Source organism: Podarcis muralis, chromosome 4 (genome assembly GCF_964188315.1).
Source record: "Podarcis muralis chromosome 4, rPodMur119.hap1.1, whole genome shotgun sequence".
NCBI classification, from domain to species: domain Eukaryota; kingdom Metazoa; phylum Chordata; class Lepidosauria; order Squamata; family Lacertidae; genus Podarcis; species Podarcis muralis.
Genome location: NC_135658.1, coordinates 77,317,403 through 77,443,086, shown reverse-complemented (window position 1 = coordinate 77,443,086; position 125,684 = coordinate 77,317,403). Strand labels below are relative to the sequence as shown.

Sequence of the window (125,684 nt, the reverse complement as noted above, 5' to 3'; positions counted from 1 at the left end):
CACCCCATCTGCAATGCTGGAGCCGTGATTTGTGGATGCTTTAAACAAATAAAGGGAATGTTAGGAATGACCATCATGAATATCTCATATCTCACTTAGGTGCTGCACTGATTAATCTAGTTGTATTTTAAGCCCTTCACTGCCCTCTGCTGTTATACTCCCAGTATCTCACTCCCAAACATTTAGCAAAAAATACCGGTATATTCTCCCCGGCTTCTCTCCCTTGCAAACGTGAGAAACTGCAATTTAGAATCTAGGAGCTTGGATTCTCAAGACTGCTTCAAACATTGCAGGATTAATTACCTACTCTCCAAATGGGTGTGTGTGTGTGTGTGTGTGTGAGAGAGAGAGAGAGAGAGAGAGAGAGAGAGAGAGAGAGAGATGAACCTTATATGGCAGCTACATCTATTTCTAATTTTGTTCACTTGAGAATATAACACCTTCACACTGCGATAAGCCAAGGTTCTCCATAACACGTTTTCATGGTGAACACGGGGTGAGATGAACACTGCAAGAGTCATTGCGAAAAGCACATATTAAACACGTGGCAACATCACTGTCGGTAATGTGGGAAGCGTCTCTGCTCTTAGATCCAAGATAAAACCCTGAGCCCCTTTTGCTGGAGTCAGTCACTTTGAAGTAAGTTTCACAGGTGTCATTAAATATTGCTTTCAGGTAAATGTGTACCAGATCACAGCAGGTGGTTGGACTGGGTGATCCTCAGGATCATAGAATCATAGAGTTGGAAGAGACCACAAGGGCCATCGAGTCCACTTCCAACTCTACAATTCTATGATATAAAAGGAAAGCTCTTTATTTTTAAAAGGAAAAGAAAAGAAACAGTGATTAATGCAAAAAAAAAAAAATGTTCTTCTTATGCTTAACAATACATGCTTACCTTCTTTCTGTTTTCCAAGGAATCTTAAGATACCACCCAGCTGCATTTTACTATATTTAAACACGCATTTTAAATATATTTTGCAGCATAGAAAACCATGCAGTAGTAGACTTGGCCACAAGAGGGCAGAACTGTTTCTGCTTTCATTATGATATTTAAATCTGCCCGAAAGGTTAAAGATGTACACTGTCAATATCAAATGATGGATATGTAAGTCTATACAGCACTCAAGCGTCATAAAGCACGAGGTCTGAATTGCACATTTTGCATAGCAGCCCAAAAGAGAGTTTAGCTGCTCTCTCTGGGCAAAGGTCAGAGGGGGCAGGGCTTCTGTTGAGGTAGGTGATTAGCTGTGGGAGGAGCTTATCAGAGCTTTAGGGCAGCGGCGCGCGCCTAGCGGCGCGCACAGTTTGATCCATATTTTAGATTTAGGGGAGCTAGTCTCAAACATTTGTTGGGGGAGACCTAGGTTTTTTTGGGAGGGATTTATTTGTCCTGTCTCCACACTTTTTATGATAGAGGACCACTGTAGTCACCCCCAACGACACGTTCCCAAGATGGAGGGCGAGGGAACAGCTGCAGTCGCCTGTGGTTCCTGCGCAATGTTTGCCATCTTGCCAAAGGTTGCAGGCAGCTTTACCTGCAGCAATTGCATGTTGATTGCCCTCTTAAAAGACAAAGTCCAGCAACTGGAGGAATGTGTAGCTACGCTCCAAAGAATTAGAGAGCTGGAACTCTTCTTGGAAGCAACAGAGTACACCGTCTCCACCAAGGAAGAGACAGGGGACTCCCCTGAGAAGGTGGCTAGTTCACCAACACAGGAGTCAGATATATGGAGAAACGTGACTCAAAGAAGTAGGAGGCCCAGGGTTCGCTCTGATTGTTTAGAAATACGCAATCGCTTTGAGGTCCTTTCCCCTAGCATGGAAGACGAAGAGCAGACTCCATTTGAGGATCTCTCCCTCATTACAGTCGATCAGGTATATGAAGACGAGGAGCAAAGGCAGTCCTCTGGGAATGTCCAGGCGACCTTGGAACCGACAGCTCACAGAAGAACCCCGACCAGACCTAAGAGGAGGCGTGTAGTGGTGATAGGGGATTCCCTACTGAGGGGAACAGAAGCAGTGATCTGTGGGCCTGACAAGATGTCTCGGGAAGTGTGCTGTCTCCCCGGGGCTAAGATCCAAGATGTAACTGAACGACTGCAAGGAATCATAAAACCCACTGACAAATACCCCTTCCTCTTGGTTCATGTGGGAACCAATGACACTGCAAGCAATAGCCTCCAGAAGATCAAAAGAGATTACGAGGCTCTGGGCAGGAAATTGAAGCAATTAAATGCACAAATTGTCATCTCATCTGTCCTCCCAGTTGAACGACGTGGCCCAGGGAGAGAGGGAAAAATAGTGGAAGTGAACAACTGGCTTCGCAAATGGTGCAAACAGGAACGGTTTGGATTCTTAGATCACGGAATGCAGTTTCTTGAAGATGGACTTCTGGCAAGCGATGGGCTGCACCTCACAACGGTTGGGAGGAATGTTTTTGCAAAAAATCTCAGAAACCTCATCAGGAGGGCTTTAAACTGACTAATGTGGGGGAGGGAGACAGTGCTCCTGAAGGTAGGAGTCTATCAATTGATGAAGATGATCATCCAAATGTCATAGACCGAATGGAGCAAAGAGCATGCAGACCTAGTGGTGGGAGGAGAAAATCCTTAAATAAGAGACACGGGGGAATGATTAATGGACTTCAATGTCTGTACACTAATGCGCAAAGCATGGGAAATAAACAAGATGAGCTTGAGCTCCTGGTACAGCAAACTAAATATGACATAATAGGAATCACTGAAACCTGGTGGGATAAATCCCACGATTGGAATGTAATAATGGAGGGATACAATCTATTTCAAAGAAACAGACCAGACAAGAAAGGAGGAGGAGTGGCCTTATATGTCAGGGATGTGTATACCTGTGAAGAAATCCAAGATTTAGAACCTCAAAGCCAAAGTGAGAGCATTTGGGTCAAAATTAAGGGAGAGAAGAATGACAGTGACCTCATTGTGGGAGTTTACTATAGATCCCCAAGCCAAACGGAGGACATAGATGATGCCTTCCTGGAACAGATGGCCAAGCATGCAAAAGGAAGGGAGATAGTAGTAATGGGGGACTTCAATTACCCGGATATTTGCTGGATGTCAAACTCAGCCAAGAGCATAAGGTCAAACAGATTCCTCACTGCCCTTGCAGACAACTTCATTGTCCAGAAAGTGGGAGAAGCAACAAGAGGAACAGCCATTTTAGATCTGGTCCTAACCAATGTTGATGACCTGGTTAGTGGGGTAGAAGTGGAAGGATCATTAGGCGCGAGTGATCATGCTCTTCTGAAGTTTACTATACAGTGGAAAGGAGCAGCCAAGCATACTAGGACTCAATTTCTCGACTTTAAGAAAGCCGACTTCATAAAGCTTAGGGAAGTGCTGGGTGAGATCCCATGGACAGTAATACTAAAAGGAAAGGGAGTTCAAGATTGCTGGGAGTTTGTTAAGAGGGAGATAGTAAAAGCACAACTTCAGGCAATACCAATGAGACGGAAACATGGAAGGTGCCTAAAGAAGCCAGGGTGGCTATCTAAAGAACTTTTAACTGAGTTAAGATTTAAAAAGGATGTGTACAAAAAATGGAAAAGGGGGGAAACCACCAAAGAGGAATTCAAACAAATAGCCAGCACGTGTAGACACAAAGTCAGAAAAGCTAAAGCACAAAATGAACTCAGGCTTGCTAGAGAGGTTAAAAGCAACAAAAAAGGCTTTTATGGGTATGTTCGTAGCAAAAGGAAGAACAAAGAAACCGTGGGGTCACTCAGAGGAGAAGATGGTGAAATGCAAACAGGGGACACAGAAAGGGCTGAACTCCTCAATGCCTTCTTTGCCTCAGTCTTCTCCGATAAAGAAAACAATGCCCGACCTGAAGAATTTGGAGCAAATGATTCAGCAGAGGAAACACAGCCCAGAATAACTAAGGAGATAGTACAAGAATACTTGGCTAGTCTAGATGTATTCAAGTCTCCAGGGCCAGATGAACTGCATCCAAGAGTATTAAAAGAACTGGCAGATGTGATTTCAGAACCACTGGCAGTCATCTTTGAGAATTCCTGGAGAACAGGCGAAGTCCCGGCAGACTGGAGGAGGGCAAATGTTGTCCCTATTTTCAAAAAGGGGAAAAGAGAGAACCCAAATAATTACCGCCCAGTCAGTCTGACATCAATACCAGGGAAGATTCTGGAGCAGATCATTAAGCAAACAGTCTGTGAGCACCTAGAAAGGAATGCTGTGATCACCAATAGTCAGCATGGATTTCTGAAAAATAAGTCATGTCAGACTAACCTGATCTCGTTTTTTGACAAAATCACAAGCCTGGTAGATGAAGGGAACGCAGTGGATGTAGTCTACCTTGATTTCAGCAAGGCATTTGACAAGGTGCCCCATGATATTCTTGTAAAGAAGCTGGTAAAATGCGGTCTTGACTATGCTACCACTCAGTGGATTTGTAACTGGCTGACTGACCGAACCCAAAGGGTGCTCATCAATGGTTCCTCTTCATCCTGGAGAAGAGTGACTAGTGGGGTGCCACAGGGTTCTGTCTTGGGCCCGGTCTTATTCAACATCTTTATCAACGACTTGGATGATGGACTCAAGGGCATCCTGATCAAATTTGCAGATGACACCAAACTGGGAGGGGTGGCTAACACCCCAGAGGACAGGATCACACTTCAAAACGACCTTGACAGATTAGAGAACTGGGCCAAAACAAACAAGATGAATTTTAACAGGGAGAAATGTAAAGTATTGCACTTGGGCAAAAAAAATGAGAGGCACAAATACAAGATGGGTGACACCTGGCTTGAGAGCAGTACATGTGAAAAGGATCTAGGAGTCTTGGTTGACCACAAACTTGACATGAGCCAACAGTGTGACGCGGCAGCTAAAAAAGCCAATGCAATTCTGGGCCTCATCAATAGGAGTATAGCATCTAGATCAAGGGAAGTAATAGTGCCACTGTATTCTGCTCTGGTCAGACCTCACCTGGAGTACTGTGTCCAGTTCTGGGCACCACAGTTCAAGAAGGACACTGACAAACTGGAACGTGTCCAGAGGAGGGCAACCAAAATGGTCAAAGGCCTGGAAATGATGCCTTATGAGGAACGGCTAAGGGAGCTGGGCATGTTTAGCCTGGAGAAGAGGAGGTTAAGGGGTGATATGATAGCCATGTTCAAATATATAAAAGGATGTCACATAGAGGAGGGAGAAAGGCTGTTTTCTGCTGCTCCAGAGAAGCGGACACGGAGCAATGGATCCAAACTACAAGAAAGAAGATTCCACCTAAACATTAGGAAGAACTTCCTGACAGTAAGAGCTGTTCAACAGTGGAATTTGCTGCCAAGGAGTGTGGTGGAGTCTCCTTCTTTGGAGGTCTTTAAGCAGAGGCTTGACAACCATATGTCAGGAGTGCTCTGATGGTGTTTCCTGCTTGGCAGGGGGTTGGACTCGATGGCCCTTGTGGTCTCTTCCAACTCTATGATTCTATGATTCTATGATTCTATGATTCTATGATTATATGATTCTATGATTCAATGCTACATCACGCATTTGCCAAGGAAATGTGTGTTCATGTGTGATTTGCAAACTAAAAAAGAAAAGTCGCACTGCATTATGGCTTTAGTGGTCGGTTAACACATGCTGTTAATTATGTGTTGTTTTTAGACTTAAGTCCCTGTCTAATGCTAGTTGCAGGGTGGGGAAGAAACAAGTTTAGATTTCAAAATCTCTTGCCAAAACACAAGTATCTATCTCTCCATCAATCTAGGACAGTGGTTTTCAGACTTTCGGCCTGCAGGGAACACTTTCCGCGTTGACTTGTCTTCTGTGCAAGCCTTACACGCTGGCAGAGGACTTGAGACATCTTTGAAAGCATGCAAGGGCAGACTTCAGGCTTGCAAGTTTTTGTAGGGTGACCACTTACACATCCCGAAAAAATAAGATACAAGTTTCCATACCATTTGCATATGCTATGTTTTTATACATGCGAATTATCTCTTGCTGTAGAGAAGCTATTGATAAAAAACAAAAAGGAGTCAGACACCTTTGCTGATCCATTGTAAGGAGAGGTGGTGCTGAGGTCAGTGTGGTGCAAACGCATAGGTGGAGTCGATCTGGTTCTCCTGCTGCCGCATTCCCACCCACCCCTTTCTCACTACACTTCTTTGCATGCAGTAGAGACACAGCAAGGGAAAGGTCAGGTGACACACATGCCATCAACGACTGAAATTGTCACACCGTTAACATTTTTATTGATTTACCTGTACTTATTTATTTCCCCCATAAGGTAATCTCCCGCATTTGTCTCAAGGCTGTTCAAGATGTCCGCGGCTGAGTCAAGACTTGAGCTCAATACCCTTTGCTCCCAGATCCCTCTGCGTTTCATCAGAGCTTTGGGAAAACAGAAACAGCTCAGCCATGTGTTTCCTGCTGTTTCCAGTAAAATTTACCACTGGAGAAGTGCGCATAAGATTTCAGTCTTAGCTAGCACTGGTAAAATTACTGGGATTTGCAACTATGTAAGTATGTTTGTATGTATGTTTCTATGTAAAGTATGTAAGTATGCTCCTGCCAACCTAGCCGTTTGAAAGCACGTCAAAGTGCAAGTAGATAAATAGGTACCGCTCCAGCGGGAAGGTAAACGGCGTTTCTGTGCGCTGCTCTGGTTTGCCAGAAGCAGCTGAGTCATGCTGGCCACATGACCCAGAAGCTGTACGCCAGCTCCCTCGGCCAATAAAGTGAGATGAGCGTCGCAACCCCAGAGTCGGCCACGACTGGACCTAATGGTCAGGGGTCCCTTTACCTTAAGTATGATTGGGAGCTAGGTATAAAACACCAATAGGCTAAAACCACTCTAGCCTTAACAAGAGGATGTTAACTCCCCAGGTGGAAAAAAGTTGTTCACCTTTGCCCAGATCTGCACATTCTAAGTGTGCCGCTGGGAGAAACATCTGAAGAACTGTGAGGCACTCACATGTTATAGTGCTGATTTTTTTCTTGAGGAGGGTTTGGCCTCCATCCACTTGATGCCTCTTGTTTCCTCTTACATCTATTTTTGATCACCTCTTATCCTATCAGCGTTTGCCCATCTCTGTTTGCACACAATAGGTCAGTAGCCTGAGCTGTCCACGTCCACCTGGCTATCCACCCTGTGATTTGACTCTCTTCTTTGTCTCCCTCATATTTCAGTCCACATCCAATCAACCGTATTGTGGTCTCCAATTATAGTTCTCTCTGTATTCTATTCACACGGTTATACTAAAGAGCTATTTTCACTTGCCTGCTCCCATTTCAGATGCTATAATCCTGGAGAGGGCTATCCAATTATACACTTAAATCACACTGAATAGTGTACCGTCTCTGAACATGATGACTATATAGTTTAGTAATAAGCCGCTTTCTGCTACAGATCTTGGATACTAGAATGGAGGTGGGAGGTTGTACCTCCCTCAAATAATCCACCATTCTTGAAAACGCAGTATACTGTAGCAGCGTAAGCGGCATGGCCGGCTGTGGAGCAGCCTCCATTATGTCTCCCAAGAGAGAGGGACAAAGCTCTCTGCCAACCCTGCTTGCTATGGGGCTGGATCTATACTGATCTAAAAAAAATGCTAAGGAAAAGAAACGTTATATAGCTCTCAATGCAAATTTGCATTGCCTACTGTACAGCACCCGCTGGTGCCACTTTTTAAAAATGTATTTATAATGTTATAACTCACCAGTATAGATTAGTCCTTTGTGGAACCTGGACCACCCAGTACCTGAAGAGAGCTTGGGAACACGGTCCCAGGTGACTCATCAAGGTAGGTCTCAGTCTCAAGCCATGCATTTTCTGGTTCTACCACTACTAACAATAATGATTCCAATAATAATAATGATGATGTAATTATGAGTACAGTCGTACCTTGAAAGTCGAACAGAATCTGTTCTGGAAGTCTGTTCGACTTCCAAAATGTTCGGAAACCAAAGTGTGGCTTCTGATTGGCTGCAGGAAGCTCCTGCAGCCAATCGGAAGCCACGTCGGACATTTGGCTTCCAAAAATAGTTCGCAAACCAGAACAGTCACTTCCGGGTTTGCAGTGTTCAGGAGCCAAAACGTTAGAGAACTAAGCTGTTTGAAAACCAAGGTACGAGTGTACAAGTTTAGTACAGGTATCAGACACTATTCCCCTCACCATTTTGTCCTCACAACACTGCCAGGCTGAAAAGCAGTGACTGGTCCAAGATTGCCCAGCGGGCAACAACTACAGAGCCAAACACCTGCCCATTAACTTCTTTTAAAAGTTTGGGGAGGTTTCAGCCACAAAGGGTTTCATAATAGGCTGCTCTTTCCGACTTATAATTTGGAGCACAAACATTCGTGAGAATGAAATACCTCCAATAAAACAGTGAAATAGTTTTTCTCCCCACACATCTCATTTTCTGCCCTCTCTCTTATCTCTCCCCCCCTGTGTACATCTGCATAGCTAAAGACGTCTTCAAGGCAATCTCTTGATTAAGCTTCTTTCCTGCTGACAACTCTGACACCCACCATCTTTCAAGAAAAAGGACAAGGCACATTGTGTACTCAGCATCGCCCATGACATTAGTAGTGTGACTGAGGAAAGTTATGCGGTGCAGACTTCTTGAGAAATCTCAGAAAAGACTTCTTGAGAAATCGGAAAAAAGGGGGCTAGACTGCAGGAACACCAACACATGCACAGACTTGAATTGCACAATATCTCCAAAGCTCTATCACACACGTGGTTGCATTCCCCAGATGGAATATGGCAAACCAGTGTATGGAAATATGAATTACATTTCCTCCCCTCCTTTCATTCCATGATAGTGTATTTGTAGCTGGAATCCAGGATTGGATTCCGTTTCGCTATATCTGAAATGTCTGAAGAATGTTTGAAGGACAGTTTTCCTAATAAGGTATGATGAGAGTTTATTCAGCCCCTTTCTTGAGAACACAAAGTCATTTTAACTGATTGCTATTTCCTTTGAAACAAAGTACTTTCTGGGAATTTTTCTTCTTTCCTTTTGAAAAAAACAACAGCACAAAAACGTTGTCTGGGAACATTTTGTTTGCCAGAAAGACAGTCTAAATCCACACTAAAGCCTTCCAATTTGTTCTCTACAACTTTCTGTGCCGCAAGCAACCAACAGATGTTCCCTCTTTCCCCAGCAAAACAGTTTCCTTTCCTTTCCAACTCCGTCATATCCTCTAGCTCAGTCACGACCTCTGCTCTAAGGGAATAATGGGACAGTCATTCTGAAGCAACCTCTCTCCAGATCCAGGCAACTGCTGATGTCATCCCAGTGGAGGGATGGGGAATCTGTGGCCCTGCAGACATTGGACAATGACTCCCATCATTTCAGAGTCCAGACCTTTGGCCGCGCAGGCTGAGGCCAACGGGGTTTAGACTCCCTCTTCCCTACCCTAGCAAGAGGCACAGAAACAGGAGATCTTTGACAACTTGTGGTGGAGGCTGTTCAGGGGAAATAAACATTCTCCACTGTGGAGAAGTATCTCAGGGCCAAACCAAACAATCCATTAACTATGTATAAAGTGCTGCTGCTGCTGCTGCTGCCGCCGTTTAAATACCTGTTGCCAACATGGAGGCCCCATTCTCATGGTGAGAGCAGTGGAATAGTAACCTTTTGCTGTCAAGAACCCAGAAGTCTGCAATCTACATTGAACAAACTCCCCTGTCTTAGGACTTTGCTGAATCTTGCGTTATATGAACTTACCTTTGGTGAACTATGTTACCACAGAATTTTAATATTTACATACTTACTTACTTACAGACTTACTTACTTACACCTCGCTCATCTGGCTGGGTTTCCCCAGCCATTCTGGGCAGCTCCCAACAGAATATGAAAAACACGATAAAACATCAAACATTTAAAACTTCCCTAAACAAGGCTGCCTTCAGATGCCTTCCAAAAGTCAGAAAGTTGTTTATTTCCTTGACATCTGATGGGAAGGCATTCCATAGGTAGGGCGCCACTACTGAGAAGGCCCTCTGCCTGGTCCCTTGTAACATCACTTCTCTCAGTGAGGGAACCGCCAGAAGGTTCTCGGAGCTGGACCTCAGTGGCCGGGCTGAATGATGGGGGTGGAGATGCTCCTTCAGATATAGGACCACACCTGTTTAGGGCTTTGAAGGTAAGCACCAAGCCTTTGAATTGTGCTCGGAAATGTACTGGAAGCCAATGTAGGTCTTTCAGGACCAGTGTTATATGGTCTCGGTCGCCACTCCCAGTCACCAGTCTAGCTGCCGCATTCAGGATTAGTTGCAGTTTCCGGGTCACCTTCAAAAATAGCCCCAAGTAGAGTTCTTTGCAGTAGTCCAGTTGGGTCCCAGTGGTTCAACCCCCTGCAATGCAATGTATACCCTGGCCATATGCAGGACATATTGGATGCTGATGATGATAATGCTAATTAGAAATGAAGTTGTGTCCCTGGCATGCATACGTCTTCATTAACCCATTAACCCATCCCATCCCCCACCCCCCGGTTCTTACTGTCTGTGTAAAACTAGCAAGCTGAGCAGAGATATGCTCTGGACAAATCATCACACGGGGCCTGTGACATGGGGCTTGGCGCATGTTCTGAACAGTATCCAGGGATTGGTGGCTTCAGTCTCCTGCACACTCATTTGTCCAATCCTATGACAAGGAGAGTCAGAACCAAATTATGCAAAATAAATGAATGTAAATTTCCTTAAATCATTTGGGTTGCAGTATTCAGTTTTTTCTTTGCACAGAATTTAGGTTTAACGCAGAACGTGGGTGATGCATGCATTTTCAAAGCCTAGAACTCAGCTTATAGGCCAGTGCTGAACACTGTGGAATATACCGTATTTTTTGCACCATAACACTCACTTTTTTCCTCCTAGAAAGTAAGGGGAAATGTCTGTGCGTGTTATGGAGCGAATGCCTGCGGGTGGCAGGGGGGGGGGTCTGCTGCAGTCGTGAGCAGAGGATCCATGGTTCCCCTTCCTTCCCTCCTCCGTGGTTACAAAGCATGGATCCACATGGATCCTCAGGATTTTTGCATTGGGCTACTCCAAACTCACTGTCAGATCACATGTCTGTGGCCACAGCATATATCCACTATTTCATTTAGAATATTTTTTTTCTTGTTTTCCTCCTCTAAAAACTACGTGCGTGTTATGGTCTGGTGCGTGTTATAGAGCGAAAAATACGGTACTTTAGGCAACGCTGGTGATGGTTTGGAATCTGAGGCAGAGCTCTGCTAGTAACGGGAATACATAAAACGGCATCACTCTCGGACCTTCTGCCGCTCTGTTTGGTAGAAAGTTATTTCAGATACCTCACTGTATCTCATGAGCATATCATGAGAACAACTGTTATCCCTCAGGCAAACTTATATTTGGAAACTCTGAAGGGGGTCGTGCGCATTACACTGTTCTCCAATGCGCTGTTTACTACCTTGGAAACATCAGCAGCAATTCATCACCTCTGGAGATGAATCAGCCAGCCTCAGAGAGCGAGAGGAGCAGATACAGGCCAGAGAAGCAGAGGCAGTTCTCAGAATCTGTTTTCTTGTAAAGGCTGAGGAGGAAGAGAAGGGCCAGGGTGCAAACTGTGAATACACAAAGTGACACCTCAGATGGCAGCAGTAGCAGCCAGGCATCAAAGCCAAGATTAGGCGCATATCCAAATGCAACCCTGATAAGACACACGGCTGCAAGTTGACTTAAAAAGGGCAACAGCTGAGGCACCACAGAGACTTCCTTATGGGTGAATAAAGGAGGGATAATACATTCCTCTCTTCAAAGGGTGTGCTGGGACCTTGGGTGTCCATGGGAGGGGGCAAGAAGGGAAGTTTCCTCCCCCACGTAAACTGGACCTCCCAAGTTCCCAACTTTCATTAAAAGAGAGAGAGAGTTTTTAACATTTTTAGAACCTCAACGTATCAGGCAAAATGTACTGTCACTATTCTTATTTTTGCATGTGAGAAACTAGTCTGCTTTCCCTTTCAAAATTTCAATTTGCCCTCCCACACTGGAAAAATCCATGTAGGTGCCCATGGCTGGGCCCCAGCCATGGGGACAGATCCACACCATGCATTCAAAACAAATCTAATGCACATTTAAAGCACATTACTCCCCCCCCCCTCCCCAAGAATCCAGTGGATCTGTCCTGGGTTGCTTAGCAGGCATTGACACAATCTCACTGGCGCCATTTTCTCTCTGTTTGTTTTAGCTTTCTGGAGAGAATAGGGACATCCTTATGATGATATGACTTCTACATTCCTGGCTGGGGGTAGTGGGTAGACTTGGAACTGAAAGGCTGAAGATTGCTCATAATAATAATAATAATAATAATAATAATAATAATAATAAATTTTATTTATACTCCACCCGCCCTGGCCGAGACCGGGCTCAGGGCGGCTAACACCAAATATATAACACATTAAAAACACAAAATCAAACGATTAAATTGAAAATACAATTTGAGTCACATTTAAAATCTAAATAAAATTAAGTGGGAACCCACGAATCATAACCGTAGGGGTAAGGAATTAAAAGTTCACGAGGCCCGGCCACTCGTGCTGGTCCCATATGGGCCAATAGAAAGAGCCAAGGAGACCACTTACAATCTTACATACAGGGTCCCATAGAAAGAAGGGGGTCAGACTGGGCCCAGACCAAAGGCCTGGCGGAACAGCTCCATCTTGCAGGCCCTTCGGAAAGATGTCAAATCCCGCAGGGTCCTGGTCTCTTGCAACAGAGCGTTCCTCCAGACTGGGGCCAGCGCTGGCCCAAGACATTTTCCTGCATGAAGCAGAGCCCAAATTGCTGCACTGTTCAGACACCAAGAAGGAGGGGCAGGCCTCCTAAAGCGAGTCATTTTGCTTGCTACATGGCAGGACTCAAATATGCAGTTATTTGGCTAAGGCTTTAACTAAAAATTGACCCCTAATTAATCAGTGGACTTGACAAAGAAAGCTGTGCACACTATACAAGCGAACCACTTTCCAGCCCTAGATTTGATGAGAAAGCAGTCAATGTTTGTCCACTCCACTCCAGTTTCTGCATAAAGCTAAGAGCAAAATTTGGCCTTTTCTGTCCTTTGTGAAGCACAGGCTACCAAATCAGACAGCGCTCAGTCACGCCAACTTGCGGAGGTCAAAATATCAAATGATGGGCTCAGCTGGACACCACATTTATCGGTTTGCTAATGTTTTGCCCAGCAAAGTGCCCGAAATAGCATTGCTCTCGTCACCCAGATAACCTCCAGTCAGAAGGCTGAACTCTTCTAATTTCATACATGGAGTACGTGACTCTTGTCAAGGTGTTGGTAGGCAAGTGGACCAGGAGCTCTGAGATGGCAGGGCAAGTGGAGGAGGGAATTCTGTTGAGGTTTCTTTCTCCACTTGTAACGACTGAGTGTGCAGCTGATCCCAGAGGCTGCAAGCCTTGGATGGCTTATTCTGATGCAGCCGGATGAAGATTTGCATTACATTTTCCTAACCATATGTAACTGAGGAAGAAGAGTGCTCTTAGCCTGGCACAGAAGAAGAGTTTGGATTTGATATCCCGCTTTATCACTACCCGAAGGAGTCTCAAAGCGGCTAACAATCTCCTTTCCCTTCCTCCCCCACAACAAATACTCTGTGAAGTGAGTAGGGCTGAGAGACTTCAGAGAAGTGTGACTGGCCCAAGGTCACCCAGCAGCTGCATGTGCAGGAGCAGAGACGTGAACCCGGTTCACCAGATTACGAGACTACCACTCTTAACCACTACACCACACTGGCTCCGAATAGGAAAGAGTGTGACTGGGAATACGGACCATACGAAGACGTGCTACACACTGGCAAATTTCATCACTTTGGGCACTGAGTGAGCTCTGTGTACTTTGAAACAAAATAAGGGACAAACCAGACATAAGTGTGTTCGTTAAAAGCTAGTCTGGATATAAAACAGAGAGTAAGGGAAGGATTAACTTTAGGGATGTGCAGGGAATTGGAGCAAAGGCTACCTCATTTAATCTCTCTGTACTTTGCTGCATGGAGACCTTTCCCACTGAGGCCCATATGACTTAGATTGTCTTCTTTTTAAACAACCATGAAAAGCTGCTCCAAACTAATGACATCTTATCGCATGAGCACCACTGTGCGCATTGTTCATGGAAGGAAATAGACCTGAAGCAGCAGGCAACAATATCAGCAATGTGACAATCCTTAAAAGACAATTTGGTAACAACTTCTTGAAGAAGGTGGACATAAGAAACAATTTGTTAAAAATGCTATTCACTGCATTTTAGCTTCATTTTGGCCAGTGGACTGAAACCACCGCTGGTTTTGATTATATCTCCACCCTCACTAAAGCCTCAATATACACCGTTTACAGATCTCTCCACCCGCCTCTTTTTCCTCCAGTCACTACTGATGTCCCTAAATTTCCCTTCAGCGAAGTGTGTAAAATCTGCCCTGTAGACTGTCCAAATATTTGTCTGGCGTTTCGAAATGTTGTTTGGAAGAAGAAGATGTTGACGTATCACGTCAAAAAAATTCCAAGTAGAGCCTGGTAGTTATAATATCTAAGTATCTGGGAGTATTTTCTAGCTGAGACGTCTGCTCTGGAAGTGATGCAAGAAATTGCTAGCTAGGATTAGGCATTAAGTCTTGCACAAGAAATCATTTTAGCAAGGTCATTCAAGAGAAAGGCCGATAGCATCTAATAGGACCCAGCTGCCTTTCATTTAAAATTGAGCCCCTGATAGCAGCATTCCAAAAACATGTTGCACATGGCAAAGAATGTGGAGATGGGCTTGTGTCTTCCACCACGGAAGATACACCATGCAGATTCTGGGGGCAGCAGCAGTGACAGACCTCTGGTTGTCCCTCATAAGCCCCCTTTCCCCTGCCATTACATACTCTTGGTCTGTCCTGGACCCTCTGTACTAGCTTGCTGCTTCAGGGAAACCCCCGCCAAGCCATTGCACAGTTTAAAAACTCTGCTACTCCATTCCACATGGTTGTATATTTTAGGCACATTTGTAAAAGTTCTGATTAACATCTTAGTCCGCAAAGCCTCTCCTCCTCCCAGAGGGGAGGTGTTGTGAGCAGGAGCCGTTCGCGCGTTAGCAAGGGGGCGTATTCAGCCCCCTGCTTCATTTTCCTGGCTGCTGCGCCGCACCCATCAGGCCAGCCAATAGGGTTGGCTTGGGGGCGGGGTCTAGCCGCATTCAAGCGGCCGCGGCAGCCCTGCGCCTCATTCTGTTTTGATATATAGATTTGATCCAATGCCTAAGCCAATACCACTCACATGCTGTAACCAATAAAGTTGCGGCCTTCTTTAGCCCATTAACCTAAAATACATGTGTCCTTGTGTCTTATTTACCGCTACGTGGGTTGTAGGTCCTCGACTCACAACTAGGACAAAGGCTGTGCACACGCTATACCTTTAAAACACATTCAAAGCACATTCTTTCCCTCAGAGAATTATGGGCACTGTAGTTTGTTAAGGGTTGCTGGGTATTGTAACTCTGCAATGAGGAAACCACAGGCACCAGAATTCTCTGAGGGGAAGAATGTACTTTGAATGTGCTTCAAAGGTATAGTGTGTACACTGGAATCTCTGTACCTGCATCTCCAATGGCTCAGAGACCAGCGTGGACATTAGAGCAATTGTGTCAGAGATATAGGTACATGCTTACATTCAGTGATATTTTTTCTAGAAAAAGAGGTTCACTCACCATGAACACCACCCTCTTTCTCTCAGAATGGCAATGGCACCCACCTGAGAGGTGCCAGAACTCACCTGAGAGGTGCTGGAACTGAGTTCCGCTGAGTTCCCATGGGGGAGGGGGAGCCCTGCTTACATTAAACATAATAATAATAATAATAACAATAATTTTTATTTATACCCACCCTCCCCAGCCAAGACCGGGCTCAGGGCGGCTAACACCAAATATAAAAACAGTTGATTGAAATACATCTTAAAAAACAAGATTAAAATACAACATTAAGATTAAAATAGATAGATAGATAGAGCCTAGGGCTTGCCGATCAGAAGGTCGGCGGTTCAAATCCCTGCGACGAGGTGAGCTCCCGTTGCTCAGTCCCTGCTCCTGCCAACCTAGCAGTTCAAAAGCACGTCAAAGTGCAAGTAGATAAACAGGTACCGCTCCGGCGGGTAGGTAAACGGCGTTTCCGTGTGCTGCTCTGCTTCGCCAGAAACGGCTTGGTCATGCTGGCCACATGACCCGGAAGCTGTCTGCGGACAAACGCCAGCTCCCTTGGCCAATAAAGCGAGATGAGGGCCGCAACCCCAGAATCGTCCGCGACTGGACCTAATGGTCAGGGGTCCCTTTACCTTTACCTTTTAGATAGATATTGGGTGGTATCCAACTAAACAGTTCCCGTAGTGCAATGAGATTTAGCTGTACAAGGAACTTCTCTACTCTCTCATCCCCCCCCATGCCCCCTGTGCTATTCCTATATCTGCTCTAGGGATTTCCCCAACTCCCCAGAGCAGGGGTGTGCAGGGGGAGGAGAAGGTGGGGATGTTCCATTGCCTGGTTAAAACTCTTTGCACTGGTGGAGCAGTCTAGCTGGATACCCAAGGTGACATGCATCAGCTAATCAATAACACAAAAATGTATGTGTATTGAGCAATCCGGAGTCTCAGAGCTGCAAGCAGAGCACAGCAAGACCAACAGGGGGTGGGGGGGGAATGACTGCACAGTGCAGGTAGCACAGTGCGAAACTTCTCTCCCACTCGGATCACACACACACACACATTTGTGGTAAGACTCATGCAAGAGTCATGTTCTTTCTTTGGTATGCATAGAAGATAAAATCGCGACTTGCAAACCAGTTCTGTAAAGGGGGCTTTTGTAGGAGGAATAGGGAGGAGACCCCCCCCCCATCTGTCCTTCGCCTTAGGCAGCAAAATGTATAGGGCTGGTCCTGCCCGTTGGGGACCGTATGTACCTTATATCTTATAAAGGGGACCTTATATATTAGCTTCTACATATTCCGATTCCTCCCACCGGCCCCAGTCAGAAGACTCAATTCTGTTTTGCTGCTTGCCATCCACGCTAGTGGACGGAACGTGACAGAATGGGAGGCATTCGGCAGAGTGATACTTACAGTAGGCCTGTTGAAATCAATGGACTCAACTTAGTCATGTTCATTAACTTCAGCAGATCGTCAAATACCATCCAATGTATCTGGGCTGTGTTTTGCTGTCTCTTCCCTCAGCCACTCCTCCCCTGCACTCCAGGTATCTGTTTCCATCCTGGGCCTGGTTGCAGCTATTTCTTTATCTATGTGCATGCATTAAACTAAATAAATTCCAGGAAGTGCACAAGAACAAGCATTATCAGCCTTGCCCAGACAGTTTCCCGATGGGCAAAATGGAAGTTTATGGGGTTTTTTAGGGGAGGGGGTGATATCCATAAAAATAACAATTTATTATTTATATTCCGCCCAACTAGCTGGGCTTCCCCAGCCACTCTGGGCGGCTTCCAACAAAATATTAAAATACACATATCCATTTGGGCATTTGGGTTTATTTTTTTATTTAAAGAAATTGTGAAATCTTCCACAAGAATGATAGAGGTATTGTGCAAGACCTATGTTTCTTAATTTTATTTGTTTTTAAAGCCCAAATGTATGCACTGTCATTAGTCTGCCAGGTAATCCCAAACAGTTTGTTGTTTCACTAGCCCCAGCTAGCATTAAATGTATACCGACAATCCCTTTACATGATAAATAGGTAAAGGGACCCCTGACCATTAGGTCCAGTCATGGCCGACTCTGGGGTTGCGGCGCTCATCTCGCTTTATTGGCCGAGGGAGCCGGCGTACAGCTTCTGAGTCCTGTGGCCAGCATGATTAAGCCACTTCTGGAGAACCAGAGCAGCGCACGGAAACGCCGTTTACCTTCCCGCCGGAGCAGTACCTATTTATCTACTTGCACTTTGATGTGCTTTCGAACTGCTAGGTGGGCAGGAGCTGGGACCGAGCAACGGGAGCTCACCCCGTTGCGGTGATTTGAATCGCCGACCTTCTGATCAGCAAGTCCTAGGCTCTGTGGTTTAACCCACAGCGCCACCCGCGTCCCAAATGATAAATAGACAAAAGCAAAAGAAGTGAAATGGTTCGCAAGCAAACAAACCATTATAGCCTGACATTTCTGCAGCATTTCACAACAGGGCAAGAATAGCGTCATAATCCTGGGATTTGAGAGCTTGGAGGACACTTGTCAATCTGCCTTTCTTGTTTTACTCTGCCCTTTTGGCTCATTAGTTAATGTAATTATCTGTCCTCATACTTTCCAGATATTGCAAATGCTACTCTCAGAATTTTTAATAAATGAGGGTTTAATTCAATTAGCCTGTTTGTTCCCATTAAAATTATATTTTTAGAGTCACACTTGCATTCTAGAAACGAGGGGCATTGCCTCCATTTTTAAGACACCCTATTAGAATGGGGTAGTACTTATTTTTTAACAAACTTCAGCTATTACCAGCTTCAAATCTGTTCAAAGTGGCCCACTTCAGCTTGGAATCTGCTGCACACCCTACTGGGAACACAATTTTATGAGGGCATTAAGAACCTTCCATCAGAGACCTGCAACCTCTTCACAGAACTGCAAAATTCAGGGCCCCTATACAGTACTGAGAATTATGTGACATGGGTGGCGCTGTGGTCTAAACCACAGAGCCTAGGGCTTGCCGATCAGAAGGTCAGCAGTTTGAATCCCCACAATGGGGTGAGCTCCCATTGCTCGGTCCCAGCTCCTGCCCACCTAGCAGTTCAAAAGCATGTCAAGTGCAAGTAGATAAATAGGTACTGCTCCGGCAGGAAGGTAAATGGCGTTTCCGTGCGCTGCTCTGGCTCACCAGAAGTGGCTTAGTCATGCTGGCCACATGACCCAGAAGCTGTCTGTGGACAAACGCCAGCTCCCTCAGCGAGCGAGATGAGCGCACAACCCCAGAGTCTTTCGTGACTGGACCTAACGGTCGGCGTACCTTTACCTTTACCTAGACTGAGAATTACAACAGATAAACACACGTGAAGTGCTGATCGGGGGTTGTTGAGTTGAATTGGCTCTCCTGGAGCTTGGAGAAAACTTTGCTTAGAGTTATTGCCAAAGAAGGCCAGGAACCGCTGTCCCAAGGACTCTACGGAATGGCCTATATCTTGCAAGAGAGCCATATTCTTGTGAATGCAACTCATTCTGCACATTAAAAACAACAACCACACGTCAGCGATAGCAACCGGTTGGCAACATTTTGCAGAAATTAAGCCTTGCTTAATTAAATAAAAATAAATTGCCTAAAAGCAGGTAAGCACGAAACTATCTAATGAAATAAATGTTCCCTTGGCCTCTAATTGCATGCAACCTCATCAAAGACTGCTGCATAAATTAATGAAAGCAAGCTGGGGTGAGTGGAGGACTGTGAGGAGATCACTTGAATGAAGTTTTCTGACATTTAAACTTTGTTTTGGTTTGCAGCCGGTTACTTTTGCTGTCACAACTAACAGATGATTACATCCAAATGAAAACTTGTCGAGATTAATGAGGATTTAGATGGGCGGATTATGAGATGAATATAGATTTGGACCAAAGTTATTTGAGCGTGTTCTCTAAACAGCAGCTACAGAAGAAGGAACAAACAATGGAACCAGCCTGGGAGAGCCAGAAGCAGCTGCAGAACAGAAGCTTTTATAAATCATACTATTTTCAGAGGAGAGGGTGGAGAGAGAGAGAGAGAGAGAGAGAAGGGGAGAGTAGGGATTAATAAAATTAGGACTAGAAAACTCATTCATTCTCCCAAAGTACAGAAGTTTATTCATAGATACGTAGACGGTTGACGAAAGACAAAAGAATGTGCTTCGGGTGCATTCTTTCATACACTGGACTTCATCCAACAACAGTGTTGCGCAAAGAGAACGACTTCTGCTCACACAATGGAACTTCCCCTTCTTCTTTCCCCATGTGCAATGCTGCACTTCCATGTTTTCTCCGGAGGCTCCCCCAACTCTCTAAAGCAGTTTTTGAGTGGGGCGGGGTGGGGAGGGGAGGGAGGACATGTTGTGTTTTGTGAGCAGAAGTAGTTCCACTTTTACGACGCCTTAGTTGGATTCCACCCATTTACCTGGAAGTAATTTCTACTGGACGCGGGTGGCGCTGTGGGTAAAACCTCAGTGCCTAGGACTTGCTGCTCGTAAGGTCAGCAGTTCGAATCCCCACGGCGGGGTGAGCTCCCGTCGTTCGGTCCCAGCTCCTGCCCACCTAGCAGTTCGAAAGCACCTCTAAGTACAAGTAGATAAATAGGGAACGCTTTCTAGCGGGAAGGTAAACGGCGTTTCCGTGTGTGGCGCTGGTGCTGGCTTGCCAGCTGCAGCTTCGTCATGCTGGCCATGTGACCCAGAAGTGTCTTCGGACAGTGCTGGCTCCCAGCCTCTTAAGCGAGATGAGCGCACAACCCTAGAGTCGGACACGACTGGCCCGTACGGGCAGGGGTACCTTTACCCTTACCTTTAATTTCTACTGAGGGACACGGGTGGCACTGTGGGTTAAACTACAGAGCCTAGGGCTTGCCGATCAGAAGGTCGATGGTTCGAATCCCTGCAATAGGGTGAGCTCCCGTTGCTCGGTCCCAGCTCCTGCCAACCTAGCGTTCGAAAGCACGTCAAAGTGCAAGTAGATAAATAGGTATCGCTCTGGCAGGAAGGTAAACGGTGTTTCCTTGCGCTGCTCTGGTTTGCCAGAAGCGGCTTAGTCATGCTGGCCACATGACATGGAAGCTGTACACTGGCCCCCTGGCCAATAAAGCGAGATGAGCGCCGCAACCCCAGAGTCGTCCGCGACTTGACCTAATGGTCAGGGGTCCCTTTACCTTTACCTTTAAGTTCTACTGAACTCAATAGGACAATGAGTGGAGAACTTATTTCACCCTGAAGGTCACATTCCCTTGTGGGCAGCTATTTGGGAGCCACTTGCAAATGGTGGGTGGGCAAAAGTGGCCAAAACTATGGATATGATTCATACCTTTAGGCAGTAGGTTCCATCCCAGCCATGCAAATGGCTGTAGTTTCTACACACCTGACTCCACATCTCTCACCCTGTGAATATGAATCTGTGAATGTATACAAATGAATTCTCCATTGCATTTTGAACATAGGGGAGTTTGTCAGGGGAAACCTGTACAATTTAAGGCACTGCAAATCATAGTACTTTGGGGTTGCGGTTGCGAGTTTTCTTCTTCTCATAGCCGGACCAATAGACATCCACAGACATTTGTTGATATTTTGAACACCTGCCACTTCTGATTGCATCCATTTTCAGATGCGGTGCACTTCGGAGGCACTTAGAAGCTCATGGGACACAGAGGGAATGGGAAGAGATGAGTACAACTTATTGTGAGAAACCAGAAGACACACAGGGAGGAGGTCTTCCAGCTGGGGATGCAATAACTAGGTCTAATCAGTGCAGATACTACTGCAAACCATGACTGCACAAAGATTAAGAAAGCTCTGTACGTTGCATGAGTGGAAGCAGAGAACAGGTTCCATGCATAACCTTTTGAAGCAAGTCAAGGGAGAAAGCAAGTCCTGCAGATCACGGTAAGAAAACTCTGCACACACCAGTGGAATATTCAGGACTGAATTCCCTTGCTACTTATATAGGGCTCCCGTCCAATCAAAACACCAGCCTTTATCTTAACCAATAAACACTGGTGAAAAGTGCAATATTTGTCCTAGGCTGATTTGGATCTGGCTGTGAAAACCTCTAGTCCTAATCTCCTTGGGGATAGTACCAGCCATGTACATACGCAGGTGATTAACAATTCCTGTGAAAAGCAACTCAGGTCTCATGCTCCCGTGTGCAGGAAGCTGCTAGGGAGCAGCCCAAGAATTAAAAGCTGAGAAATTGCAAGGTGATGAGGAACAAAGAGCAACACAAATGCACAAGAGAACAAGCTCTATTCCAGGCATAGGCAAACTTCGGCCCTCCAGATATTTGGGACTACAATTCCCATCATCCCTAGCTAACAGGACCAGTGGTCAGGGATGATGGGAATTGTAGTCCCAAACATCTGGAGGGCCGGAGTTTGCCTATGACTGCTCTATTCTAATGTTCTAATGTACTGACTCCCTCCATTCATTTTAGAGGGATAAAGTTTTTCCCCCAAACAAACACTGGATGAAAAGTTCCCAGAACAATAGGTTGCTGACATTTCTGCCTGCCACTTTCTCTTTGCCAGCTCTGTCCCCGGGTCCCTTGGAATATCATGTATTGCCCTTACCTCTTAAATCTACCAAATTAGATTAAAGGCTCAACGGCATTGCAATGCAGCATTTAATCCATTGTGCTCCTTGTGAGTGGCAGGATAGTGACGTCAGATTCCCACGAATGCCTCTCTGGAAAGCTCTTTTCCTAGATGAAGAATGTGGTATTCAGTCGGTGCATTCTGATATAATCTTGTTATTGCTACTTATTTCAGATTGTCACACACACACACACCCGCCCTCCTCTGTGACCCAACCTTGGGGGAAATTCACAGGCACCTGCAAGATAAGATCCCTTAACTTTCTACTATTGGCATGCCCAAATGCTAACTAACTGTATTAGGAAGAGAGTTCTTTCCTTCAGCAGCAGGAGGTGCTGAGACTCAAACTTGACTTCAGCCCACACCTGTTTGGCTTGGCAGCCACTTGGCTTTTATATATATATATATATATATATATAATTTTTTATAAGTTTTTTTAACATATCATTTTCAACAGTAATTAAACATACTTTTATATCTTATTCAAATTTTTGACTTCCATCAATCCTGTCTGAAAATTTTCCAATCTAATCTCTCAGTATGCATTTCTTATCCTCCCTATTACATTTCAAACTCATAACCAATATCTCTATCTTTTTATACTTTGTAACACTTCGTATATTTCTCCTTACAAAATGTCTACTAGCGTAATTTGTTGATTACAGTTGCTCTTCAAATAATTCATATACTTCTTCCAATCTTCTGTAAATCTCTGGTCCCGCGGGTTTCGAATCCTTCCTGTCATTTTGTCCAATTCTCCATAGTCCATTAATTTCGTCTGCCATTCTTCTTTCATCGGAATTGCTTCTTGTTTCCATGCAGTCATTTGGCTTTTCATTCCAGATGTGTTAGGACTGGTTCATTGGTGATGAGATGAAATACACTCTGCACATGTACAGAAGGTCTCTGATTTAGAAATACTAAAGACTCTGCCCAGGCCATTGTGTGGCTATGGTGTGCCCTGATTTAAATTAAACATCCTAGAGACAGGGGCATTGCCAAATGTGCCTTGAAAACCCATTTTCATGGCCACTAGGACACCACCGCTATGACAGTTAACTCTAGCCAAAGTACAAAAGTGCTTACCTAATTTATTCGTTCCTTAAATTTATATCACACCATTCCTTGATGGAGCTCAAGAAAGGGCATGTGGTTCTCTCCCAACTTGTCAGGTTGTCCTTACACAAGTAACTGTGTGAGAGACGTTAGGCTGGAACTGGTGACTGAGTCAAGCACACTCCGTGAGCTTTCAAAATGGGTTGGGATTCGAACCTGGATCTCCCCAGACCTATTCTGCCACTTCAGCCAATGCAGCACACACTAATTCTTGAGTCCCATGGACTCTGGAGAGATGTAAGGCTAAGCTAAACTCTCTCTCCTTGAAATAAACAAGACAATTTCGCGTGAGGCTGAAGGTGGCCCTTGCTTCAGCTGAATTTGTAAGTGCAAATGTAAAACCTGCTTTGCTCAGAATGGCTATTCACAACACAAGTGCCTCTCTTCTGTTTCCTCTCCCACTTCAAAAAGTTGTTGACATAAATAGCAAGAGAAGTTTAAAGGCCACTTGAAGGTCGTACGAGACATTACCTGTACAACGTCCCATTCGCATAAAGCGAGGTATGAGTATCTTTCTCTAAACCAGTGTTTCTCAAGCTTGGCTCCACAGCTGTTGTTGGACTACAACTCCCATCATCCCTGGCTAGCAGGACCAGTGGTAGCAGATGATAGGAGTTGTAGTCTAACAAGAGCTGGTGACCCAAGTTTGAGAAACACTGCAAAACAAGCATTGAATGGGGTGGGGTGGAACCTTGAAACCTCTGCCTGCCCTAGACTTCAGACCATTGAGCCAAGCTGTTACCCCGTGTTACTTTCATCCTGTTAAACTTTTCTTTTGTGGTAGTCTGATGACGAAATGCAAATCAACAAATCTGTCCTGATCTGATGCAAGCACTTTTCTCTGTCTGTCTCCCGTAGGAAAGGGTGAATCTGTCAATCCTGGTTTTGCTCAGGTTCTCGTTTCCCGGTTTTCCGCATTTCCTCCTCCACTGTCATTTTAAAACAAGAACAACACAAGTCCCATTGAAAATTCAGCAGCATTATCGTGCAATTTTCTCCTGACACACATGTTTTTGTAAAGCAATCTCCCCTTTAATAATGCATTTTGTGTGCTGTTTTCACTAACACACACACACTTCTGTGCACACGTCACCCTAGTATGTGCATGGTTGTGCATATGCATTATTGTATACGTTACCAGGCTGGAGAATTGCAGCGCAAAGGAGTTCTGAGGATCATCTAGTCCAACCCTCTGCAATGCAGGAACATGCAGGCAGTGGCGTAGCGTGGGTTGTCAGCACCAGGGGCAAGGCAAGTAATTTGCGCCCCCTAACCCGTGGATTTTAGTAGGGGCAGAGAGCTGCGAGCGCGAGCGCGGCCCCCCAGATGTTGCGGCCGGCCCCCCCTGCACCCCCATGCTACGCCACTGCATGCAGCTGTCCCATATGGGAATCGAACCTGCAACCTTGGCGTTATCAGCACCACGCTCTGAGTGAGCTATTGTTGTGTTTCAGTTTTGCATTGTTTCGGAAAGGGTGAATTATGTAGCTGTGCATAGCAATGTGAACTGGATCAGATGTATTCCCCATCCCTGACCTCATTCTCTTCCACTATTTGAACTGGGAAAGGAGGAAGAGCTTGGACCACAAAACTGATGGAAGGCAAAACACAGGAGAAGGAGAAGCGATGTCTCTCTCCCCCCGCCACCGCCACCCCCACTTTACATATGGATGGGGTAGATGTGCGAAAAGACAACGCATGGAAAGCATCCAGCTGCCATTGTCACGTCTAGTATGGCCCTAGATCTCATGTGTGAATTGATAACCAAGTGTACCCATATTTCACTCTGTTGGACACTGCCACCTAGTGGTAACCAGGAAGAACTGTAGTTCCTGTCTACTTCGCTTGCAGTTCCTGTTGGCCTTACCAATGCATCCTCATTACTCATCTGGACTAGATTTTGAGGGCTATTCGTGAATCTTTGGAGTGTCTTGGAAGCAAGCCCTCCAATGATTTTGCTGGGACTTTCCCTCAACAAATTATGCTTGGGGTTGCAGCTTTCAAAGTGCTTAACATTTCACCTAACTGGTTAAGGAGATCAGGGCTGTGGGCACACTTCCAGTCGGAAAGGATTGCCTTAAATGAGCCTAGCGACTCATTATCTGATGTACACCAGATATTATTAGACTCATAAGAAAGTGGACCGCCGGATATTTGCACAAATGAAAAAGCAGCCTTGGCTTATCAATATAAATGTAGAAACACATTTAGGAGAAAACAGACAGCTGAATATTTTTCCCAGGTTTAAGAGAGAATTGCTATCAGTTAATTGCACAATGCCGTTTAACACGCCAGGCCATCAATAAGAATTGTAATGAACTGTGCTGGGAATGTGGCAGGAGAAAGGTGATTCTTTTAGTTACTTGTGGTCTTGTAAGAGTACACAAAGTTTCTGGAATCAGATCCTTTCCATGATTAATAATATTTAGAAGTTCAGAAATAGATCCAGGGCAGCCACTGATGCATCACTGCCCCCCCACCTGAAATAAAGAGTAGATAATTACCTATAGAGCAGAGTTGGAGCCAATAGCTCATTCCAAAGAAGGAGCAGAGGAATGTGTCATGATAGCTCTTCAGGTAAAGGACAGTCAAACAGGACACATGGCCAGCCTGTTGAGGCCCTAATTATTTTTGTTGACCAGTTAGAAAGGATCAGTACTCACAGAGAAAGAAGGAATTTTGTTCTATCTGATTGAACCCAGTATAGCTTATCTGCGTGTCAAGATCCTGAGCCTCCCCCTTATGTTGAATAACCACGCCTGGACACAGTATTTTAGGTTAATGGGCAAATAAAGGCCACAACTTTATTGGTTACAGAATGTGAGTGGTATTGGCTTGGGCATTGGAATTGAACCGACTATACCTGACTCCTGCCCGCCATGCAGGTAGTTCAGTAAGGGTCAACCACCAACAGGGGGAGCCCTGTTGATGTACATCAACTAAGAGCTCCCCCAGGGTCCCTGATGGGGTCGTGGCATGGTCCTAGCCCCTACCCGGGCTTCAGACCAGATCCACACACCCGGATCCCATTAATGGAATACCCTTAAATTGGAGGGGCAGGTGGTTGTCAGGAGCTCGTCCTACTCTCGAGTAGGACCCTGGCAGAGACACATGCCCGACTGGGAGCTTCAAAAGCTTTCTTCTGCCCAAACATCACAGCGACTGATGCCAACAGACACCGGAACACTTAGGGATCCGCAGAGTCTGTGCAGTTCCCAAGACAGACCTCAGCAACTCAGCATTTTGGCTAATCTACTTTCTTTACTGCAACATGGCTCCCTCTCTCTCTAATATCAGACAGCAAAGAGAAAAAGAACAAAGGACAATAGTCCCACTTTACGGAACACAGTAACACAAACATCCTGTCTCCGTCACTTCCCACTCTGTGGACTCAAAACATATACTGTCATGTGATAGACAAAAATCCCATGACTGCAATCATGGAGCAGGAATTCTAACATCAATGGCCACAACCTCCCCTCCTCTGAACCAGGCTTTACCAATGCCTTACTCCCAAACCTTACAAAAGTTGTGACGATTGCTATGAGGCAGGCGAAAACCAAATGGCTGGTGCCAATTTGCCAAGTGGGAAAATTCCTACCAGGCCCCTTCAACTAGGCGACCAACCGAGGTCCATAGCATGGCCAAGATGACGAACGCTTAAAAAGAGGGCGGGAGAGCCGCGGAAGCAGGAAACAAGGAGGAAATCTTCCCGGCCGCGCAGCTGCTTAAATTCGCTAAGCCACGCCCCCCCCAGCGAACCGGATTGATTGGCGGGGGGCCGTGATGCGGCAGGAAGTCCCCCATGATGCGGGGCTTAGCCACACCACTGCTGTGTGTGGGAGACCACGTGGTCTGCCCGCAACACTGCCCCACAAGGAATGGAGCGGCCTTGGTAGAGCACAAGACTCTTCTTTGTCTTTTAATCTCATAGCAGCTACAGGGCCCCCCAATCCAAATGGGGTCCAAGGTATGGAGGAAGGTATTTTTTAACCCTTTGCCTGCTGAAAAATCCCTCCTAGAGATGCTATTTATAGCACATGGCGGCTTAGCAAGTAAACAGCAGCTTGGGAGATTTTTATTTTTATTTTGCTGGAAACAGCAGGGAGTAAGGATTAATATCTCCTCCCTTTGAACCATTGCCCTGATCTGGATCAGCTGCAGCTAGGTTTAAAAAAGAAGAAAAGAATCCCAAGTACCGGGTGCCCAGACAACCTCACATCTAGTTTGACCCTTCATAGATAAACTATACAGCACATTGCAAACTAGAGTAGACCATGCGCCTGATGAAGCAGTTCATAAAAGCTTATGAGGCAATAAATCGGACAGTCTTTAAACTGCCTCGGGACTCATTGTTTGTACAACTGTCCATATATGCAGAGATACAAGTGTGGCTGCCTCTGGCAAAGAAACTGGAGGGCTGCTCTAACTGGGACCAAGGCCATCCTTTCCGCAGCAGACCTGTGCTCCTGTTCACGGCGATTCCTTAAAAGGCAAGCCCTTCGCAGAGATGCTGTTGGCTCTTATCTCCCAGGACGGCTGCTTCTTTGGAGGTATTGTATTTATAGCTCATCTGGCAAACGAACTCTTGACAGTCTAATTGCTAAATACATAGTTTGGGTAATCCAATAAAGGAATAAGCCTCAGCACCGGCCTTTTGTCTCCTCATTCGCTGACTGGGACACGCAGGCACCGTTCGGCAAGGTAAGAGCAAAAAGAGCATGTCTACGTATCTTTTCCAGCTACCCTTCAATCTTGCTGCTACAAGGAGAATGGGGCTTAAGGGAATCTTGGTATATTTTTCTTTGGAACCCTAAGGAACACCAGCATGCACAAGATGTTTTTGTCGCTTCTCACAGACAGAAGCCAGATAGCCTGTTGGCCTGATTCCCCTCTGATGAACTTTGCTTGCTTTCGTGTTGCTGTGGGATGACAAGAGCTATCTCAGTTGCGGTTCATGCCTCATCATGTTTTTGCTGCATGTGTAAAGGAACTGACAAATTCGACTCAGTTCACATTTAAAGCCAAACCTGCCTAAATTCACATTGCATTAAACAATGTGAGAAATGAGAGTCCTTTGAAATTCACACTTACCTGATTTTTTCAGCGCGGTTCTCCAGCCATGTCATATGTCCCAAAACTGTGAATAGAAATGTGCATATTAGTAGCAACTTGTGCTAAAATGCTTGCGACTTTTCATTGTTATTCTTTTTATAGGGAAAAAATGCAGAGTGCTGCAAAAAAAGTGAAGGACTAAATTTACAATTAGCAAAATGAGAAGCAGAGTGAAACTGAAATCTACATATTCACCCATCTCTGTTGTTGTTGTTTAGTCGTTTCCGACGCTTTGTGACCCCATGGACCAGAGCACGCCAGGCACTCCTGTCTTCCACTGCCTCCCACAGTTTGGTCAAACTCATGTTTGTAGCTTCGAGAACACTATCCAACCATCTCGTCCTCTGTCGTCCCCTTCTCCTTGTGCCCTCCATCTTTCCCAACATCAGGGTCTTTTCCAGGGAGTCTTCTCTTCTCATGAGGTGGCCAAAGTATTGGAGTCTCAGCTTCAGGATCTGTCCTTCCAGTGAGCACTCAGGGCTGATTTCCTTCAGAATGGATAGGTTTGATCTTCTTGCAGTCCATGGGACTCTCAAGAGTCTCCTCCAGCACCATAATTCAAAAGCATCAATTCTTCGGCGATCAGCCTTCTTTATGGTCCAGCTCTCACTTCCATACATCCCACCTCTGTTACTTTAATTTACTTCAATGTGTTGAAAGGCATTAGCTTCATCACCAAACACAGGCTAATTTGCCTGGCAAATGGGGTTACCCAGTATAATTACATACTGTCTGGGTGGGTGTGCTCATTTGATTGTTTCCATCATTTCTATCCCGATTTTCAAAAAGTTTGTTTTTCAAAGCAGCTTACAAAAGGAAGCCAGAGTTCTGTTCCATCTTCTCTGAGCCGGGATGGGTGGTTTTCACAAAATAGAATACATCTGAAAATAAGGGATGCCTCACTTTTAGCAAACTGTATGCTTTTCTAGAACATTAGAACCCTCACGTGTACCATGTAGTATTTTCAGCTACTATTCTTTGAATACTTTTGGGGGGAGTCTATCCCCTTGAACCTATTTGGACTTTCTGCATGCTGAGTAAACTTAGAAAGAATCAAGTTCTTCCCCTGAGTGCATAGGAGACAGAATAGTATTCTAGGGGAAATGCCCTTTCATTAGTTTCAGTTTTTCCATTGCAGTGGAATGTTTAGAAATTGGAAAATGAAAAGGTAGCATACCCTTAGTATATGCATAGCCTTCTGAATTTTTTTTCTTCCTCTTGCTTCCTGATGGCTTTGGAGAAACGAGCCTGATAATATATTTAAACAGCTTTGCATTAGAGGTAATAGAAGCTGTGCTAAAGGAGACTTTTAAAAACCCCCAACTAAACTGTGTGTGACTTGTGACAGGAGAATACTTCATCATAATGATTGTGCAAAATAGCATTAACAGCTGCCGAAACATGCACTGTAAAGTGTTCATCACCCTGAATTGCTTTTAAAGTGATCTCAAGGGAGTGCTACGTTTTGTCTGCAAATGATGTTTGCATGGGGGAAGTTAGAGTGATTGTACTGGTATTTGTAGGCTGTGTAAATTAATACAGTAATTGTTTTTTGTTTGCAGTGTGCATTAGAGTTCTGGGACCAAGAACTTCTGAGTGAGGAAACCTGTGTTATCCCAGTTCTAGGCATCAAGGTTAAATCAGATCTCCCTCCCACCCACCAAAAAAATAATAATATATGTGTGCATTATAATGGATCAAAATATAACCAGCCTAATTTCTACATATAATTTCACCCGTAGTTGTTGATGCTTTATTGCTTTATTTGATTATGTTGTGTTCTGATCTACTATTGATTTTAATAAAAAGGAAAATATGCTTCCACTAAACAACATCGGCATAGCCAGGATTTATTGGGGGGCAGGCATTATGTTGGGGGGCAGAACTGAGTTATCAGCAACGCAATTGGTCAGTTAGTTAAGCATATTTATTTATTTACTTGATTTAAGGGGGGCAGCTTCCTTGCCCCTGCACCCCCCTGGTTAAGCCCATGCTAACCAATGGGAATTAACTAAATAAATAAAATACACACCTGTGAAAAATAAGACACCTGCATCTGATCCTGGCCTCATATCTAGCCCAAATTCCATTGTTGTGAATTTAGCTTGTGCATAGAAAAGTAGCTTGCCAGGCAGAATGGCTTTGCCTTAACTCTCCTCCCGAGAGTGCTTGTTTTCTATGTGCAAGGCAATTTTTATTTTATTGATTTCTTCGTAAGAATTACCTTGCTAAGCCTTACCAAAAAGTGTGTTGCCAATATAAAGAGTTGTGGCTGTGTGTGTTTTAAATAACATCCATTCATTTTTAAATAAGAGGAATGATTATTACACAGACAGTTCTGTCTGCAGACTTCCTCTAAAGCTGAGTTATCGTGCAATAAATCTAGCACCCAGTTTGACCGCATCAGTAAGCCAGGCAGTGCTGATTAGCTGAGTGAAACCTAGCTGAGAAGGTTTCATGGTTTATGGATTTTATAAATTGAGTATGAATGGAGATAGCTGCTTTTCCTCAATAATACTATGATTATAATAGTGATTTATGTACATGCTGCTTTTTCTGCTACTAAACTCCAAGTGGCCCTAGGATCAGATAGCTGCATTTCAGGAAAATCTTATGGAAGTGTCGCACGACATGTTACATTTGTTACACCAATATCACACCGGCAAATACATAACATATGAAAGTCAAATCTGCTTGCGCATGCATGCATTTGGAAAACCTGGTTTGGGAGACATGTACATAATACATAATATATTTTACATTGACATTTGCTGCAGAAAATGGTGCAGCAACCATAATTTGCAGTGTTTTCTAGAAGGCATAGACAGTGTTCATCTCCCGCGAGGTTTAAATTACTGCTTTTGCACTATTTATGTGAATGTGTGACTCTAATGGTAGGGAATAGACAGTGTATAAAGGGAATAAAGACACTTGCCATTGAATGTGCACCTTGCCTAATATAAATTCACCATAAGCCAGTGTAGTGGTTAAGAGCGGTGGACTCGTAATCTGGTGAACCGGGTTTGATTCCCTGCTCCTCCACATGCAGCTGCTGGGTAACCTTGGGCTAGTCACACTTCTCTGAAGTCTCTCAGCCTCACTCACCTCACAGAGTGTATGTTGTGGGGAAAAGGAGATTGTTAGCCGCTTTGAGACTCCTTAAGGGGGGTGAAAGGCGGGATATCAAGTCCAAACTCCTCCTCCTCCTCCTCCTCTTCATAACTGGAAAAATCCCAAACATCTGAGCCCAGCCACCCTGTGTAAAGTCTTGCATCTTGCATTTAGCCTCTCCTAAGGACGGGGCCATGGGACGCGGGTGGCGCTGTGGGTTAAACCACAGAGCCTAGGACTTGCTGATCAGAAGGTCAGCGGTTCGAATCCCTGCGATGGGGTGAGCTCCCGTTGCTTGGTCCCTGCTCCTGCCAACCTAGCAGTTTGAAAGCACGTCAAAGTGCAAGTAGATAAATAGGTACTGCTCTGGTGGGAAGGTAAACGGCATTTCCGTGCACTGCCCTGGTTCGCCAGAAGCGGCTTAGTCATGCTGGCCACATGTACTGTACGCCGGCTCCCTTGGTCAATAAAGCGAGATGAGCGCCGCAACCCCAGAGTCGGCCACGACTGGACCTAATGGTCAGGGGTCCCTTTACCTTTAAGGACAGGACCAGCGCCAACATCTGGAACCCTTGGGCAGCTGCTGGGATACCCGCAGAGAACAACACTGTCAATAACCTTGGTTTCCTTGTACCAGGCAGCTCAATCTGCAAGTAGCCTGCTGCAGATTACACCACTGCTATTGCTGCCCATCCCTCAGCAGGTAAGGCTGTCCAGGAGACCCAGAGATGTAGGAGAGAGTAAACCAAAGGACACTTTGCTGGGGAGAGTCCTCACACCCTGCCTGAGGAATTCCATGTGTCCAGGATTTCTTTATTTTTCTACTTTTTCCTTTGAACAGCGGAACTGCCCTTTCCCTGCCTACTCCTATATACCTACCTGGACCTCAAGGTCATCTTCTGTGGACCTTCTCCAGATGCCTCTGCTGGATGAGGCCCAGCAGGTGGCTATCAGAGATATTAGGTCTGGATCCAACCCATGGTGCTGCCTGCTTCATTTTGAGGTCATCATTGCTTTTTTCCAGCCTCCTGAATCAAAACATCAGAATTATTCCTCCTCTTCCTTCTTGACCCGAAATGCTCTTAAACACATGCCACAGTGGAAAAAATGCTGCACAGTTGCTATTTTTAAAGAAAGTGGAAGATTATTAGATGTTTTCCCCACACCACTCATAGTTTGATCAGTGTGGGGGTACAGCACTTATTTTCTCCGTGTTTTTTTGGTGTTTGTTTCAAGGCTAGAATAAATATTTTTCTTCTTCTTCACAGAGCCATTATCTCAGAGGAACTTTCATTTAGTTAAAATTCTGGAGACATTCGAATCAACAAGTCCCGAGCCCGAGTCCTAAAAGAATGTGTTTCTGAGTGGTTCAGTGTAGAAAGCTATCCACAAGCTGAACCTTAAGAATGGGAGTGAGAAAAGTGAACAGATGAAAAGTGTGTTCCTTCCGCAGCATTACAGAGCCGGTCCTTTAAATCTATGGTAAAAAAATGGGATGCAGGTGGCGCTGTGGTCTAAACCACAGAGCCTAGGGCTTACCAATCAGAAGGTCAGCGGTTCGAATCCCCGCGACGGGGTGAGCTCCTGTTGCTCAGTCCCAGCTCCTGCCAACCTAGCAGTTCGAAAGCAGACCAGTGCAAGTAGATAAATAGGTACCACTCCTGCGGGAAGGTAAATGGCGTTTCCGTGCGCTGCTCTGGTTTTGCCAGAAGCCGCTTAGTCATGCTGGCCACATGACCTGGAAGCTGTACGCCGGCTCCCTCGGCCAGTAAAGCGAGATGAGCGCCGCAACCCCAGAGTCATCTGCGACTAGACCTAAAGGTCAGGGGTCCCTTTACCTTTAAAAAGGACTGAGAGACCTGTGGCCCTCCTGATGCCACTGGACCCCAAACACCTAGCATCCCTGAACATTAACTGGTTGGGCCTGATGTCCACAACCTCTTGAAAGCTACAGGGTCACCAGCCCTGCCTTAAGGTGTCAAGCAATGCAAAATATGCAGCCTTTTCCCAAGATCTTTCTCTCCTACTTTCAAGTGGGAATCTGGAGATTTGCTGTTTGGGTCTGCCACAGACTGAGAAACTAGATAGATTTTCATGCTGCCCTTGCCACTGATCCAGTCTGTGTCTGCCTGCTGTGTCCTCCCAAAGCTCTGTGGATTACACTGTGATATTTAGTGATTATTTCAGACTGAAGTGAGGCCCGTGCTGTGAATTCCTAAGTTTAGAATGTATGCTTTAAATTATTTAGCTGTGTTGTGGGTACTTTTCTTTTATTATCTTTTTTTTTAAAAAAAAGAAATGAATTTCATACTTTGTAACCAATGCCATTACTAGACTCCTAACAAACAAGTTAAACAGGGGCGGATGCCTGGGCACAAAATTCTTAGGGGTGCAAAATTTCAAAAGGGAAAAAAAGGAGTAATAGTAAATTAAAAAATAGCACACCCTCTCCCTCACACAGAAAATTTTCCAATGTTTGTGTGGGCAGGCTAAGGAGCAGATTTGGGCAGCAGCTGGGTGCTAGGGCACTCTTTGTGCGGGCTTTAGAAAGATATACACTCCCAACCAATACCCCATCCTGCTCTCCACTGTGCTTGACGCTCATGGGGTACGTTGGCTGCCACTGGGGTAGGTCGCTGGGCTATTGCCCCTTCATTCCAGCCTATCAGCGGACAGTGCCATAGATACTTGCCTTGCCCCAGCTGCCGGCAACCCATGCTACACCACTATATTTGTTTGCATGGTGGCTTGGCTCTCCCGCTGATTGAGATTTCCCAAAGTACCAGTGCAGGAGACACCCAGACAAGGTAATGGAAGTGGAATGCAACCGACATTGAAACTGACCTCGCTTAGTTAATGGCATTGTAAAGTTAGCTGACTTTTTATATATCTTAAAAAAAAAAAAAAGGATTAGCGAAAGCCGTCAGTGTGACTGATCCAGCCGTGCTCCCCTAAATCTGCCTCTGGTCATGTTATGCTTGAGAACAGGGCCCCATTATGAAACAGACTTCGTCTCATTAGTTTTGCATGGCCAAAGTCAACATCCTGTATCCTCCAACTTTTCTAGCAATCACTGTCTCTTGGGGTGGGAAACATATATAAAATGTAAGGAGAAATCCCAGCAGGTTTTCTCACCTGCAGCGTGAGCCTGATTTCCTCCTGGCTTCCAATCTGTGGGGCAGCCACATAGCCTAGCAAGTCAAATAATTGATTAGCTGTCAATCTTCCCCACACACTCTATTTTAGCTGGGCTGCCTGCTTTATTTTTTTGGCACCCTGTGATGTGCATTTATACGTTTCTCTCTCTTCCTTTTTTTAAAAAAAGTGGAAACATTTTTGAACAGTTGCAAAACTTCTCGCAGGGGTCAGCAAACTTTTTCAGCAGGGGGCTGGTCCACTGTCCCTCAGACCTTGTGGGGGGCCGGACTATATTTTGAAGGGGGGGGGATGAATGAATGCCTATGCCCCACAAATAACGCAGAGATGCATTTTAAATAAAAGCACACATTCTACTCATGTAAAAACACGCTGATTCCCGGACTGTCCGTAAGCCAGATTAAGAAGGTGATTGGGCCGGATCTGGCCCCTGGGCCTTAGTTTGCCTACCGATGATTACTGGGGGGCTGTGTGCTCTTCCCTTTTTTGCAAACTTACAGAACTGTTCACACACACCCCGCCACCCTTCCACTTGGAGATTAAACAAAATTACGTATGTCTGGATGCAATATGGTTTTCTCACTCTTAGATTAGCCCCACTGCTCTACATGTGGCACTAAATTTAAACTGCAAGTAATTTTATCATGAGGATTTTCACCTTTGAGCCTCATTCCCATTATTTATGTTAATGGCTGATTCTTTTTTCCTGTGAAAGAGGAAATGAGCATGCTGGCCAAGGAAGGTTTTACATGATTACAAACTCAGCGAAGGCAATGCCTTCTGAATTCTGTAACATTCAACGCCTGACACACTCCCCATTTAGCTAGCACCACTCTCTGCCAACTCAAGGAATGGAGCACAAACAGAATTTGAACAGGACATTAATGTGCCCACACACCAGTGTTCAGGTGCGCTAACAGTGCTTCAACCCTGTGTGTTTAAAATCATTCAAAACAGTCAAGAGCTGTTTACTAATTGCCTAATGAAACCCAAGAATGTCCGTTTCTTGACGGTGCTGTAAAGTCTCTGTTGGCAATTCTCAGAACTCAGTGCCCAGAATTCGCTTGTTGCGAGACTTGGTAGTCAAATCCTCATTTGGGGATCAATGGCTAGTGTGAACTGGCCCTCAGTCCCACCAGACACATTGCTTATGACCTTTGGCCACCCTGACTCTCTTGAACAATACAGCATGGCCAATTCAAGGGGACACAAACAGGTAACATCATAACCCTGTTTAGGACATTAACCAGGCGAAGAGGCACACAAGATTAATGGGGGAAAGGTGTGCCAGGGTGCCTGCTTGTGCAAGATTCAAATGCTTATGCATTTTTCTTCGTGTGGGCGGAAATTGTTTCAGTTGGCTGGCATTGCTTAGAAGCAATGCAGAATTTAAAACAGAGGTTGTTTTTTTTTAACAAAACCTCCCAAAAAGGGGGGGACAAGTATGACAGCGGAAAACCCACTTATTTTGTTGTTTTTCATATAAAAAGAACACCTAGGGGCAGAGTCAACAAAAGAGGGTGTGGGGATTTAGGGGTGCGAAGGATCTGCTCCCTCGGATAGTGTCGAATGCCAGCTGCACTGAGCCTCAAAGAGTGAGTGTCTCTAGTGCTTTTGTCTCCTTATATGGTAAAATGATACACAGGGGTTTTTCACTAGGCTGTGAAGGCAGACGCCTGTTTCCACACAACACAGACGAAATCAGAAGAGCCGCTTGCTCAGAACTGGAGGAATCCCCGGCTAGCTGTACATCTCTCCTCTCCTCTGCCAGCAGGTCACTGTGTTGCCCATTTATTAATGGATGTGACTCCCCATCCCAACTCCAGAGGGTACCATTAACTGCCTGCCTGTAAGTAGACGTCCCTTTTTGTCCCTCCCTGCAACAGCCAACAATAAACCTTTGGAGCATCTGCTATAAATAACAAAGGGTGTGATGGGGAGAACAGGGTGTGATGTTGAGATAGAACAATGGTTTGCCCAAGATGCAGCAACAGCCCTAGCTGTCTGTGTTATATACGGTGACAGGGCTGGCCCTTTGTTTTTTAGCAAATATGGGCTGTAGAAAGAGGTCGGGTAAGAATAATGGTGTTGTCTTCAGGGGGAATGTTCGGTGTCTGAATGTGACATGTGAGCAGGGAGGGATGGCATTGTGTCAGATCCCATCGCGACAATTTTCACTCCCCAATGACATGCTGGATAAGCCCCGGGGAAGCTCATAAATGAGAGTTCAGATATTGGTTTCTTTTACACCTCTGTGAACACTTCCTGCTTCCCAAAGCAACAAAAGACCTCATTAATTCTTTCCAGTAGCAGAATCAGAGGAAACAAAGGTAGCCTTGCCTCTTTGCTGTCTCTCTCTCTCTCTCTCACGCACGAACACAAAATAACTAAAAGACAGGGAGTCCTCTAAAGTGCATTGCTATTGTTTCAAGATATTTAAATGGAAGGTACACGGTTCTTTTCTTCCTTTCATTCGGTTATTTAATCTTTAATCCCCGCCATGCTGCTTCTATGTTTGCAACTGAGAAAATGCATGTGAGCCGACAGCAGCAACTTTTGTATCTTGTCATTTTTATTCAATTATAAATATTCATGTCCCCTCTTTCTGACTTAGCAGGCTTCCAAGGTGGCTTTGTGTATATTTCTGTATTAATGGGTCGCTTCCTCCCTTCCTATTTCCCACCGTAATAACTTTACCCTTGATTCAAAACATCTTGGGTTACTGCACATGCCAGATGAAACAATTTCTGGAGGTTATTAAAACAAACTGATGATTTACTCTAGATTGAACAGTTGCCATATGAATAGTGTATTATAATTGCATGCGAGTCACGCATGAAATGCAATTTTTAAAAGATGAATTCAGGAGAACCAAGAAGAGAGAGAGAGAGAGAGTTAAAGTCCCATTTAACTCAATAAGAATAAATTGCCAAGGCATTTTAGTTCCATTGATATCAGTGATATGGACTCAAAACTAACTGGCTTTGTTGTTGTTGGCATCTGTCAGTCTCAAGAGACAATGACTCCATGGATCAAGTCAAACCGCTGTGTTAGCAGTACCAAAGTGACCTCCATGGGGTGCAAGCCTGGGCAGTGTGTATAGAGATTCAGGGCTGCCCAGTCAACACGACTTGCCTCTCGGCCTCACTGATGTGGTTCAAAGAAAAGCAGAGCAATGCGTTTGGAACCAGCTTGGCTGCAGGAGTTGCCAGAAGGTGGCGTACAAGGCGCCATCCCACAATATTAGGGACACCACTCTGGATTTACGCCAGTGTGGTGTAGTGGTTAAGAGCGGTGGACTTGTAATCTGGTGAACCGGGTTCGATTCCCCGCTCCTCCACATGCAGCTGCTGGGTGACCTTGGGCTAGTCACACTTCTCTGAAGTCTCTCAGCCCCACTCACCTCACAGAGTGTTTGTTGTGGGGGAGGAAGGGAAAAGGAGATTGTTAGCTGCTTTGAGACTTCGTCTTCTTCTTTACTCCTTAGCCTTTTCTTCTCCTGAAGATATCCCACAAGGCAACAGAGGTTTAGGATCAGCTTTCCTTCTCCTAGATGGGCTACCTTCTCAGGTTAATGAGCCCCATCTGCCCCTCACTTCCCTCTACAATATGTGCAGAAACCGCCTTCTTAACTGCTGGACCCACCATCGGTTCCATCCATTCAATTTGCCAGAGCCTGTTTTTGCATGCAGAGGTATTCCCTAAGAAACTGAGGGTTTAAGACCCATCGACTACCCTCACCTGGTTTAGCCGGTCATAGCCGTTCCCAGGTTGTGACCGCTGTCACATGCTGACAGCTTCTAGGAGCTACAGGTAATTGCAGGGTAGAGACCAAAGGTGAACCACCCTTTCCTTAACACCCCATACACTCTGGAACAAACGACATAGGATGATTTCTCCCACATTATTTGTTTATATCTCCTGCCAATTACCCGCTACTTACTACATTAAAAAGGAGGTTTCCCCTTAAGCAAAATGTAATGTACTATAATAAATGAACAGAGGGTATACTTTCAAAAATGGTGTGTACAGAGTGTCTGTTTTGTTGTTTAGGGTGTCTTACTTCAAGACTGGGAAGGTTAGAATCTATACATACTAATAAGGATTTCAAGTCCCTATGCGGAACCAATCCAATGGTGTATTCAGCCGTGGGACTTTTGGTTCACCTGCACTTTTAAGCCACCTATTGTAGAACCCAGGAAAAAGAAAAGTTAGGGCAAAATGGACAACCGCAGCCTTGAAAAAGCACATAAACTCTGCAAGCGCTTCATTCATCTGATCAAAGCTGGGGTTCAGGAGTCACTATTGAAAAGGCTGGAGTATACGCACATTCTGAACATGGCCGTGATGAAATGGCCCAATGTGGTCTGGCACATACTCAAGGCTAAACAAACTATGGTTGACTTACAGAACCACCCACGTGTCTCAAAAGTTCTTGGAGACAGCAGAATAGGGTGTAGCAATTTTCAAAATGGGCTGCCTGTGTGTTCCTGCCATGCATAGCTGACAGGTCCTTTCCTCCTGAAAGTGTGTGGATAGGCATTTCTCAAATGCCTCTCTAAACAGCTATGGCAGTGATGGGGAACCTGAGGCTATTTTGGGGCTACTGCTCTCATCAGCTGCAGTCTGCAAAAATCAATGGTCAAGGATTTATGGGAGCTAGAATCCCACATCCGGAGGGCATAGGTTCCCACAGCATTTTCTGCCTGGTCCTTCTCCCCTTTGCATAACACAATTCCCTTTTTCTCCATCTGGGTTTTTCTCTTTAAGCCTCACCTGAATGAGATTCCCTCCCACCTTTTTAAAGACTTGTATTCCTTTCATCCATCCTTAGATTCTCAGTCCTGTCTCACTCCTGGCCAACAGTCATATCTGTTCCTCCCAATGACTGCCTTTTGTGACTCCACAGTACATGCTAGAACATCTCCTTTGACTCACCTTCCCACTGACGTTCCTTTTCTGACCCACCAATTTTTTTACAATCAGGTCAACTGCAAGGGGGAACGCCAAAGCAAGCATGAGCAATTGGCCTTGCTTGTCCTTCTCCCTCACACAAGGTTACCTCAAGGAATACCCGCACCTGAATCAACCTCTCTGTGTCTTAAGATCCACTTCAGAGGCCCTGTTTAAGTGCCTAGGCAACTACGATGACAGGTAAATGAAATAGGGCCTTCTTGGTGTCTCCACAGTTATTGAACTCTATTCCACTTGAACTTAGGCAGGCATCATTCCTTGATTCCTTCAAAGGGGCATTAAAGACCCATGAATCTACTTCTGCTTGTAGTGCCTAGCCTGTGGCTGTGCCTTAGTTTTTTGCATGGCTTCGCTGGTTCGTGCTGGTTTCAGCAGTATTTCATACTGCTGAGCATGCTGTGAAATGTATGCTTGCATCTGTTTTTAAAACTGTATTATGGTTTGCTTGCGTGCATTTTCAGTGAACTGGTTTGGGAAGAATTTTCTTTGAAGAGCAGCCTGTATCTTTTGTGTGTGTAAGTAAACAGAACCACACTGTTTTCTTGATGCACTCTAGATCAGCAAGAAGAACCATTAAGTTGGAGAGGGAAGATACCGTATTTTTCCATGTATAAGACAATGCTTTTTGCTAAAAAAAAAAAATAGGCAAAAATTGGGTGTCGTCTTATACACGGATAGTGAATGCAGAAGGGGGACGTGCGGTTAATGGCAGCAGCGAGCAGGAGATTGGCAGCAGCAATTGGGCAGGTGATTGGTGGCTGTGGCAAGGCCTGCTGGCGATTGGCTGTGGCTGCAGCAATTGGGCAGGTGACTGGCGGCTGTGGCGAGGCGGGCAGGCAATTGGCGGCTGCGGCAAGGTGTGTGATCGGCAGTGGCTGCGGCAAGCGATCAGCAGTGGCGGGCAGGCGGGTGAGCGATTGGCGGAAGTGACCTGCCCCCCCCCAATTAAATAACTTAATTTCTTAATTTGGGGTTTAAAAAAATAGGGGCCGTCTTATACATGGGGGCGTCTTATACACGGAAAAATATGGCACATGTTTTAAGACAGGGATGTGGAACCTCAGGCCTGGGTACCAAATGAGACCTTCTTGCTTTCCCCAGTCAGCCTTCAGGATTCTCCCAGGCCCAAATCTCAGCCCAGGTTGCAATCTTCACCGGAACAGCTCTGTACCTTCCTCCAGAGCTTTTGCATCCTTGATAAGACCTCTTGCTTGCCTGGGTATAGGATGAAGGTACATGCAGATACCTCTGACTTTTGCATGTTTGGCACATAGCTCACAATGCAAAGGAAACAGCCACATCCATTGCTTTGTCCACCTTTTACCTCTGGTGCCACCCATTTTTGACCTCTCGTCCTACACAACCTTGGTGTGTGGCCCCCGCATGGTTGCACCCAAGAAAATGTGGCCCTTGAGCTGAAAAGGGTTTCCTATCACTGGTTTAATACAAGCAGCTGTTTCCAGGCCCAGTTCTAAATTCTTTTAATATCCCTGGATGCTTTGGAACCAGGTGTAAAGTTTCCCCTTATAATGAGAACCACCTGAGCCCCAAAGCACCCTCTAACCTCCCAGGGTCCGTCTTGCGAGAGGGGGGAAGGCAATTCCTTGCATGCAGAAAATTCCAGGTTCAATCCTCAACATCTCTAGTCAAAAGGACGAAAGAGCAAGTGAAAGGCCTCTCTTGAACCCAGGACCTTTGAGAGTCACAGCTAGCCGGAAATGACACTGTGCGGCAAGATAGGCAAACCACCTGAACTTTGGCTGAAGCAGCTTAGTTTCATTGCTCCTAATTAGAGATGGAAATATGATGGATTATGTAGGGTTGGAAGTGCTGGGATACTGGCTGTTCTGAGGAGTGAAGAGATATCAAAAGTCTATACTTCCCCCTTGCTACAAAAGTGTGACATGGAAAATTGTGAATAACATTTGCATGTTTGCATCTGCACCCTGCTAACTACTCTACAGATAGACGGATCGATATCTATATCTATCTATCTATCTATCATCTATCTATCTATCTATCATCTATCTATCTATCTATCTATCTATCTATCTATCTATCTATCTATCTATCATCTATCTATCTATATCTATCTATCATCTATCTATCATCTATCATCTATCTATCTATATTTATCATCTATCATCTATCCTCACACATACAATCTTTTCTTATTTTCCACTCTCTTCATTCCATTCTTGTTTGCAGGGATTTGTAGCTTTGATCGGAAAATGGATTAGCGTTCTTGGAAGGAGGACATAAAGTTCTCGCGAAGCGATGAGAGGCAATGTTTGTGCCAACAAACTGGTAGGGGACTGAAAAATGAGCTACTCCCGGTAGTTCGGTTTTGCTAGGCTGTAACAAAAAGAGGACCTTGTAAATCTTTACAGCTTTTGAAACAATAACAAAAATCCTTTCCAAACACCTCTTCCTGCGTGGATTTATGTCTGCAAAATGTTCCAGATACAAATCTTCCTTTCTTTCAAGAAGGAAAACAAAGAGGAGTGCCGGGGTGGGGTGGGGTGGGGGTTGTACATTGGGCACAAATCATGAATGTCTTACAATAGGCTCACACCAGTAAAACAAAACAAAACCCCAAAATAACTGTGAAGAAAAACTACATTCCTGCATAGAATTGTATACTAGCCTGTCAGTCTCATGAACTATGAGGCCACAACTGCAACATATCTTATCTTTTTTAAAAAACAAACAAAAACAAAACACCAAATCCTAAATAGAGGGACCTGGGAGATCATTACTGGGACTGTAGTTTAGCTCCTAGGACTAATGGCAACCTGGGGAAAATTTTCCTCAGCAATGCAGTGTCGGTAGTATGAGTTAAGCCCCCTCCCCATTTTCCAATTCTAATCCTGATTTCTATTTTAGTTAAAAACACACTGATACAGTGGTACCTCTGGTTACAGACGCTTCAGGTTACAGACTCTGCTAACCCAGAAATAGTAAGAACTTTGCTTCAGGATGAGAACAGAAATTGTGTGGTGGCGGTGCGGCAGCAGCGGGAGGCCCCATTAGCTAAAGTGGTACCTCAGGTTAAGAACTGTTTTAGGTTAAGAACGGACTTCCAGAACGAATTAAGTTCTTAAACAGAGGTACCACTGTACGTCTGAAATTCACACATCTCCCTTTCTGGCCTGATACTTCCCTGAGAGTATCGCAACAAGAAAGGTGTTTGGACAATGTCTGGCACCAGTGCTATTTTACTAGAAAAAGAGGTGCCGGAACTCACCATGAACACCTCCCTTCTTCTCTTAGAATGGCAATGGCGCCCACCTGAGAGGTGCCAGAACTGAGTTGTGGTGAGTTCTGACTGGAAAAAAGCCCTGTCTAGCACTGAGGTCCAAAGGCAGGCAAATGCTTAGAGAAGGCAGGTGCAGGCAGAGATGACAAACGTAATGAAGAGCAAACCTGACCAAATTCAGGGAATGCCGCAGGGCTGGGAGCTTTCTGGTGGTTTGGTGGGGCAAGAGTCCATCCCATACTGGGAAATTTGAGGGTTTTCCCCTCAAAAATTTCCCCTTAGAATTGGACTTCTTGCGATAAGGGAAGCAGTGAGACGATGCGCTGGAAACTGGGATATAACGCTTGCATGATGCAATGTCATCAATCAAGCGGTATATACAGTGGTACCTCGGGTTACAGACGCTTCAGGTTACAGATGCTTCAGGTTACAGGCTCAGCTAACCCAGAAATAGTACCTCGGGTTAAGAACTTTGCTTCAGGATGAGAACGGAAATTGTGTGGTGGCGGTGCGGCAGCAGCGGGAAGCCCCATTAGCTAAAGTGGTACCTCAGGTTAAGAACAGTTTCAGGTTAAGAACGGATCTCCAGAACAAATTAAGTTCTTAACCTGAGGTACCTCTGTAAATTGTATGAATATTTTTTTTATTAAAAAATAGCTCCCCACAAGCAGATCAGTATGAATGCTACATAAATAACCAACACCATCTAACCTCCCTGCAAGCTTTGTGCAAACAAATCACGGTGAATGAGCATCTGGAAATTACCTGACATTACCTGATTCCTTGACTCAAATTACATGCAGCAAGTTGCCTTTTCAAATCAATGCCCCGGCAAGGAGGAGGGAACTGGTGATTGACCTCCATAGCTCCTGTCCTGCTTCAAGTTCTGTGGTCGCCTATTGTCGGCATCTAAACTCCATGTCATCATTTTTACTGAAGCTTTTTGCCTCTGGTTTCAACAGCTTTTTCTTTTATTAAATCTGCTTTTCGGTGCAGAAGTTCGCATAAGTGTACCATACTTGCCTCAGGGGAATTATGAAGGGTCAAACTCAAGAGTGCCCTGTTATTACAGTGTAATCATACACATGTTTACTTGGAGGTAAGTCTAATTATGTTCAGTGGGGGTACTCTTCAGCAAATGTGCTTGGTTAGGACCCAGCCTTCTTCCCTGGGGACTGTAAAAAATATCTTTCTTATTTACTTGATACAGCAGAAAACAGAGAAAATTGTGTGTGTGTCTTTGTGTGTGGTGTGCTTAAGATCTGCTTTTTCTCCAAGGCAAATTAAAAGAGTACGGCTGCCATGGAATTTCTATATTTCCCTTGTGTGTTATAATGTTTCTGGGATTGTTATAGGAATACAGAGAGGGCATATTTTCATATTTTACTATAATGCTAATGAGAGCATGATATATGTTTTCGAAAAAATTTCCCACACAATAGTTAAAATAGTTGGGGTTTAGTTAGGAAACCTATCCAACCCTGCAGAAATTATAGTACAGACCTTCCTGTACTGGCGTCTACTACAGCCTGCAGGTGGGAGGGAAGAGTTATATATTTCAATTTTTTTCCATGTGACAAAACCTCCCTGTGTATATAGAGCAAGCATAGGTTTAGCCTAGCCGCCTCCCTTTGCTCTTTGAGTGCAAGGATTTTCTCCAGCACTCCCTCATATGATCTGCAATTGGTGACACTGTCCAAGGAATGCTATGTGTTATATTTGCATGCAGGAATAAGTCTTCTTGAACACACTTGAAATGTGTGGGCTGCTACTATCAGAGAGACAGACAGACAGACAGACAGAGAGAGACCTCACCTGCATTTCCTGTTGCACATATAAAAACCAGTTCTCTTGACCATTCAGCACTGCAAGGAACCTCTCAAAACCAACCACATGGAGGCAGCTCCACTGACATAACGCCTCCATCAACCAAACCCCATCAATTTTAACAACATCAGCAATGCAAATACAAACCACAAACGCATACAACTCCTAGGGGCTGAGGTCCTTTCGGCACTCCCCATAAAGTTGATGGGCATTGTCATTCAAATACTGTGTGTGCAGTATGTCATGTGATCACTTGTGCAGGGTGGGGCTTACCTGGGATCCCCCAGTATTTTATTCAAGTTGGCACCCCTGCATGGCGGCATGGAAACAGTGGCGTAGCGTGGGTTGTCAGCACCCGGGGCAAGGCAAGTAATTTGCGCCCCCTAACCCGTGGATTTGCGCCCCTAACCCTTGGATTTGCGCCCCCTAACCCTTGGATTTGCGCCCCCTAACCCTAACCCCCAGATGTTGCGCCCGGTGCGGCCGGCCCCCCCCCCCCCGCTCCCCACGCTACGCTACTGCATGGAAATAACTTCTTGTCACATCCACACTATTCATTTGAAGCTCATTTGAAGCATGTGATTCCCCCCAAAGAATCCTGGGAACTGTAGTTTGTTTCGGTTTCTGGGACTTGTAGCTCTGTGAGGGTTATACTGAGAGGTTCCCTGGGAAGAGGAATTGGCTGTTAAACCACACTGAGAATTGTAGCTCTGTGAGGGGAATAGGGGGGTCTCCTAACAACTGTCAACACCCTGGGGTCTCCTAACAACTCTTAGCACCTCTCAATGCCTCTGACACTTCACAGCATCATGCTTTGAAGCCATGGAGCAGATAGGGCCTATGTCTGCCTGCATGATAAATAGTATGAGGGAGACCAAGTTCTGGGAAGAAGATGCATCAGGCATTTTCTTATTTGTTTATGCACCACTACAGTGGATTCAGCAGCTTGCCTAAAATAAAGGAAACTAACAATTTGATGTGAAAGACCAAACGGAGGGCTAGGGTAGGGGTACATACAATGTGATCGGTTTGAACAAGAGAGTTTATACCTGCTTAGCTCATGGCATGGCTTTGGGTGATCTGTCCCTCTAATATACCTCTTTTAGGTGGAATAACCACATTTTGCCAACCCCATAACTCCTGGGCAGGTTGGTGGGATACAAATATGATAAGCAAATGACACCTCACAACAAAACAGACCTTTCTCTCTCTGACATTCAAGGAGACACCATGTTTATCAGTGCTATTTTTCTAGAAAAAGAGGTGCCGGAACTCACCAAGAACACCTCCCTCATTCTCTTAGGGTGGCAATGGCACCCACCTGAGAGGTGCCGGGACTGAGTTCCTGCTGGAGAAAAAGCCCTGGTTTTGAATCCAAAGCTGCTTGTTTTCTTGTTGACAGGCAGGCAGAATCCTAGATGTCAAAATGACAGAGCGCTTTGACTGCCACTATTGCAAGGAGACACTGTTTGGCAAGAAGTACATTTTGAGGGAGGACAGCCCCTACTGCATCAAGTGCTACGACAGCCTGTACTCCAACACATGCGAGGAATGCAAAAAGCCGATTGGCTGCGACTGCAAGGTACTTTGGATACACATTTCAACCGGCCTCGTTCTTGGATCACAATTAATTGCATTACTGTGTGCATTTTATTTCTTTGTGTTTTATGCAGCGCTTCCTATTTCAGCGGTTTGCAGATCCCAGCAAAAAGGAATGTACAAATAGAAGATAAAGTCCACATTCAAAATCAAACAATACTACTGCTACCACCACAATCACAACTACTGCTGCTAATGCTGCTGCTACTACTACTAATGCCACATTTTAAATAGAAATTTATTTGTGGCAGCTGGTCTTCACATCTCTCCTACTCTAAGGATGCTTTTAGATGGGTTTGTTTATTGTGGGATTTCTGTTGCTCATGTACACAAACTTTTCATAGCATCCCTACGACGCCTTTGGCATCACAACACCAACCCATGTTTCTTTCCAGTCCAATCTACATATGGATTAGGGAAATCTGATAATTTAAAAATAGCAGTTGCCAGTGACCCATTCACAATATTAAGTCTATGTCTGGAAGCACCTTAAGATAATATTTTTGGGGAAAGTCGGTCTTTCCTTCATCAAGCATTGGGCTCCGGTAGTGCTGAGTTTTAGAATTTTTCCTCTTGTGCCACTGTCTGTGTTCAAAATCATCCTTAACGCTACTAGCCTTAGGTGCTGGGGGAGTACAGACACTCTGTTTGTTCCTTACTGCACTTCTAAGAGCAGCTTTGGAGTGATGATATAGATCAGGAAAACAGTTTTTTGGGGGGAATTGAAACCCTCCCTCTTCCAGCCACTTACTGAGCCAATCAAAATTGGTACTCCCCTTGAGTGCTTTAAGGTAAACATGAACATATCAGATAATCTAATCACAGATTTCCCACATCTCCTTTGGTTGGCCTCAAGTCTTCTTTTTTCAATAACACAGTTTTGGTTTCTCTCAATTTTTCATTTTTCCAGGTTTAAATTCAGTTATCTGTAGCAATAAATGATTAATCATCATCATCATCAGCAGCAGCAGCACTTTATTGTGAATTTATCGTAATACACACATTTTTATGCAGCTTTGGCTAATATGCACAATTTTGCAAACAAATTTCCAAAATCCTATGCATTTTTAATGCATTTTTGCACACATTTTCTCGTTGGAGAATTTGCACTTCAAAATTCAAAGAAGTGCGAATTTTGGAGGATAGTTGTGTTTTGATTTGTGTATTGGTTTAAAAATGTGTGAGTTAGGCAGTTTCTCATGGAAATGCCAGCCTAGTCTAATTTCTTCCCATCCCTACTAAACACACATGTGCAAAGATTCTCTGAGTTGCCAAGCAGAAAGAAGGTAGCAGTTTCTTTGGTGAGTATACTTCCAAGATCTTTTCCATCCCTTGGGGACTTTGAATGTATTGACATTCAAGAATCCCTAAACTTGACTAAGCTCCAACAAATTTCAGAGCATGGAATTAATCAGCTGAACTTTTCAACCCAGACTGATGGATTTGGGGGGTGTAGGTGTTATCAGATCTCTATGGTGTTTTTTTTAACAAAACGAAAAACAAGACTTTCTGCAAGGACAGATAAAGTACTTGATAGCCAGAAGATTGGTGGTGGTTGTTTTTCCCCCGGTGAAGGATTAGGAATATATTGCTATAGATAAGAAAAAATATGCACACACATATTCCCACTTGAACACTCACATGCACACACAGAAGCTGACAAGAGTGATTTAACAGGAGAGAATAAAAAATATGTGTTTGTGATTAATATCTCTTTCTGCCAATTAAACTTCCGTGATCCTCACTTAGCAACTGCCACAATAAACTTTGCCCATCATGTGGCAACAACATTCCATATCAACTATGGATCAGTTTTTATGTGTATACTCTTCATGGAATAAGGTGCTGTGGGTTAAACCACAGAGCCTAGGACTTGCCGATCAGCAGTTCAAATCCCCGCGACGGGGTGAGCTCCCATTGCTCGGTCCCAGCTCTTGCCAACCTAGCAGTTCGAAAGCACATCAGAAGTGCAAGTAGATAAATAGGTACCGCTCCGGCGGGAAGGTAAACGGTGTTTCCATGCGCTGCTCTGGTTCGCCAGAAGCGGCTTAGTCATGCTGGCCACATGACCCGGAAGCTGTATGCCGGCTCCCTGGGCCAATAAAGCGAGATGAGCGCTGCAACCCCAGAGTCGGCCACAACTGGACCTAATGGTCAGGGGTCCCTTTACCTTTACCTTTACACACCACAAACTCTTCTGCAGGACACAAAACTTGCTTTATAAGTGTCTTCATCAGCAGACCCTCCTGCAAACTGTATTTTGAAATCCCTTGAAAGTTCATAGTCCGTTATACAGTTATGCATACCTAAGTCCCAAGGAAGTCTATGCCAGCCCTACCATTAGGCAAAGTGAGGCAACCGCCTCAGGCAGCAGAAGCTGAGAGGCAGTAGCCATAGCCCTCCTGTCTGTCCTTCCTAAGCTGCTCTGCCATTCTCCTCCATCAGAGGACATGCCTGTGTGTGCTATGTGCAACATGTCTTGCCCCCCTTCCAACTAGCCTGCTGCCTCGGGTTCAAAGGAGGACATTATCCCATCACCGTTGCTGAAGTAAGATTCAAGGACCAGTTCAGCCGGCTTCTGCACGTGGAAGTATGGTTTTATTTGCCCACACAGCTCAGCAGGAAATTAGAAGGCTAAATCCCTAAAAGATTCCTATCAAGGGAACAGTAATCAGATGGGGCTTTCTTTTCTTGAATTTTGTATTTTAAAAAAAGATGCTACTACTTTGGTAGACAAACAGAGGGAGGCAAAAAGAAAATGAGAAGGAAGAAAAATGCAGAAGACAGCAAATGCAAAGAAAGGAACTTGATCGTTTTTATACACCTAAGTTTTCACAAACTGCCATTGTTTCATAGCAGGAGATTATATATATATATATAATGTCCAGTAGCACCTTAGAGACCAACTAAGTTTGTTCTTGGTATGAGCTTTCGTGTGCATGCACACTTCTTCAGATAACTGGGACATTGCACAATGCACATATTCCATTTGGCTCCAAGTTGTTGTTTTCCATAAAAATTCATTTCCAGAGATACTATCAGGATTATGTGAGGTAATTTCCTGCAAAGGAAAGTTGTTGAATTTTCAGTGCTAAACAAAGAATTGATATTACTCTTTTGCTCGAGAGTCACTGGGCAGTTCTGATAGCGACATATTCTGTGTTTCAGGGCTTGCATTTGGTTTATTTGAGGGGGGGAGTGTGCCATTAAATACTCTTTAATGAATATCCCCTTTGGTGGGTTGGTTGGTTTGTTATAATAAGGAATAATAAACGAACTTTTCTTAAAAACTGGGGGGGCAGATCATTAACGGTATGCAAGTATGTGTGCTGGGAGCAGTATACAAAATCCTGCAACTAGCTGAACTTAACTGCAATTGTTTTAAGTTGTTTGGAATTGAAGTTCTGTAAGTGAAGCTTTTGAACCCTATATTTGGACTGGATAATATTTATTTCAAAGAAGACTCCGTTTCTATTCACCCAACTGCAATATTAATAACCTCAGTAGCCCTGACCTAGTCATAGTCTGAGTAAATTCTCCTCCATTTCTCTTAGTAAGCTCTTTACTAAGCCTCCTTTGTGCTTTGGGATTTCTACAGGATCTGTCCTACAAGGACCGGCACTGGCACGAAACTTGCTTCCACTGCTTCCAGTGCAAGAACTCGCTGGTGGACAAACCTTTCGCAGCAAAAGAAGAACATCTTCTCTGCACGGAATGCTACTCCAATGAATACTCCTCCAAGTGTAGTGAGTGCAAGAAGACCATCATGCCAGGTTAGGACTTGGTCCGCTTTCAGGACGGGGATGGGAGTGTCTTTTGGGGACCGAATTCAAGACCAATGGGAGGCTCTTCCACAATCTCATTTCTGTAAGCCAGGGTGATGGGGCAGGAGGAGATGCTCAAGCGCTCGTGCTTCTAACATTTTAAAAATGCAGGAGATAGATCCTGATAATGAAATCCCTGAATCTTGGCTGGTTGTGCTTCATTATACAGTGGTGCCTCGCAAGACGAAATTAATCCGTTCCGCGAGTCTCTTCGTCTTGCGGTTTTTTCGTCTTGCGAAGCACGGCTATTAGCGGCTTAGCGGCTATTAACGGCTTAGCGGCTATTAACGGCTGAGCGGCTTTAAGAAAAAGGAAACAAACTCGCAAGAACTCGCAAGATGTTTCGTCTTGCGAAGCAAGCCCATAGGGAAATTCGTCTTGCGGAACGACTCAAAAAACGGAAAACCCTTTCGTCTAGCGAGTTTTTCGTCTTGCGAGGCATTCGTCTTGCGGGGCACCACTGTATCAGTTTGTTGCTACTGCTTAAGTCTGTGAAGTAGATAATGCCCTACATTGATTGCAGAGGAATACTGGAAGCAACCCAAAGACCCGTTACTTTAAAAAATAAATAAATAAAGGTTTCATAAATTTTAATATAAATGAAAAAGCTTACCTGGAGGCAAGACGTATTCTCCATACTTTGAAAATTAAGTACATAATTATTATTTTTAAGCAGCAGGGTTTTTTCCCTGACTTTCTGACTTTTAACTGGGGCTATCAGAAGGCATGCAGTTTATCTGCTTTTATATGAAAATCAGAAAAAGGCACTCTCTGAAACCCTGGAAGCTGAGCATGCTTCATGCTCAGGTTTCACTGCCCCCAAACTAGCAGCCTCCCAACATCCTGAATCGTGGATTCAAAGCCCAATTAAACGTGGTTTGATTTTACTTGCTGAATAGAATGCAATAGCTTGGCTGATACGGGTGTTTTTGCTGGCAGAGTCTGATGGCTGTGCTGAAAATAGAAGGCAGGGGAAAACCAGTTTTTTTATGAGTCAGGAAGTCGATGTGTAATCAGCAGATGATCACTAGTAAAAAAAAATAACTTTTTGAATTGCCTCTTGTGTCGCTTATCCTCAAATTAATTTTTATGCTTGATTAGCCATGACATTAAAATTAGAGAGGTTTGGGTTACAAGAGAGGAAAGCAGAAACCACAACTATGCAGCTACATTCAAAGCAGATGACCAAAATCCGCTGCAATTTTGCATTAGCTACAGGTCTCCCCGCCAACCCTGCTATGTATAATGGCAAATGGCCTAGGTGGTGTGTTAAAGCGCTTGCGGAGATTACAGAGGCTTGATTCAAGGCTTAAATGAAACCACACATTTGGGAGATGCAGGGGGGGGGACACACAAGTGTTTGCCTAAAAGCATACCCCAGAGTCCACAAAAGGTGCCCTTTATCATCTGGGAATTATCTGCAAGGACTCTGGTTTTCATGTTTTAAATGGCCGCTAGTGTTCGCTTTTGAAACGGAACCTGCATGACATGATTTGGGACGAGGAAAAGGAAACACCTTTAGCAGGTGGGTGTCAGGCTTCAGGAAATCAGATCCCTCCCCCGGTGGCAGCGAAGAAGCAGATAAAAGAATAGAAGAGTTTATTCAACAATCAAAGGGAGAGACAAAAGAATGTGTCTCTCTCTGGAAATGGTGTTGCTTCAAGAAAAGTCTCACCCCCTCCAGTGTGCCAGTGTGGTATAGTGGTTAAGAGCGGTGGACTCGTAATCTGGTGAACTGGGTTCGCTTCCCAGCTCCTCCACATGCAGCTGCTGGGTGACCTTGGGACTTCTCTGAAGTCTCTCAGCCCCACTCACCTCACAGAGTGTTTGTTGGGGGGGGAGGAAGGGAAAGGAGAATGTTAGCTGCTTTGAGACTCCTTTGGGTAGTGATAAAGCGGGATATCAAACCCAAACTCTTCTTCTTCTCTCCGTCTCTACTATTCTGCATCACCACTACATTGGCTAATCTGAGCTTTCTGCAGCTGAGTTTTCTGTTCTACTACCCTCAATGCCCGCCTTTCCTTAGGTTGGGGGAGGAGTCAGGAATGCTTTCAAAGGACACTGCGTCTGTCAGCTATCTCTCCCCTGGTGTTTCCTCTTCCTGCTGTTCCTCTTCCAGTATTTCCCAGCTTCTATCCTCTGCAGCCTCTGAACTATGACCTTCTGCAAACCACTGTTCTAAATCTATGCTGTCCTCCTGTCCTCGGGAAGGTTTAGGAGAAGGGCCAGTGGCCCCCACCATTCCTCCTCAGTCCAGTCCCTGGCAGCAGGGCTGGCCCTACCATTGGGCAAAGTGAGGTGGCCACATCAGGCAGCAGATGTTGAGGGGTGGGGATGTGGCAGGCCCTCTCAAAGGTCTGGAGAGACCCAGGCCACTTCCAGCTTTTGAGACCCCAGCCAAAAATAAAAAAGATGACACACACACACACACACACACACACACAGCATTAAAAAATGTGAGGGTTTATAAAATATATGTATATATAATCAGCTGAGGACACATGTATCACAGACTAATCTTGTACCATCAGAACTGTTCTGCACAGAGTCTGGCAACTATAAAAGGACCATGGTAGCCAGTGCTATTTTTATAGAAAAAGAGGTGCTGGAACTCACCATGAACTTCTCCCTTGTTCTTCTAAAATGGTGCCCACCTGAGAGGTGCCAGAACTGAGTTCTGGCAAGTTCCGTCTGGGGGGGGGGGGGAGCCACGGTGGTAGCCCTGCTGAACTGAGGTCCTCCTCCAATCCTACCATCAGAAATCACTGAAATCAATGTTTTTAAGCCCATTTATCTACTCCAAGCATGAGTAACTCTAGATATCGCCTCGTATAATTAAACAGAACAGAAATTACGGAAATAATTATACACTCAAATCCATCCAGAGGCAACTTCATAGTGCATGTCTGCACAGTGTGCTTACAGCATGCAATGCAATGTAATAAATATAATAGTAGAAATGAATGAAACACGACCCCTTTCTGCATAGAGCCAGTGTGGTGTAGTGGTTAAGAGCGGTAGTCACGTAATCTGGGTAACCGGGTTCGCGTCCCCGCTCCTCCACATGCAGCTGCTGGGTGACCTTGGGCCAGTCACACTTCTCTGAAGTCTCTCAGCCCCAGTCACCTCACAGACTGTTTGTTGTGGGGGAGGAAGGGAAAGGAGATTGTTAGCCGCTTTGAGACTCCTGAAGGGGAGTGAAAGGCGGGATATCAAATCCAAACTCTTCTTCTTCTTCTTCTTCATAGGAAAGGCAGATGCTACAGGCTCTGGATTTTCCAGTGTGGTATATTAAATGCGGTAGTATAATAGCTCTTGCTGGCATGTACAATGTGGGCTGACAAGCGCATCGTAGGTGGGCAGATGTTGTTGCTATCTCTGATCAAAGCAGGTTGCAGTGGTCCAAACAGAATGCAATAAAATTATACCATCTGTCAGGGGTGCCTCAGGTCCCAGCTCACAAAGGACCAACGCCAGTGTCTCTTTATATACAGAAGTCTTTATTGAAGTTCATTGTTGGTTTTACATCTGTGGCGCGCATCCCTACGTCTGTAACTCTAGACCGTCGAAGCTCCGTCTGACTCTTCCCCTCCCCTACACCAGTTTAACACCCTAGCTTTGCTCCACCTCTTCCTCTGCTCTTTTCTCCTCTGGGTCCTCCTGCCCCCTGGGGTTCCACCCCTCCTGGACTCTTCGGAGGCGGATTCCTCTGACTCCTCCCCCTGTCTCCGGTGGGCTTTGGGACCTGGCTCCCAATCCGGATTTTCTGCTGACCCGCGCGCCTGCACATTTGAACTTGGCGCGCGCACCCAGCCGGCCACTTTCCTCCTAACGGCTACACTGCTCCTGTCACTGCTCCCTCCTTCAGAGGGGCTGGCTGGAAATGACCTCTGCTCCGCCCCTCCACTCTCCGACGGAGGCGTGGTCAGCTCTGGCTCTCTCTCTCTCCCTGCTAGAGTGGACGCCGGTTCTGATCTGTGGGTTTCTTCCCCCCCGCTACGCTCTGGCAGGGAAGCTGGCCCTGATCTCCAGCTGCCGCTTGGGGACTCACCGCTGCCCCCCCTTGCCCTGACCCTGGGCGCCTCTTTCTGAGAATCTTCTGATTCGCTGGAGAGACTCATGGAATCTCTCGGGTCACTGTCATACCCTCCTAAGCTCCCCTCAGATTCCTCCCCTTCGCTCTCCAACTCCTCTTTCCCCTTTGGCTCTGCCCCTGAGCCCCTGACACCATCGTATAATGGAATATAATGGCATTATAATCATATAATGGAATAAGAACTGAAAACATCTCAGCAGTACTTCAAAGATGGGAACTTGTGAAGCCGCCCAGCTCTGTTAGTTATCAGATCTACTTTGTTTAATAGGGCATCCTTTCATTCCTTTAGGGATCGACACTTTAGCTCTCAACTCTACCTAATTCTTTTTTTTTTATAAAAAAAATCACATAAGCACTAAACGCAGCATAATTATAGCTTTATTAATATAGCACATTAATAAACTGATAAGATGTGAAAAACTATTTAAAATGTCATAGAGCAAGATAATAATCTGTTAACACATTTGCTACATTGCTTTTATGCCAATTACAGCTCACTTAATAATTTTTTAAGTCTCTTTCCATGTAGCGCACACTCTCAGAGGGACAAATCCTCCCATCTGATAAATGATGTTAATATCACTGAAAGCTGCTTGCAAATCATACAGAGGTAATGGCACTTTACCTTTAAACTGCCGCCCAACAATAATGTGGTTGATTTAACAAGGATAACCTTCAACGTTGGCTTTTCAAAGACCCCACAAGGTGTGCTTGAAATATTTAAATGCAAAAATTCCTCTTTCGTTTTGGCCTGGGCTTCTTCTGCTCTGGTTTGTTTCCAGAGAGGGAATGAATAGGAGGTGGTTTTAGGGTGGCTCAACCAAGTGCTGTCACGCTGGGCGCCATGATGCAGGGGACACACACAAAAATGCTGTGTTGAATTTAACCATTGCATAGGACACCACTGAAGTTTGAGAGCCCAAAGTCGACCACTGAATGAATGAGCATGTGCTCACATTAGGGGAATCCATACGTGAAAATGAGATGTCTCCTGTATTTGTGAGAAAAATTCAGAACATGGTCTCTTTCAGACAAACCATTCATTGAACATGGTAGTTCCATTGCACTCAGAAACCCAGGGTGTGCGTGGCTTGAGCGAGGACATTCTCTGTGGCAATTTCTAAGCTGTGGAATTCCCTCCCCATGAGGAGCATTGGACACTTTTATTGTGTAACTTTCATCATCTGCTGAAGATTCCCCTCTGACCTCTTTTTGACATCCGAGATATATTTTAGAACACATTCTGTGCTCTTGGTTGTCATCTGCCTTTACTGTTTCTTAATATTGCATTTTCTCTCTCGTTGTAACCCATTCCACAAAGCTTGCGAACAAATATTCCAGGTTACACATGCCCAGCTGGTTTGACTTACTCTAGCAAGTCTCTTTTTACAGCCAGGATCATGATGGGTGGTGTTTTTGTTGTTTGTTTGGGGGTGTTTTTTGTTTTTTGAAGGGCTGGGTTAATTCAGTCCTACCCCCCAACTCAAAACTGTCTTAAGGCAGAAAATGGGCTGGAAAAATGCTGAAGACAGTAGAAAAACAGAATTAGAGGAAAAACTGGTTGTAAGCATTTGTAACAGAACCTAGAAAGTCAGAGAGGCAGAAGAGGATTAGGTAATCATTAGACAATTGTGTCTCGAGGCCCCAAGACCCACCCCCAAAATAAATACACACAGACACTTATATTAGTTTAAGTTTTGGGGCAAATTTTGGCCACAACTTTATTGAAATACAATCATGTGAGCGGTATTGGCTTAGGCATTGACTCCCCACTATAACAGACTCCACCTCTCAGGGTGATCGTTCAATGGGGTAAACCAAACGAGGGAGCAAGGTCGATGAGGACCAACCTAAGCTCACTCCGGGGTTCCTGTGGTTTTGGCATGGCCCTAGCCCCGCAAGCGGACTTCGGACGAGATCCAGAACCCCTAGATTCCTTTAACGGAATACCCAATTCCTGGAGGGGCAGGTGATGGCCGCACCTCCCCTCCCCACAATCCAACTGAGCCAATGCCTAACCGCCACCTTACAAGTTGTGACGATTTGCTAAGGGGTAGGCGAAAACCAAATAGCTAAAAGCCAATCTGCCAAATGGAAAAAAAAATCCTACCCAGCCCCTGTTCCAAATCAGGCGACCCAAACCAAAGCAAGGCCAAGCAACTCTACCTAAACTAGGGAGGGTGGGTGGGTGTTCAGCCGTGCAAATGCAAGTGCCCCACTTGCATCACACTGCTGCTTTTAAAGGCCCTGGGATCAGGCCACCTACTGGCTATTGGCTAATACAGCCTGGCATGATCCCAGGGGAATGGCCAGGACTTCCTGCTCCTCCCCCCCCCCCACCATTTTAACCCTGTCAGGTGAGCTCTTGGGTCCTGAGTGCAACCAGGACCCTCTGTTATGAGGATACCATTAATCAGAAAAGAGAAGACACAAATATAAGATGCAGTAAGTGTGTGTTGTATTTGGATCAGAATGTAACCAGGAAGGAGCTAGAGAGTTCAGTCCTTGTTTTGGGGGAATGCAGTGGCATAGCGTGGGTTGTCAGCACCCGGGGCAAGGCAAGTAATTTGCGCCCCCTAACCCGTGGATTTGCGCCCCCTAACCTATGGATTTGCCCTAACCCCAGATGTTGCGCCCGGTGCGGCCAGCCCCCCCTGCACCCCCCACGCTACGCCACTGAGGGAATGGCCATCTTCAGTTGCCCTGTGCTAGAGCAGCATGATGAGGTTTTCCACTTTGGTGAGGGCAGTCTCTTCAGTACTTGGAAATTTTCTCAGCAGCTTTAAGAGATTGCCCTCTCCTCAGTTCTCGAGAGAAACACCAAAGGACCAGTCTCATTGGCGTCTTGGTATTTTGCATCAACAAGGGCACGAAGGTGCCAAATTCCACTTTGCACAACCAAAAAAATCTATAATTTTTATCCAGTGCTGAGAGGTGGGACTGATGTCAGCCCCCAAAAAGGGATCATAAGGAAAGGTTGAAAGGAACCAAAACTAGGAGAAAGGAGTGTTTCACCCCGAGCAAAGGCCACTAGTAAATGTTGATGAAAGGCCACAAAACCCCACAATCTGAATTGTTTTCATAGTCTATCGAGAGAGTCACTCGAAAAGGGACTCTTCACGCAGCTCACCTGCACATCTTAAGCATCAGAACGGATCTGAGGAGTGTAATAGCTGCAGGAATTTATACTTTTGCTGTTCCCACAAAAACCCAAGTTTCTGCTAAAAGTGTGTCCGGCTTCTCCTCATATGCAAAATGGAAAATGGAACAGAGTTTCTACTTACCTTTTCCCTACACAGCAGCTTGAAAGCTAAGGTAGAAATCTCATGCTGTGGTCTCCTCCTAGGTACCCGCAAGATGGAATATAAAGGAAACAGCTGGCATGAGACCTGCTTTATCTGCCATCGGTGCCAACAGCCAATCGGAACAAAGAGTTTCATTCCCAAAGACAGTCAAAATTTCTGCGTGCCCTGCTACGAAAAGCAGTTTGCTATGCAGTGTGTCCAGTGCAAGAAGGTACTGTTTATTGCTTCATGCAAATGACTATTAAACCGAAAGTGACACACACACACACATTTGTCTGCTTTGTTGTTGTTTAGTCATTTAGTCGTGTCCAACTCTTCGTGAGCCCATGGACCAGAGCACACCAGGCACTCCTGTCTTCCACTGCCTCCCGCAGTTTGGTCAAACTCATGCTGGTAGCTTCGAGAACACTGTCCAACCATCTCGTCCTCTGTCGTCCCCTTCTCCTTGTGCCCTCCATCTTCCCCAACATCAGGGTCTTTTCCAGGGAGTCTTCTCTTCTCATGAGGTGGCCAAAGTATTGGAGTCTCAGCTTCAGGATCTGTCCTTCCAGTGAGCACTCAGGGCTGATTGTCTGCTTTAGTTCAGAGCAAAACTGCAATCCAGTTTTGCATGTACTTTTGCGCCAACATGTTCCAGAGCATTAAACTATATAAGGCTGTGCAATGCTTTGAAGTCATGCGTGTTTTGGCTTAGATAAAAGACAGAAAGACACGGGAACAAAGAAGGTTGTCAGGGGCTTCGCAGAAAAGGTGTGAGGGGTTAAGCGTGAGACTAGTTCTGCTGCCTCTTGTTTAAAAGATTTGCAAGGTGAACGGAAATGGGGCACAAAATCAATAGGAATTCCTTTTTTCTTTTCTTTTTCTTTCCCATTTTTCTTTTCATTTCACAGCCAATTACTACAGGAGGAATTACTTACCGGGAGCAGCCGTGGCACAAGGAGTGTTTTGTGTGCACCGGGTGCAAAAAACAGCTCTCTGGGCAACGCTTTACTTCCCGGGATGAGTTTGCCTACTGTTTGAACTGCTACTGCAGCCTCTATGCCAAGAAGTGTGCAGGATGCACCAATCCAATCAGTGGTAAGTATTGTGTTACCGTTTTCCTTTGCAAACAGAAAAAAGCACCTCAAAAACAGCATCAATCAGTTCAGAATAAAATTCATTCGTTCATTTTTTTTATTTGCTGCTTTTCCTAGAGGGCCACAGGTTCCTCATCTCTGATCTAGGGACTGACAGGAATCTAGAATTCTGCATGCAGACTCAGCTGTGATGTCAATGATGTCAATGATTTAAGACCTGGCCACAGTGATCCATGTGACAGTCACCTCCAGGCTTGACTACTGTAATTCACTCTACGCAGGGCTGCCCTTGAAGCTGTCCCAGAAACTCCAGCGGGTGCAGAATGCTGCAGCCAGGCTCCTCACGGGGTCTCTGCCATGGGAGCATATTCACCCAGTGCTTTTCCAGCTGCACTGGCTCCCAGTGGAGTACAGGGTCAGATTTAAGGTGCTGCTTTTGACCTTTAAAGCCCTTCACGGCCTAGGACCCTCGTACCTACAGGACCGCCTCTCCCGGTATGCCCCACGGAGAGCCTCAAGGTCCATTAATAGCAACACCCTAGTGGTCCCGGGCCCTAAGGAAGTTAGATTGGCTTCAACCAGAGCCAGGGCCTTTTCAACACTGGCTCCGGCCTGGTGGAATGCTCTGCCTCAGACCAGGGCCCTGCAGGATCTGATTTCTTTCCGCAGAGTCTGTAAGACAGAGTTGTTCTGCCTGGCCTTTGGCTTGGAGCCAATTTGATTCCCTCCCCCTCTTTCTTTTTTCTTTTTCCTTTCTCCTCCTGTGATGAGGCTGCATTTTAATATTTTAATGCTTCAATATTTTAATGTTGTATTTTAATCTTGTTTTTAAGTTGTATTCATTCAACTTGTTCTTATTATTGCTTGTCAGCTGCCCTGAGCCCGGCCTTGGCTGGGGAGGGCGGGGTATAAATAATAATAATCATCATCATCATTAATGATTTGTTTAAGTGCAACTTTCCCACATGTTTAAGTCCAAGGAAGTTTATTCACAACTGGAAACGATGTGGGAATCTGTCCCAAATGACCTTACAGAAGCTGCTCCCATGGTTTCTTCTTAAATACTTGTTTTGCCTTTTCAGGACTTGGAGGAACCAAGTACATCTCCTTTGAGGAACGCCAGTGGCACAACGATTGCTTCAACTGCAAGAAGTGCTCCCTGTCGTTGGTGGGCCGCGGTTTCCTCACAGAAAGGGATGACATCCTGTGTCCTGAGTGTGGGAAGGACATTTAAAATGTGAAAGGAATAAAACCACCACCATCAGCTCTCACAAGGGCATTTATTTTCTCAAATAAGCAATGACGGCTGTGGGTTTTGACCAGAAGTGAAAAACGTGTTTGAGTTTTCCCCCCTACAATATATATTCATCAGGGTTTTTTTCTTTTTCTTTTTCTAGGTTGTAGAAATGCTTTAGAGAAGGGAAAGACAAAAGGGTGGGGAGGTGGTTTTGACATTGACTGCTAGGCAATACATTTATGAATTGAGTCCAGTTCAAATACGGAGTTGTGAGTTGCTCAGATATTAAGAGGATAAAAGCTACCAGTGAAGATGACTGATTATTATCTCCGGGTTCAGAGACAGTCTGGACTCTGACCGCCAGGTGCTGGAGAACACAACAGGAAGTGTGGTATTGAGATAGCGTTGCCCAACATCTGGAATTTTCCAGACATAGCCAGCATTCATCCCCCTTAAGCAGCGTCCAGGTGGAAATTGCTTAAATGCCCAGGAAAATCTGGACATATGGCAGCCCATGTTGGTAGTGTAGATTTAGGCAATTTTAATTAAAAAATAGCTCAAAAACGCATTTTTTGTTGTTGTTGAGATTTCGTGGGGGAAAAGCTCAACAACTCAACAACTTTGCCAAAAAGAGCAGAGCTCAACAGCTTTTGTGTCTGGATTTTCACTTTTTGAAATATGGCAACCCTAATTTAGCTCATACCCTGCTTGTGGACTTCCCATAATAATCTGCTTGGCTACAACACAACACAGAGTGCTGATGTAGCCAGGCCTTTGGTTTGATTCAACAGGGCTGTTACATTCTTAGCAATACAAATTTCTCTTCAAAAGATGTATGTAGTTTAAAACAGATATCATATTCGACTTGGGGATTCCGGAAAGATTACAGGAGCTACTGTTTGGTATTGATAGATCAAGTATCAATGTTCATCATGTCCAAGTAGGTGATAATTTGAAAGTAGGGTATGTTGGTTCAATCAGTGATAGAAAGTTAGATAGGAAGTTTTGGGTTATGCCTTAAAATAAGGGTTTTGAGGCTACAATTCTATGCATACTTTCATTGGAATTACTCCCATTAAACTGATTGGAACGTGCTTCGACATAAATGTACACAGGAACAGACTGCATGAGGTTTAAATTGATGTGAATCCGCAACACATTATTGCATGATATTGCAAGGCCATTTTGCAAAGTACATTTTTGGTTTTAGTACTCGTTTTGAAATTCCATTGCACCTTGTATTTTATGAAGTAATAAACGTATTTCTAATGAAGTCTGCTGTATTTTGGTGAAGTTGACATCTTAAAGACTTAACTTTCAATAAATGTTAGCATTTGAGGTAAGGCGTGGATAAACTCCTTTTATTTAAAAAGGATGGATCCATATAAACAACAAAACCAAACCCCAAATCCCAGTGACGCCATTAAAAAAACCAGAAGCATTATATGTTCACAAAGTAACAGCCCAATCGCTGGCTGCTACTGGTACAAACAGAAAATTGCCCTTATTTTGTGAAATATTAGGCAATCATGGAAATTAAGAGCAGCTACATTCCTGTTCCAGGTATTTCCAGTAGTGTATCTGCAGTGCTTGTACAATATTGCTCCAGTGTCTGCTGTTCATCATACTTTCGCAATCACCAACTTCAGGCGCTGATCAAAACAGACTCTGAAATCATAAATAAGCAAGAGGCAGATGAGATCGCAGCTTCCGCTGATTTATACTGTGATGCATAACTATTAGTAGGGCTTGAGAAGGCTTTATCTTCTTAGCTTAAGGATAAGGTAGCTAGGAGTCAGCTCCTACTACTGCAGTACATTCATTTTCACTTTGTGTCCAATTATATTAGGTAGATAGTTTGTCCACTTTATGAAAACATGGGGTTCATTTTATCTCAGCTCTTGAAAACAGGTCCAGAGAAAATGTATACAGTGGATGCTTGGGTTGTGAATGTGATCTGTGTAGGAAGCACGTTCGCAACCCACAGCGCTGCGTCTGCGCACGCGTGGGTCGCTATTCAGCATTTCTGCGCATGCGCAAAGTGCGATTTAGTATTTATGTGCATGCGCGAGCGCCGAAACCCAGAAGTAACCCATTCCGGTACTTCTGGGTTCGGCGCCTTGCGCAACCCAAAAATGTGCAACCTGAAGCATCTGTAACCCGAGGTCTGACTGTATATGGATCAGTGACAGAATATTTTCTGCTTTTCACAGTGTCAGGATATTAATTCAGATTTAAGCTCTCTCAAACACTATAGGGGGAACATCTCAAAAAGTGTGCAGGGCATAATTATTTATAATGTTAGTCTTTTCAGGCAAATTATAATTTTTGGGGAAGAATTATGTAAATCAATTTCTGGCATATGCTGTTTCTTTTTTACAATAAAAACATAAGCTCTCCAGCGATTAATGCAGAAGATTTAAAATCCATATATACTCTTAAGAGAAGACCGTAAAAGCTTGAACTCTCTCCCCAAGCCAAATATTAAACTTTGACACAGCAGTTCTGTGTGTATTTCTACCAGTCATGGAAGCCGCTCATCACATATAGTTGCTGCTGAGGAATTCAAGGCAGGCTCTAGAACAAAACAAATAATGGAAACCCCAAATCAATCTTGATCTTATTTTTTTCCCTATTTCCCAGATGAAAGCATACATAACATTATTTAACAACTTTATTTTCCCCAGAGGGAATCTTTTTCTACCAGGAATACATACCGTTAATCACGATCTCTCTTAACTTCACCCACCCAAGAGATTATTCCAATTGTTATCTTTATACGGAGCCTGACAACCAAAGTTCCCTTACTATGACCAATCTATAGCTCTTTTTAAAAATGTCAAGGCAAGAGCACCGAACAAACGTGTGTAGGATTGCACTGTTACCTTTAAGTAGTTATATAGCCATTTATTCATTAATGAGGTTGAGAATTTAGAAGCAAATCTTCAGGCCATTGACAACCTGATAATCTGATAAGCTAATGTTTAGATCACTGTCATAATCCACTTACAATTGATTCCCCTATTGGCCAAACTACTTTGTGTCAAAGACCATGTTCACATTAGCCTTCGTTGGCATTTGTTGCCCTCTCTCACATGCTCCTGTGCAGAACCTGAGGCCAATTCTGGGAAGAAGCACAGTCGTTGCCACTCATGAAGTTGCTGGAATATATGGACTTAACTTCTTGCATAGGTTCTAAGACAGGGGTCAGCAAACTTTTTCAGCAGGGGGCTGGTCCACTGTCTCTCAGACCTTGTGAGGGGCCGGACTATATTTTGAAGGGGGGAAAATGAACGGATTCCTATGCCCCACAAATAACCCAGAGATGCATTTTAAATAAAAGGACACATTCTACTCACGTAAAAACACACTGATTCCCGGATTGTCCACGGACCGGATTTAGATGGCGATTGGGCTGGATCTGGCCTCTGCGCCTTAGTTTGTCTATCCATGTTCTAAGATAACATAGTAAAATTCTGTACTGATGGCTCAGCGAGAGGTACAGTCCTACTGCAGAGGAATGTAATGTGATGCTTGCTATGCAGTGTGCCACAATATATGTCATGGTCTCTGCATGAAAGGTACCATGAGATGAAGCCTGGGGGGGGGGGGAGGAACTGTGCTGCTACTGTCAAAAAAATATAAAGTTCACCTTACTAATGCCAAGAGCACTGCTCCTGCAGCTTCCTTCGATGGTATGAATCGGTAGCAGCTGCTTTTTGCATTTCATCAAACACGGTAATGAATGGATGTTGTTGGTGGCAACCACGTGTCTTGGGTATTGACAAGGTTTACGATGTGCTGCCCACTAATTCAATCTGTTTAGAATGATATCAAGCAAATGATCTTAAAATGCTTGAAAATCTCTCATTGCTGTATCAGAAAAGGCAACACAGGGGCAAAGAAATGGTCTTCTCAACAAGTACTTGGGGTTGCGAATACTGTTCTCCTCACCATCTTAATGACAGGGATATGAAAACCCACATCGTTTGTGCTTCATTTGGTTGGCTGCAGGACAGATACGCTCTGGGATCTGTGAGAATGATCCCACTGACTTAAAAGTGAAAAGCATTTTTTTTTTACTACAGTGGTACCTCAGGTTAAGTACTTAATTTGTTCTGGAGGTCCGTTCTTAACCTGAAACTGTTCTTAACCTGAAGCACCGCTTTAGCCCGATTTCTGTTCTTATCCTGAAGCAAAGTTCTTAACCTGAAGCGCTATTTCTGGGTTAGCAGAGTGTGTAACCTGAAGCGTATGTAACCTGAAGCGTATGTAACCCGAGGTACCACTGTACTTCCATGTTCACTACCCATTTCGTCTTTGGTGCAGCCGACTTTTGAAAAATATCTCTTCAAACAGGGTGTTGGAGCATGGGGAAGACAGAGAGGACCTGCTTATTTTGAACGCATCCTGCAAGGATAGAGGACAATGCGCCACACCAAAACCAGTTTTGCAGTACTGAGAATGTGCGGCTCTGCAGATCAAATATGCTGTTAAAGAATAATGTAGCCAAGCCAATAATCAAGTACGGGCACGCACCCACACCCCTGATCGACTCACCTGTGACCACATATATGCAAGGCACTGAGACATAATTTAATAATTCAATCAAACCCGGACATGGCAGGAAAATGCTGGAGTCCTCGTGGCTCATGAGGAGACCCTCCCCGGAGCCTGAAGAGGATGTTGGTGAGGGCAGAGGAAGCCCCAAAGGGACCTGAGGCACAGTGGGGCTTTGTTTAGGCTGCTCAGCCTCCCTGCCTAACACATCATGTGCAGGGTAGGGCAGAGACAGAAGCCATTTACCTGTGTATCCTCCAGGCGGCCCAGAGCTTTGATTCTAGTTGTGGTTTATTTTGGGATCCAGTATTTTTAGTATGAATTGAAGAGAGCACAGCAAAGACTGCACTTAAAGAGTGTTTAGAGAGGCCTCCCCACTTTACATGATTTCATTAACACACAACACACATGAGGGCCCAGAACCGCATAAGTGAGGGGATGCTTGCATATAAAACAAATGGAGAATTCAAAGTTTTTAGATTTCTTTCCAACAACAAAATTGGGTTATATCTTTAGGACCCCAGACTGTTAATTGCCTGATGTCCAAACAAGTGACTTATCGCAGCTCTGTCACTCGCTGGATGAAACACTGATAGGCGGGATAGGCTGGCTCATTTCGCAGAAATTGCTTAGAATGGTTTCTTCTACACATTTCTTTTTTAAAGTGCTAGTGGGTTTTTTTAATGAAAGGTCAGAATCTGGGACCCCTGCCTGAGGGTGCCAATGAAGGCCTCTGCACACACCACGGCACCGATGGGTGCTGGGCTGGTGACCCCTGGACCAGTGTACAGTTTCCTCAAACCCTTTTGAAGACTGGGATAACAGGTGTTTGTCTCCAGAGATGGTCCACACAATTTAATACATCGTCAGTTTAAATCAATTTATTTAAATCAGGTGAGGCTACTAAAAAGACAGCTCAGATACAAAACACACAAAATTAAACTGTGCTGTACTAAAGTACAAAACTTGCACACGTGTTCAGGAAGAGGGAAACTCAAAATACACCTCAAACACACCATTCTTTCCAAATCTTTGATCATGATCTAGTGGAAGTCGTGCACCAACAATGCAGTTATAACCATGTCTACTCAGAAGTAAATACCACTAAGTCCATATTCTGTGGTAGGCATGTACAGGATGGCAGCCTGGATTTGACTGGACACTACTTTGTGTATGGTACGCAATTCTAACTATTATACCCAGCTAGGTTGAGTTTTACATCATATGAAAGAGGATCCATGTGGTTTCAAAGAAATCCACATTTATTCACAGATAGGAAATAGGCAAGACTTCTTCCTTCGCAAACCACAATTGCTTACTCTCCGTATAATTTATCCCTCTATTCAAACTGCCCCAATGAGTGGAGTGTTAGCTTTTCTCCAGAATTTTAGCAGGCATTTTGTAGGCAGGCAAGTTAAATCGACCACAAAGGTTCATGTATTTTATGCAAAAATACTTATGCATGTACTGTACAAAAGCATGGCACTAGTGCATGCACTACTTTTCTCTCAAATACTCTCCGTATACAGTCTATCATGTGCTTCCATCTGCTCAAAAGACAACAGAAATTCATCTTCAATTGTAACAAGAACTTCAATTTGAAGCAAAGAAATTACACAGTTCAGTATTTTTCCTATGTCTGTAAGAGGTAACCATCTCATAACAAGGCTGGAAAAGACATCTAGACACTTGGTATCAGCACCTAAGAATTCAAAATATTTTCCTTGCCCTGCCAACAGAACTTTGTGCAAAAGCCACTATTACCATGGGAAGTCCAGTTGAACGGGGAAACATAGTCTTCCACACTGTCTAAATACACTTGTGTAGAGAACTGTATTTGCGAAAAAGAAAAGAAAAGCAATACTGCTGTACAGTTGAACATGAATAGTTATAAATGCACACTGCTTTTCTCTTACCAGGTCATGCAAAGGCTGAACTGCAGTACATGTGAGAATTCCAAAGGAGGGCTGGTAGAATAATTTTGTTCCACCAAAACCAGCCATTAAAATGGGAAGTAAATGACTCAAAGTGCAATACAGAAAATATCCTTAAGGTGATGGGTGAGAATATGGTGCCTGCTTTGTACTGTAGAATTGTTAACGTTATGAAAAATCCACCGCAATCTGCAACCCTGTTCAATATGACTCATCTCTTCTGAAATGGAGGCTAAATGTTATTTACATTTCCAGCGCCTCATTGGTTCATGGCCATTTCACATGCTGGATCTTCTTTTTCGATTCTGGAGACTTTAGACCGTTCTGAGGGAGAAAGATTTAAACGATGTTAAAATTGCCTGTTCTAAATCATTTAAACAAACCTTGTATATTATACTATAGAGTTTGGCTTCTGATGCCATCTTGTGGCTAAAATAAAAATATGGTCGTAATTAAACACAGAAAAGCAAGAACCAAAAGACAACCCAATTCCATTTCTAAAATGAGCATGAAAATGTTTAGATCAGTCTTGTGTTTAAGCACTCGCCCAATGACCTTTGGGAACAAGAAATGGCATGCAGACAAGTGAGTGAGTTGGCAGAGCATAGAACCCCAGCAGGATCTGGGTTTCACCTAGCATAGAAATCAAGCAGGATCTTAATTTCAAAATCTATTCCTAACAGAACTCATATTCTTGAAAAATAGGCATCGTTGAAAGCCAAAGCCAAATGAAGCTTGCCACATTCCGAAACAATGACCCTCACATTTCAGATTGAGTCAGAGAATTATGTTACTGGTTGGCCATAATATACATAGGAATAATGATGAAGTAATTTAGAAAGGAACTCTTTTATGCCCATCTTACAGTTCTTTAACAATAGTAAAGTTGTGTTAAGGTATAATATATGGCAATATTCAAATAATTAGTGCACAGCATCTTAGTGACCTGCAGAAACTCAGAGATAACAAAATACTGCTACAGCTTTCACATTTATGCTATGAGACATGGCAACAACTACATCTGGTTAAAGGAAACAGATGTGGAAAGACTTACGGATGCATCAGATTCTTCTTTCGGAGCAGCTCTCTTTAATTTCACAACAGTAGTTCCTGTTAAAGGCACCAATGGGGGTGACCTCTCACCAGGTGCCATATTGTTATCGACGATAATATTATTCTGCTTAGCTTCGTGAATCCTGGATCCCACTTTAATGTCCGGTGAAAAAGTGGAGACAGACACACAAGCTGAAGAATTTGAAGGAACGGTCAGTCCCTTACAAGTAGTGCTGGTGCTTCTAGCTGTAAGGAGTTTTAGACTATCAATAGCCCCATTCTCAGTCTTCCTCACTTTTATGCTTGTACTTGTTGAGCTACCATCGAACACAATGAGTGGTCGTTTCCGTAGACTTTCCACTGGAGCAGTGCTGAACAAAGAAATGGTAACATAGAAACAATATTAATTACTGCAGCACAGGTGTAAATCAAACCACAGTCTTTACAGATTTACACTGTCCCAAACTCAACTACTTGGAAGTGGGTCCTATTTACTTCAGTGGAACTTTTATCTGAGTTTGTGTTCAGATCAGCAGGTCAGGTGCTGAAATAGATTGGGAATTCATCTCGTGCGCTATGGCACTGCTGCTGCTTTTTTCTGATATTCACTTATTTCGCATTTAATTCATTTGGGCAATCAGGAAAACATTAACACTTAAAAAAAAAATGAACACTGTCAGAAAAATGAAGTCATACTCAGAGTAAACCTATTTAAATCAGTGGACTTAAATGTTGGGAATCATATAAATTAACAAAAAACATTTTTATTTCTGCTTCTTTAGCGTCAAACAATTTAGGACTTGTACAGGACACGGATGGCGCTGTGGGTTAAACCACAGAGCCTAGGACTTGCCAATCAGAAGGTCGGCGGTTCAAATCCCTGCGATGGGGTGAGCTCCCATTGCTCTGTCCCTGCTCCTGCCAACCTAGCAGTTTGAAAGCACGTCAAAGTGCAAGTAGATAAGTGCAGGTACCGCTCTGGCGGGAAGGTAAATGGTGTTTCCGTGCGCTGCTCTGGTTCGCCAGAAGCGGCTTCATCATGCTGGCCACATGACCCGAAAGCTGTACGCCGGCTCCCTCGACCAATAAAGCGAGATGAGCGCTGCAACCCCAGAGTCGGCCACGACTGGACCTAATGGTCAGGGGTCCTTTACTTTACAGTTCATCCCAAGTTTCTTTGGATTTTACAACTGTCTTCAATAAGGATGGGGAATCTGTGGCCCTCAGGATGTGACTGGTCCACTGTTCACATTATCCCTGGCCATTGACCATGCTGACTGGGAGTGATGAGAGTTGGGAGTCCAACGCCATCAGGAGAGCCACAGGTTTCACATCCCTGGTCTACATAAATGCTCTTTAATGGTCCTATCACAAGTATGTCCACCCAGAAGACCACCGATTTCAGTGGATTTTACTGCCAGCTAAGTGGGCATGCGATTGCAGCCTAAATAAACTGAATCTGCTAATAGAAACCAGTGTATTATGAATAGACCAACCCAAATTTATAGATGTATTATTTCCCATTTTGATTAAGAGTTGTGATAGAAGCAATAGTTGAGACACTTCGGAAGAAACACTCTATTTCTAGAAGCAAAAACAGGACACATTTAAATAGCGGTTATTTATAGATACGGGTTACTGATGATTAGATTTTTTTTAAAAAAAACCCAGTGAAAATAACAAAAGGCCCCAGCACACAGCTAAGCATAATTAAGTTCGATTGATTTAAACTAGAGTTCAATAGAGGAAGCCTTCAGGTTCTATTTTCCTGCCAGAAGAGCAATTAAGATATGATATACCTTGTCTCCAAGTCATGGTTCAGAGTTGGGCAGCAGACCATTTTGTGCTCAAGTCCCAGAATCCAGAGAAATCGATCCCTTGCTTTAGCACTAGTGTTGCTATCATTCACAACATTTGAGTACTGGGATAATGTTCTTTACTGCAAAAAAACTGTGCAAGGCTAGTTTTTTTTTCCTCCCCCCAGAGTGGAGCCACTATCAGCTGATCAAAGCCCATCCTCAATGGGACCAGACCCATTTCCCCAATCTTCTGATTGGCAGGCAGGGCAAAGTTAACTCATATCAGCTTCTGTCTGAAACAAGAAGCCACAGCTGGGGAGATAGGACAGGTTTGCAAAATATAAATAAATGTGGTATCTCACACACATTTAACGAATTTATTCCGCAGATTTATTTGATAGCTAGATACTCTGTTCTGCATGAACTCCACTGAAAGTACTTTCCAGTTCTTAATCTAATTTGCTCTCGCTCTGGATTTATCAGACTGCTGACTACGCTACTGCTTTCAATAATAATTCTCTACATCCCACTGGCAGCCCCAATACCTATAAAAAATAATAAAAACCATTGTTGTACTTACTGAGCCAGGAGGAACAGGTCAAAAGAAACACGGAACCCCCTTCTGAATGGAAAATTTGCCAAAACCCAGTGGCAGAGCACATGCGTTGCATGATAAAAGGTTAAATCCCTTGCCCGGTAGGGCTGGCAAAAGCTATTGCCAGAAATCTAGCAGAGCCACTGCCAATACAGTACTGAGCTAGATGGATCAATGGTTTTACTTGGTATAAGGAAGGACGGATTTGCGTTTGAATCCACAAACTAAGCAAAACAGAATTACCTTTTGACCTCATGCTTGAACACCTGCTGACCTCTTTTCTTTTCCATCAACTTTCCCCATCTAGTTTTTGGTAACTCACGTTGAGGCAATGGTATGACATGTTGAACATAGAGATCAGTAAGGCCATCTTTACTGATCTTCACTTCATCTTCAACTGGGATGTTCTTCTGTTGCGGAGTAATAAAAAAACATATTCATTATGACTGCAAATGTTCTCTGGATAACAAGTGTACATAATACACTTAAAAATCACATCACTTGCAATAAACTTGGTAATCTTCATTAAAACAGTTAGAAATGCATAGAAATTTGCTGTACCCTGCGAAGGATGCACAGTTCACCTCACCTAAGGAAGCAAAATAGAGTTGGGGGTGGAAACAACAGCTTCCCTCAGCCTGAAGACTCTGAGTGCCCCACAAATTCAAGGTGGGGAGTCTGTGGCCCTCAAGATGTTGCTGGACTCCAGCTTCCATCAAATCCAACCAGCATGGTCAGGGATGAAGCAAGCTGGAGTTCAGTAATAGCTGAAGGGCCAGTTTCCCTAGTACACCCATACACTTTTGTAATATTATAGCTGCCAGATTGAGACTGCTGACGTAAACTACTTATCTGGAAGTAGGCTTGTTCCTTCTTTTACTGGCCCTGCTTCTGTGCTTTTAATGAGAGTCCAACATGCAGAAATTTAGCAGATAGGCCTTTTCCCCTCTCAGTCTGACTATAGCGTAAAGAGTTTTACCTGCTTAATGCCCTCATATTATGCTGCTGTTAAAGCCATAAAAAGGGAGCACCCCTAATAGACCTATCGCTGTGTGGGCATGCAACACCAGTCTTCAAGTGTAAAGTGTGAGTACAACAATGGTCGTAGACAGGAATATCTGTCAGGGAGATATTGCAAAGTACTTTTTTGGAGGGGGGGTTAATATTCAGCCGTTGCTGGGTTGGCTGTGTGTGTGCATATTTTGCAGTGGTATTTTCATATGTTTTGGAGAAACTTTGTGATGGCACTGTTCCCTGAAAAGTGAGTTTAAAAATCTTCAAAATGAATCCACAAGCTTCTGTAAAGAGGAGACTAAGAGGAGATATGATGGCTCCCTTTAAATATCTGGAGGATGGGGCAAGCCTGTTTTCACCTGCTCCAGAGGGCTGGCTTCAACTTACAAGAAAGAAGATTCTGACTTACAAGAAAGAAGATTCTGACAGGAAGAACTTTCTGACGGTTAAGTGCTTGACAGTGGAATGGACTCTCACAAGAGGTGGTGGACTCTCCTTTCTTGGAGGTTTCAAAGCAGCAGTTAGATGGCCATCTGTCACGTATGATCTTGTTGAGATTCCTGCATTGCAGGGGGTTGGACTAGATGACCCTTGGGGTCCCTTCCAACACTATGACTCTGTATAGTCTGAAACATGCATAGGAATAATTGCAGGGCAGGAGCTGCTACAAGGGCTTCCAAGGCACCTAGCGTTGCCGGTTTTTCTCTCCCCTCCCTGGGCTCTGCTCTTGTGCTTTTATCAGCAGACATTTTTCAGGTGTGAACAGACTATGCTCCAAGTCAGGAATAAAGCTTCCTCAGAAGATTCTTCCACATCTAGCAGGTACTAAAAGGCAGGTGGGTTTCCTTTGGGTTAAACTGGCAGACCCTCAAAATGTCCCTATTTTCCAGGGACAGTCCTGGATTTACAAAGGCCGTCCCGGTTTCTGATTTGATCCCAGAACATCCTGCTTTTCCTTAGGACGTCCCTATTTTCATCGGAGAAACATTGGAGAATATGGAGTTATGCGACCCCTGAGCCAAGGAGGTAACTTAACTATACAACCTTTAGAAGACATCTGAAGGCAGCCCTGTATAGGGAAGTTTTTAAAAAAATGTTTAATGTCTTATTGTGTTTTTATATACGTTGGACGCTGCCCAGAATGGCTGGGGCAACCCAGGCTGATGGAGTATGAATAAATTATTATTATTATTATTTGAATCATTATTATTTGCAGTGTTGTTGTTGCTATTATTACTATTGTTGTTAGTTGAATGATTATATATGTTATTATTAGAATTACCTTCATTATTATTTTTTGAATCATCATCAATATTACAGTATTATGATTGAACAGGACGTCCCTATTTTCATCGGAGAAAGGTTGGAGGGTATGAACTGGCAACCCGAGATCCGGCCCGGCTTTAAGAGCCCGGCGCTCCGCAGCCTCTCTCAGGTGAGGCGGTTTAACGGTTCCCTCCCTCGCCCCGCCCCCTTTCAACCGACGCGCCCCCCGCCCCCGTCCCCCTTACCTGCTCCAGCGTCAGCAGGAGGAATTCCTGCGAGAGCAGCTCCGGGTGCAGCAAGAGGTCCGAGTCCGCCCGCGCGCCGCTGCCTCCCTCCCCCGCAGAGCGCTCTCGGGACCCGAGCGCCGCCATCTTTCCGAACGCGAACCTGATTGGCCGCCTGAGCGTTCCTCCTGCTCAGCAGAGGTGCTCCTTTCCGGTTACCCACAATTCCTGCGCGTGCAACGACGCCGCAGAGATAAGAGAGGGGGGGGAGTGAAGAGAGGGGCAATCCACGCTGAGTTTCCGAGTACCGCCTGGGAAAGCAGTTTAAAAGAAGGGCGAGACGAACCCCACAAAACATATCTGTTCCCACTACGGCTACAGCAAGCGCTGCAAACTTTCCACCAGTCCTCCCTTGTCTCCCGAGATAAAGGGATGCCAACCCAGGAGGGGAAGGCTGCAGCGACCGGAAGTGGAGGCTGTGTGTCAGTCTTCATTTTTTCCTTTATCTTTTTTTTTAAGGGGGGCAGAACAGGGGTAGATGACGTAACAGCCTGGAGCTGCGCGCATAGAAATAACGCAAAGGAGGCGGAGTCCGGGCCACGAAGGCAGCATCCGTATTTAGAGAGCTGTGTTTACGGGTGCCGAGAGAGTGCAGTTGGGAAGGCTTCTGTATTCTTGATCACAATGCTGCATTATAATTATTAAAATTTCTTCCCTGTTGAATATTCGCTTGCAGCTCACCTTGCATCTTTTAGAAGGATTGGTTTCTGTGCGTGTTTTTGTTTTATGGCAATTGGGATGTGCTTTGTTGTTGTTTAGACGTTTAGTTGTGTCCGACTTGATACGGAAGGAACAGGGGGGGGGTACCCATCCTTCCCCACCGCTCCCTGAAGGGGTCCGAGGCGATGGCCCCTGCAGTGCCCAGCCGGCCTCGAACCCTCGGCCCCCGCACCATTGCATAGGCACCACACTGTACCCCTGCCTTGTAAATAAAGGGCTCTCTTTCCTGTCTTCATGCGGGCGGAATAAGCCCCATCTTTCCTATGCCTTTCTCCCACCCTATTCCTAACGTGAGTGTATCCATTCTTGCTACAATGTGTCCATTTTGTTTCGCTTTTGATCACCAATACGGAATAGGTCAAAAAGCATAGAAAACCTTTGGAAATTGATATAAAATCAACCATAACTCCGATTTCCTAGCTCTTGGTGTCATTCAACTCAGCTCCCTTTGGACTCCATGATGGCACCCCGACCTCCATAATCCCTGAAGCGGCAGGGCACGTACACAAGAACTTCTTAATCCTGTCAGATCGTCCTGCCTAACCCTTCCTCCGGGCAATACCAGGTGGCAGACGATGCATATCACTGTCCCATTGTCCTGCCACCACCGGTACTCAAGAAATGTTTATTTATGTATATCCCTCACTCTGCACATTCCCCCTCCCTTGTCTTAAATGTTAATCAGTGTAACCCCACCTCTCTGTAAACATATTCATGACGTGTGTAAAATATTCATGATGCAATCCATGAAACCCAACCTTCCCAAAATGTATTCATGACGTTTCGTGCACTGTATTCTGGGACTTGGAGGGAACTTTTAAAAGTCTATGTCGCCCCATTTTCGGGGTTCAATCTCGCCTTGAACCTGTTGCGCAATAAACTTGGATCTTCTGCTGCTTGCTCCTGTCTCCGGCTGAGCTCATTTTCCTCCGCAGGGACCCACGGACTTAGTCCGATGAGCTGGGTGGCAGAGCAGCCTCGCACCCAGATTTTTTCCGTAACAGTTGGCGCCGCAACGTGGGGCTTGCGGTTCTCCCGAGCTGCTGACTGGGGGCCCCGAAATCTTCAGCCGGCTCTGGGCCATTTTGCCTGGGAAGATCCTTTTGGACCCCCAGCCATCTTCCGGGCGGTAATCGAAAGCCCTAGGAGTTCAGCCGGGGAGCAAAAGAGGGATCCAGCCGGCTTATTCATCGATCCCGGGATCATCATAGAAGATGCGTGAGTATAAGGAAAAGGAAAAATCCAGTGCACTGGTGGGAAGGGGGTGGAAGTCTCCTGGCAACTGAATTCTCTGCCCTCCTCTCTATCGCTCCTTCTCGCCTGTCTCTTGGTCCAAGTGGTGAGAGAGACCGTGGACCGCTGCTCAACCCGAAAGGGGGGTTCTGAGCTCTATCCCTTTCTCTAAACTCTCCAGCCAGCCGCACCAATTGGGAGCCCGAAAGTAAGACGGAGAGACCCGACTTGAAAGATAGCCGACTCTCCGCAACGGGCATCCCAGTTGAAAGCAAGGGGTTGGAGCTCTTTTTCCGATCTTCCCGAGCGTCCTTCCTAGGGGGCAGGAAGTGGTCTTGCTTTCTATCCCAATCCCAGCCGCACTGGTCGGAGCCACGTAACACGTGTATCGTGCGTGAGCCCGCTTCCAAAAGCAAGGGGGATTTTCAGTTCGAAGTTCTATCCAGGGATCACCCGATCTGGCACCGCACGGCGCGGGCGTCCAGTAGGGCCCCTTTTCCTGAGATTGTGACGATAGATAAGGAGGTTGCCAGGAGGGATAGCCCAGGAGAGATTGGGTAGGATCGGCAGAGTGGAAAAGGGACCCCAGGTTATTGATTAAGGAAATAGAAAGGAAAATATGAGATACCGGATAGCTAGAGCTCTTTAAAAACTCTCTCAGAAAGTTGCCAAGCGACTGATGACCCCTCTTTTGCTATAAATCCTCATGTTAAGTATACCAATCTCCTAGACCTACCAATCCTCACCGACCCCTTCTCTTTCCCTCTTTCTGTCTAGACACGCGTGAAACATAAAGGGGTACCCCGTCAACCAAGCGTTGTGAGCCCTACCAGTTTGATTAACTGGTGGTGTGTTTGAAGAGGCAAGGAGGCTCATAAAACCATGTGGGACCTTCCTACTAATTTCACTTAATGAAGCCAAAGGTAGTGGCCCAACTCCTTGCAATAACCAACTAAAGGATGAGAATATATATGTTTACATGTTGTCTGTTATGTGTGCTGTCTGTTAATACATATATGAGAATATGTATGTCTACATGTTGTCTGTTATGTGTGTTGTCTGTTCCTTCTGTCTCTGGCAGACTGCCTTTCTTAAGTGTGCATAGTTTAAACTGCAAGCTTGCTTCAAAAGTTAAATCTAAGGAAGCCATGCTGGATCTTAGCAGTCCTAAATAAGACAAGATGAGAATGAAGTGTGCAAATGTTTACCCCACCTCTTGCTTTGCCCCAACTTTTGAGATTGTGAGTCTACAGTCTTATTTTGGAAGGTGCTGATAACCAAATGTTTCTGCTGCAAAAGCCTAGTTGAGCCAACTGCTCTCTCAAGCTAAAATGCAGTGTATGTACTTCATTAAGCATATGCCTATGAAAGTATGGAGTTCCTTCTAAGAAAATTATGTGAGTCCAGTTTTAACTTTGATTTGGTTGGACAGAAGAGTTATTGTAAGGCTCCTGATATCAGTCTCTATAAGACGTCCTGGCCTCTTTTCTTAGAAAATGCCCCCCTTGTTTCATTCTGTCTCTTTCAGGTTTTTTCCCTTCTCCTTCTTATTCTGTGCCAGGTAAATTTACTCCCGAGTAAGCTTCCTTTAAAGGAAACTGCAAAGGTGGGGGGGCATAGATTAGGCTTACTATTCCTCTGCAAGGTCAGGAAAAATTGTTCACTCTTGTATTCCTTTAAATCAAATCTATGGCTGTTTAAACTATGCTTTATAAGAGATCCTCTCCCTATCCTAGGAAAAATGTTCACTTCAGTCTTTTAAGATAATTTATCTAGGAACTTTCACTCTTTAGTCTAAGGAAGTAAACTCTCACTCAAACTAGTTGGGTACTTTTATTTTCCTCTTCCTTAGTACATGATAGGCGCATGGTTTGTGATAGGCGCATGGCTTGTGATCTCTTCCCCAGTTGTGTCTGTGTACATAAGTATGTGTGTGTTTCTGGTAGTACAAATCTTGCTATGAACCCTGTATTTTAGGGTTGGACTAGATGACCCCAGGTCCCTTTCAACTTTCCCAATTTGTGGCTGATGAGTTGAAATTCAGCCCAGATTTGCTCTTTGTTTTTTTTTAAAAGGTGTGAGGTGAAGCCATGATGTTTGAAGCAGAACTGGTGATATCAGGCATTTAAGTGATTACAGTGTTTATCGTTTTGTCTATTATTTACAAAAATCAGACTTAAAAGTCTACTCAAAGTTTAAGCACATACAAATGAATAATCAAGTAGAATTAGCCTTGACCAATCCTGTAAATAAAGGGCAGTAAAATTTGTCTGCAAATGGTAAGGCTGAAATGACTGAGAATGTTTAAAAAAAAAATAAAAATCCTATGAATTCTAACTCTCTGGCCATTTTTACTCATAAATAAGAGAGCGGTTGATTGTTCCGCGAATGACCAGATAAAATGACCAATAATGATAGCCCTTTCCTGTACATAAAGGAAGCACTCCTTTGCTTGGGCTGAAATTGCTAGCTTTGGTGAATACTTAAATTGCTGAGTTTCTCTTTTTTGTTTTAAAATCTAACCCTATTTTTAAAATCTACTCCTTACCTTTCCCTTCCTTATTCTAATTTAGCCAAAAGATGCAACATTTTTCAATGGTATAAAAGGTTTGCTGAGACATGAACTCTGCACATGCACAGAGGCTAGATCAGCTTACAAAAAGAGAGAGTGAGAGAAAGGAGGGGGGAGAGGGAAGGTTTGGAGAATGTGAAACCTATCCAAATTTCCTTATGTAAAACTTTGAACCATTGAGGTAAATCACCCCTAATGTCTTTTGCTCCAGGGGCTACTTAAGACAAAAGAGTTAAGTACTGGACATGCCAAATTCTTTTCACAGGTAAATATCAAAGCACTCCCACTGTGAGTTCCTCTCTTGAGTAGTTTCTCCCCCCCCCCATGGGATTTAAATTTTATAAGTTTGTGTGTGTGTATATGCCTATGCATTTTAGGAACAGCATTTCCTGGCAGACTTCTCACATGAAATAATTTTCTCTTTTAACAGGATATGTGAACCCCATTAACAAAGTATTTGTCCCTTCTTTTCTCCCACAGCACAAATGATAATGAGGGGATGCAAACAGTGATTTAAATACTCTATAAAAAGTATTTGCATTTGTATTTCTTGTCTTTCTTCCCTTAAAGCCAAACAGTCACTTTCTTTCTGTTCAGCAAAACAAGTCTGAATCCCTGCTATATTAGTTGATTTTCCTCTATCTCTGACACTTTTTTAGGTTACAAATAATCTGTTTTTCATTTATTAATCAGTTTTTCATTGGGTTGTTAGAATGCCAAAACAGATTACTTCAGGTTACTTCAGGTTGTTTTTGTTTTTTTAAAAAAAAAAATTGTGTGTCTTAGCATTTAATTATTTTTGGTTCCTCATAGGTCATTGTGTGTGTGTGTGTGTGTGTGGGTGTGTGGGTGTGTGGGTGTGTGTGTGTGTGTTTTACTTTGGGGACATGTCCATCACATGTTGAAAGTCATTTTCATCAAGTTCTACTTATCAGATAGCACATGCTGAATTTGAAGCCTTTTTCCATTGTTTTCCCATTTTTTAGTCCAGTAGAAATCTGTGGTTTTGATAAAATCTTTGTATTATTTAATAATAATTCTTTTCTGAATCTGATGTCTTTGTGTCAAGTTCGTTTTCATCTGAATGGTAATCTAATTTTTTCCTTTCTTTTTATTTTTTAAACTTTCTTGTATTTTTTTTACAGTTCTCTTTCTCTACACGTGGAGTAATTTTTTATTTAATAATATGGAGAGAAAAAAACTAAATGAAGGAAAGCAAACAAACTTAGCAGATAATAACAGTAATTATATGGAAATGTGATAATAATATTAAAATGAGTAAAATGCTTAACATGCTAAGATTTTATTATTTGCAGCTAATAACTCAAGGAGATTTTCTTGGGGAGGGGGCTTTTGCTCCTTCCTTTTCCTAACTCTGTCTTTTAAGTCCCCCCCAAACCCTGCCCCCTTACAGGATATCACTTCTACAGATGTGCGATGATGAAAAAGCAGCAACAACCCCTCAACTCAGAGTTCTTCACCATCACAAGACCTGCAACACCAGAGTTTTCAAAGTGGCCACAGCTATCTCTTTAAAATGATATAGACTGATGGGGAGTGGGGCTGACAAAGGGGGGAGGACTTGAATTGCAAGGACATTTTCTCATTTTTGAACCTTAAAGACTGTGCTCCAGGATTGAGAAGATCACAATTATCTCAAGATATGCAACTGATATTTAATTAGTTTGTTTTGTATTATGTGTTATTATGTAAGAATGTTGAAATGTGTCTGACAGTGTGATTTCCACAAAGGGGGGCAATTTTTGTGTGTAATTGTTTTTATGTTTAATGTCTTATTGCTTACACACCAATGGAGAATTCTCATGCATTTTATACTTGCTAATAGCTCACACTATTGTGTAGTCCAATGTTTAGCTCAATTTATAACCACATTTCATTGTTCCACCTGGCACTCTGCCAACTTTCCCTATCCATTTTAAAATGTGTTAAACCTCGTTTTGCCAAGGACAAGCTCCTGGATCCATAAAACACCAGGTACATGAAGGTGCAAATGCTTTGGTTTAGCAGGAATGATCCCTTATAGAGTTAAATTGACTTATTTGGACAAAGTGCCCTTTTAAGAATGGTTTTCTTTTAACAGATTGGTTTGAAGAGTTGAGAACCATGAGGCAAGATAAATTCAAATTGGACTCAGTTTGAATTGGGCAAGTGTATCCAGGCTGCAATTAGCTTTTTGGTCCTTTAAGTGCAAGTGAGCAACTTCCATGAGTGCAAGACCACAGCCTATAATAAAATCCGATAGCTAAAGGCAAAGGCAAAGGCATCTCCCTCACGAGATGCCCAAACCTGTGCCAGCTATGGTGAATGCCAGGCGACATGGTTAATTGAAAGCCCCAAGGGGATTCAACAGACAGGATGTGTTGCTGTAGCACTATGTCAGTGTGAGACCACAGAAGAGCTAGCTTGACACCTGAGAAACACACAAAAATGGCGAAGGACAAAAAGCAAACTGCATTTTTTTTTTTTCAGTCAGTAGTGGACCTTCCTGCTAAATGTAAAGCATACACCACTATTGAAAGTGTTTGAAAGAGCTAGGGTGCCACAAGTAATTTTATTCGTCCGTGTTGCTCTCTCTTTTGCTGCCCACCCACCCCTCCTTTTCCATTAGAGCCTATTCCCACTCACAGGGCACCCCTACATTCACCGAGATTTAGGGTGCGGAGAAAAGATTTGCAAGTTCTTGCAGAACTTTAATGCAAATCTATCTCCGAATGGGGGACTGATACGGAAGGAACAGGGGGGGGGTACCCATCCTTCCCCACCGCTCCCTGAAGGGGTCCGAGGCGATGGCCCCTGCAGTGCCCAGCCGGCCTCGAACCCTCGGCCCCCGCACCATTGCATAGGCACCACACTGTACCCCTGCCTTGTAAATAAAGGGCTCTCTTTCCTGTCTTCATGCGGACGGAATAAGCCCCATCTTTCCTATGCCTTTCTCCCACCCTATTCCTAACGTGAGTGTATCCATTCTTGCTACAATGTGTCCATTTTGTTTCGCTTTTGATCACCAATACGGAATAGGTCAAAAAGCATAGAAAACCTTTGGAAATTGATATAAAATCAACCATAACTCCGATTTCCTAGCTCTTGGTGTCATTCAACTCAGCTCCCTTTGGACTCCATGATGGCACCCCGACCTCCATAATCCCTGAAGCGGCAGGGCACGTACACAAGAACTTCTTAATCCTGTCAGATCGTCCTGCCTAACCCTTCCTCCGGGCAATACCAGGTGGCAGACGATGCATATCACTGTCCCATTGTCCTGCCACCACCGGTACTCAAGAAATGTTTATTTATGTATATCCCTCACTCTGCACATTCCCCCTCCCTTGTCTTAAATGTTAATCAGTGTAACCCCACCTCTCTGTAAACATATTCATGACGTGTGTAAAATATTCATGATGCAATCCATGAAACCCAACCTTCCCAAAATGTATTCATGACGTTTCGTGCACTGTATTCTGGGACTTGGAGGGAACTTTTAAAAGTCTATGTCGCCCCATTTTCGGGGTTCAATCTCGCCTTGAACCTGTTGCGCAATAAACTTGGATCTTCTGCTGCTTGCTCCTGTCTCCGGCTGAGCTCATTTTCCTCCGCAGGGACCCACGGACTTAGTCCGATGAGCTGGGTGGCAGAGCAGCCTCGCACCCAGATTTTTTCCGTAACAGACTCTTCGTGACCCCATGGACCAGAGCACGCCAGGCACTCCTGTCTTCCACTGCCTCCCACAGTTTGGTCAGACTCATGTTTGTAGCTTCGAGAACACCATCCAACCATCTCGTCCTCTGTCGTCCCCTTCTCCTCCAGGGTCTTTTCCAGGGAGTCTTCTCTTCTCATGAGGTGGCCAAAGTACTGGAGCCTCAGCTTCACGATCTGTCCTTCCAGTGAGCACTCAGGGCTGATTTCCTTCAGAATGGATGCGTTTGATCTTCTTGCAGTCCATGGGACTCTCAAGAGTCTTCTCCAGCACCATAATTCAAAAGCATCAATTCTTCGGCGATCAGCCTTCTTTATGGTCCAGCTCTCACTTCCATACATCACTACTGGGAAAACCATGGCTTTAACTATACGGACCTTTCTTGGCAAGGTGACGTCTCTACTTCTCAAGATGGTGTCTAGGCCTGTCATTGCCCTTCTCCCAAGAAGCAGGCGTCTTTTAATTTCGTGGCTACTGTTGGGATGTGCTAAAGGGTGGCTAATTCACACTCCTAATCTTGATGCAAATCAGAATGTTTTTTTTTTTTAAACTGTTTGATTTTGTAAACGTCCTGTCTGCAGTTCTGCTGCGTGGCTGGCAGAAATTAGCTAGAAAAATCTTGTGCCTTTATTATTAACTTGCTTCTCACAGCGGGGGAAAACTCCACATATTTCTTTTATCATGCAAACTTGTGCATACAGTGGTACCTCGGGTTACAGACGCTTCAGGTTACAGACTCTGCTAACCCAGAAATAGTACCTTGGGTTAAGAACTTTTTTTTTGGATTATGATTTGATATGTTAATTGGATGTTTTTTATTGGAAAATTAATTAAAACAATTTAACAAAAAAAACAACCCTTTGCTTCAGGATGAGAACAGAAATCGTGTGGTGGCAGCACAGCGGCAGCAGCAGGCCCCATTAGCTAAAGTGGTACCTCAGGTTAAGAACAGTTTCAGGTTAAGAACGGACCTCCAGAACAAATTAAGTTCCTAACCCGAGGTACCACTGTACTGTATATACGTACTTAAAATGTAAGGCCTACTGTGTGGACCTTCTTTCCAGGTAAGTCTGCACCAGATTGCAGAATTGGGCTGGAAATCTACACACCCCTTTGTGCCAGGAAGGTGGGTGGAGGTGTCCCTCTACCCAACCCTGCTGGCATAGAGAGAGGTGTGTTTTCCACCTACCAAATGTGTGGGTAGAAGTGCTGCCAGCAGCCCTCAGCCCTCGAACAGGCTGTTGTGGAAGGGTTTGGCCAGCCTGGGATGCACTGGATCCTGAGGGGATCCCCCTGCTGTCGGTGAATAGAATAGAGTTTGGGTTTGATTTCTGTGCCAGTGCCAGGCTGGTGCAGTGAATTGCCTTCCCACCTTCTGCTCCAGTGGGAGCAACTGAGCTGTGGGTGTGGCATTGACTGCCGCTTTGTCGCACCACTGCTGCCTGGCTGGAGTTTGAATTTTCTTGTTAGTTACCTCCGCCTGTTGAAGCCATAGAAACACTACCTGAAGATGTTGCCATCAAAAATAATATATTGTGGATAAAATGGATTAGATTTTTGACTGAATATGATGAAGCTTATTACTTTGTCATTGATGTGTGAAGGATCGAACCAGTGCTTTTTTCTGGGGGTACGCATACTCCTAAACATTTTGTGAATATTTGTACTTTTGTACATTGTATTTATTTTTCCTGATTTGAAGTATAAAACGGTTGTTTTCTTGAGTCAAAATGAGAGTACCCCTAAACATATTTTTTTTTTAGAAAAAAAGCAATGGATGGAACTATGAACACACACCATCATGAAGGACTTCTTGGGCTAGATAATGATAGAAATGGCTACGATTTTAATATTTTTGACTAGTTTGTATATGCATGTTAGTACAGCAATTTGAAAACCACTTCAAGGCTGGCTTTGTGAAATAACCAATTCACATTTCATTATCCTTATTTTCCTAACAAATATATATAACATTGTAATCAAAGTGTATCTGCTCAGAAGTATGTTTCACCTGCAAGTAAGCACCTTGGTACTTAAATGAATATATATATATATATATATATATATATATATATATATATATATATATAGTGCACTGCTAGGCTGTAGTTCTATGCAGCATTATCTGGGAGTTGTTCCATTGAATGCAATGGGGTTTATTTCTGAGTATGTATATATGTATAAGATTGCACTGTTAATATTTAAATTGTTAGAAGGTCAAGTCTGTAGGAGTGGTTGATTGCACAGATTCTGCCCTTGCAATAATCACTATTTTTATTTGATTAGCTCATGCTGCTTGCAGGTTTCCTCTTCATTCCTGGGTTTTGCTACAAACTCCCAACTGGTCTTTGGGCGATTAAAAGGAAAAAAGAATGTGTACACAGATAATTGTGCTTAAACAACACATGTTGTGTCTATGTGCAACTGCATGGGAGTGGCGTAACTGGACAGCTTATCAACAAATTTGTGTATTAAGAAATAAAAAAGCAGTGTCAACTCAGGTGGTTTTGCTCAGCCCTTGGGCAACAATGTTTTCAAGAAGTCCTGTCTCTGAGTAGTCCCACCTTTCCACTTTACTGCTTCCCATATGCTTGCTCTGACCTTCTGGGCACAATCTGCATCAGAAGGAAAATAGGCAGCTTTCAAAAGTGTGGACTGGCTCTATATTTCTGCTTATTGCAAGTAGTTTTTAAATCACCTCAGTATCGAAAGACTTGCACGTATCTTAGTTCTGCTGTTAAAAACACATGGATTCCAGTTCTTTCAATGGAGCTTATTTCCAGATACTGTAAATGGGTCTAGAATTGCAGCCTTTAAGGCATGGGTGTCAAACACAAGGTCCGCGGGCCGAATCCGGCCCGCCAGACCTTGTCATGTGGCCCGTGTAGCCGCCGCCGGCCGCCAGCCTTCACCTTTTATTCTCGCGCTTTTTTTTTTTACACAAGAAAGCCGCCTCTTCAGCGCATGCGCGGCAGCCTACAAGCCAGAGAACGTCTGCCCTCTAGCGGCGCCGGCCGTTCTACACAGGAAACCTCCACTTTACATGCATTCAGGAAACCTCCACTTGTTTTTATATTGAGCGCATATTGAGTCCTATAGATACAACCGGCCCTTTGAGGGTGACCAAACTGCTGATGCGGCCCCCGATGAATTTGAGTTTGACACCCCTGCTTTAAGGTATTAGACGGTGCCATTCTAATATACCATTTGCATAAAGAGCTTATGCTGTGTATGAGAATTTTGGGACAGTTACATCTAAGACATGGTCTGCTTCACTCTATCCTTCAGAGGACATGGGAGACTTCATACAACTACCTGATGCATCACCACAAAGAAAATAATTAACGTAGAAACTTGCTGTACTGGTTGTTAATGTTTGACTCTGCTTTCTGATCCTGCCTAGCCCAGTTAAATGGGAGTAGATGGAGTAAGCTGAAGGGGAATCATCATAACACATTTGGTATTGCAGTTGCTACCGAATCTCAGTGATTGCTGTGTGGCCAGACAGTTTTAAGTCCACATTGTTTTCTTGGGGTTTCCCTACTTCCTTGTAGCTTTTGGGTCCTTGTCTTCATAAATGTATTTTTTTATTTTATGAAATTATAAGAAAATACATAATTAAGACCAGGAAAAAAAATATTACAACTGAAAATCTATTGTACAGTTTTTAGTGTTTTTTGACATACTCCTTTGTAAGTTTAAATCTGTTTCAACATAATGGAAATGCTCCTTGACCTTTGTTTGTAACTACTGCTATTTAAGTTTCAACATAATTCTGGACTGGACTCATTGCTTTACAATTCAAATATCCATAAATATATATAAAATCTGCCAACATCGCGTAAGACGTCATGCATCTGTAGTGCGGAAAAGCTTATACCATAATAAATCTGTTAACACCACACATGTCATGTGTTAATAGATACCATAATAAAACTTTAAGAGAGGGGTGGGGAACTAGTCCCCAGCCAAATTTCATATAGTGGGCAAGCAACAGGGGAATGGTGGCACCAAAAGACTGGAAAGGGTGTCCCACCCACTTTGGGCTATGACACCACTGAAGTGCACTCGCCACCATTACACCTGGTGAAAAAGCTCAACTTCTCTAAGGTGCTACGGATACTAAAATCACTTCCTAGTCTGACCGACATCTCAGGACACACCAGAGAGCAAGCCCCATTGACCACACCCTCAAAAATCACTTTGCCGCCAACATGCCTGGGCATCGGGCTCCATCCCCACCTTAGGACTGCAACCAGGGCCAGGTAAGGCGATTGCCACAGGGGCAGCAGATCCCAACGTAGATTGCAGAATCGTAGAGTTAGAAGGTCCTCTAGCCCAACCCCCTAGCCATGCACCCAATGCCCTTTTAAAATGTGTTGGGGGGCATTATTGGGTTGCTCTTGTTTTTATTTCTATTATACGTATTTCGTGTTTTTATGTTGAGACATACCTGAGAGCTGCAGGTATAGGGAGGTATACAAATTTAAATAATAAGAGTAAATAAACAAGAATGGAGGAATCTCAACTGAAGTACCAAGCACAGGTGGCCTTTGCTTTAAAAACCTCCCAAGGAAAAGTGCAATCTACCACCTTCCAAGGGCACCTGTCCCACCGTCAAGCAGCTGTTACCTCCAGAAAGTTCTTCCTGGTGAAGAAGAAGCAGCCGACTTTATTATTGGGTTGACAGAAGGAGAAGAGGAGGAGGAGGAAGGAGACTTTATTATTGGGTTGACTACTGAAGAAGAAGACTTCTGGGTTGACTGAATAAGAGGAAGACTTTATTATTGGGTTGACAGAAGGAGAAGAGGAGGAGGAGGAAGAAGACTTTGTTATTGGGTTGACTACTGAAGAAGAAGACTTATGGGTTGACTGAAGAAGAAGAAGAAGAAGAAGAAGAAGAAGAAGAAGAAGAAGAAGAAGAAGAAGAAGACTTTATTATTGGGTTGACTACTGAAGAAGACGACTTTATTATTGGGTTGGCTGGGTTGCCCCAGGCACTTCGGTCGGCTCCCAACCCATGAAAACACAATAGGGCACCCAACATTTAAAACTTCCCCATCCAGGGCTGCCTTCAGACGTCTTCTAAAAACCAGAGAGTTGTTTTATTTCCTTGAACACCCGTCTTTCCCCCTCCTCCCTTGTCCCTGGCAGCTGGAGGCACCTTTCGGGCAGGACCGCGGCCCGAGGAACATCCTTTTGGGAGCATCCCTCTCCTCCGGTCCAGCCTGGAATAGCTCCGTCGGTTAGAATGCGGCGCGGGGGGCGCCGAGCCCGCAGGTTCGATCCCCGTCGGGGGCAGCTGCGTCTCCCTGCCCCGCGGCAGGGGGTTGGACTAGATGTCCTTCCCGCCTCCCTCCCTCTCTCTGCGCCCTCCCTTCCAGCGGGAGGAGCCTCCGCCTGTCAGCCTCGCCTTGTGACCGGAAGGGCCGCGGCGCCGCCGCCGCCGCCGCCCCCGGAGGGAGAGACTCAGCTGCCGCTGGCTTCGCCACCGCGGCGGCGGGAGAGCCCCGGAGCAGCGCCGGCGGGGCCTGGAAGGAGGAGCGGGCTCGGCTCGCAGCGGAGGCCTCGGCGCGGACGGTCAACGGGGGCTGGGTAAAAAAAGACGCTACGCCCGCGCCTTCCTCGCCCCCCTCCTCCTTCCCGGCCCCTTCCCGGGTCTCCCCGCCTCTGCCTCGGTCCGGCACCCTTTGCTGGCAGGGGGTCAACCCCGCGCCCGCCCCGGGGTGGGCGTGGTGCCCTTGGGTGCTGGGGGTGTCGCTGCTGCTAGCCCAAGACTGCTCGCCTGGCCTGGTGCGCTGCTTGGTACAAAGCGCAGTTTCCCTTTCCGTATCTGGGAGGGTTAGTAAGTACTACTCGTGTGTAGCAAGTGGACGGGTTTTTTAAACTGGGGTGGGGGGTGGGGTAAAGGAAGGAGGGGTGAGGCTGGTGGGTAGTGGGCTGGGCTGGGTTGCAGCAGCCAAAGCTCCTCCCTGCATCTTGGTAAGAATGGTGCAGAGACACCATCTAAGTACCATTAGGCTCATGTATATTATATACGGTGTTTAGAAGGCAGCCCTGCATAGGGAAGTTTGTTAAATGTTTTAAATACGTTTGATGCACTGTTGTGTTTTCATTGGTTGGAAACAGACCAATATGTATATTTTTATAGGCTTGATAAACTTTGTGCAATTTACACAAATTTCTTAGCAATTCAGCTTCCCATTCTTACATTCTTGGCAGCAGAATAAGTACTGTGCATAAGGCAGCATAACTGCAGGGGGTGGAGGAAATCCCCCCCCCTCCAATTACCTGCTGCCTTATGCACAGTACTTATTCCGCTGCACGTTTCTTTCTTTACTTCGTTCTTACTATCTTCCCATTGCTTATACTTCAAGGTTTAGTCACGCTGGCCGCATGACCTGGAAAGCTGTCTGTGGACAAACGCCGGCTCCCTCGGCCTGAAAAGTGAGATGAGTGCCGCAACCCCATAGTCACCTTTGACTGGACTTAACCGTCCCGGGGTCCTTTACCTTTACCTTACTTCAAGGCGCTCTCTCTGTGTTTGTTTGGTTAGCTTTCAGCTAACCAGCTCAAGTTCTCACTAGGTATAGGGGCTGGGCTGGGCTGGGCTGATCGCCTCTGTGGAGTTTCAAAAAGTAATGACGGCCATATTCCGTGCCTAAGGTCAAGAACTGACCCGGCCTCCACACACAGGCTGCTTCTTCCTGACTCCCTTGGAGCAGGGACAGAATGGCAGTAGAAAAAAACACTGGTTGTAGGCAAGTTTAATGGAAGTCACACTGTCCCCAGAAGTTTGAGCAGTTCCACACTCTTCATAAGCAGCAGTGTTAGAAAGCCTTACAACATCACCTGCTGTTCTCTGGTGTGTCATGTTGTTGATGTCTTAATAGAGCGGGCACAGGTAATCTGTATAAAAGGAAGGTGCCATAGAGTCATTCTGGTTATCAAAATCCAGGCAGGAAGCACAGGTGTGTTGCATTTCACAATTGCAGGTGCACTACTGTGTCATTCGTGTGTTGCAATATTCAGTTGTGGATTGGCGTGGCTGAGCCTTCTGTTGTTGTATTTATTCTATGAACTCCTCTGCACTCGAGAGCACATTAGTCAGCCCAGAATACTCATCATTGTCATTTATTAGATTTGTGTGTCGCCTACTCGACAGCCTCTGTGCGTCTTGAAAATATGCAAAACCACGAATCCAAAGTTTTAAGGCATAATTTACGTGTAAGAAAACAACAATCTACAATGAGGCCTTGCATTCTAGAAAAATCTTAAGTAAATAAGTTTCCTTATAACAGTAGAATTAAAATCAGTAGAATTGAGAGAAAGGTGAGAAATCATATCACATGAAAACTATTATTGTTATACAGTGGTACCTTGGGTTAAGTACTTAATTCGCTCCGGAGGTCCGTTCTTAACCTGAAACTGTTCTTAACCTGAAGCACCACTTTAGCTAATGGGGCCTCCTGCTGCCGCCGCGCTGCCGGAGCACAATTTCTGTTCTCATCCTGAAGCAAAGTTCTTAACCCGAGGTACTATTTCTGGGTTAGCAGAGTCTGTAACCTGAAGCGTATGTAACTTGAAGTGTATGTAACCTGAGGTACCGCTGTACCTTGTACACCTCTGTTGTTATCGCCACACTTAATACACGGTTAAATAGCTACAACATGCAATGGGATGAAAACTGGCAATTGCTCAGCAAAACATCGGGGGAAAAGAGCTATGCTGGGGGAGAAAAAAGTCCTGCCTAGTGACTAGTCTTTCACCCTTTCCCCCACAGTGGCCAACAAGATGCTCCTAGCAAGCCCAGAGGCAAGATGGCAACCGGTGTTCTCAGCAAATGAAACTGAGGCACGCGCCTCTTAAAGCCACTGCTTATATCAGAGGTGGGGAACCTTTTTTCAGCCTGAGGGCTGCATTTTTTCTTGGGCTTCCTTGGGGGGGGGGGGCGTGTCTCGTGCCAGTGGTAGGCAGGTCCACAGGCAAAAGCAGGTGGAGCAACAGGTTAAATTCCAGCCACACACAAAAGCCAGAGGTGTCTACACCAACACACCTCTCCATTTCCCATCGAAGGAACGTGCCTGCACATCTCTCCATATAGGAAAGTGAAAGGCAGTTTGAGGGCTTTTCCCAGCCACGCAAAAGCATTCAATAAGAGGGTCAATGGAGGGGCATGGCTTGGGTATAAAGGAGAGTCCCCTGGGCCTGTGGTTCCCCACACTTCTTTTACACCACCTTGTAATATTTGTTGCATTTCTATCCCACCATTTCCTCCATGGAGCTCAAAGTGGCTTTCATTATTCTCTCCCCTCCTCATTTAATCCCCACCACAACCCTGCAAGGTAGGCTAGGCTGAGAGGTAGTGACTGGCCTAAGGCCACCCAGTGAGCTTCATGTCTGAGTGGAGAATCAAACCCTGGTCTCCTAGGCCCTAGTCCAACACTCTAACCACTGCAATATGTGTGGCAGAAGGAGAATATGATGCAGGTATTTTGAAGTCAGGTTACATGCCTCACATTCTGCTGAGCCACTGGGAGTGAGCTCTTAATTCCAAAAAGTATTCCCAACCCTTATGATGGCTTTAGGAAGTCAGAAAATCGGATAGCGGCACTGTTTAGGAGACAAAAAATTGGGAAGATCTAGAAGCCGTCTTGCTTTCTTGAAAGGTTTTGAGGGTATACTCGGTTTTATGTCAGGATTAAAGGGAAAGTGACTCCCTCGCAGCTGTGTGTACAGGTAATGTGAGTACAGTATTTCTGAAGCTGTGAAAGGAGAGGGGGAAGCCACATCTGTGCAGGGACACGGTCTCAGGGCACAGGAAGCCATATTGCAGTGTCTGGATTGGGGAATGCCTGGGGATGCCATGTGTGCTGCTTTGGAAAAAAGAAAGCAACAAAAGTGTACTAAATCAAAGAGAAGTGAATTACATACATCTTCCTAAAGCAGGGGTTCCCAAACTGGTCTGTGGATGACCAGGACCTGTGAGCTACATTCAGGTGGTTATTTGTATTTGTATTTTATTGTAAAGTACACCTACAACCTATGCACATTTAACTTGTGTGCATTTAGCTTTACGTGCTAATAATAATAATATTTTAAAAGGGGATGTGTGTGTGTGGAGGGGACTTTGGCAATCCCACCCACCATTGCATTGTGTTTTGACTATATGCAATGATGGCCTTATGCGCTGTTCCTGGAACATTACTCCCAAGTAAGTTGTGGGTCTGCTGTATTACAATTTGAATTCTATGGAATTCCAGATCCAAGAATTAAAAAGCAGTGGAAACAATTAAAAAATCATATAGCGTCTAGTACAGCACATTACAATTGCTGCAATGGGCAGAAAAATCTTTAGGTGCTCTGACAAGACACTCAACAGTTTTTAAAGTGGTCTGTGGTGGAAAAGGTTTCTTGGACAAACATACATGCAACCTCCATTCCCAGTAACCCAAGGGAGGTGCTTTTCTTCTTCCTGATGTCTGCCTGGAGCCGATAAAGTTATAGACTGCAGATTTTGAGCTGATCTGTGCCAGTCTGCTTGCCTTATATTAGCTTCAGGCTAGCCACATACGGAGACAAGTTAACAGATGTACCATTTCTAGTGTCGCGTTGGATAGGGCACCTGTTTACAGGTGCTGTTAACAAACTGAAGGTCTGGGTTGATTCCCTTTAAACCTTCTGTTTGTTCTCCCTGCTGCTTGGGTGTGGATAAAAATAAGCCTCTCTTCTCCTTTTCCGCGGCAGGCCATCTGGAAAGCGCGATGAGTGTCAAGGCCTTCAGGCTCGTCCCCGCGGTGGAGCGGGACTTGCTGATGGGCGACAAAGCTCGGATCAACATCGAATGCATCGAGTGCTGCGGGAAGAACCTGTATATTGGAACCAATGACTGTTCCATCTACTACTTCCTGCTGGAAGAAAAGAACTCGCCAGCTGAGAAAACGTCCTTTTCCGTCTCCAAACAGCTGCACAAATACCTGAGTTTTCGGAAGCCCGTGGGGGAGCTGAAAGCCGCGTCGGCGCTCAATAGGCTCCTGGTGCTTTGCGACAACACCATAACACTGATGAACATGATGAACTTGGAGCCCATCCCCACGGGGGCCAGGATCAAGGGAGCTACGATGTTCACGTTGAACGAGAACCCCATGAGCGGGGATCCTTTCTGCGTTGAGGTTTGTATCGTTTCGGTCAAGCGCAGGACCATCCAGCTCTTCTTGGTCTATGAGGACCGCGTTCAGATTGTGAAGGAGCTTCTCACCCCGGAGCAGCCTTGTGCCGTGGCTATAGACGGCCACTATTTATGCCTCGCTCTCACCACCCAGTACATTATTCTGAACTACGACACTGGCGTTTCCCAGGACCTCTTTCCTTACTCTAGCGAAGAGAGACGGCCCATTGTGAAAAGAGTAGGCAGGCAAGAATTCCTGTTGGCGGGACCTGGAGGATTAGGTAAGGTCGCAATGTTCTCTGCTTCCCGTTGGGAAGATTTTGGGTCTGTGCTTAGAAAGGGTTTGGTCCTCCCATGATATGTCAAATCTTGATCCATTTGTTCCTTGGTGCTGTGTTATCCGGTCTTAAAGGTAAAGGGACCCCTGACCATTAGGCTCAGTCATAGCCGACTCTGGGGTTGCGGCACTCATCTCACTTTATTGGCCAAGGGAGCCGGCGTACAGCTTCCGGGTCATGTGGACAGCATGACTAAGCCCCTTCTGGCAAACCAGAGCAGCGCACGGAAACGCCGTTTACCTTCCCGCCGGAGCGGTACCTATTTATCTACTTGCACTTTGACGTGCTTTCAAACTGCTAGGTTGGCAGTAACAGGGGCCAAGCAATGGGAGCTCACCCCGTTGCGGGGATTCGAGCCGCCGACCTTCTGATCAGCAAGTCCTAGGCTCTGTGGTTTAACCCACAGCGCCACCCGCATCCCTCCTATCCGGTCTTACCAATGCCTTATTTCTGTGCAACGAGCTGTAATCTCACAGCAGCAGAGCATGCAGACGACAAAAGAAATAAGGAAATAAAAAGCAAAAGCTTACATACTGTTGTGGACGCAGGGCTGGCGTGCTGCGTTTAAAGATGCCCAGCAAATGCTTATGACAATTGTGCAGGCACATCACAGGCAGCAGTTGTAATGTGAATGAATGCACTGAATTGGCAGGGTCAAAGGCTGCGTCCCGCCAGGCCTCTATTTTCTAACTTGAGAAAACGCCATAAAATCACAGTCTGGAGGGAGATGTGCTGCATATTGTACTAAAAGCCAATTGTGTGGAAAGGCCCCAAGACTCTAGCAACTGCTGATCAATCTTGTTTTGCTTTTTTTAAAAAGTAGCATATTGGAAAACACGAATGAGTAGTCTGATCTTGGAAATTCGTGCTTCCTTACAGCCTGATCCTAATCAGTGCTAGGCATGCTTGAACCCATTGAAATCAATGGGATTGGGTTTGCTTCACTCACTGTAGGATCAGGCTGTTAGTGGCATTCCACTAAAATTGAATTCTGATGTTTTTTGGCGTTTGGGTGCCTCCCGTGTCACTTACTTGACTTGTCCAATACAGGGCTTGAATTGTGCCAGGACCTTCCTACTGTAAAAAACAAACTAAGTAGTGCAGGGTAACTTTGTTAAGCCAACACTGGAGTCAATGGTGCTGCTTCAAGATTCAAACTGCATCCTCTGGGGGGAATCACAACCTCCTTGCTAATAGCTGTTTATTTTTTGTCCTGTTTTCTAACACGCTTGGATTCCTTTTGCAGGTTGTAGAATTAAGGTTGTTTTTGTAAAGCTGCTATCCGTAAGCATTTATGGCTCAGCCGTAGCTCAGTGTAAGACCCCCAGCTTTGCCTGAGATAAGGTGAATCCTACATGGCATAAATAGCTTGTTAAAGATGAGAGTCCGCTCTTGCTTTCCTTAATAAGTGGAGCCTTCTGTTCTTATGGAGAGGGCAGGTGGCTATTCGTTTCGGGAGGAAACATCTGTGTACTGTTGTTAGGCTTGATAGCACATGGAGCAATCCCTGAGTCCTAGATCCACAGGCTGCAGGAGAAACAGGGCAGAGGGGCCTCTCTACCAGTGAGCAAGATCTTTGCCAGCAGAGGGGCACGTCTACTGTGGAGAACCGCACTGTAGCTGTAGATAGTTCAGTGGGCATGTATCTACCACCTCGCCAGAGTGGTGCATGCTCTGGTTATCTCCCACTTGGACTACTGCAATGCTCTCTATGTGGGGCTACCTTTGAAGGTGACCCGGAAACTACAACTAATCCAGAATGCGGCAGCTAGACTGGTGACTGGGAGCGGCCGCCAAGACCACACAACACCGGTCTTGAAAGACCTACATTGGCTCCTAGTACATTTCCGAGCACAATTCAAAGTGTTTGTGCTGACCTTTAAAGCCCTAAACGGCGTCGGTCCAGTATGTCTGAAGGAGCGTCTCCACCCCCATCGTTCTACCCGGACACTGAGGTCCAGCACCGAGGGCCTTCTGGCGGTTCCCTCACTGCGAGAAGCCACGTTACAGGGAACCAGGCAGAGGGCCTTCTCAGTAGTGGTGCCCTCCCTGTGGAACGCCCTCCCACCAGATGTCAAAGAGAACAACAACTACCAGACTTTTAGAAGACATCTGAAGGCAGCCCTGTTTAGGGAAGCTTTTAATGTTTGGTGCATTACTGTATTTTAATATTTTGTTGGAAGCCGCCCAGAGTGGCTGGGGAAGCCCAGCCAGATGGGCAGGGTATAAATAATAAATTATTATTATTAAATTATTATACCACTGAACACTGGACCTTTCTTTCAAACAAATGTTCCACAAGGTGTCCGTTCCTTCTACTGTATGGTGAAGGACAGAACATCACTGATGACCAAACGGAAATGTCATGCAACGTTCTTTCTAACATTAAATGCAACTGAGACACCGAATGTCTGGTTGAAATCACCGTACGTACAACTGATTCTTGCACAATGACCGCTCACTCTTCAAAGCAGTGGGCGGGGTTTGCAACCTGGCACGGGCTTCCTGTGCCTGGGTGACACCCCCTTTGCTTACTGGCCATCACTTCACCCCCTCCCCACCTAGCCAATCAGCTGCCGGCTGGGTGTGGGGCGGAGTGAGAGCCAGGTAGGGCAGGCTCCAGCCGACCATCTCTCTCGTCAGTCTTCAGAGCATCACAACAGTCCGCACAACTGATTCTCACACAACCTATCCTTTTATCTATTTGTTTCTAAAACTCACTTGTGTGACGGAATGTTCCAAACTGGTTAACACAGTTTAAAAAGGTGTAGCTTTATGCAGATAACTGTGTAGAAGCTGGGTGATCAGTTGGTTGTCCGATCAGACTTCTAACTCATTGCTCCCTTTCTAAACCGGCAGGCATGTTTGCAACTGTTGACGGCATTTCCCAGCGTGCTCCTGTTCACTGGTCAGAAAACGTGGTTGGTGCTGCCCTCTGCTTTCCTTACGTAGTTGCACTGGACGAGGAGTTCATTACAGTGCATAGTATGCTAGACCAGCAGCAAAAACAAACACTACCCTTTAAGGATGGTCATATCCTGCAAGACTTTGAAGGTACCTAATTGTGTGTGTGTGGTGAAATACTTTGGGGGAGATCTAAGTGTTTTTCTTGCAGTCTTTAAAAAAAACATAAAAGGCAGGGACTGGCTCATGAGCAAACCACTGAACTGCTTTTCTTAAGCCAAGGATGAAGAACCTGTGGTCCTCCAATGTTTTTGAACTCCCAACAGGCCCCAACCAGCATGGCCAGTTGTCAAGGATGATGGGAGCTGTGGTCCATCAGCAATGTGGTTCCCCATCTTAGTCCTCAGCATTTCTCACTCAAATAATTAAGTATTGTATTACATTCCCAGGTTATCCATACTGCTCGGCCTACGTGTGGTGTAGTGGTTAAGAGAGGTAGACTCGTAATCTGGTGAACCGGGTTCGATTCCCTGCTCCTCCACATGCAGCTGCTGGGTGACCTTGGGCCAGTCACACTTCTCTGAAGTCTTTCAGCCTCACTCACTTCACAGAGTGTTTGTTGTGGGGGAGGAAGGGAAAGGAGAATGTTAGCCGCTTTGAGACTCCTTCGGGTAGTGATAAAGGGGGATATCAAACCCAAACTCTTCTACTCTTCTTCTACGTGTAGCCGCAAAACATGCCCTAAGGAGCTAATGAGCTGAATGGCTTTTATTGTGTATTCTCAGGACTGATCACACTCTTAAGGAAAGGGCGTATAATCTGTGACTCTCTAGGTGTTGCTACACATCAACGCCGACATTTAGCCATGCTAGGGTTGATGGAAGTTGGAGTTCCTCATCCATGTTCTGAGGAACGATCATGCTCTGGATTTCTAAGGAAACCCACACTTCGAATGTGCATACAGTGATTGAAAAATGCACATATGGGTAAACCCCCAAAAGGGGTCGCTTTCCAGGTCATTGTGCGTGTCAACCTGTCGTGTCCCCGCCTAGTTCCTCCCCCTTCTTGGGCCAAAATTGGCGCACATGTTGGCACATTCGTGTGTCACTTGGACGTACACAAAATGGCCGCTGGCTGTAAATAGCTGGTTGATTCAAGAGGGTGCACTTCCTATAATAAGGCTCTGTTGTCCAACGTGAAAGATATTTATTGCCATCGGACACAACATATCTCTCCTGTGGGGGTGACATGGAAGTACTTCCTACGGAAGATCGTAGAGACTCAAAAAATAAAGCGGTTGACAGCGTTTGTTTGGCACTTTTGGAAAGCATGAGCATGATTTGAGATTGTGCAAGTGCAGCACTCTTAATGTTGTTTGTACAAGTGTTGCTTCAAGCTCCTTTTTATGTGGAAATACAACTGGCATATTCTAAAAATAAACTGGCAGACACTAGCTAAACCGAACTGATGTGGAGTTTCATTTCTTCATTTTAAAATGGAGGAAGAAAACGTGTTTGTAGAACCATCAGCGACCATTTGTGTACTTGTAACTTAAATCCATGTTCCATCACTAAAATGTCAGCAAAGATACTTGATCCCAATGGTAACTACATTTTTGCAAGGCCAGGTGCTGCCTTCCTAACTTCGCCATTATCTGATATATTGCTGTGTTTGCATTGCGCTGGATTTGCAATAATAATAATAATAATAATAATAATAATAATAATAATAATAATAAATATATTTATTTATATCCCGCCCTCCCCAGCCGAAGCCGGGCTCAGAGTGGCTACCAACAATAAAAGTAACACAGTTTACATAAAATCACAATCAATTAATTGAAATGCATTCTAAAATCAATTCATTCTAAAATCAATTCAAAATCAAATTTCCTCCTCAAAATGTATTTCCTCTTTAAGTTGCATTTAGTTTATGCATCTCGGTGACTTTTCTATATATATTTTGTTTTTGTTTTTTTAAGTCATTTGCGATCATGTAAAATGGACATCTTCTTTTCATTCTTTTCCCCCCAGGCAGAGTAATTGTGGCTACCACCAAAGGGGTCTATATCTTGGTCCCACTACCTCTGGAAACACAGATTCAGGATCTGTTGGCCAGCCACAGAGTCGAAGAGGCATTAGTCTTAGCAAAGGGAGCCCGAAGAAATATTCCGAAAGAGAAATTTCAGGTCTGTTGGTATTTTTTGAATGCATCTGGGCATGTGAAGGCAAGCAGAATTGCAAGCAAGCTTTGAAAAGCTGGAAGTCTTATTTTGAAGTATCTAGAAACTGGAGCCATTTACATGCTGGTATCGCAAGAGAGAGAGAGCGCCATTCTTAGAGCTGCTTCCAGGATGCCGTCTTTAAGCTATGAGATATTAGGAAGCTGTAGCGCTTAGTTGGATTGGGTGTATTGAGAGTTAAGATTGTTCCGTTTTCTGAGTGATGAACATCCCTGTAATCATTTGCAACTGGAATAAAAAGGCCGTGTGCCACCTTTTGAGCTGACTAACTTTAATCTTAAACTATTTCTTGTGGAAAAGCAAGTTTCATTTACTTCAACAGAAGTAAAGAGCCAGTGTGGTGTAGTGGTTAGGAGCAGTGGACTCGTAATCTGGTGAACCGGGTTCGCTTCCCCGCTCCTCCACATGCAGCTGCTGGGTGACCTTGGGCTAGTCACACTTCTCTGAAGTCTCTCAGCCCCACTCACCTCACAGATTGTTTGTTGTGGGGGAGGAAGGGAAAGGAGAATGGTAGCCGCTTTGAGACTCCTTCAGGTAGTGATAAAGCGGGATATCAAATCCAAACTCTTCTTCTCCTTCTTCAACAGATCTTGCTTCCAGGCGGAAGTAGTAGTTTAGCAAGCGTAAAAGGTGGTGACAGGCATTGTGGAATGTAAATATCCGTGTTCGTTGGCATCCTTATCTCTTTGTTGCATCTCTGAGGGTGGGAGTAACTCACATAGGCACTGTGATCATAAGCATTGGGCTAGGACCTGGGAAATCAGGGTTCAAATTCCCACTCAGCCATGAAATCCATGGTCGACTCTGGGGCAGTTGAAATATTTTGGCCTAACCTCCCTCACAGGGGTGTTGTGAAGATAAAACGGGGGAAAGAGAAGATGCACAATACCACCTCAAGCTCCTTGGAAGGCGAGGTGGGCTATAAATAAAATAAATGGATTAGATCTTCTCTTAGGTATTATGCTGTACCAGCTCTCTGAAACAATTTATGCTTTCTTGGATCTAGCATCACCGCTCGAACTTTCTTGACCCAGCAGCCCTTCATAAAGTCTACCCAAGGGTGGGGGGCTTCGCAGTCTCCCCACCCACTCACCTTCTCGTTTTGCTTTCAAATCACATTAGCTTGAACTCTCTTCAGATGAATGACTTGACTCTACTACCAGAGCTTATTTAATGTCCATGGATCCCCCCCCCCCGTGTAATTTTGTATTGCTTGAGGCTAGATAAATTTAATTAAATTACAGGAAAGTTTAGAAGACAAATTAAAACATCAGATTCTTTTCACCGTAGAGCATTATTTCATTAGCCACAGTTGAGTCCTCTTGTTTCATCTCCTTTCGCTTTGTGCCAGCGCTCGTCTTCACATGTTTTTGTATATTTATTGCTGGTGCATTTATATCTCAGCCTTCTTCCAAGGAGCTTGAGGCACCGTTACGTGATTTTCCACAGACACTCTCTCACTCTGTCTCTCACACATACACACCCTTTTGTGCTTGCAGTGGTCCTGCGAGGAAGTTTAGTCTGAGAATGATTGTTCCAAGGTCCAGGTGCATCGCAGGAGAGCGCTTTGGAAAGATTGCAATAGGTCTAGGATACACTATGAGCTTGCCAGGTTTAGCTTCTGCTCAAATCAGTGAAAGGAGGGAACAGGTGAAAATAGGTGCGCTACTTGTGGATTTTGAAAACATTGCATCTCGATTCAAAGTAGTTGGCTTGTAGACTGTTCTATGCTGGCTTCGGGTATGAAAACTGTTTGGGACAGTTTCCACATCTGAGAGAGCATGCAACCCAGTTGCAACTTGCACGTACGTGCATTTTGCGGTGTGCACATTACATTGCTACTTTGTATGCACACAATCCACATGTTCTTATGCTGTTTCCTTCATGGGATTGATCAACTCTGTGGGAATCTCATTGACTTGGAAGTTCCTGTAGGTTCACAGCTCAAACATTGCTGGAGTCATCTGGAGAAGTTTCTCATGTGTGCTTCTTTCTCTGTTGCAACTGGCACCCTTTCGCAGTCCCCAGAGGACCTGCCGGGAAGCTGATAGCTAGATAGCTATGCTTCGTAGTCTCAGGGTGGACTTGCAGCCTTACCCAACTCTCTGATTCTCCATATTGTGAAAGTCGTACAAATTGCATGCAGTTATGAGCTTTAAATCAAGTCAGATTCTGGCTTAGTCCTCGTTTCAGCATGGCACAACTAGTGTATGAGCCACGCTATATATATTTTTCTTTCATCGGTTTCCTAAACGGGTGGTATTTTCCCCTCTTTGTTTCCCATTTAGGTTATGTACAAACGAATCTTGCAGCAAGCGGGATTTATACAGTTTGCACAGCTTCAGTTCCTAGAAGCAAAAGAACTCTTCAGGTAATCCCTCATGTGGGGCGAAGAACACATTTTGAGTGTTACTCGGCAACCGATTGGATCCTTGTGCTTGGGTTTAAAGGCTTCCGAGTTCTGAAATATTGTCATGAGGCAGGACTGAAACACTTAGAAGGCAAAAGATTTAGGATCGCGGACCAAAGCAAATTTGGGGTTGCTCTTTTTTGATTCAGTAGTGGCTGATGAGTGACGAAACTCTCTGACGTGTTCCCAAGTCCTCCTGGTTGCTGTATACTGAAACTGTTAAAAGGCCATGAGATAGTGCTCGTCTGTTCTGCCCACAGGCCCCTGTCTTGCTTGCATCTAGGCAACAGCTGACGTACCAGGTTTGATTTTGAATCAGCTGGGTGTTTGCAACAATTGCCTTGGCTTTCCCCTTAATATTGGTACAGTGGTACCTCGGGTTAAGAACTTAATTTGTTCTGGAGGTCCGTTCTTAACCTGAAGCTGTTCTTAACCTGAAGCACCACTTTAGCTAATGTGGCCTGCCGCTGCTGTGCAATTTCTGTTCTCATCCTGAAGCAAAGTTCTTAACCCGAGGTACTATTTCTGGGTTAGCGGAGTCTGTAACCTGAAGCGTCTGTAACCTGAAGCGTCTGTAACCCCAGGAACCACTATATAGGCATTCTGACGGGTACTGTGTGTGTATGCGTGCTGGCAAACTGCATAGCTTCTGGGAACTGAGCTTTTCAGTTTGCTGTTGCACATACAACGGAAGCGATGGTAAATATGGAAATAGAGTTCTGTTTGTAACATAGCTTAGATCTGGGATTACCAACACAGCACCCACAGGCACCATGACACCCACTGGCTCTTGGGCACCCTCCAAAACCCCCTGCCTGCCCTAAAGTTTCTGAGCACAATTCAAAGTGTTGGTGCTGACCTTGAAAGCCCTAAACGGCTTCGGCCCAGTATACCTGAAGGAGCGTCTCCACCCCCATCGTTCAGCCTGGACACTGAGGTCCAGCTCCGAGGGCCTTCTGGCGGTTCCCTCCCTGCGAGAAGTGAAGTTACAGGGAACCAGGCAGAGGGCCTTGCCTTGTGGAACACCCTCCCGCCAGATCTTAAGGAAATAAACAACTATCTGACTTTTAGAAGACACCTGAAGGCAGCCCTGTTTACGGAAGTTTTTAATGTTTGATGTTTTATCATGTTTTTAATATTCTGTTGGGAGCCGCCTCAAGTGGCTGGGGAGGCCCAGCCAGATGGGCAAGGTATAAATCAATCAATCCATCAATCAACCAACCGATCTATCTTTTGTGGTGTGCATTAATTCCCTTGGCTTCCCGTGGAGCTGCCCTCTGCCATTCCCCACATGAGCTGCAGGCATTTAAACGAAGGGAAGAGGGCAGGGCAGCTGCAGCCTTGCTTTCCAGGATGCCAACATTCCTACTTGCCCCTCAGGAAAGGGAAACCAGGAAGAAAAAGAAGAAAAGAGTAGGACCCTGCCTTATAAGTGAGAATGAGGTGGCAGGAGAAGTCTGGAGCTTCTGGTGCAGGGGAAACAACCTGGAGCATCGATGGAGGGAGAGAGGGTTTTCCCTCATAAGTCACCCACTTGGGGTGCCCAATCGTGGGTCCTAGTGGGACACTAGGAGGGGGCTTGCAGTGCTTTAACCCTTTGCCCCCTGCTTCGGTTCTGATCTAGATTTCTTAATGCTAAGTTATGGGCAGCTGTAACAAGTGTTATTATTTATCAATTTGTATACTTGGTCTCAGGGTGGTTACAACAGAAAATCACAAAATAAAAACACAAAATACATAATAAAAACAAAAAACAACCCAATAACTGCCCCCCAAACACATTTTTAAAGGGTATCAGATGTCAAATCAGTCAAAGGCCTAGTTGAGAGGGAACGTTTTTGCTCCGTGGGGAGAGCATTCCACAGACGGGGAGCCAGTGCAGAAAAGGCCCCATTCTCGTGTTGCCACCTTCCAGATCTCACAAGGAGCTGCCACACGAAGAAGGGCTTCCGAAGATGGTCTCAGGGGTAGGTTCATATGGAAAGAGGTGGTATGGCGTGGTCCTGAGCCATTTAAGGCTTTATAGGTCAAAATCAGCACTTTGAATTGGGCCTGGAAACTAACTGGTAGCCAGTACAGTTGGACCAGGATCGGTGTAACGTGCTCAAACCGTCTTGCTCTGGTGAGCAACCTAGCTGCTGAATTCTGCACTGCTTGAAGTATGTACAGTGGTACCTCGGGATGCGAACGGTATCCGTTCCGGAGCCCCGTTTGCATCCTGAATAGAGCGTAAGACATGACTGCGCGTCTGTGGCTGCATTTTGCTGCTTCTGTGCATGCGCGTGACGTCATTTTGACCATCTGCGCATGCGTGAGTGGCGAAACCTGGAAGCAATGCGCTCCGTTACTTCCGGGTCACCGCGGAGCACAACCCGAAAATACTTATCATGAAGCATATTTATCCCAAGGTATGACTGTACCAAGCTAAGTGTCCTCTGTGTGTGTGTGCGCGCGCGCATGCGCATACTCCTCTGTATACTTTCCCCTTTCTTTTTGCTTCATTTAGTTTGACACTGTAATTGCAGAGGCGGCCAGCTGGACGTCCGGGAGCTGATCTCTCTCTACCCCTTCCTGCTGCCTTCCTCCTCTTCCTTCATGCGGACTCACCCTCCCCTCCACGAATATGCGGACTTGAACCAGCTGACGCAGGGGGACCAGGAGAAGATGGCCAAGTGCAAGCAGTTCCTCATGAGCTACCTGAACGAAGTGCGCAGCACCGACGTGGCCAATGGCTACAAGGAGGACGTGGACACCGCGCTGCTCAAGCTCTACGCAGAGTCTGGTCACGAAAGCCTTCTAGATCTGCTGGTCTCCGAGAATTTCTGCCTTCTTGCGGATAGCGCCGCGTGGTTGGAAAAGCACAAAAAGTAAGCCTCTGGGTGACATTTCCTAACCCCCAGTAGAGCTCAAAGTGAAAGGAGAAATGCCCAGTCACTACCCTAATTATTTTCTGGGTTTTTGTTTTTTTAAAATATCTTTTAACTAGATGCCCATGTTCCATTTTGAATGATGTGAGGCCTCCAGTGAGCAACTAATTTTTATCCATAACCGTTTTTAATTTTAAAAATGCAAGCAGCAAAATAGCGTTCTAAGTCCCCTAGTGCCAACTCCCGAGACTACCGTGTGTGTGTAAGATTATTTAATATTGTTTGTTGAAAAAAGGGATTTTAGAGCGGCTTGCAAAAGATGGTACCTGCCCTCAGGGTGTTGGTCCAAAAAGTCATGGCACGTGAGGAAAAACGGAATGGGAGGGAGGAGGGAAAAGCAAGCTCAGGCACAATACACATTCGTAGTGCTTTTTTTCTGGAGGTGCTCCAGGGTAGGCAGTACTGGCACCTGATTTTCTCTCAAAGAAAAGCACTGGTTAAAAGTGTGGCAACTTCCATGGTGAGTCCTGGCACCGTTTTTCTCAAAGAAAAGCACTGCACATTCCTAAAATAAACATTTTTTCCTCATAACCCCAAAGTGACTTCCCCTTTTTGCCTTTTAGCATCAGCATAGCTCGAAAAGAGAGCCCAACTTTCGAGAAATGTTCCTTTTCTTCCGAAGGATCTTGAGTCACCCACATAAGAACTGTTAGCTGTTGTGTAACTGTGGCATCTGAATGCAGCCGTGCTTGTTGCGTAACTGTAGGAGCCTGAACTTTATGGCTGAGCAAGGGTTTGAAGGACCGCCTATGTCAGTCCTTCCCACTGACTTGTTCCTGCTTCAGCTGAGAAGAGGGCAGAAGGCTATCGGACTCTCTTCCAAGTGAACGCGAGAACAGCCTGATGAATCAGGCCAGTGGCCCACCTGGTCCTGGTGTGCGTGCTCTTCAGATGCTGGCTGTGTTGTGTTCTGGAATCAGGGCTACAACCTCACCCCAAAGTAGCAGATAGGAGGGAGAAATGCGACCTCCTTCACATGTAAAGTGGGAATAAATAGACCCAGCTCACAGAAACTTTGCAAGAATTAATCCAATCCAATCGGTCTTTATTACGACCACAAATCAGGCTCAATAATTAAACCATTAAGCCCGTTTATCACATAGAATGCCAAATACTCATTTGCCTTTTTTTAAACAATACTGCTTCTTACACAGGTTCTTCGCGCTTGGACTCCTGTATCACGCAAACGGTCAAGACGCAGCGGCACTACAGGTTAGAGCGCAACCGTGTCTCCAAGGGAATCAAAGCAACACGTAAACCTTTCATGGCGAACCAAAACGTTTCAACTCATGTTTCCTTTCCCGTTCTGGCCATTAGGCAATTGTCATGCATGTTCGTGCATTTAAAGCTATTGTTGTTGCTCTCCAGGTAGAGAGCTGAGCTGATGAAAGGAGAACAGAATTCCTGGTGTCTCTGTGTTGCTCCCTTTTTCTTGTTACCTTTCAGCTCTTTCAGCATATCTGGGCAACAGGGTGGCGGCAGCCTGGTGGCAATATCAGTTGAAGGTCAGGCACGCTATTCAGGTGGCTGGTCACCCACCATCCCAGCCAGGTGTATCATCTAGTTGTCCCCTGGCTTCTGTCTCTATTCCTTGTCCAGACATTCTGGACATTTCTGTAGACATTTTTGGTTTGCCTATCTTGCAGCAGTAAAAACAAAGTGCTTATTGTATGAGGTTAAAACCACAATAGCTCATCTAAGATCAGCTCAGGACAAGTCCCTCTTGCCTCTCTGCAGGTGGGGGAAGGTTCATAAGTCAGTGTGAAATAGTAGCTACCTAATTTTAATCCGCTTTGGAGTGCTTGTGGTCACCCTGAGATCTTTGCACTTACAGGCCAAAACATTAGAAGCTGGGAGCAGGTTCACTTATTAAGAACCGGGTAGAATGCAGCCTGTGTTCTGTGAATAAAAGGGGGTAGAGAGATTTGTACATACAAAAAGAAAGAAGGCAGGCAATGATTTGGAGTGTAGACAGGGAAGATCACATCGGGGAGATGGCACAGCATGGGTAAGCGTGCCCAATTGTTGCCAGGATGATGGGCAGGGAAGGATTTTGACACGGGGTCCCCTTTTTGGTGGCAGCCCTGTGTCGAATGTTTACTTTTGCTCTAGGAGTCCAGCGCAGAGGCAAGGGGAAAGACCTGCACTTTGCACCCGTGCTCAGCTCCTGTTGGTGCTGTTACACAAGTCTTTGGCATCGGTGTGCTAAGTCTGTTGGTTTGGGTAAATTTATATTAACTAACAGCCTGAAAAAAAATAACAGCTGGCTTTATTGCCATGGGATTGAGCCTGAACCTGATTGTTTCGTGCTTCTTTTCGGCTTCAGTTATGGGTGAAAATCGTTAACGGTGACATCCAGGACTCAACACGCACAGATCTTTACGAGTATATAGTCGACTTCCTTACGTCCTGCGCAGACCATGAATTGGTGTGGAAGTATGCAGAGTGGGTCCTGCAGCGAAGCGAAGAGGTTTGTGGCTGGGTATTTGTGGGGTGAGGTTTTTGAAATTGCTGTTGCTTGGGATATTTGAGTATCATAGACTCGTAGCATCGGCAGGGACCCCAAGAGTCATCTAGTCCAACCCCTAGGTAGGTGTGCCATCCATATTGGTTGTCGAAACCTTCCAGGTCTAACAAATCTGTATTTCTTAATGTCATCCACTCCCGGATCCAGGTGAGATGGGCCGCCTCATGATATAATTTCAAATTAAAAAAATATTTTAAAGAGAGAGGCAGCAGCACAGCTGTGTGCCCCCCCTTAATCCTGTATAAAGTGAATATTGTGCATTCCCTCCCTCAAACATCCGTTGTTGCACCCTGCCAACTTGTGTCATGTTTTCATCAATTTTATTAGCACTAGAAAAGGTCAGATATTTTCAGTCTCTTTTAACAAGTATGAGGCAACAGGAATTGATAACCTGGCACCAGAGACTTGTGTGTGGCGTCAGCCATTTATGTAAACTTTGCAAATCTTAATATTTTTTTAATGCATCTTGCTTTAGGTTGGTGTGTACATCTTCACTAGAAGACCCTTGGAAGAAGAACAGAAGAACAGCTTTAATCCAGACGACGTCATCAGCTGCCTTAACAAATATCCCGTATCACTAGTAAAATATCTAGAGTTCTTGGTTCTAGAAAGAAGAGTGAAAGTAAGTGGCGATAGTTGGATCCGGTAGCATAAAAACTGGTGTGCGTCTGTTGCGATGTTCAGTTTATGCCTGAAGCTCAAAAATAAATCCAGGTTGTTCTTTTAGTTCTCTAGATTGCTGCAGGGCAACCATGGTAACTTGCAGCTTTAAACTACTTCTCCTATTGCATTCTGCTTGCTTATTGAGACTCTAAGTAGGCCCATTACCAAGCTGGATAATTTAACACCAGGAGGTAATTATGGCACAAAGTACACACATAAGGTGACCCTTTTGCTTATCTATGGGAGCAACGGAAAAACAAGAATTGCCCTTTACATTAGTTGCTCTTGGAAGCCCAGTTCTGTTTACTGTTGCAGCGTAAGCAGAGGAGGAAATGCCTCCTATAGAATCCTGCTCCCTTCTCTGGCTGCTTTTGAGCAGCCCTAAATGTGTGTGTCCCCCACACCTAATCCCAGAAAGGTGCTCTTGGGCAGCTTCTAAGGCAAAGGTACAATGTCCCTTTACACCAGGCGTAGGCAAAGTCAGCCCTCCAGATATTTTGGGACTACAGCTCCCATGATCCCTAGCTAACAGGACCAGTGGTCAGGGATGGTGGGAGTTGTAGTCCCAAAACATCTGGAGGACTGGGTTTGCCTATGCCTGTTCTACACTGAGAGGTCCAGCTCCGAGGGCCTTCTGGCGGTTCCCTCACTGTGAGAATTGAAGTTACAGGGAACCAGGCAGAGGGCCTTTTTGGTAGTGGCACCTGCCCTGTGGAACGCCCTCCCATCAGATGTCAAGGCAATAAGCAACTATCTTACTTTTAAAAGTGTTTTGCTGGCATTTTGCTGGAAGGTTGCAGATAAGGGACCGAGCCCTGATGGGATGACCTGTGTAATAAACAAAATCTGCCCTTATTCCCTTATGGGGGACACAAGAAGCGAGGCTACAGGGAACCAGGCAGAGGGCCTTCTCGGTAGTGGTGCCCACCCTGTGGAACGCCCTCCCATCAGATGTCAAGGCAATAAGCAACTATCTTACTTTTAAAAGACATCTGAAGGCAGCCCTGTTTAGGGAAGTTTTTTTTTTAAAAAAAAAATTATTGTTATTACAGTTCCCATCATCCCTGACCACTGGTCCTGCTAGCTAGGGATGATGGGAGTGTAGTTCAAGACCCAAGTTTGGGAAACACCGCTTCACATCAAGGACAGGTAATCTCAGGCCCAGGGACCACACGTGCCCCTCCTGACCTCTGTCTGACCTTCAAGACTCTTCCCACCCCCAAGCCGCATCCCTCATTGGTCCTTGCCTTCTTCAAGTACTTTTAATTGGTTTGATTCTGTCCTTAAATTGTGGTGATGCCTCTTGCTTGTCTGATGGAGGGTGGGTGGGTGGGTGCCTGACTCTTCGCATGGCTGGAATGTATCCTACTGTAAAAAAATAAACAATAAAAATGCTTCATTCATTTTGCCTGCCCCCACCAATCGCTGCCATGCGGCCCCTGGAAGGTTCCCCACAAGTAAATGTGGCCCTTGGGCTGCAAAGGGTCCTCCACCCCTGCCCAAATCTCCCCTGTCTGATGAAGTGTTTTCTCTGGGGTATTGGGTGTTCCAGCATGACTGGTGTCTCCCAACTGCTCCTGCAGTAACGGGGCAAAAGCTTCTTTATCTCCTTGCTCTAGGAGTGTAGGATCTCTAGAATGTGGAATTAGGCTGTTAAAAAGATGAGCTCCCCCCCCCTCCTTTTTTCTCTTTTTTAAAAGCCAGTCAGTGGGTGGTTAGGAAGAAGTAATTCCAAGATTAGAATTTTTTGCATAACTTCAAATGCTTTGGAAGCACGATTTTATATAATAATTGTTTTACCGAAAGCGAGAAGGACTCTGGGCTTAGGTAAGCCCCCTGAATTCGAATGGGTAAGATGCAAATAGGAGGAAAGAGTGACAAAATTGTGATAAGGTAAAAGTGGCATGTGAATTAATAGATAATAGGATTCGTGCTCCTTGAGTTATTGCTAATGGTGATCATATTTTGAAAGGCAAATGAATTCTTTCTATTTAAGTGCTGCTCTGGAATTCCTTTGCTCTTGCAACGCACGTGGAATTTCAAACTTCTGAATTTGTCAGAGCACAGGTGCCCAGTCCTTTTGAAATGGTTTTGTTATCTTTTTTAACATTTTGTTGTTTTTGAAAAATGGTTGGAGTTAAAATATTTTCTTTTATACTGGCAGAAGGAAAAATTCCACACCCATCTGGCAGTCCTTTACCTGGAGGAAGTCCTGCGTCTGAAATCACTGGCCGCAGAGAAGAGTGATGAATTGAGCACATCGCAGGCGAAGCTACGCAGTCTTTTGCAGAAATCTGACCTTTATAGAATTCGTTTTATTTTAGGTAAGAGAACTGAAATCGTATTTTATATGTTTCTGATGAAGGGTGTGGTGTTGTTGTTTTTTAACCGGCTACACAGGCAGAGAAAAGGAAAAGAACATTTGAATTGCACAAGGGTGATTTGAACTCAAGTTGTCTGAGGGATAACGTTAAATGCTTTGGGTTGATGCCGGTTCCTGTTGCATCATTACAGTGTCAGGAGGACTTGGGCCTAGTTCAACTTGCTGGGGGATCCAGGAACAGCTCCCTGCAATTCAGTGCATTCCAGAATTTGATGCAGGCATTGGCATAACGTGCCTGATTGCCACAATCCTTCCACTATAACTTTCTGAAGTGAGGGGTCCTGGGCAACTGGACATAGCCCATATTAGGTCATTTTGGCATGCGTGTGGGTCTGTGCCCCGCTCCAGTATGGCAACGAATGAACCCGGTGCAACGTGTGAATTCTAAGAAGTGGCTTTAGTGGCATACGAACATAGGGCTTTTAAACTGTGTGTTGAATGCTGCGTTAAATGCAACCGCACTGCCAAAAATAAGGTAAATATCAGCAGGGATCCCAGTAGCAGGCTTGCACCAGGGTCTTCCCCGGGGCTCTGCTTTCTGCTGCATTTCCTCGTAGCTCCCCAAAAGCTGTTTCTGAGAAGTGGGGGAATCCTGCAGAGTGATGAGTAAAACAGCTGCGTTAGGTGGGATGGCAGCCCTGCGTCGGAAAGGGAATGTCTTCTGTTCGCGAATGAGTCTTATTTCCACCCTGCTCATTGTACAGTGGTACCTCAGGTTACATATGCTTCAGGTTAGTGTGGTGTAGTGGTTAAGAGCGGTAGTCACGTAATCTGGGTAACCGGGTTCGCGTCTCTGCTCCTCCACATGCAGCTGCTGGGTGACCTTGGGCCAGTCATACTTCTTTGAAGTCTCTCAGCCCCACTCACCTCACAGAGTGTTTGTTGTGGGGGAGGAAGGGAAAGGAGAATGTTAGCCGCTTTGAGACTCCTGAAGGGGAGTGAAAGGCGGGATATCAAATCCAAACTCTTCTTCTTCTTCTTCTTCTTACATATGCTTCAGGTTACAGACTCTGCTAACGCAGAAATATTACCTCAGGTTAAGAACTTTGCTTCAGGATGAGAACAGAAATCGTGCTCTGGCGGCGCAGTGGCAGCAGCTAAAGCTAAAGTGGTGCTTCAGGTTAAGAACAGTTTTAGGTTAAGAACGGACCTCCAGAACGAATTAAGTACTTAACCCGAGGTACCACTGTATTCAGAAACATAACGATGAACCCAGAATTCTACATGTAACTGCCCTGCCAAGTGTTGGGAGGGAATTTTTGTTCTTGGTTTTATCATTCTGCTTGCTCTTCGTTTTCTGTTGTTCTTTGAAGGCAGCTAGCTTATCTGAGGAATATAGCTTTCTCTTGCACTCTAACAAGGCCTCTGCTTAAAACTTTACATCCGGCAGATAAAATCAGCGGCACAGATCTTCACATGGAGTGTGCGATACTCTTTGGGAAACTGGAACAGCACGACAAAGCTTTGCATATCCTGGTCCACGAACTGAAGGACTTTGCTGCGGCGGAGGAGTACTGCGTGTGGAATTCGGAGAGCAAAGACCTTCCTTACAGGAAGAAGCTTTTCCACATGCTCCTTTCGGAGTATCTAAATTCCAGCACATCGGAGCACCAGCTAGCCATGGCGGCTGTAGACCTCCTAAACAACCACGCGGCCGAGTTTGACGCGGCCTGCGTTTTGCAGCTCATACCGGACACCTGGTCGGTGCAGCTCCTCTCCTCGTTTCTCTGCGGCTCCATGCGGGAAAGCATCCATGCACAAAGAATGACGCAGATTGCACTGGGCTTAGCAAAAGTGGAGAACCTCACTTACACGCACGAGAAGGTGAGTACAGTGGACCCTCCAGTTACAAATTAAATTTGTTCCGGGGGTCCGTCCGCAACCCGAAAAGTCCATAGGCAGAGGCGCCGCTTCTGTGCATGCACGAGGTGCGCAGAGCGCTTCAGCACATGCGCACGTGGCAAAACCTGGAAGTATTTGCCACGTTTAAATAATAATAATAATAATTTTTATTTATACCCTGCCCTCCCCAGCCAAGGCCGGGCTCAGGGCAGCTAACAAGCAATAATAAAAACAAGTTGAATGAATACAACTTAAAAACAAGATTAAAATACAACATTAAAATATTGAAACATTAAAATATTAAAATGCAGCCTCATCACAGGAGGAGAAAGGGAAAAGAAAGAGGGGGAGGGAATCAAATTGGCTCCCTTAGGGAGCTGCCTCCCCGTGCCCTTGCACTAAAATGGTTTTGCCACGTTCGTAACCTGAAAGTTACGTATCCAGAGTGGTACATAACTAGAGGGTCCACTGTATGCCAATTTTGCTGTTGTTATCAACGTGGCAAAACCATTTTAGTGCCAGGGCACGGGGAGGCAGCTTCCTAAGGCAGGCTTTCAGCTGTGTCAGAAGGTAATAAGCCACGGGAAAGAGGCAAGCCTTCATAGACATGGTGCAAGGAGCCCTCGACATTGGAGTGGGGAACCTGCGGTCCTCCAGGTGTTGTTGAACTGCAGCTCTCATCATCCTTGCCTCTTGGCCAGGCTGGTTGGAGCTGATGGGAATTTCAAGTTCAGCAGCATCAAGAAGGCATGAGATTAGCTACCTCTGCTGTACACACACACACACAGAACCGGTGCGATAGATCTTCTCCCAAAGCTGCCCTAGGAGAAGGAAGCAGAGTTGGGAAGAGGGGAGTATTTGCATCTTTACCAGAATATAATATTATAAAATAGTGAACTATAAGCCCTACCACCGCCTTCCATAGACCTTATTTGTCTCATAAAGTTGATACACTGCTTGACTGTAAAAGCAAGCAAACCTCAAAGCAGTTTTAAAAACAAACAGAGCAATAGAATTCTCATTAAAACGACTATTTAAATGTTCTTTAAAAATTTAAATTGGCGACAAACCAAAAGCATATGTCTACATGCTACATATGGAATTTTGCATTCATGTACAGATGAACTACATGGCTGCACCCCTAAAGAGCTTTTTAATACCCCTTACTGGCTTCCAGAAAGAAACTTTGGAATTGTAGCTTGATTAGTTTACCAAAAAGCATGTCAGGGAATGATCATTGCACCAATTCTAGTAGACGGCATATGCCACCAGTGAAGTACGCAGAGGGTCGCACTCAGCTAAGTCCAACTCACGAGTAGCACCCTTTGAAATTAATGAACCTAAATGACTCCTGTCCATTCACTTCAATGGGTCCACTCTAGCACTGAATACCATTCAGAGTAGCAATAGTCCCTGTGACAAAACGGCAGCCTCTTAGCACCCTCATCGGTTCACGTTTTCAGCGGCTCTTTGGCTTGTTTCTCCCGCTTTGCAGGTGAAGCTAAAAGGGATCGCAACGGTTCTCTCGGACAGAAAGGTCTGCCAGATGTGTCAAAGCCCTTTCAGTGAGCCTGCGTTCGTCAGGTACCCAAACGGCAGCGTGGTCCACACACACTGCGCTGCGAACCGACACGTGAATTCCAGCACAAACCACCATCTCTCCAGCCCCAGTGGACGGACATGAAATATGCCCAAGGTAGTGCCAGACGCTGCGTTGGTTAACTCCTTGGAGTAACCGAAGGAGACTCTGCTGGGCGAAAGAACAAAAATAAGTCGAGGAGAGAGGAGTTTGCCCTGGGGTTGATGGAGGAGGACTTTTGGTCAAACACGGCCTCTTAAACTGCTGATCTCTTATGAATGTAGGCAGCACAAGAAATTGCAGGTGTTTATATAACGAACAAATACTTTCCTCACGGTAAGGGTGCTGGGGAGGGGGTGGGGAACGGAAAAGCTTTTTAAAAATACATATACCTATATTAAAACGTGCACTGAATCCGGTGATCAAGTGGTCTAGGGAGGGGCTGATGAGCAAAAACATCTCTTCCCCAGAAAACCGATTCTGTCTCTTGAATAAGTGGCATGAAGGAGCACTTTTCTCTTGAGAGTAGAGCATAGCCTGCATTATGTTCTCTGCCGGGTCTAAATTTTGCCTGCCGGGACAGCGTCATGAACTTGTTCTGTGCTCTTGATACTGTTTTTTTGTAAAAAAAACAAAAACGATTTGTTGCACTTTTGAGCCTTTGTCCTTTATTCTCTGCCATGCAAGTCCATTTGTTACAAAACCTCTTGGAAGCGCTAGGACCCCATGGGAGCTCCTGCTCAAATGGGGAGGGAATGAGAGGAGGCATGATGACAGGATCACCATGCTGTGAAAAAAGCCACTGTTTCTGACACTACTTATTGCAGCGAACCACCTGGATTCATAAACCATCGACCGGAGGTGGGTGTGGGTAGGTGGGTGGGAAGGAAGAGTCTTTAATAACTGTAACGACTTATTTATTATCATACAGATGTTCTGTAAATACAGTTGAATGAAATGGTTTTTATATCGGCATTCCCCTAGAGCAAACACATGTAACCGGTAATTCCAGGTATAGCTTTTGAAGAGTCTACACCTGAGGTTATGTGAAGAAATAATCTGCGGTTCTGAGCTCCTTTGCAAGAATGGGTTCATTCAAAGGGATTAAGGGATGCAGTCACCGCAACGTCCGTGGTTGCATCGCGATGGTGCGCAGTAAGCTTGATAACACTTAATAAATGCTCTGTGGATACGGAAGTATAGCGTGCCAAACTTTTTTTTTTTGAAAAGACACCACTGTGTGTAGGTAATGTGCTGTTTTACTACATTATTTGTACATACAAACATACACACCCATCTGTGTTGCTCTGCGTCACTCCTAACACAGTGGTACCTTGGGTTAAATACTTAATTCGTTCCAGAGGTCCATTCTTAACCTGAAACTGTTCTTAACCTGAAGCACCACTTTAGCTAATGGGGCCTCCTGCTACTGCTGCGCCACCGGAGCACGATTTCTGTTCTCAACCTGAAGCAAAGTTCTTAACCTGAGGTACTATTTCTGGGTTAGCGGAGTCTGTAACCTGAAGCGTATGTAACCCGAGGTACCACTTTATTCAGTTTAAAAGGTTGGAAAAGCAGTGCTGCCTCTTTGAGTGAAACCTTTACATTTATTTTGGGGAGGCTGTGCTATTCCTCCAGAAAACCCAAAGCAAGCTTTGGGTGCTTTTCTGCACCTTATAATGCAGGTGTGATACAGTCGAACAACTCCCTTCGCCCCCTGCTCTCTGGGACTGATGGTGGGCAGGGGGAGCAGTTCAGCAGTATCAGGAGGGTCAAAGGTCCCCCACACCTGACACAGGCTTTTGTACTTTGCACCTGAAGCAAAAGTCCTTGGAACGAAAATGGGCAGAGTGGCTGCAGAGTTGCATTGGTGCACCATGAATGTTTCAAGAGGTTTCCCCTCCCAGAAGGCTCGGTCAACTCTTGTGCTTAGCTAGGGACTGAATAGAACCAATTGTTTAAAGCAGGGTTTCCCAAACTTGGGTCTCCAACTGCTTTTGGACTATAATTCCCACCATCGCTGACCACTGGTCCTGCTAGCTAGGGATGATGGGAGTTGTAGACTTAAGGGTCAGACTAGGTGCGGCATTATTTATCATGGCTGCCTAATAACCTCCGACCAGCAAACAAGCAGGAAACTATAAAAAGACCATTTAAAACATTAATAAATAAATACAGAAACAATCGCAGCCAGAAATTATATATTGGAGAACTAGTTTTCACACCGTAAACAAGATACATGACATAAAACAGTGGATTATAGCTGAGATGTTAAAATCACAAAGGGTGGAGGGGAATGAAACATCCTCCTGGCACCTAAAGGCGCCAGATGAGCCTCTCAGGTAAGGGTATTCCACAACTGGGGTGCCATTCCTGAGAGGTCCTCTCTCCAGTGGCCATTGGAAACTTTGTTCACGAAACTGATGGTGGGTGGTGGTCCTTCATCAGTATAGCAGCCAGGGGGTTGGGCTCATCTCCTGCAGCCTCCGTGGTCCCAAAACTGATCTCTCTCTCTCTCTCTCTCTCTCTCTCTCTCTCTCTCTCTCTCTCTCTCTCTCTCTCTTTCATACTGTTATTTTTAAGAGAATAAACCTAGAAAGAACAAAATGCGATCTTGCATTTAACAGCACATACATAACCTGGGCTCTTCCATGAAATTAAATGTTTTAAATCACAACCCACTTTTGCTAGATTGTGCAAAATGATAGATAAAACACAAGGGAAGATTTCTGCCTCATTGTGTTTTGTCGGGCTTCACACTGCCAATTTGTTGCCGCGTGTTGCTCTTCGCAGGACAAACCTAAATAATATAATGGGGAGTCATGGAGCTAAAATCCGATACCAATTATTTCACCATGTGCGCTTGGCTGTTGGTGATGCTTTTTCCTAAGCAGAAGAAAATACAGGCAGTGTATTTGGTAAGACCACAACACTTGTTTAACCTGACAATGAGACTAGTGTGGGAAGTGCTTCAATTTAATGGATAACAAGAACAAAACTCCCTAGTTTTCTGGGTTACAATCAACACATTAAAGAAAACAGCATGGTGCTGTGAGGGCAGTGACAGAAGATACAAGCTGCTCAGTATTTTTTCTTTTTACGGTTCCTAAACTGCGGATTGGTGCTCGCTACAGACATATATTGTGCTTGGCCTTATTCTCCTTTTCGTTCGTCCAGGCACTTTGGGGAAGATCTTGAATGTTTTTGGCATGAACTCCAGACAGGCCTCGCGGAACTTCTTGATCCTCCAACAATAGACGACAGGGTTGAACACGGATTTGAGGTAACTCAGCCACAACACACAGGTACTGGTGATGTAGAAAGAAGGGCTGTAGTAGAAATTTCTGCTAAACACAGACATCAGGCTAAACACCGTGTGTGGAAGCCAGCACAGAGAAAAGCCGACGAAAAGGATGAGGATAGTTGTGAAGGCCCTGGTCTTGAAGCTCATGTCGACGTTCATCTGGTGAGGCTTCTGCAGCCCGGTGAGGCCTAGTTTGCTCACCTGACTCAAGCAGACGCTCTCGGCGTGGTTGTGGATTCTGACAGTGTTGCGGCGGACAGTGTTCAGGATGCAGAGGTAAGAGTACAGCATGATGCTGAACGGGACGAAGAACGCAGTCACAAGTAGCATCACGGCGTAGGCTCGGTCTGCAGGACATTCTGTGTAACCCAGGACACACTGGGGAGCGCGGCTTGGGACTTCTACGAACATCCACCCAACCACTGAAGGGAAAGAGATGCAGAAGGAAAAGGCCCAAGAAACCGCGATCATGACTTTGGCGCGCTGGGGGTTGAGTTTGTCTTGGCGCTGGACGATGATGAGGAATCGGTCGACGCTAATGATCAAGAGTATCGAGACGCCTTCCAAGACGAAGAACCAGTACAGCATGGCAGATATTCGGCAGAAGCGAGCCCCGAAGTTCCAGCTCACCGTCAGAATAGTGACGGCGGTGAAAGGCATGCAGAACAATGACAGCATGATATCCGAGAAAGCCAAGGTAGCTAAAAGCAGGTTGATCGCCGAACGCATGGCTGGTTTCTGGTAGACAATCAAGCAGACGACGGCATTGCCCAAAAATCCAACAGCAATCATGAATAGCATGATAATGGCCAGCAGTATCCTGAGCGGGGTTGGCAGCACTGTGTAACTGGGGTCTGTGAGCCAGGTGCTTACATTCAGAGCGACAACAAAGTCTGCAGGAGTCTGGTTGCATGCCATCATAGTGCAAAACACCGGCATCCGAGATGCCAAACTCTCTTCCTGCTAACTCAATGGCGGCTGCCATTTTCCCATCTTATCGGCCATACAAACTCAAAGCAGGTGTTAGTCTGTGGCTAAGTCAGTCTGAAAAAATGTTTCTTCAGCAAGCGTTGACAAAGCAGATTGCAGCAATTTTAGAGAAGCACGGGCTTCTGCAGCTCCCAGATAGAAGCGTGGCCATTATCAAGTGCGTATCTTCAGAGAGACGTGGCTCTGGAAAATCAGAGAAAAGAAATATGGTGGTAACTCATTTATTGGTTTTTTAGTAATATGTCTACATTGATGGTTTCCTTTCCATTGAAAAAGTATGGGCAAGGTACTGAATACTCAGTACAGTGGTACCTCGGGTTAAGTACTTAATTCGTTCCGGAGGTCCATTCTTAACCTGAAACTGTTCTTAACCTGAAGCACCACTTTAGCTAATGGGGCCTCCTGCTGCCACCGTGCCGCCGGAGCACGATTTCTGTTCTCATCCTGAAGCAAAGTTCTTAACCCGAGGTACTATTTCTGGGTTAGCGGTTCAGGTCTGTAACCTGAAGTGTATGTAACCTGAAGTGTATGTAACCCAAGGTACCACTGTATCATACAACAAAGTGCCACTTCTTGGTTTACAACAGCTAGCTTCTACTTACATTTAGATCTTTTACTTTGGTAAGCCACTTATTCAGTGACTGGGAAAACCTTGGAAACTGGTTGCCTGGCCATTTAATAGCTTCCTTCCGGCACGAACCTTAAAACCTTTTTGTTTATAGTATTTCTAAATGATCTTATTGAAATATTCAAATCAAAATTGCATGGACAAACATTAAGCAAAAGCAAGCTTCCGAGTTGTAACATGGTTCAGCATTATCTGAAAAATATTGGCACCTTGTGATTACCTCCACAGTGTGCCAATTATATTAGTTTCATTACTGCGGGATCAGGTTTCATGGCTGTTGACGGCTATAGCGAACACACTCTGTACCAGAGGCCTGAATGCTGCTCTAACTGCTGATCCCACTCTGTATTCAGAAGCCAATCCCCTTGCTGGGACAGGACTTTCTCTGATACAGGAATCAGCCTGCGAAAAATATATATGCTTAAAATAGCAGCATGGAGCAACCTAAGATGAAGAAGGGAGCATGTTTTGCTCTCTTTCATGTAGAGCAGGGTCTGGTGGCCTGTGACCAGCCAGATCTTTGCTGGAGTACAACTTCCTTTATTCCTGACCCTTGGCCATTCTGCCTGGGTCCAATGGGAGTTCAACAACCTAGGGGAGCCACAAGTTCCTCACTCCTGTTGTAGAGAATGGATTTCCCTCTCTGTATGTGAACAAAGCAGGCACGTGAATTAAACACGCACATATGGCTGCCCTAGGTGTAACAAATAAATACAAAATTAAAAAATTCCGTCCAGTAGCACCTTAAGGACCCCTGACCATTAGGTTGCCGTGGCCTACCATGGGGTTGCGGCACTCATCTCGCTTTATTGGCCAAGGGAGCCGGCGTACAGCTTCCAGGTCATGTGGCCAGCATGACTAAGCCGCATCTGGCGAACCACAGCAGCGCACGGAAACGTCGTTTACCTTCCCGCCAGAGTGGTACCTATTTATCTACTTGGACTTTGACGTGCTTTCAAACTGCTGGGTTGGCAGAGCAGGGACCGAGAAATGGGAACTCACCCCATCACGGGGATTTGAACCGCCGATCTTCTGATCAGCAAGTCCTAGGCTCTGTGGTTTAACCCACAGCACCACCCGTGTCCCATAGTAGCACCTTAGAGACCAACTAAATTTGTTATTGCTATGAGCTTTCGTGTGCATGCATCAGGTATCTGAAGAAGTGTGCATGCACACAAAAGCTCATAGCAATAACAAACTTAGTTGGTCTCTAAGGTGCTACTGGAAGGAATTTTTTCATTTTGTTTCGACTACGGCAGACCAACACGGCGACCTACCTGTCAATAAATACAAACCAACTGAAACACTTATACACATAACTGTATTGCGGCCGCTCAAGTAATGCAGTCCATTCAGTAATGCAATTCGGAACATCAGAAATCGGAAGTAACGAAAGCAGGAAAAAGTGCCTTGGAACAGCAGTGTTCCCTTCTCCAGAACCATCAGCTCAGCAATAACAAGATGTTCTTTTTCTGCACAATGTTCTCTCCACAAGCAGTAAACAAGCAGCTCCCCTTCTCTCCTAGGCACGAGCAAGTTTTCTTGTAGGGTCCTAGGCTGCCTTAATGTACATGTTTGCTCCAAATCCCTTGCCTCTGCCCCCCCCCCCCCAATATTGCTCTGGTACGATTAAGAAGTTAACACACACAAATGCAACTCCTATGTAACCCTTCCAACACTGCAAGGGGGTGATGGTCAGTGCATTCTCCTGCAGGTTTGGGTTTGCTCAGGTGGGTTGATTCCACCCAGGAGTGAGGGACCTTTGGTCCTCCAGAGGTTGCTGGACCACAACTCCCATCATCCCTAGCCACTGGCCACGCTTTTGAGGGTTGATAGCTGCCGCAGTTCAGCAACCGCTGGAGGGCAAAGGTGCCCAGCTCCTGATTCAGCAAAATAATCAAGAGTCAACTGATTCTTGCCTTCCTCCACAGGCAGATTTGAGGAATGTTGAGCTAACCCTTCAGAACAACCGCTGAGTCTGGGTCCTGCTTCCTGCAGTTCTTGTTCAGTGTTCACTCTCCCCTCCATGTGCTGTCAGCCTCATAAAACTTGCCTCATGCAGCAACCATGCGCAGTGGCTGGGTGCAGCTGTGGAGTTAGAAGCCTGACCCAAAGATGCAATGAGCTACATCCCGCCAGTTCACCATCTGCAATATCAAGGAGGGATAAATTTCCTGTGCATTGCCTTTTTTAGCTCCCCACCGCTAACCTCCTGAGGTATCAGAACATTAACTCTTGGATCTGGACCCATGATCTAAAGTAGTTGTGAAAGAAATATAAAAGACAGTGGTACCTCGGGTTACATACACTTCAGGTTACATATGCTTCGGGTTACAGACTCCGCTAACCCAGAAATAGTACCTCAGGTTAAGAACTTTGCTTCAGGATGAGAACAGAAATCGTGCTCCGGCGGCGCGGAGGCAGCAACAGACCCCATTAGCTAAAGTGGTGCTTCAGGTTAAGAACATTTTCAGGTTAAGTACGGACCTCCGGAACAAATTAAGTACTTAACCTGAGGTACCACTGTAAAGCCTGTTCACATCATCATCATTATACCTCACCATCTGATTTGTTCTTCCAGAAGTTTGCTTTAATTTATTCCCAACAAAAGATACATTGGTTTCCCCCCATTAAATATTTCCCTGAGTTTGCTCTGAAATAAATAAATAAATAAATAAATAAATAAATAAATAAATAAATAATAATAATAATTGAGAAAGAAGTTTCAAAAAGGATGTTGTGGAACAACCTACCCCCCGATCTGTTGTCATTATAACCCGCTGCCTGTCAGGCCTGGTAGTGAAAAATTGCCCCATTTAAAAAAGAAAAGAAAAGAAATTGACACGACAGAGATGCATGGGCAATATTTAAATGAGCCACTTAACCCGACAGTTCCAAATGCTTCCCGTTGAAACGAAACATTGGTCTTTAAATAAATGTGCTTTGTTAAATATTGGACAAAAGCAAGGCTTCCAACTTGAACCTTGCGATAAGGGCTATCTCTGATCAATGAACTGTCGCAGCAAGGTAGCTCTTTGTGAATGGCACAGAGCTGTGCATGCCATTCTCCCCCACGCAAGGCTTCAGCGGGGCTCCATTAGCCGGTTGACTCGGATCTCATCAGGCAAGGAAACAGCATTCATATCCGTCTAGGTGTCACCATGGCAATCCCTCACTTGAAAAGGAGACACGACCTCGGTGGTAAATTAGCGAGCGATCCATCGTTAACCAAGGGAGAATAGTGCATATTTGAAGCAAACTGACAACTTGGGGAGGAATTAGAAAACAAACTGGGGGGGGGGGAGAGAAGCACCCTAAAGTAGAAGTGCGACTGGGCTGGATGAGACCAGAACACTTCCAGAAACAAGGACCAGCCAGGCAAGGTTGCGTCTCACAATCTTGGCTTATTTAAGTGGATGGCTTCCCACAATGAGAAGTTTACCTGCAGTGTTCAACGTGCAGTCAGTTATAGCTCAGTAGGAATGAATGCCCTACGTTCTTGCATAATAATAATCCAGTGTTACCTCAGGTTAAGAACTTAATTCATTCTGGAGGTCCGTTCTTAACCTGAAACTGTTCTTAACCTGAGGTACCACTTTAGCTAATGGGGCCTCCCGCTGCCGCCACGCGGTTTCTGTTCTCATCCTGAAGCAAAGTTCTTAACCCGAGGTACTATTTCTGGGTTAGCTGAGTCTAACCTGAAGCGTCTGTAACCTGAAGCGTCTGTAACCCGAGGTACCCCTGTAATAATAATAATAATAATTTTATTATTTACACCTCACCCATCTGTCCAATGTTCTTGCATTATTGTTATTATTCGAGTGTAGGATGAGCTCCTGACACATCTGACCCTACACTGGGCAAAAGTTAGCATAGGAAAATTTACTCTTAATGGTCTCGTCTGAAAATGAGAAGCTTCTGGTGTCAGTTGCAAGATGAGGGTGTGTGCCCCTTTTGCCCAGGCAGCTTCCAGTAATAATAATAATAATAATAATAATAATAATAATAATAATAATAATAATAATTTCTACCCTGCCCATCTGGCTGGGTTTCCCCAGCTACTCTGGGTGGCTCCCAACAGATTAAAAACAGAATAAAACATCAAACATAAAAAACTTCCCTAAACAGGGCTGCCTTCAGATGTCTTCTAAAAGTCAGATACCTGTTTATTTCCTTGACATCTGATGGGAGAGCATTCCACAGGGCAGGCACCATTACCGTGAAGGCCCTCTGCCTGGTTCCCTGTAACCTCACTTCTCACAGGGAGGAAACTGCCAGAAGGCCCTCAGAGCTGGACCTCCGTGTCTGGGCTGAACGATGCGGGTAGAGATGCTCCCTCAGGTATACTGGGCCAAGGCCGTTTAGGGCTTTAAAGGTCAGCATCAACACTTTGAATTGTGCTCGGAAACGTACTGGGAGCCAATGTAGGTCTTTCAGGACCGTTGTTATATGGTCCCAGCAGCCGCTCCCAGTCACCAGTCTAGCTGCCGCATTCTGGATTAGTTGCAGTTTCCAGGTCACTTTCAAAGGTAGCCCCACGTAGAGCTGATTGCAGTAGTCCAAGCGGGAGATAACTAGAGCATGCTAGTGATTGAGATGTACTTCAGGAAAGGGTCATTTTTGGAAAGTTGTAGAGGAGGTGGGCTGTCATGGTGATAACTAGTGCCAGATTTGCAAGGCTTCCCTGAAAGATGCTAAGCTGGTGCATTGGACTACATGGTCTGTCCATCGTCTGTCCATCCTTAGGAAACAGAAGCTGACTAAACTGTAGGTTTTTGGAGAGAAAGGCTGAGGGCAGGCCAGAACTACACCACACCCTGCAATGACAGTTCCCAGGAATCTTTAGGAGAAAGAACAACTCTTAAACTGGCTTAAGTCTGAAGAATAAAGGTAAAGGGACCCCTGACCATTAGGTCCAGTCATGGCCGACTCTGGGGTTGCGGCGCTCAACTCGCTCTACTGGCCGAGGGAGCTGGCGTACAGCTTCCGGATCATGTGGCCAGAATGATTAAGCCGCTTCTGGCGAACCAGAGCAGCACACGGAAACGCCATTTACCATCCCACCGGAGCAGTACCTATTTATCTATTTGCACTTTGACGTGCTTTCAAACTGCTAGGTTGGAAGGAGCAGGGACCGAACAACGGGAGCTCACCCCGTCATGGGGATTCGAACCGCCGACCTTCTGATTGGCAAGTCCTAGGCTCTGTGGTTTAACCCACAGCGCCACCCACGTCCCAGTCTGAAGAATAGATTTACCCAAATACTGTGCAGGACCTTAGTGGAATCATTGGCGCAGTGAGTTAAAACGCCAGCCTGCTTGGTTCAGCTAGGTTACTAGACTAAGGAAGTCAAGGATCTATTTTTTTAACTAAAGGCATTTTAAGAGGTGACGCCGAGCTGGAAGATGTTTTAGAGAGATCCACTTCAAACAGGAGTAGGAAACAGCTGTTCCATCTGTTATTGCCCCAGAGAGGCTCAGCTGTTTTGTAAAAATATTAGGAACTTGGGGCGGCAGAAAAGGAGAAAGAAGCAAAGTTATGAGCACCGAAAATGGAAAGGTTTCAAAACTCTGGAAATCTGGTCAATAAATACACAGGACACACTAAAATATGAAATAAACAGAAAAACAAAAACATCAAACTGCTGCATTATAACTATTGTTATTTTGCAGATGAGGCAATTCTCCTGAGATTTAATAACCTATATATTATATAAACTTGAGGAAAAGTGTGTTCAGTAAAGAGTGTACCAGTTATTGGGGTCAGGGGGAAAGAGGTAACTGCTTAACTCAGGGGTTCCCAACTTGGCGCCCACACAGAACCCCTGTGGCATTCATGAAAGGTCTCAGTAAATTTCCCCTCAAAAATCCCTCATCCATTTGAGGCTTACCTCTCTCCACAGTCTATTTCCCAGTAATCATTTTCTTCTCGGTTAGGCTCCAACCTTTGAAGTGAACTCCAGTGGGGGAAAAGTGCCTCATCAAACAGAGAGCGAGCCTCTAAGCCGTGGGTAAGTTAGGAAGACTCAGAACTTCTGACCTACACATTCCTTTCACTCTCAAAATTTATTCCTCTTCAGTTTGGCTCAAGAAGCATTACTAACAGCAAACAGCACTATTAAGGAAAGCTAATTTGAGAAAACACAGAAAGATCTTGATCTCTGTGTCCAGAATAATAAAAATCAAGGTATTGTGTGGTCACTTATTTTTCTATGTTACAAAATTTTAAGCTTTTTAAAAAAACTTTTCCTAATTGCATATGTATTAGAATCAGACTCACACTATCGAAGAACTGGAAGGGACCACGAGGGTCATCAAATTTTGACAATGTGGGCTTAAACGCATGACCCTGAGACTGAGTCTCATGCTCCACTGACTGAGCTACTATGTCTATGTGTTGTGTTCCCCATTTTTTCTCTTTGTCGTCTTATACGTCACGTTTATGATGCCAGAAGGTTTTGTTCAGTCTCCTTAGAAATATTATTTATAATAAAATAAAAAAAATAACTAAAGTGGTACCTCAGGTTAAGAACAGTTTCAGGTTAAGAACGGACCTCCAGAACGAATTAAGTTCTTAACCCGAGGTACCACTGTACTGAACAATCTTCTATGCACTTACTTCAAAGTCAGCATCTCAAGTTCACGCCCAGGTGCATAGGATATTTTGAAATCGTGGATCAGGCGAGGTATAAACCAGGCACCAGACCAGAAGGCCGATTATCTAGTGCAGGCTTCCTCAACCTCGGCCCTCCAGATGTTTTTGGCCTACAATTCCCATGATCCTTAGCAAGCGGGATCAGTGGTCGGGGATGCTGGGAATTGTAGTCTCAAAACATCTGGAGAGCTGAGGTTGAGGAAGCCTGATCTAGTGCAAGATCCTGTTGTCACAGCAACCACCCAGATGCCTGTGGGACAGTGGCGTAGCATGGGGGGTGCAGGGGGGGCCGGCCGCACCGGGCGCAACATCTGGGGTTAGGGCAAATCCACAGGTTAGGGGGCGCAAATCCACGGGTTAGGGGGCGCAAATCCACGGGTTAGGGGGCACAAATTACTTGCCTTGCCCCGGGTGCTGACAACCCACGCTACGCCACTGCTGTGGGAAACCTTCAAGCACGAGGTCACTCTCCCGTTCTGTGATTTCCAGAAAGTGGTATTCAGGAGCAATACTGCCTCCGACACTGAAGGCAGAGAGCAACCATTGGAGTGATAGCCTTCTCTTTAGTAGTGATACATGTCTGGAAAGTCCTTCTGTGATCCCGACTCACCTCCTCAATTAGGAATTCCTTCGGGAAGTGAACTGGGTCTGTTTTTGAGCCACGCTTCAGGCAGCGGCGTGTGTGTGTGTGTCACCCTTCTGCGGACCACCGCCTTGCAGCAGAATGGCCTGGGAATGGTTTTGAATGAAGGGGACTCTGCCTCTCCAACTCAGAATAATAGAATTGCAGAGTTGCCAAGGGACCCCAAGGGTCATTCTGGTCCAACCCCCTGCAATGCAGGAATCCCAACCAAAGCATCCATGACAGATGGCCATCCAACCTCTGCTTGAAAACTTCCAAGGAAGGAGAGAAAACCGGGAACCACTGCAATAAAAAAAACAGGGTTTCCCCACAAGGGACTGTTGACTTTCCAACTGAGCCATCATTTTAGCGAAGTTCCGGCTCTCATTAAAATTTTTGACCGCATCCCTTCATAAGGACCCTACATACAGTGTTTCCTTACCAGCTTTGACCGTTCGTTTCTACGCTGCACATGCTGAAGTGCAATTTTAAAAAAGAAAAGATGATGAGGCAGAAAACTAAGTGCCGGCTAGTTACATAATACGTTTAGCTTCCTCTCCTGCACCTCGCTTACCGTAGCATTTTGCAGAGATCGGTGCAACACCCCGATTTAGTGGTGGTGGTGGAGGAGTATTTGGAAAAATGCCTGTCAAGAGAGACAGGCAGCTGCCAAGAAAACCGGCAGGATAGCGAAGCGCACCATCAGAGCTCCCAGACAGACCAAAGTGCTGCACCTTGGCGCTAGACAGCTACTGCAGGCAGCGCCACGCAAACAGCCAGCCCGGGCTTCAGTTTCTTGCAGCACCGGGAAATGCACGGCTCCCCCCCCCCCTTTTTTTTTTTCCTGCTATGGATGATGATCCCCGGTTGCTGAGAGTTTAATTCAGGCCAGATGAATATGCATAGTTAAAAGGTAGCAGGAGGTTTCTCCACTCCCCGCAAACCCTTAAAAATAAATAAATCCGGTAGCTCGCCCCTCCACACAACGCGTGCGCGCATCCGAGCCACGTACCTCGTTTCCGCTGCAAGGAAGCAGGCAGCCGCGGAGAGGCGAGCGCTGCGCCCCCGAGACGGCGACCCCGGCGCGCTCCATCCAGCGCGCACTCTGCGCTCCCGCCGAGCGCCCATCCGCGCCCAAGCGGCTCCAGGGCTCGGAGGCGGCCGAGGACGATGAAGGGGAAAGCGCCCCCTCTACAGGCGCTCCCCCGCGGTCCACAGCCGACAAGCGAGGGCCCGCTCTTTGTCGGAAACAAAAATAGATACATGTCTTTATACCGCTAACCATTCCCTTCCCCAGCGGCTATTATTATTATTATTATTATTATTATTATTATTATTATTATTATTATTATTATTATTATTATTATTTGTTGTTGTTGTTTAGTCGTTTAGTCGTGTCCGACTCCTCGTGACCCCATGGACCAGAGCACGCCAGGCACTCCTGTCTTCCACTGCCTCCCGCAGTTTGGTCAAACTCATGCTGGTGGCTTCGAGAACACTGTCCAACCATCTCATCCTCTGTCGTCCCCTTCTCCTTGTGCCCTCCATCTTTCCCAACATCAGGGTCTTTTCCAGGGAGTCTTCTCTTCTCATGAGGTGGCCAAAGTATTGGAGCCTCAGCTTCAGGATCTGTCCTTCCAGTGAGCACTCAGGGCTGATTTCCTTCAGAATGGAGAGGTTTGATCTTCTCCTCCAGCACCGTAATTCAAAAGCATCAATTCTTCGGTGATCAGCCTTCTTTATGGTCCAGCTCTCACTTCCATACATCACTACTGGGAAAACCATAGCTTTACCTATACAGACATCATCATCATCATCATCATCATCATCATCATCATACAAAAGAACAAGATGGAGCAAGCTTCTTTTCTCCAGCTCCGCAGGGTCGGACTCGAACCAATGGCTTCAAGTTACCAGAAAGAAGATTCCAACTAAATCTCAGGAAGAACTTTCTGACCGTAAGTCAGAACTGTTCCACAATGGAAAGCATTCCCTCAAGAAGTGGTGGGCTCTGCTTCATTGGAAGTGCTAAGGCTGGATGGCCTTCTGTCATGGATGCTTTAGTTGAGATTTCTGCATTGCAGGGGGTTGGACTAGATGACCCTGGGACCCAGTTCTCTCTTGTGGCTCCTAGAAGTTGTCAGCATGCGATAGTGGCCACACCCCAGGAAATGGCTTTGTCTGGCCGGCTGAACCTGCATGTGAAGGCAGGCTCCAGTGGATTGAATAGAGGAGATCAATAGTGGGTGCAACAGTCAAGAAGGTGCTTTTGGGCTTGTTCACCTGGGAAGGTAGCCCATCTAGGAGAAGGAAAACACTGATCCTAAACCTCCACTGCCTTGTGGGATATCTTTGGGAGAAGAAAGGGCTAAGGAGTGAACCCTACACAAATCCAGAGTGCAGTCCCTAAGATGGTTGGATGGTGCTTTGTACACCTTCCTTCTGGCAACTCCTGGTGCCAAACATATTGCTCTGCTTTCCTTTGGACCACTTCAGCGAGGTCTTGTCTGGAAGCCCAGGACTTCCATACAGTGCCCAAGTTTGTGTCCCAGGGAGGTCACTTCAGCGCTGCTAATGCAAAAGCCTCCTGATCTACCAACTGAGTTATCAGTCAAGAGAAAACTATGTGGCTCGCATGGAACATTTCCCCATTTCCCTCTCCCTCTCCTTATCACCAACCGATAAATAAAAAGCAATGAAGTGAGCAAATGGAACTAAAGACAACAAAAACTACATCTGCAGAACATTTAGAGCCACTCC

At 45.2% G+C, this 125,684-nt stretch overlaps 4 protein-coding genes and 1 long non-coding RNA gene across 12 annotated transcripts; 3 read left to right on the top strand and 2 right to left on the bottom strand.

Annotated features, from left to right (window-relative positions):
* Positions 1-27,965: 27,965 nt before the first annotated feature.
* FHL2 (four and a half LIM domains 2) lies at positions 27,966-61,271 on the top strand. 2 transcript variants are annotated; one of them, XM_028727964.2, is made up of 6 exons: positions 27,966-28,123; positions 46,264-46,443; positions 50,059-50,233; positions 57,727-57,896; positions 58,576-58,762; positions 59,844-61,271. In XM_028727964.2, exons 2-6 carry the CDS (start codon positions 46,288-46,290, stop codon positions 59,993-59,995), a joined length of 840 nt encoding a protein of 279 aa, XP_028583797.2. In that variant the 5' UTR covers positions 27,966-28,123; positions 46,264-46,287; the 3' UTR covers positions 59,996-61,271. The 2 variants fall into 2 exon arrangements, with proteins under 2 accessions (XP_028583797.2, XP_028583798.2); XM_028727965.2 differs by lacking the exon at positions 27,966-28,123 and adding an exon at positions 36,503-36,650.
* Positions 41,868-84,574, top strand: LOC144327542 (uncharacterized). Its single transcript, XR_013392662.1, has 2 exons — positions 41,868-43,444; positions 81,472-84,574. It is a non-coding gene; the product is annotated as an uncharacterized LOC144327542 (long non-coding RNA).
* Positions 65,425-72,645, bottom strand: C4H2orf49 (chromosome 4 C2orf49 homolog). Of its 2 annotated transcripts, none has more exons than XM_028727962.2 (4): positions 72,465-72,645; positions 70,183-70,349; positions 67,547-67,916; positions 65,425-66,816 (listed from the first exon to the last, which is right to left on the bottom strand). In XM_028727962.2, the coding sequence occupies exons 1-4, from the start codon at positions 72,588-72,590 to the stop codon at positions 66,760-66,762; spliced, it is 720 nt and encodes a 239-aa protein (XP_028583795.2). In that variant the 5' UTR covers positions 72,591-72,645; the 3' UTR covers positions 65,425-66,759. The 2 variants fall into 2 exon arrangements, with proteins under 2 accessions (XP_028583795.2, XP_028583796.2); XM_028727963.2 differs by lacking the exon at positions 72,465-72,645 and adding an exon at positions 72,236-72,369.
* A 1,597-nt stretch (positions 84,575-86,171) lies between the features above and the next one.
* Positions 86,172-111,923, top strand: TGFBRAP1 (transforming growth factor beta receptor associated protein 1). 6 transcript variants are annotated; one of them, XM_077927617.1, is made up of 13 exons: positions 86,172-86,338; positions 88,527-88,632; positions 90,491-91,192; positions 94,109-94,303; positions 96,187-96,341; positions 98,684-98,766; positions 101,331-101,672; positions 102,887-102,944; positions 104,059-104,202; positions 104,735-104,881; positions 107,087-107,246; positions 108,696-109,129; positions 110,643-111,923. In XM_077927617.1, the coding sequence occupies exons 2-13, from the start codon at positions 88,587-88,589 to the stop codon at positions 110,829-110,831; spliced, it is 2,655 nt and encodes an 884-aa protein (XP_077783743.1). In that variant the 5' UTR covers positions 86,172-86,338; positions 88,527-88,586; the 3' UTR covers positions 110,832-111,923. The 6 variants fall into 6 exon arrangements, with proteins under 6 accessions (XP_077783743.1, XP_077783742.1, XP_077783741.1 ...); XM_077927616.1 differs by having other exon boundaries at positions 86,172-86,584; XM_077927615.1 differs by having other exon boundaries at positions 86,172-86,588.
* On the bottom strand, positions 111,352-124,224 carry GPR45 (G protein-coupled receptor 45). The gene is made up of 2 exons (XM_028727957.2): positions 123,937-124,224; positions 111,352-115,203 (listed from the first exon to the last, which is right to left on the bottom strand). Exon 2 carries the CDS (start codon positions 114,967-114,969, stop codon positions 113,833-113,835), a length of 1,137 nt encoding a protein of 378 aa, XP_028583790.2. The 5' UTR covers positions 114,970-115,203; positions 123,937-124,224; the 3' UTR covers positions 111,352-113,832.
* Positions 124,225-125,684: the final 1,460 nt, after the last annotated feature.

What these genes read in the sequence shown, in the direction of transcription:
- FHL2 (XM_028727964.2), top strand. Translation starts at nt 46,288, where the DNA reads ATGACAGAGCGCTTTGACTGCCACTATTGCAAGGAGACACTGTTTGGC. An exon ending in CGATTGGCTGCGACTGCAAG is followed by an intron (nt 46,444 to 50,058) that starts GTACTTTGGATA and finishes GGATTTCTACAG; the next exon opens with GATCTGTCCTACAAGGACCG. An exon ending in AGTGTGTCCAGTGCAAGAAG is followed by an intron (nt 57,897 to 58,575) that starts GTACTGTTTATT and finishes TTCATTTCACAG; the next exon opens with CCAATTACTACAGGAGGAAT.
- C4H2orf49 (XM_028727962.2), bottom strand. Translation starts at nt 72,590, where the DNA reads ATGGCGGCGCTCGGGTCCCGAGAGCGCTCTGCGGGGGAGGGAGGCAGC. An exon ending in TTCAAGCATGAGGTCAAAAG is followed by an intron (nt 67,917 to 70,182) that starts GTAATTCTGTTT and finishes TTCTTTGTTCAG; the next exon opens with CACTGCTCCAGTGGAAAGTC. An exon ending in AAGAAGAATCTGATGCATCC is followed by an intron (nt 66,817 to 67,546) that starts GTAAGTCTTTCC and finishes TTTCTCCCTCAG; the next exon opens with AACGGTCTAAAGTCTCCAGA.
- TGFBRAP1 (XM_077927617.1), top strand. Translation starts at nt 88,587, where the DNA reads ATGAAACTGAGGCACGCGCCTCTTAAAGCCACTGCTTATATCAGAG. An exon ending in GGCGGGACCTGGAGGATTAG is followed by an intron (nt 91,193 to 94,108) that starts GTAAGGTCGCAA and finishes CTAAACCGGCAG; the next exon opens with GCATGTTTGCAACTGTTGAC. An exon ending in TAGAATTCGTTTTATTTTAG is followed by an intron (nt 107,247 to 108,695) that starts GTAAGAGAACTG and finishes TACATCCGGCAG; the next exon opens with ATAAAATCAGCGGCACAGAT.
- GPR45 (XM_028727957.2), bottom strand. Translation starts at nt 114,969, where the DNA reads ATGCCGGTGTTTTGCACTATGATGGCATGCAACCAGACTCCTGCAGAC.